The sequence below is a fragment of the Diadema antillarum genome, unplaced genomic scaffold, assembly GCF_040938485.1.
Source record: "Diadema antillarum isolate AM-2024a unplaced genomic scaffold, OU_Dant_1.0 scf00000103, whole genome shotgun sequence".
NCBI lineage: Eukaryota > Metazoa > Echinodermata > Echinoidea > Diadematoida > Diadematidae > Diadema > Diadema antillarum.
Genome location: NW_027270992.1, coordinates 3,734,360 through 3,878,538, shown reverse-complemented (window position 1 = coordinate 3,878,538; position 144,179 = coordinate 3,734,360). Strand labels below are relative to the sequence as shown.

The window sequence follows — 144,179 nt, the reverse complement described above, 5'->3', positions numbered from 1 at the left end:
GTGTCACATGATGATGTTGAGAAGCTTTTGTCAAGGAGGCCCAAGGTATTACAAAAACACACATTTAAAAGTGTGTGTAGTGTGTTTTTGAGAAGTCTCAAAAGAGCTGATGTAAATTTTGAATCACTTTTCTACTCACAAGTTGCTGCATATTAGATTTGTGAAGATACTGAAAGCATCACATCTTGTTCCTTTGAAGTCATTGGTGTGTATGCTCTGATTCATTCCAAGATCTTGGAAAAAGTATTTCCCAGTGTAAACCAAAACCTTCACAATTGTCATCAATTTCAAAGGTGAAGTTGTTTAGTAGAAAATGTTACATGTAGTTATGATGATGACAACTGTTTTTTATTTTTTGCTCTTGTTAGAATCTACCAGCACTGGTGATGAAGATAATGCGAGGCTCAGTGGCCCCCATCTCGGACCGCTACAGCGACCAGCTCAAGCGGCTTCTCCTCCGCATGCTTCACCTAGACCCGGACAAGAGGCCCACCATCAACCAGGTCATGGCCGAGCCCATCATCTTCAAGGCCGTCATCGAGGTCTGCATGACCATGGGAGCGGTCAAGTGTCCACCCAAGTGAGTCCAAAGTTTCTTCAGATTCCTGCAAGGAATGGATTGATCTGCTCAATAGTTTGCATGCTTCAAGACCAGTGAAATTGTCAATTACATTTGCTCTCAATTTGAAATGTAAATGTATTGTTTGCCTTAGTGTCATCAGATGGAAAGGTACAATATGGTTAGGACGCCCCAAATCTGACTTAATTTCAATTTAATGCTTGCTTATCTCCTTATCTTTCCGAAGGGTAAGAAAAGCACATTTAGGGTACCATATATGTCATTTGTCAATAAAATGAAGCCAACAACTCAAGTATACAAGCTTTACTAGGATTCCTATCATTTGACCCTTTGTGATTTAATTTATTCTCATCGGGAATTTCGACTTCATGTGAAGACCACTATCTCGAATTAGATTTCGTAACGATTAAGACAGCATTGTGTAAATTCCATACAGATGTATCATGATGTATCCATACTCACTTCTGAATTACATGTCATCTGATGCTTAATGTGCACATTTCTTTTTAAAAGTTTGAAAGAAGCTATTGGACTGGATTTTTTCCTGACAACTCCTGACTATATTCTTCTCATAATGTTACAAAACTTTATGGATAGGATCCATCCGGGGCTTACAACCAGACCTCCAGTGGGTAACATCCGCAAACCTGGTTCCAGGGCAAGCAGTGCCAGGTCTTCTTCTCATAGATGTGAGTCCAAATTCAAGCATTCAAACATTGGCTGCTATTCCATGCAGGTGAAATACCGGCATGCACACACTGTAGGTACCATTATGCACATTTTCAGTGCTAGCAGACATGAAATTTGGCAGTACAGTTATTTCTTTCATTTTTCATTGTGTTTGTTTATGTTTAGTAATAGTATGCCTAATTTATGCTGATTGAATTTGTATTGTTCATCTTTCATGTGTATTTTACCTGTTTTGTTTCCTTTAGAAGTTGTGTCTGTTTCAGAGCATTAGAATACTGAAGTTTCACCTGCAATTTAATGTTGACTTTGTGGCTCTTCTTCTTGAACATCTGTTTGATTTGCTTTCATCAAAGAATTTTCCAGATCAAGGATTCTAGTGATCTTTTTCTTGGAAATGAAGGCATTTATGTATCAATCGGAGTAAGCTGCTGTTTGAAGGCCAAGGGGTAGATATTCTGTAGAAGAGGGGAGATCTGCATAAAACTTCTGATTCCCCACTTTATTTTATGTTTGAAACATACTCTCTCCCTCTCTGTCCTGTATGTCTCTCTATTCATTTTTATCCACCTTCCATCCATATAGCTGTCTATCTATGTATATACTATATAACCTCTTATTTTCATGAGGGTTTAATTTTTCATGAATTTTATGAATCACTGTTGAACTGCAAAAGTAACAAAATGCGAAAATGTCGCCTTGCGCTGGGGTGATAGTGCACTTACAGTAGCCTCGGTGTCAATTCGCGATAACATCTTGGGTAAATGTCTGTAAACTCCTCATACGCGAAATTATCTGTACACGAAAATAACGGCTTATACAGTATATCTATTCACCAATCTATCAAGCAATTTGTTGAAATTAATTTACATAATCACAACATTACATCCCCAATTTTATGTTGTTTTTTTCCTGTTTTTGCAGCCAACATTCTGCTGGACAGCAGTGGCAGTGGTGGTCTCCCCAAGCCCCGCCCACTCTCCATGATCTACTGCTGGGGGAATGGTATCCCATCCCCTCTCAGGCTCCCACTCCCACACACAGACACTAAGGTCATGCAGGTTTCTGTTGGGAGATCGCAGAAGACTGGTGTAACCCACAATGGCAGGCTGATAATCTGGGAGGTACGTACATTGGGCTTAATGCTGGTAACTAGCATTGAGACCAAATTAGGGTAAAGGTGATATTCATGAATTTTCTTAATTTCATATTTAGTTCTGTTTATGAAAACTTTTTCAGTGTGAAGCTTGATATCTGATGCTCATGAGATGGTGAGAGGTTACTTTTTAACTTTATTATAATATCAGTATTATTATTATTATTATTATTATTAGTAGTAGTAGTAGTAGTAGTAGTAGCAATAGTAGTAGTAGTCATGGTAGTAGTAGTAGTAGTAGTAGTAGTAGTAGTAGTAGTAGTAGTAGTAGTAGTAGTAGTAGCAATAGTAGTAGTAGCAGTGGTGGTGAATTTCAGTGATGTTGCCATGAGGCATGAAAGGTAATCAATGGAAATGATACAGAGCCTACCCACAGGGCAAATGATAAATACTGATTTCTGGCTAATGTAAAAAACATGACACGTGAAAAGCAGCCACAGTTAGAAGGTATATTATTCAAACAAACATTTGTTATGGACTTGGAACCATATTTTTAAATCTAGTGATACTTGTAAAATGCAATAGACAGAGTATGTTTCATATAAACAAACAAAAATGGTGAGTTCATGCTTATCACCTGATCCGATAATGCTCCCTCTACAACCACTTATGTGTGCGTCAAGATTTAACCATCACAGACATACCTTACACATAATACATGACCCATTTGTGTGGCATGTTGAGATAAGAACATCATGCTGTTTCTCTCAAAAAGTTTCTTGAGGCTTTGAACAGAGCTCACACCCTTTCATCTCTTAAATGAGAATATGGCAGCTTGCTTGCAGACAAGGGATCAGGTGATATTGACTTGAGTCAACACAATCTCTCCATGTTACAGGCCCCTTCCATCGGCACAGACTCCACCCTGCCTGGAGCTGTGGAGCAGGCCGTGCCCCTCTACGTACCCAGGTACCTGGAGGGACAGTCTGCAGTCACTATCCAGAAAGTGTCATGCGGAGATCTCTTTGTGGCCTGCCTCACAGGTGAGGAGATGGGCTTGATATGCTGTCACATGACACATTGTCACATGACAATAGGGACTTTTCAATTGTGTGGACGCCACCTTTCTCGTACAGGAGCACTTCCAAATTTGCTGCAGTCCACTCATTACATCTGTGGTGTTATCACCCATTTCGATTTTCATTGCACACCGTCCACGACGTACTGTTATGACGTCATGGCCCCGTCCCCTCCAGCGGGCTGGCGATTTGTTGTGCCAAGCCGTGATGTCACTCATGTCCTGAATCTATGGGGACGTGAAATCCTTGGAAGACGTATTTGCGATTATGGCTTTGGACATGCTGGAGAACTAGGAGCATGCTCAGTTCCTTTAGATGATGTCATTACCTCGATGTCCACGTCCAGGGGGTGAAATTGAAAAGTCCCCATTACCCTCGTGTGTAACAGAGTGAGGAGATTGATGTAAGGGCAACTGAGACTGCTGTAGACTGTTGGTGCTACATATATGTATGAATCTACAGTCAGTCATATCAATTGCATGCAATGTAATCTTTAGATAAGATGTTAGTAGCTACTTTACACAGGTTGCCAATATGATACCTGTTGAGTAAATATGATTATACCCAGGTTCTTCAGGCATGTTAGAGTGTTTTGTGCTTATTTTTTTCTCACCCTTTAAGCTTTTCACAGCATCTGTTCCTGCTATCAACAAGTTGGGAGCAGTCATTTTTCCTTGTGTTACCTATTTTAATTCTAACTTTTGATATCATCCCTTCTTCGGCAGATCGTGGCATACTGATGACCTTTGGGAATGGGGCCCACGGCTGCCTGGGGCACGGCAACTACCACGACCTCTCCCAGGCCAAGATTGTGGAGGCGCTGCTGGGGTACGAGGTTGCGCTGGTGTCGTGTGGAGCGTCACACGTTATGGCCGTGACCAACGAGCACGAGGTGTTCTCTTGGGGGCGGGGCAACAATGGTGAGACTTTCAGCAACCTATATCCATCACAGCTCTAAATCTTTACTTGGCAGTCAGATGTACAATGTATAATAAAGGATAATACCCTGGTAGATTGCACTGTTACCAATTTTGGTGGTTAAAAATCTAGAGCATTTTCTGGATAATTTACTGTTATTGTTGCTTTTGTTCAGAATGTACAGTTATTTCTAACTGCCATTAAACTCGATATGATGTAATTAAGGTACCAGCACCACTAATGGTCATAAATGTGGTATGACATGTCAAATTTATTCCTTACTAACAGCAACACAAGCATTCTAATCTCTATTCAAATACCTGTATCATATTAAATTCTTTTCTTCAGTTTTGATGCACAAGCTTTCATTAAACACGCTAATTCAAACTTCAAAATTCTTACAGCCATTACTGTAGAATACAACTGACACATTTTGAGGGGTTTTCCAAGATGTATCGCTTGAAGAAGTTATGCTAATATTGAGATTGACGGTGATGCATTGTGGGTACCTGCAGGTCGCCTAGGTCTGGACAGTCAGGAGTCGTTCTCCTCTCCCCAGGCAGTCATGATTCCTCCGCAGCATCAGGCCAAATCCGTCTGCTGTGGAGTTGACTGCTCCATCATCCTGACTACAGGGGGCGCCCTCATAGGTTGTGGGAGTAATAGGTGTGTGTTTGAAAATTTATCATTATTGTTTTTCTGAAGCTTGCTATATCATGGCTTTATTGAAATTCTCCTACCTGGGATATTCATCTGCTAACTGCTTAAAATATTTCAACTCCGTCAGCTGTTATGCTAACTTTTCTGTGATCTTGACCACAGCGGGTGCCTGAATAGCTTGTAGCTGTAATACTGTAAAAGTGAATATTTTCACACGAGTAATTTTTGGCACTCGGCCGGGTAAGATGAATTTCACATGTTTTTCATTCCGCGGAATCAGGGCACTGTCTACTGGAGTGTAAGGCATGCAAAAATATTCGCGTGCTTTTATTTTCGTGCTAGCTTCTAGTTGTGTGAAATGTGCCAAAATTTCCACTTTTACAGTAGGCAAATATACTAAAGCCATTTTTTGTTGCAGAAGCATGCTGGATAATTTGGTGTAAAACATAAGTATCCCATGCTTAACAGCTCCATACATATCTCAAAGCAGCAGCCATTGAGAGGGGCAGGTCTTATTGACAATGAGCACGTTGATGTCACCCGTGTCAATGAATAATTAACATGTATACAGCAGAACGGACACTGAATAATCTCTTCTTAGTTTCACAATTTCAAGTTCTCTATATCATCCTTATTCAGATTGTAATCGATAATCTTTTACATAAAACAACTGTGAGGGTGAATTTCAGTGAATTTTCTGAATGGGAGCTGAAAAAAAATATGAGTGATGTCAGAAATTTTTCATTTCTTATAAATACTATGTAAGCTCGTCCATCAGTGTAGCTAAAGAAGACTGAGGTATACTTTGCTACCTCTCTCCCAACCCAGGTCCAACAAGCTAGGCCTGGACCAGTCTGACCATCATGTGGAGGAGGTTTTTACCTTTACCCCTGTCTCCACCCAGCCCCTCCCACAGCTCAGGATCGCATCCGCAGCCATCGGCACATCCCACTCAGCTTTTATCACAGGTTAGCTCGATAAGGAACATTGTTCTTCAAGGCCTGAATCCTCATGAAATTTATGCCCATGAAATGCGGTTTCCTGCATCTTCTCTGTAATTTGGCTATGATGTCATAATTTCACTGTATTGCAGTTAAAAGAATAACATAAAAATTCAGGGATATGATGCACTTCAAAGCATCAATACATTTATCTGTGATACATAATCAGGTTTATTACAACTTTTCATAGCCTTTTTTTCTACCTCTCTTTCACTCTTTCTGTTGATCGGTCTGTCTTTCTTTGTCCATTTTCTCCTTTTCTTTCTTGGTGAGCACAGAAGATGGGCAGTGCCACACACTAGGATCCAACCAGTTTGGCCAGCTGGGATGCGGGGCGGAGACCATCACACCCAGAATGCCTTGTAGACCCAACCTGCCAGAAGACGCCATCATCAGTCAGGTGGCATGTGGAGATATGTTCACTGTCGCCATAGCAACAGGTAGGACAGAGATTGATGTATTGCAATCAGATGCATTAGACTTCAGAATTATGTAAAAATGAATAAGAGATTAGTGTCTCCTTGTATCATTAGCAGCCTTACCTATTTCAAGATTGTCTCCTTCCCATCTGCTTGATTTCCTTTGGACTAGTAGTTGCAAACTCTTTGCTTGTCTGGATCTAATGAGGAAACATCATTTATTTTCTCTTGCAGACAACAGGATCTTCACCTGGGGAAAAGGTGACAGAGGTCGTCTGGGACGCCCTCTACAGGATTCAAACATCCCACGCCCAGTCAGTTTCCAGGAGAGTGAGGAGTGTGACATCATCTCTGTGTCCTGTAGCCATAGCAACACCATCATCACCTCCAAACGTGAGTGGTTACATTGTTCTCAATGTTGTCTCATTATTCCTTCGTACACATAACACATGTTGCAAATGAGAGAATGTCCTGGCTTTGTTATTAAATCATAAAGAAAGAAGAAATGACTGGAAATATTCACAAGAATCTGAAGAAAAATGCCTCCTAAGGATGACTGTGCTGAAATTGATTGAATTGGTATGAATGCTTTCAAAGGGTCTCAACTGCTCTGAAAATAAATCTTTGACTATCATGATAGTGAAGTCTGACTGAATGTGAAACATTCCCCGCAGATTTGACAAGGAAATCAACCCTCAGATCGTGCAGAGGAAAAACATTTTAGCTTAACCACTAGAGCTATATTACCTGCAAGTGTTCTTTTGCATTTCCACTGACAATACTTGATTTGTACTGTGCACACAAACCTTCATAGTTCTGATCACATAAATTGCCTGTTAAATAGGTGCCAGATGTAGTTATATCTGACGTCAGCATGTGCTTTCCATTCTTCTAATTATAGAAAAAATGGGATTTCCCTTTCCTTTGTCGAGTAGTCCCATTCACCAACAAATCCAAATTTTATGCATTCGCTTTTATCAAAGGTTGTTCCTATCAACCAGAAAAGGTTGCCGGTGGGCTTTCTTGCCCAACATAGCTATTATCAGTACTGGCTGCAAACTGGGTTCCAAGTCTGGAAATGCTACAATAATGAACAGGTGGATGGAATGACAAGTTTGTAGGTCCTTGCAGGAGAATAACCATACATTTGAAAATAGTCGTAAAAAAAGTTCTTTTTCTTCTCTGTCACCCTGCAGCCATTGAGGATGACCTGTAAGATTACAGGCATACCTTGTGTTCATTGGATCAACTTCTCAAGGAAGCGACAAGGGATTGATGGAGTTTAATGCAACATTTCAAGACCATAGACAGATATCATTGATAGAAAAGTTATATGATACCATGTCTTTGATGTTATCGATCGGTGAATTCATTCAGCTTAAACTAGTCAGTACTATTTTCATATACCACTTCCATGGATTTTATAAAGCTCACTGTAAATGCAATGTTGAATACTGTCACAAATGTTTTGTCGCAAGTGATGTACAATCAAAGACATATTATTAACATTTTAGTGCTACTGCCTTTTTGTAGGCTTCCCCAATTTTGTGGTCATTTATCATCACATGTAGGATTGTTATTAACAGTTACATGTATTGCTGAAAAGCTTACACCTTGACTAAGTTATTGTAATTATTGTAAAGCAAGATATTTTCGCAGCATGAAATATTCATGATTTGGAGCTGACAGCCCTTTTTCGTAGCATGAAATTTTAGCAAATCGCCACTGGTATTCAATGCATAATGTAGTCAAGAACTTCTGCGTGCATTTTAATCTCGCAAATCTTTGCTCTTTCAAAATTTGCGCAGTTAAAATGCACGCAAACGTTCCTGGTTTTACAATAGTATGAATAGCTTGCTTCACATGTAGCAATGGATTCAGCTTTGCAAAAGTCAAATTCTTGCAAACCAAAGGACAAGCCTATACTTGACACAGTATTTGATTTATGAGCACCGAAAACTCTTTTAGGACAGTAGGGGCCATTCCCTATTACTCTGTAGTGCTCTGTGTACAATTCCAAATCTATCAATATCGGTTCACCCAGAAGTTAGTCCTGAGAGTTACAATTCAACAAATCCTTGAAACTGATGTTCATTATGATTTGAATAATTACTGTTGGAAAAGAAGTGTATTCTTGAACTAGAGTGTTTTACCAAGTGGCTGAAAAGACATTTCAGGAACAGCAAGTACTTTTTTTTATAGCATGTATTTCGACATAAGTAACCAATTTTTATATTTAATATATTTTTAATGCATGTCATATGTAGGACACCATAGCTTATACAGTATTATTTTTAAAGTACATGCATTGATAGGGAATGAGTCATTCAATTTTGGCAATGCATTTCTACTTGTATATTGTAGGTCACTGCATTTTGTGGTTGTATTAAGATGAATATTAACTATTATATTTTGGATCAAAAATTTGTCTTCCATTGATTGGTTAAAAGAGCTTCACATGATTATAGGTATTTTGAACTATTTTAGAATGTTGGTGTGTTTGACACTCCATGAAGTACTATTTGCAAAATGACGTCACTTTTATGACGACATTTTGCAAATAGTATACTATTTGCAAAATGATGTCACAATCACCCTTCTTTACAATCAAGCGTACCCGTCCGGTCCCGAATTCTAGTGTTCAGGTTTGCAGCGGCCATACAATGTACGATCGCTTGGATACATGCAACGGCCAACTCTAGCGGTGTCACGGCTACTACGTTTTTCAATTTCTGATCTCTCGCACTGTTGCGTATTGGAGGCGCTGCGCTGCCGCCGCAGTGCAGCTAAGCCTATATAATGATTGTCACTTTTTATTCAAATTTTTGATCCAAAATATAAAACAAATATACTTTGTCTAGTTTCGAGTTTCTTGTTAAAACTATGGGCAGAAGTGACTCCAAAATAGTACTATTCACTGAGGGGCTGCACCTCTGCCCATAGTTTTAACAAGAAACTCTCAAGGCCAAGTATATTTGTATACTATTTGTAATAACCCTAGGATTGTAGGGTGTATGGGATGCCACTTCAGTATCATGTTCTATGCAATAGTTCTAACGATTGCGTAACGCAGCAAAAAGCTTCTTCACCACAAGTTATTATATCACTGAAGATTTTTCTGTTTCTATGCAAGATGTGGATCTTTCTTTCTCCCATCCCCCTTTTTAAGTGTGCTGAGATTTGCAGGGTCTTTGTAACAGACATGTTTGCAAACAAGATCTTCCTGAATATCTGAAAAAAACAACAACTTTGTACTAAAAAACTTTGTACAAATTGGACTTCCTTTGCAAGCATTGGATTGTGCAATAGAGTATGTATTTTTGTATTCAACTCTCAACCATTGATGGTTGGAAGCTATTTTCTAATAAAACAAGCCTCCATAGGCAACACCTTGATACCGCCTAGGTTTGTGAAATCATTAACCTGTTTCCACCCTGCTGTGATGTTCTTTCCTCATATAGATGACTGCTCTGATGTATGTGCAATTGCATGTATATTATGTATACTGGTGTAGTGTATATGCCATACATTTAGCGAGTTTATTGTTGTTGTTTTGGGGTTTTTTTTTTGCAAATCAGGACACCTCGGCAATTTTGCGAATGGTTAAAGGACAAGTTCACCTTCATAAACATAAGGATTAAGAGAATGTAGCAATATTTATAGAACACGTCAGTGAAAGTTTTGAAAAAAATTGGACAATCGACGCAAAAGTTATGAATTTTTAAAATTTTTGTGTTGGAACCGCTGGATGAGGAGACTACTAAGGCTCGTGATGTCATATGAGTACAACAGTATAAAGAAAATGTAAAGAAAATTCAACATATTTTCACTTTTTTCGCATAATGAAAGAGCACTTGACTTGCCTCTTTCTAAAGGCAATGGGAGTAATATTACCCATAACATATGTCAGTAACGAGTCAAGGGAATGTGTAATTTTTTCAAAAGATGAAATTTTGTGAAATTCTCTTCATATTTTCCTTATGATGTTGCAGTAGTCTTCTCATCCAGCAGTGACTGCACAAAAACTTCAAAAATTCATAACTTTTGAACGGATTGTCCGATTTTCCTCAAACTTTCAATGTGTTCTACTAATATTGCTACATTCTCTCAATCCTTATGCTAATGAAGGTGAACTTGTCCTTTAAATTAGTGATCATGGAGTACAGTAATGAATGGAGAAATGTATGTGTTCCATGTCAAATTCATGTTGGCATCAGAGTCGTTTTGCATGTTGTTAAACTCGTGAATATCATCCAACCTGTGAAATTCACAGAGTACAAGCCACGCCTAATTTATGCCATATGCAGTATACAAAAGTGCATTTTATTATCATGTGCTTTGTGGGCGAAACACAATTTGTTTCATTTACAAATGACATAGCAGGGTGGTTTATACATTTGTACAGGGTCTATGTGAGGAAAACCATAGCCATGTAGGTTCATGTAATTCTCGGTATCGCCAATGCGCAGAAAACCTCTGTCACAGATGCACTGTGGGATTCCTCGGTGCCATTGTTCTGAATTGTTTCTAAATTTTACTGATTTGCAGTCACTAGAGTCATGGTTCACTACTGCAAGGTTTCAATGTGCTGGTCACATGATGGAAAGCGAAGAAATCTCCAACAAAATATACCCCTGAATAAAGACAGAGTGTGATCTGAGTGCATGGGCAGGAAAAACCGCGGCAAGTTTGTTCCTCGAGCGCACGGCACCTAGGTATTGGCGATACCAAGAATTTGAAATGAGGATTTTTTTTTCTCTCTCTCTTCTTCCATTCTCAGCTCAAAGCATTTTCATGCAGCAAATATACCTGCTGGTCAAAAGAAGCTGTAAAAGAAGTTTTTAGAAGTATGGCAGAGTACGCAAACAGCACTATCACTTTCGACGACCCACATTTCATCACACTGATACATTCTTTACAGTTCTATCACACAAAAAGACATGAAGACATGTTTTCACTTGTTGTTTATTTTGAAAAGTATCTTACACAAAAGAAACATACCTCCTTCTTGTGGTATGTGATATATACAAAGACGAATATAAAGGCAAACCTCTCACTTCACTTGCCACATGAACATGATGATGGACAATGCCACAAGTACTACATGAAGTGTTCTCAATTTCTTCACAAACAAGCTCTTGCTAATAATGATACTTTTTTTTTAATGGGGGGGGGGGGGTCCAAATGATTCAGACATTATTTCATGTTCATGAACACTACTGGTATGATAGATTATTCTATATCAAATCAAATGAAATGATCCAAATATAACTTCAAAAAAAATTATTCACTTTAAAACAAATGAATACCTTCAATTCACATCCTTCACTCCCTGCTCTTCTCCACTTGAAATGAGGTGGATGTGGCTACATGATTCATGGCAACCATATAAATGGTGTACCATAAACTTCCACTTACTCAGTGCTTGACTGACATGAATGGAAACAGCATGACCTTTTAGAATCTCACTGTGGTGTTTCTGATTTTAAAAAAAAATAGTGATGATAATTTTTTTTTAAAGGACAAAAAATTAAGAGGCAAGTCTTCCCTTAGAACAAGACACAAAATACCCTAGTTTTCTGGAAAAAAAAGAGGAAAAAATTTAACCTGAAGCCAACTTTGCTGATCTCTTTACCAGTCACCTGCTTGTCAAATTAGGAAATGGGCATTGCCCACCTGCAAAGATAAGCACGCACATTCAAACAAGAAAGAAGTAATCCACTAGTGTAGAGAAATAGCCATAGAATGAATCAAGTATGAAATAAACTGGATACTGCTCAGTATCTACGATTATGGATTCTATGCAGATCTCTAACAAACCGGCAGTAACTAACAATAGTCAAGTCCTGTTTTAGAGGAGTAGGAAATTGCATTATGCACACAATGTACAATCACAAGCAATGCATTCTGATTGCCCATGGTCACTACCATACTTTCAAAGTAACTGTTTATTCTTTTCCTCCTCTTTGATCATTTCATGTATCAAACATCTTTACAAACTTGAACTCTGGGTCACAGATTTTACCTTTCAGTCTACATTGATAAAGTGTGTCCCTTAACATAGATGGAATTCATAAACAAAGAATTCATCTGAAGTATCAATAAAATTTTGATGTACTGTGATGGAAACCATAAAAGGTAAAATATCAGTGAATCTCATCCCATCTAATGAGCAGAAATTAGACTTAGAATGAAAAGAAATGTGTCCAAAACTACAATAGCATTCTTCCCCATCAGTAATATTAATGCTGCATGAGAAATGTACATCTTATCTGTCAAGTTCATCCAACAATCTGCACAGATGACATATATAATATTGATAATGGCAAAGGATATGCCTCCATGACTCACACATACAAGAGGGCTCTGGATTCTAAACATCCACAGCTCTTTTCACATCTTGATGTACCTTTATAAATTTTATGACAATTTTAGCAACAAAAAAAAAATAAAAAAAATGAAAATGAAAGAAAGAGCAAGAGCGAAGAACTTGGAATGTCCCGTCCACTGACAGAAAACTGTCCTCAAATGTATCACCACGGCTGAAACAAACTCGAGGACAGTATGACTCATACACTTGTATCTCTTGTCTGTCAGCACTTTCCACATTCAAATCACTCCTGGGCAATGTCTACAGAGCAACAGTCAAGAGTTCTGTTGAGAGTTTCCTTCAAATGATAACTCCAAATACAACATCATAGTTCCTGATCTCTAGACACGCTGTGGTCATCTACTGGTCAGTGAACTGCAATCGGTGGCTGCCCGTTGGTCAGTTGCTGCTGCTGAGGCTGACCCTCATCCATTGGTTCCCCTGCATCATCCTCCTCTTCCTCCTCCTCCTCTCCTCCTTCAGCTAGACACGAGAGAAAGAGAAATAGAAGGAGTAAAGCAAGCCTCTTTCATCCAAACACATATCATCTCTCAAAAATTTTCACAACTCTCTGACAAGTATATGAAGGTTCCATGCATTAACCAATGCGAACATAAATAAAACGATATGGTTTTTATACTTAGTGTGAAATACATTTCACTGTGCTTCTATTGGCACAAATTCTGCGAGACAAATAAACAACTCACCTTTTCCACTACATCAATTTGCTACCACAAAATTTACATTTAAACCTGAAAACATGCAATGAAAACTGAATGTCATATTTCCATGATCTGTACATCTAGGCGAAATGAACGAGTTGTTTTTTCTCAAACTGCTCGGACAGCAAAGACATCAGACTTGGGCTGCCTTACTTGGCATGGGTTTTGCAAACAGATGTAACACATACACACAGTGCCAATTCTGGCACCCCATAAATATACAGTATGTGTCATGCCCCCTCTAATCCAAAGTAGCAGTTATGTGGTGAATTTCCCACAGAGGATGAATCTAAATCCCTGCAAAACAATACTTATGGCAACACTGCAGAGATAATTGAAAACAAAGTACATACTGTATACGCTATAATTTTCGCGTACATAAATTTTCGCGAACTGCCGCTGTCACACATTTTCGCGAGTGGTTAAATTCGCTATTGGGGGACCAGAGAAAATATGAAGTGGCAAAGAAAGTGTGTATTTTCAACTTACTAGCAAATAAAAATGATACTAGTGATACACTGCATGATAAAAACTTACCAAACTCTGCGAAGTAGTAAGTTATAATTCAACATTTTTGAAGTGATTAAGTCCATAGCGCTAGATTTCTGACGAGTGGTCCCCTTGCGATAATGGATTGGCTCTCTACAGTATTCGTAAGTAGACATGGACGTGCGTAAACAAGCTTAGCCAGTATGGTCTGTTCGGTAAGCCATGACATGGTATACAGTACTGAAATGTTCGTATCATCAAGGCAAGGGATTCATTTTGGAAGGTAATATTTTCGCGTGTTGTTAATTTCGCGAATAGCTCCCGACTCGCGAAATTCACGAAAATAAAACCCCCGCGAAATATATAGCGTATACAGTATATCATCCACCAAGGGACCTTCTTGTTTGGGACTTTGCCCGAAGATGGGGACCCTTGCAGCCAACATACCTTGTGCTTTCTTCTTGCCGGCAGCGTCGTCCTTCCCTGGCACCTGGCCCGACTGCAGCAGCTGCTTCAACCTCTCGACCTCCTCGAAGCTCTCTGCCTTGGCAATGGCAGCCTGTACAGGGTAGGACACAGTAAACAGATGCGATTGTTAGCACACTTTGCCCATGTCTGCACTGACATTCTTTTCTCACATTGACTTTGAGAACTTGTGGCTCAATAAATGAAACTACTGAGTGTCAGTTGTGATGTGTCTACACTGTAGTTTTGGTCTGCTGGCAGCAGTGGCACTGCCCATGTGAAAGGTACTGTATAAGCTGTTATTTTCGCAAATTAAGAGGTCACAGACATTTTCACGAGATGTTGTTTTCACGAATTGACACCGATGCTCTCATAAAAACATTGTTTCCCAAGCACATGGCAACATTTTCATGTGTTGTTAAATTTACGATTCAACTCTGATTTGCCAAATTTGCGAAAAATTAAACCCTCAGAAAAATAATAGCTTATACAGTACTTTATCAAAATTGCCATGACCTCCGGAGGGAACTTAAAATTGCAGGTCAAATGGTAGCTTACCCATAAGCATGTGAGCGCTTCTTTAGCGGCAACATTAAATCCAAACAAAATCGTATTATGTCTGTACACAAAATCGTTCCAAAGTCATCACCCCTGACAAAATGAAAGCTTCACAGGATTTCAACAAGTTTCATGAGAAATCAAGATTTCAGCTATAAGAGAAAAACACAACTACGTAACCAAAAAATTATTCCATCATGAATAATGCCTCCGGCACCACTTCGTGGCGGAGGCATAAGAACCCTTGCAAGGTCTCCAGAAACCTACCATGCATAAACAACATCACAAAGTCCCATAAATATTGCAGATGCGTTTTCTATATGGTAAAGCCTCATCACTGCTGGCAATACCCTTCCCGACCAACCTGCCATCTCTACTATGCACTTATTGCCTTCATCCTTTGTAGATGTACAGGAATTCAGTGGGTAAAATCTACGTCCAAAGATGTATGCAGGAATTGAATCCTGAAAGGTCCACAATACTCCCACATTTATCATATTGATCCTTACCATGTATTTGGACAGTACCAAGAGCCACTGATCAAAATGCCAGCTGATGCTTATATTTCCACAACTCACCTTATAGCAGGTTGCACTGATTCAAGCATACATGGCCAATTTATCCATTGAAAGGATATATTACTGACAAATTGATCTCCCGGATATATCACTGATGTATCCATCTACAGGATATATGACTGATGTATGCATCTACTGGATGATACTACTCATGTATCCCTCTACTGCATATATCACTGATTTATTCATCAATCACATATATTACAGATGTATCCATCTACATGACACATTACTGATGTATCCATCTACCTTACTCATTACTGATGTATACATCTACCTGATATATTACTCATGTGTCATACACATGTATCTACTGGACATATTACTCATATATCAACCCTACCAGATATATTACTGCTCGAAAGATTTTTTTTTAAAGGGAAAAAGGTGTATTTACCTTGCCCAGGTGAGAATGAAAGCACCACTCACCTTGATGGCAGCAATGTCTTCTGGAGATGGACCTGTTTTCTGTTCAGTGGGGAGGCCAGCCCCTGGTACAAACCTGTAGTAAGGTAGAGCACAGACATTTCACAAATTGACAAACTGGAGAACTTCAAAGCTTCATTCAAGACTCACATTTTTCACCAGGCATTCAATTGCTCTCTTGGAGGAGTATGCACCTTTGAATGTTTCTTAAAGTGAAAACAAAGTTCTGGTAAGGGCTTGAGAACCCGTCTGGCACCATTTCATATTTGCTTGCAATATATTGAAAGAGTCTACAAAGAAACTTACCTGGCTGACGCGGTTTGCCGGAATGGTGAGTCGTTTTGGAGTATTTTGAGAAAAATAATAAAAGTCGGTAGACCGACTTTTCTTCCAGAAGGCTCCAGACTAACTCGGTCTCAGGGAAAACTCGACCCTATTTCAGACAATTTACACACAGTTCGTGATGTTCATCAGTACTCTATAATACTACGAGTACCAAACGAGGCCTTACTGAGAAGACAGGAAAGTGCATGCTAATCCTGTACAAAACAAATGGGCAGCGCGCGGTCCTCAAGCCTGCTAGTATACACACATCACCTCAGTTGCTGAGACGCGCGGTCTTTGAAGTTTTTGTTGTTGTTTATCAAGCGTCTTTTGTTTTTAGAGGTGCTTGAGAGGCGCACACTAATTTTGCATGCGCGCCAAAGAGATTTTTGATGCGCGCGTTGTAACAACTTGGACCATTACTGCGAGTAGCCAGAATGCTACAATGTAGTTTATACTATAGGCCGCTCCCATATGCATATTACAACACTGTACAATCCAGAGGGACAACCAATACAACTCATCCCGCCGTCAAGCAAAGCGAGGCCGAGTTATCCCCAAGTCCGAGTGTAGCCTGACCCCGTTCGGGTAAGGTCTGAGACTGAACGTTTTTGGTTATTTCCCATTTTCGTCGTTACCCATCGAATATCTTGTTATTACAGCGTTATTCTGCACATTTCCTAGGCATACATTCACATTTTGGAGCAAAATTTGACAACTTTTGCAGGCGTACCAGAACTTTGTTTGGGGTTTAAACAGATGTATGGCCCTATACAAAAGCCATAGATCCTCCTCATCATCATCATCGTCACTTCACTTAACAACGGGATACACAGACTGAGTAATCATCCAATAAGGTCTGTTTTTGCTGTGAAACAGTGACAAATCAACAACATACACATTTTAAGCATACTTGTAATTCAGCAGAATCAAAATAAAAATGATGAGCATACACATTTGACTCAATAAGTCCAGGTTAAAATAACATTTACAGTATGAGCCTCAACCTTCTATGCAAGAATGACACAAAAAGACTTTCAGTGTGCAGTTGATGAGAAAATTATAACCTTAGCCTCAATTTTGGCCCCTGCTCATTCTACTCACGTCCTTGATCTCCTGCCCAGATCCTTGGCCAGCTTTTCTCCCTTCTTGCCCTTGAATAGCTGTGCTGCTGCTTCCCTCTCCTGTGATGCCAACAAAAAAGTGACGTAATCAAAACATGCAATCACCTCCCCCTATTAAACACCATCCTTTAAATTAATTATTGTATTCACACAGATTTCAAGACACTGAACATGTATCAGATCTGACAGCTGGTTTAAAAAGAAGAAGAAGAAGAAGAAGGAGAAGAAGAAGAAGAAGAAAAAGAAGAAGAAGAAGAAGAAGAAGAAAATGACACACACACACAAAAAGGAAAATAACAACTTCCTGTAAAGGGTCAGGTACACTAACATTGTGAAGTAGAAAATTCAAAATGACTTAAAAGAAATCTACAGAAATTTGATGCCTGTGGCATTGCTCACTAAAAACTGGTGCCAAATTTTTGGGCAAGGACCTAAATGTCTAGTAGACATGTGTATTACTTGGTAATACAATTTTGGAAACACAACCTTTCCCATGAACCTGCAGTATTTTCAGCAAAAGCAGTACAAAATACTGAAAAAAAAAGCAACAGCGGGCATCTCTGCATCTGACAGAGCTTGGGACCTTACCCTGAGCCTGATTTTCCTGAAGTCCAGTATCCTGAGGTTGGGAAGTTTGTGGATGACGTACAGTCTGTAGTGCTTCTTCCCCATCACTGGGTTTCTGAGGAGGCTGGACATATTGTGCAAAGAGCAAATAAAAAGAGATTCATGACTGCAACTTCAGACTCAACAGGCACAGCGATAGATTGGAACTAAGAACCTGTTTGCTACAGTTCATATGTACCACTGCAGGCTAGAAGTTTTCCATTTCTACTGAAGAGATTCAGTGACCCCAAAACACAAAATATGCAGAGAAATATGTGGTCAATAATATCAGGGCTCAACATTAGCAAAGGCCCGGGACCAGTAAAAGTTGATGTTGGGCCACCAAACTTTCAAAGAGAATATCTTTTGGTGGCCCAATCAGACAACTAAGATTAGAAATAAACTGCTATGTTTCCTTTTACTTAAATCCACTGCACTTCTTTTGCAGGCCACTAGCATTTCAAATTCACTGATAAATGTGGCCCAAATGGGCCATCTGAGAAAAAAAAGTTAAATATCGAGCCCTGATGATTTGTACATTCTGCAGCATTTGTTATCAGTAATAGAATTAAAACAATATCAAATTATGAATCATTATTGGCAGATAACGAGCCAGGAGTGTAGAACGTATTCACATAGTGTGCAGGTGTTGTAAGTACGGCTCTGTCTGTGTAACACATATGCACTAGGAATGGTGTATGGAAAAAAAGTACTCACCTTAATGTTGTTAGTTGTGTGATGGATGCAAGGTTATCAAGATCCCCCTGTGGAATGCAATATGGATTTAGATATGAGTGTACAACATGAAACGGTATCATCAAAATGTTCATAATAGGCATTGCTTGTAATCACTTGTCATGAAAAAGTTTGTGTAAACACAGACTGCCTTCAATAGGAAGTTCCCACAGTACAACTGTGTTGTTAAAAACATAGGCATCTCAGCTCTCTTTAAATTCTTTCAAACATTGCGTTAATAACATGAGAAAGGCTGCCCTTTTAGCCGAAGTCTTTCTTGAAGTTTAATTTAATTTCTTCTGCTTAATTGCTGAAACTGAATAGAAACTAGAGAAGTTAGGAAAACAACAACAACAAGACAACAAAGAAGGCAGGCTCCCCTGGATAGGATCCTCTACATTAATGACATCAAATTAATTGATTTCAACTACTATATACACAACTTAGCACAACATAATTTGTCACTTGTAGTTGTGATTCTATCCTTTGACATTTAAATCTGTAAGAACTCACTTGGCCTATTAATCAAAGATGACCACTCACATTCACAATGTGTTTTAAGTACAGAACTTTCTTCTTTAATTGTTTTTCAAGGGGAAAATGTATATCATCTTAAAGAAAGCAGGTTACTGTAAAAGTGGATATTTTCGTGCAACTAATTTCCGCACTCTGCAGGGTTAGAAGAATTTCACATGTTTTTAATTCCATGGAATTAAGACATCAACTACTGGAACAGATATGGCAAGCAGTAATATTTGTGTGCTTTTATTTTCACACTAGTTTCTGGTTGCGTGTAATGCGCAAACATTTCAACACCGCAAAAATTTCCACTTTTACAGTAATCAATTAAATTCAGAGTTAAGAAGATGATAAAGAAGGATACCATTATAATTACATACCAGTTCGGCAATGCTGTTATTTGTGAGGATTATGGATTCCAGGCGTGGAAGGTTTTCCTGTAGATTCTCTCCAATCCGGCTAAAATTTGGTGCAAATTGGAAACACAGAGTTGTTAACAAAACTATGAGAGCAAATACGTTGAATATGTGCAAAATATGGACAAGAGGAGACTTCCAGCAAACTACTGAGAAAAAAAGGTGCTGGCCTCTATCCTAAATGAGCAGCTCCTATCCAATTATTCACCTACTTTCTCTTTTTCAACCTATTATTATGCTACTTCTTTATCTTGCTGCAACACTAATACTCAACAATAGATGGTGGATTGAATTATATAACTGTAGTCCACTACAATTCAAACTGTATACAAATGTCAAGTGTGTTATTCATATCACTTCTGCAATGTTTTCTACATTTCTTCTCCATTTTGATATAACATAGATTTCCTCAAACAATGCTAAAGCTTGCAGACCACTCCCCCCACCCCACATTTCAGTTTCTTTAAATAAAAAAAAAAAAGAAAAAGACATTCCTCTCATTGAAGAAGGGTCGGGGGATTGAATCTTGACTCAACCAACCACAAGCTAGCCAGAGCTCACCCAAAACATCAGTAATTACAATTTAGATTCATGATTTTACACTGCCGATGTCAAGTCACCACACGTACCTATCCAATACCATGAAGAAACTCTTCAAAAGGATGCAGAAGAAACAACAGGAAAGATATACAGACAACGGCTGAAGTCAAAGTTGATTGTGTTACCTGTGAAAATGCATTGCTCACCATATTCTATTGTTGTTAAGCAGCAGGCATTTAAGCCTCTTGAGTAGGGGGAATCCGTCCAGTTTCCTGAGTTCATTGTCCGATAGGTCGATGGTGTCAAACTGGTCCTGCAGAATTTTCAAAAGACAGCTTTTGAGTGACATGAACTTCAGCATGTCTGGCAGGAAACATTTCATATTGTAGTTTGGAGGCAGCTTCTGTATCCCTTTCTGGGCTACCACAACAAAATACCAATTACACTCCATACACATGGGTTATAACAGACTGAAAACAACAATTTCTCTGATTCTCTCTCACAAAAAACAAACAAACAACAAAACAGAATAAACATACTAAAATAGAAATATACACTGAGTATAACTTAAAACTAAACAATACACTGAATCTCCTCTGAGTCACTGTTAAATCAGCATCCCTGAACATATTCTTTCAGACTATCACTACTACTTCAGACTTTCCAGCAACTTACACATCAATAACATACATTTGTACACCTTTGTAATTCTAACATACACACAAATATATTCTTATCTTTGTTTCAATAAATTATTGACACTCAACTGTTCAGTTTGCATACTACTTTTAGATTATCATTTGTCTATATTAAGCTTTGCGCAATTCATCAATGATTAATGTGCTACGTTTTACCTACCACAATGCACTTACCACAGTTGCTCCAAGATTCTCAATTACTGGTATCTTGTATCCTACAAGCAAATACAAGTAATAGAAAACATTAATACATATGTATGCTTATAAATTAACTATATGACAGTTACAAAGCTTTTGGAAGTTCACACATTACATTTCACAAGCATCTTCTCATACATAAAAAAGAGAATATGGCACAGAAATCATCACTGCTGAATTATCAACTTTGTTTAGACATTAAAGTGAATCCATAGAATTATGGTAGAGTCATCTTTCTTGTGCATGTGCACCAGAAACCCAAACTTCTCGATCCAAAGATCAAGAGTTTGGCTGCCAGTGTGAATGGACGACCACAGATTGCGAAGATTTTGCGATGTTAAACTTCTCGATCTTTTGCAAGTCCAAAGTGTGACCTCGGCTATAGAGTCTAAAACTACAGTTGCAGTCAGCCCTAGACCTAGTGTAGTGACATTTGATTTGATTTCTTCATAGCAGTTTACTCCAGACATTAGCATGATTAGACGATGGTGTACAGCGATGGACTGTGTTTTACATCACTAACGATGAGAGCTAGTGTTAAGAAGTCTATACCAGAATGTTTGTTAACTGTAATGTAAATTTAATGTTTGTGTCAATGAAAATATGCATGTGAATGTGGATAGATATTACTAAGCAGAAAAAATAACTTGAACATCCTCATTCATCCCGATTTTGCTGTATGGTTGGGTGTCCAATACATTGACACCCTAACGTTTTTCTATTAATAGAAACTTAAAATATCTCACAATTTGCCTGAAATTTTACTTACATTGCAAGAAACTACTCTGAATCCACAAGTGTGCATTAAAAATGAAATTTGCGGTACACGCTCCACGATAACTGCTTCGAACGCGTGGGGTGTTATTTTGACGCACTCAGTTGCGCCGTAATTTTGAAACCAACACCCCTACCCTCTATTGACAATACGTGTGAAATGCACGCAATGCTTTTCCAATGTGCATTTACTATCTACGGTATCTTTGTTTTGCTGATGATCTTGTTTATAATCAGGTTTTTCAGTAATATTTTGACATCTCCAAATCTTACCATTTTTAGTTTACAAGTGTCAGAAAATTGTTGGAAAATCTCAATCACTTGAAACGCTGCTCTGTACACAAGCACAGTACGAATACGTTCAGCGCATGCACTAAGGGTCAATCATTTGGTCTGAATGTATAGCATTACAGCGGGGTTTTTTATGGTGCCGTCGAAAAGCTACAATTATTTTTTCTCTTTTCCTCAGCCAGGTCTTGCACTAGCGGTTGTATAGTTTCACAGCGGTTAAACGTGTGCACAAGTGTGTGCTACCACTTATATCTTTCTCTTTCTTTTCAATCTTTGTTTCTTTCATTTTCAGGTAGAATCTTAATACCTTAATTTCCCTTTCCTTCCTATCAATCATTTCCTTGTGGATTTCCTCTATCTTTCTAAATTTCCTATTTAAACTGTACTTTCTGCCTAATTGTTCTTTGTTTCCTTCATGGGTTGTTTTTCCCTCCAAATACAACTTTTACAAGGGTCGGATCTTTCCTTTTCCTCCTCTCCAATATCTTTTTCTAATGTGTCGTTCTAATGAATTCTTTTCTCTATTTCCTTTTCAACCTGTATAATTCTTTCTTCCTTTCAGGGACTATTCATCTTTGCTTTCATCCAGTTTTGATTCATCTTTCATTCTATTATCTTACCTAACTAGTGTTTTTCTGTTTTAAATCTATATTTTTCTCGTGTTCCTTTTTTCTTTTCAAACATATCCATTTCTCCCTTGCTTTCCTTTATAATGCAAGTTCCTCTTCTTTCTTTCCTTCCATTATCTTTTACTCTTATTTTATTCTGTTTGTAAGCCTTTTGTTTCATTTTTCCCAGTTTTTTTTCTCAATCTTTTCTTGCATTTCCTTTTCCCCCTTTACCTAGCCTAAAGGCTTCATATTCTTTCACCCTCGCCTTGTTGTCTTATAACCACATTTTTCACAATCTTCTTTTATTCACACACACACACACACACACAACACAAACAACCCCAATCCTCAATGAATTGTTACCGCGACGCTACAAGCTGAGAAAGGCAGAAAAATTATTATCTTTTTAAAGATACCATACAATGTAGAAGAACGTTGCTCTGATCGCTAGGAGATAGATATTACTAACCTGTTAGTGTTAGTACAGTAGCTACATTATTTCAGATCAATCGCGGCACTCGCTGAACGTGTTTTGTAAACCGTCCTGTGCTATTTTAGCTATCTCAAGTAACTTTATCTGATCCTGTCCTGTGCAATGCAGTTTTGCATTGCATGCCATTGCCCATTTATTGGAGATCATTGTTGTCTGACAAACTGGCACTTGTAACTGGTGCGAAAGTAAAAGACAGACACTAATCATCACTATTAATAGAGTAGTTTTCTCGATATGCGGCCAGACACTGATATGCGGCAGGGCAGTTTCTTTCATTAATGAAACTGACCAGTCGTTACTAAGTTCGTTCACCGATTGACCCAAGAAAAAATGTCGTCCCTTTGTTCTCTACACGTGGGACTGAGCACATGCGATGCTTTTTCGCTGCAAAACAACTTGAAGATCCCAAGGGTATCATCTCACGACGGTAAGTTTGCTAAATATTAATTGATAAATTAAGGCGTATAGACATACCTAGGTCATTCTAAAGCGAATATTCTGTGGTTCTGGTGGTCAATTTGACTTGATGTGAGAGAGCATGAATGCCTGTCTTCCCCCCGTGACTGACAATGTATGAGTGAATGCTAAACGGGTGTTTCCGAGGGGAGGCCGCAAAGCAAAAACGATAGAGGGCGCATACTTCGGTGCACGGCATATGCGTGCTGTTCATATCAATGATGCGCTCTTCATCGCTACGCTCGCATTATGCGTGCTCATCATCGTGGCGCCTGCTGGTGCATACGGTTGTAAACCTAGCCTCTTATAGAGATTCCAATGTGTGCTCCTTACCTGTAAGCACCTTGCCCGATTGTCGGGGCAAGTGGTTCAATCAAAGTCGGGGCAAGTGTTTAAGAAGAATGGGAGAAAACGCTTGCCCTAATTAGGCTAGCAAAATTTTTGCAGTCACTTTTTTTTTCACTCCCTGAAACCACTGAGTTGAGACAACCATACAGATGCCAAAAGAAATTGCTTAGTGATGACACGCATGAAATTTCATTTCCGCAATGCTATGTTACGATTCACAAGCTTGTTGATCATGTACTATGTTTATAAGTGTGGATCAATAGGAGCCTATTACTTGCTCTTTAGCATGATTGTGTTTTTAAAAAATCCCCTTGATTTCCGAGTAGTTATCTAAACCAGTTTCCCACATTTTTGAACTTGCTTTTTGGGCAAGAAAAATTAATGTTTGGGCAAGTGTTCTGCCACAATTTGAAAATCTGTTTGCCCCACCAAGCAAGTGGTACAAAAAAGTTATGTATTACCCTGGATTGTAAATAAATCTAACCATTATTTTGTTATATCCTGATAATCCTGAATTCTGATACAATGTACGTGTATTTATGTATTAAACTTATCAAAATATATTACAGTGACATATTCAAGATACCGGTATTATAATCTTTATCATGTATTATATAGGCCTATATTAATGTAAATCATCTTTGAAAACTTAACAAATAAGTACATTATGTAGGCCTACTGCTAGGTGCAACGCAGCAAGTCTTATTAGACTTAACCAATAGTTACGTAGGGTATATTGACTAACATAACCGGCTATGCGGTATATTGTATACTGCAGTAACATGACCGTAATATAACATAACGGGTATATAACCGTCTACGCGTGTCGTATATAAATGTCATTCGTTATATGCAAACAGTAACACATGAAATGGAATACTTCGAAATAAGACAGCTAGGGTCTAGACAATCATCTAGAATTTGTATAATATTATAGCCTCTCTCTCTCTCCCACTCTCCCTCTCTCTATATACGCATGTATGAAATAAGCAATTCATATGACTCTTTTTTTTTCTTTCTTTTTTGTGTCTTTTCTTTTGTTTCTTTCTTCCTTCCTTTAAAATTTTGCAGATTATGCCGAAAGCAAAGTATTCAGAGGAGTCTCTAGAGGATGCATTAAACAGGGTGAGACTCGGTGAGATGTAACAGAGACAAGCATCGATCCAGTATTCCATTCCTCGGAGCACCCTGTATGACAAATTGACAGGTCGCCGTCCAGACGGTATTAACAAACGTGGTCCGTCTCCGTACCTAACGGCTGCTGAAGAGGCTCGCGTTGCCAAATGGGCGATTCAGATGTCCAGAGTCGGTTACGGCCGAAACAAGCAACAAATTCTGAAGGTACATGCGAATATGATTGCAATTCAAAAATAAAAAATAAAAAAAATCCTGAGCAGTGCATGTACCTGCCTCTGCTCACATGTCAGTTTTATGACCGGTTTTACACAATGTAATCTTGGGTTGTGATTTTAAAAAAAAAAATTTGCTAGATAGATAGCATTTCTCTACGCATATTTGTAGTGATAGCGTATACGCAAAGAAAATGAATAACGCAAGGAGATAAATTACTTGAATCGCTGCAAGGAAACATAAAAGGATCCTCTACATGTATTTTACTTTTTATTTTTTCTTCAATGAAAAGGGCTTTTACATGACATGATACATTCTATATGCTTTTTAAAAAAGGAAAGAAAATATATGAAAATATGTTACTAGTATCGGACTTAGTTTTCTCTTCATTTCCTTTACTCTTAACTTTGTACACTTTTTGCTCGCTTTATTTTTTTATAGATGGTCCAGTGCATAGTAAGAGCAGAAAACAGGAAGACCCCATTCAAGGATGACAAGCCTGGGAACAATTGGTTCCAGCGTTTCATGACAAGGAACCCAACGCTGTCATTCCGAACTCCGCAGGGTCTGGGTATGGAGAGGGCCGTCCTCACAACTGAGAGATTAGACAACTGGTTTAGAGGTCTGCGCGAATATCTGGAGTCAGAACACCAATCAAGCATCCTAGACTGCCCCGACCAGATCTGGAATGCCGACGAAAGCGGATTTGCGATGGCCCAAAAGGAGACAGAGTCGTGAGCATGAAAGGGTCGAAGTTCGTCTACGCGTTTACGTCCACGACGAAAACGATGCTGACTACACTGGAGGCAGCCTCCGCTTCCGGGAAATTCGCCCCTCCTTTCATCATCTATCCCGGGCAGCGAGCATCGTGCAATTGGAAGCCTCTCGAGGGAGCACCAGACAGTTGGTTCTACGGCTTCAGCAAGGGTGGATGGATGAACAGCGAACTGTTCTACTCCTGGATCGCTAACCATTTCCATCCATTCTTGCGAAGCCTTGGGACCAACTTTCCGGTGCTCCTTCTCGTCGACGGCCATGCAAGCCACGTTGACCATCATGTGGGCGAATTCTGCGCTGATCACGGGATCATTCTTTACCGACTGCTTCCGCATTCGTCTCATGTCACGCAACCTCTTGACCTCTCAGTCTTTGGGCCCCTCAAGAAAGCCTACGAGAAGGCGCAATCAGCGTGGAAAGATGAGCATCCAGGCATCTTTCCGACCAAGGCAGTCTTCGCTGGCATCTTCGTGAAGGCCTGGAAGGAAATGAAGCCGGAGTACGCTCGCGCAGGCTTCAGAGTCGCCGGTCTGTATCCATTCACCGGGGAATATGATCGGCAGAAAGTAGAAGCTTCCACGCTCTTCAAAGAGGCTCCGGTTGTCCAACCTACTTCTCAACCTGCGGAGACAACTTCTTCTCAACCTGCGGAGACAAACCCAGCTACGGCTACTACGTCGACTTCCACCGGTTCTGCAACTCTACAGGCAAAGGAGAGTACACAGTCAGGCTCGTTGTCCGCCTTTCCCGACTCTTCGCGACAAGCAGTTACAGAGCGCCGGCCAACTGACTACGTTGCATCCGCCTTGGATAGGTACCTGGTGTACCCAGAAGCGAAGAAAGCACAACAGAAGATCAGGGAAGAGCTCCCGAAAGCCATATCAGGAATCGAGATGAGGGCATATCAGAAGAGAAAGAGAGAGGAGAAGGAAGCAGAAGAGGAGCGGAAGAGAAAACGAAGGGAAGAGAAAACGAAGGGAAGAGAGGGAGGCGAGGAAAGAGGAGAAGAAGAAGAAAACTGAGAAGGCATCGGGAAAAAGAGAAGCGAAGAGAGCCCGTGCTGATGACGAGATTTCGGAGGATCGATGCGGCGAGTGCGATGGTGATTTCGATGACGATGACGCAGAATGGGTGGGGTGTAACCACTGCAAGCGTTGGTTCCACGTAGCGTGCTCGGAGCTGGTTGGTATGACCATCGATGAGATCGAGGAAGTTGACTTCATGTGCCAGTTCTGTGTCGATTAAATACGTAAAGCACCTGCCTAATTCACTTAAGTTTAGCTAAAATCCCATTTTTTTTTTTTTTGTTTGTTCATTTTTACCGAAAAGAACACGGTATATAGCTTATCATCTCGTGTTTCAGGTTTTAAATGAGTCTGAACACTCTTGGACATTGCCATGAAATGTTTCATGGTCGAAGTTTTTTTTTTTCCCCCCGTGAATGTTCATTATTCCTAAATTCGAAAATTCCAAAGGTTTGTCCGGAAACATTTCAGTGTTTTTAATTTCGAAGAGCACACTCTAGGTTGGTTTGCGCTGTGTGTACGCATCTTATTTCACGCCGATCTACAATGCCACATTAATATCATTTTCTTTGTCTTTCACTGTTCAATTTCCTCTTATCTAAGTGCAATGTACAAGCATTCCTCAATTTCGTAATTCAAAAGTGATGTCCGGAAATTCATCGATGTTCTTAGTTTCGAAAAGCACACTTTAGTCACGTGTTTGCATGTATGAAAATAAGAACCTTTTTTTTCCGCCAGTCTACAATGTCACATATTATGACCTCATTTGTCTTTCAATGTTGAGTTTTCTCTTTTTTTAGTGCAATGTACAAACATTAAAAAGAACACACAGTACATTCTGTTTTTATGCCATTTCAACCATCCTTTTTATTTATTGTGAGGGTAAACCGTCTCAGCATGTATATAGTGTGCATATAGATATATTTATAATTATTTATTTATACATGATGCCTCTTCTATTGTGCGTGTGTATACTTGATGTCTTCCATACCTCCTTCTCCCACTCATACCATTTGCTTTTTAATCTATTTTCATTTTCTCAACAGACAATTACTACTTGCGTACTTGTTTTTTAATGGCTGCTACTAAAAAAGAAAGAGAAAAGAAAGAAAATGAGGAAACAGTGAAAAAAATCACTGAGAACAGAAAATAAAAAGTTGTTTCTGACATTCAACTTTCTTTAAAAGTATTGTTCTCTGTGAGACAAAATATTTATTCCTCGAATGCTGTCTGCTGGTGCTTTTTCGTATGTATGCTTGAAGAAACATTATCTTTTCTAGCATGTCCGAGTGCAAGTTTATTTCTTTTTTTTATTCTGCTAGAAAGAGAGAGAGAGAGAGAGAGAGAGGGAGAGGAAGGGGAGACAGGGAGGGAGGGAAGAGAAGGGAGGTGAAACTTTTAACTTGAGCAAAAACACAAATACAACCTTGTAGTTTACGATTGCGCAGCACGCACACAAGACTCACACGACTGTTTTAAAATTCACTTCAGTACGATTTAGGTTAGTTTTAAAGACACAAAATTGATTTCTTTTCTTTTACTTTTACATATCTGAGACCAAGTTTATTTCCGAATTTTTCATTCTGCTTGAAAGGGAGAGAGAGAGAAAAAAAAAAGGAAGGGAGGGGAGAGAAAGAGAGCTCTAACACGTCATATTTTACGTTCGCGCGTATGCGCGCGCACACACTGTCGTTTATGCGCGATGCACCGCACCGCACGCTGGTTGATTATGCACAGAATTGTCTTCAGATTATTTTGAAAGACTCAAAATTAAATGAAAAAGATAATGGCAAAAAAATACAAAATGATCGAAGCAATATTCACAGAAAATAAAATGGCATAATCCAGTTTAAGTGACAATTTTCTAACAGCGGAAATGAAATTCACAAAATCCTGGGGGTTGTCAAATTTTGTCAGAATACAACATAAAGACATTCGACCTTTCTGTGGTAAGCAGCTTACAGGGATGCCAAGTTCAAAAAAATTTTATGAGTGAGATTTTCATGACTCGGCATCTCAGCATGCGAATGTGCGCACGAGCGAGGGTGTGGGAGGGGCAATCCAACTGACCATACCGCATACCAACGCATCCCGTTTTGCCATACGTACACGATCACTGCCCACTGAATGGTCCCAGATGACCACAAGAATCGCCATTGCGCTTATTATCGGTGCCTGGCGTGTTGAGTAAGTCCCATTTGTCTAATTCATACTACTAGGAATCGCATTATCAATTGTCTTCCGGCTGTTTCAAAGAGGGCGACAGGTTTTTCCAATGTCGCAAAAGTGTTAACATGCCGCAAACCAAGCGATCTACTCGTAATAGCGCCCTTTAGAGATGGACATTGTTATCAATAATACTAGGTCTAGTAGTAACTACACGCAGCCGCTGTCGCGAAGCGACACGGCTGCACCTCTATTCCCTCGCAGACGTTGTCATTTTTCAGTGTGGTTGTGCGACTCCTTCATGAATATCTTTATTAATCGTGGAAAACTAAAATACAAGGAATTATCGTAATCTATGATAATCATTCAATAATCAGTATGCGATTTTTTGTTTAATTACGTCAAAAACTCACCGAAATCTGTGGCTGAAATCAGGTCTGTAAACGTCCTTATTGCTTCACTCCTCATCTGCGTGTTATTTGAATGGCATTCACTCTCGTATACTACAATGTACAACGTAGGTAGTCGGAGAGCTAGAGGGCGCCTCAATCGTAACATTAAATCGTAACAATCGTAACATTAAAGTCTAACGTTACAAAACAGAAGCATCATTGCCATCAATATTGGCTGTCATTGCACTAGTTAGCTCCTGACCGGACCCTAGCCCTCGGATATAGCGGGGGAGATTTGTACGCGGATGCAGCATTGCCAGCAGTGCGTGTAAATTACAGTACAGTGACTATGTACTATCATGCACGGCCACTACACTACGGGACGGGAGATGTTGTTCTCAGACACTGTCACAACGAAAAAACTGGGCCAGAATTTACTTACCCCGAAGATCTAATTCTCTGTCTCTGACGGGATTCAAGTACTGCGCAGCCTGCTCTATCAATTCTGGTGTTAATTTGACCATCTTGTCTTTAGAACGTATGAAAACCAGATTTACAGCGAGAGTTGTTTGACGTTCACAACGCACGTTTTGTAAACGCGCTCCAGATTTCTACGTGTGTTATGAGGAAGTGTTAATACAGCATTGTATGTTACTTTGTCAATGCTCAAATATTCCATGACGAGCGCAATTGTGAAAATTAAAAGAAATTGCCAACTTTGTATTACATTGTACAAGACACTATTTCTGTTATCATTTGTCAGTATTATTTTGCCACATCGTAGTTCTCATTTTACAAGTGATTTACTGATTGAAAAAAAAATGTGTGAAGTGTCAACTATCCTATTAAAGGACAAGTTCACCTTCATAGACATGTGGGTTGAGACTGAGTGAATGCAGCAATATTACTAGAACACATCAGTGAGAGTTTGAGGAAAATCGGACAATCCATACAAAAGTTGTAATTTTTGAAGTTTCCGCTCGGTCAAGGCTGGATGAAAAGACTACTGTAGTTTGTGATGTCACATGTGTACAATGATATAAAGAAAGAATAAAGAAAATTCAACATATTTCCATTTTTCTCGCATAACAAAAGAACACTGTTTGACTTCTCTCTTTCAGAAGGCAGGGGAAATAATTACCCTTAACATAAATATCAGTAACAAGTCGAAGAAATGTGTACTTTATTCAAAAAGTAAAGTTTTGTGAAGCTCTCTTTTTATTTTCCTTGTATCGTACAGATGTCATATTTTTGCCCATATTGTCATATGCTTGAGGCAATAGAGTAATGTTTGAGCAAAACAAACAAACAAACAAACAGCCCATGTTTTAAATAATGTATTGAGCACCATGTAGATGAGAACCAAAGGTAACAAAAACAAAGCAAGAAAGTGGAGTCAAATTGCTAAGCGGCAGAATTTCCTTTGTTTAACATATCTAATTCTGAATGTTATCTGTACTCTTGTCTCAGTGCTTCAAATGATACCTTCTAAGGTTGTCGATGATATGGCAATTCACCCCAAGAAAATTCTAAATTCAGTTTTCAGCCAATGTACATGCTTTTATTACATGACATAGCTTACAATACTCAGAAAAAAAAAGACCTAGTGAGGACATAATATATTGTGAAAAAAGGGGAATCTTTTCAGTGTCAATTCTTGTCTGTTTGGAAGTGTTTTGGACATATGCTCTGTTGTATGAAGTATATTTGTTTCACACACAGTATACACGACACATTCAGAACAAGGAAAAGTAGAAATTACGCGGTGCGTAAAATGTGTCCCCGCCGGAAGTAGCATTTAGTAGCAAAATGTACAATATCGGTAAAAAATCAAGGTCAAAGGTCAAAGAAGTCAAAGGTCAAAATTCTGTGTAGAAGTTTTGAAGCCCTCACCTAGTGCCATCACAAAAAGCAAACGGAATCGAAATCGGGAGAAGTCAAAGGTCAAAATTCTGTGTAGAAGTTTTGAAGCCCTCACCTAGTGCCATCACAAAAAGCAAACGGAATCGAAATCGGGTTAGAAATGGCAAAGGAGTAGCATTTTGTAGCCAATGTACAATATAGGTAAAAAATCAAGGTCAAAGGTCAAAGAAGTCAAAGGTCAAAATTCTGTGTAGAAGTTTTGAAGCCCTCACCTAGTGCCATCACATAAAGAAAACGGAATCGAAATCGGGTTAGAAATGGCAAAGGAGGAGCATTTTGTAGCCAATGTACAATATAGGTCAAAAATCAAGGTCAAAGGTCAAAGAAGTCAAGGGTCAAAATTCTGTGTAGAAGTTTTGAAGCCCTCACCTACAGACTGTAGTGCCATCACATAAAGCAAACGGAAATGAAATTGGGTTAGAAATGGCAAAGGAGTAGCATTTTGTAGCAAAATGTACAATGCAGGTCAAAAATCAAGGTCAAAGGTCAAAGAAGTCAAAGGTCAAAATTCTGTGTAGAAATTTTGAAGCCCTCACCTAGTGCCATCACATAAAGCAAACGGAATCAAAATCGGGTTAGAAATGGCGAAGGAGTAGCATTTTGTAGCCAATGTACAATATAGGTCAAAAATCAAGGTCAAAGGTCAAAGAAGTCAAAGGTCAAAATTCTGTGTAGAAGTTTTGAAGCCCTCACCTATTGCCATCACATAAAGCAAACGGAATCGAAATCGGGTTAGAAATGGCGAAGGAGTAGCATTTTGAAGCAAAATGTACAATATAGGTCAAAGGTCAAGGTCAAAGGTCACAACTGAAATTCTGTGTAGAAGTTTCAAAGCTCCCATGTAGTGCTATCATATAAAGCAAACAGAATCAAAATTGGCTCATAAATGACAGAGAAGTAGCAAATTGAACATTTTGATCACACACGGACGCACAGACAGACGGACGGACAGACAGACGGACGGACGGACACACGGACACACACACGTACGGAGCCCGTTTCATAGTCCCCTGCTCGAACTCGTTCGGCGGGGACAAAAATCCTACATAACATGATGTACAGTACTGTGATCTCTTGCTTGTCTACAATGCTCCTTGCCTTTCTTTCCTTCTCTCCCTCTCTCCGTCTGTCAGTCTGTCTGTCAGTCACTATATATAAGTGATTATAATATATATATATATATATATATGTATATATATAAACATTGTAGTTGCTCCATGTATTGGCAGTACTAGAAGCAATAATAATGTCACTATAGAGTAATGCATTAAAAGCCAATTGCCTTGATTTTAATTCAAAATCCGAATTTTCAGGGGCCTCCCCCTTCGTCAGGGATGACAGTGCTAATCCCTGATGAAGGGGGAGGCCCCCGAAAATTCGGATTTTTAGTTAAAATCAAGGCAATTGGCATTTAATGCATTACTCTATTGTGACATTATTATTGCTATGTTATTACACATATACATGTCTGCACGTATATCTGATCACATAATACAGTATATTATATACAGACTATCATCTGATCATAAGACCAGTAACACTTTTCATAAACAACACATATAATGCACATGATTCATCAAAATCATTCAAAGTAAAGACAAAGATGGAGGTTGCATACACCAGTTATGTATTTCTGACAACATTCTGTACATACAAAATCATTTGAGTGTGACATCACAAGAGGCATTCAAACTATGAATGATACACTGTACATGGCAAGACATACATTTGTGTCTCATTAAGAAAATTCCTCTCTTTTTACAATAGGTATACAGCAGTTTTATTCCTGTGTCTGCTTTCACAGCCTTTAACTACCTATTCAGAATACTCTGGTGGCACAGTGAATTTTCCTTTAATGTTCAACAAGTCCTTTACATAAATGCTACATAATTTTTTAGAACACAATGATTTGATCATCCAGTCATGTTCCATTCTTGCACAAAGTTTGGAGAAAATCTAGTCTAAGTTAGAAATTTATCAAGTGCATGAAACTGTAACAGTTTGGTACTCCATGCACATGCAGAGAAAATTTTGTCAAGTTGAGCTTTCCGTAATTTCCTTGGATACGCACTTTGTGCCGACAATCCCATAGGCAGCACACCAGACCCAAAAAGAAAGAGGTACAAGCAAGGTAAACCTACATGTATCTCTGCACAAGGTGTCCACTCCTGTACCACAAGGCTTTGACACCAACTCATTCACCTAAATATCGATGGATGCACTACAGAGAAGCAGACTGCCCGTGCCCGTTTCACCAGTCTTTAGTAGAAACCCACTAGAGTTCCCTGATTTTGAGAGAACCTCCAAAGCTATCATCCAAATATAAAGGTAGAAATTACATTCTTCTTGCCACAAGAGGACATTATTGTACTTTATACATGTGCATACTAACATTATTCTTTTAATTTGTTTTCAAACATTTTCTATGAAAAAAAAAATTCAAAAGAAAAAAATGTTGTGTAAAAAACCTATGGGAAAAAAACAATTCTAATGGTTCTTTACACATTTTTACACATATTTTTTTCCTATTTGTATTTAATATAGCAGTTTGGGCAACACACTGCACCAAGGCAGAAGAGGTGGAAGAAGTGATAAAGGAAACCAAACACAACCAGATCATGGTAAACGGCGAATTTTGGAAAGCGTTTGGCGAATGGATAGAAGTGAGCTCTTGAAATGTTGCAACCTACATTGTTATACCATCCCTAACTACCCTTTAGTGTCAGTAAAATAGCATAACACAAAAGTAAATATCATTGCTAAATTGAAACAAATTCAAAATGAAATACACACAGAGAAATTAGGGTTCAATTTATAGGGTTCTTATTTTCACCCTATGAGCAAAGTGAACCAAGTTGCATCTTCTAGGGTTCAGGATGGATGTAGGGGTGCAAATCAGAACCCTAAAGGGAGCCAGTCTATAAGGTTTAAATTCGGAACCTCTCAATAGTCTTTCCCGAAAGCTGATGTGTGGGTGTTGTACCGGTATAGTGTTTGCTTAAAATGCCACATCATTTTTTGATATTATCGTATAATTTTTATTTGAAATATAACTACACATTGTTAAAGAATATCAGTGTCATCAATAATACTCTAATACAATAACAACTATTTTGATTAAATATATTTTCTCTTCTCACACCGGGATCAAGAATATTATTTCAATGACGCTATCATAGAGAGAATGCATATGAGTACCATCCACATACACATATTACTAGTATGCATGTACACATGCACCATTGAGCACTTCATCAATGGCAAGCACGCCGTAGGTAAACGTTCACACTACTGATGTTCCTCGTTTGGAGTGGACAGACGACCGTGAGGTTGGGATGATAAATCAATCCCTTTGATGAGCCCAACGTTGTGAGTAGATAATTGTACTGTACTTCCGTTGAAAATATTTCACGTGATAATCGATGATGATATGTGTGAATTATGCTCATAAAATGCTTAGTGGTGAAAAACTGATGCGAAAGAGTTGTATCGAGGTACAACGTATGTGTAGAAGTGTAATCACACACACAATTAAGCATAGCGAGTAACGCAATGAAAGTGCACGGTAATACGAAAAGCCTCGAACCAAGGTACAGCATGTGTAAATTAGGTGACCGGATATAGTCACATCTTTTTTGTTTATGGGAATTACTACATGTGAGCCGAGTTGAGGCTCAGTTTGGCATATTGGTTTCTGTGAAGTTGACAGAAAGAACAATGTTACATGCAGGCAGGTATGACGTGCCTTATGAAGAAAATTAGTGTATACATGGTTCATTTAGGAGAATTTAAGACATGTATGAAGATTGAAGTCAGAAAATCTAGGTTGGCCTTGACTTGTTGTCAGAACATTTATCAAGGTCGGAGACAAGGAAAATAGCATGTGTGTTATAGATTAGGAATGCCATAGTCATAGAGCTTAAGCAGTGATACGCCATATGTGAATTCCGATGATATTCACTGGAGAAGGTGCATGCGCTAGACATGACACAGAATAAGTCACACAAACAAGATACATATGGTAAATCACAAGTGTGTTTTATACTTGATCCCATACTGTAGCAGGTACATATTCCAATATTGATTGTATGTCGAACTTTGTTTGTTAAATTTCACTTACAGATTGAACCTTGCTGATCCATGCTGATGCATGCATGGTGTTAGCTTGGTCTCATGTACTGGACCAAAGTGACCTGTGTTTGATTGATTATTTATCATCGGTGTTGTCATGGTGTGTCGCCAACATCAAGTTCAATAACGGTCTTCAGGATGAGTAATGCAGGTCAACCTTGAGACACTGGTGAGCCATACAAGGTGCCAGAGCTGGAGATGGAAGATGCTCAGGATGTCAATCCTGGTTCCTCGTTGAGTCAGTTTGGAAGCCATGCCAGTTCTTCTGAGAGTGATGGCCAGAAGGGCAGCTATTTGGCAGCTGAATCAGCTGCTATGGAAACGCATCAAGAACTAAGAGCTCTAGGAGTTTCGACTTACGCAGCGTAAGCTGAGGTTAGCTATGAAGACCAAGCTGCAGGTTGCTGAAGCCGAGGAGCAGATATACCTTGACTACGAGAACAAGAAGTTGGGAGTCGGCTTTCCTGTGAGAGCAGAGGATGAAACCTTGCTGTACCCAACTGAATGCAGCAACGAGTACCAACGAGTATACACGAGTACACCGATTTCCCTGACTGGAGAAGTAGCGAAAATGTTATTTTCAAACGTCTGACTTTTAGCAGATCTAGTAAAAAATCCAATACGATCATCAGCATCATGTAGTATCCCTGAACCAGGTTTGATGAAAGTCCATCAATTTTTTTCCTTAGATACATCCCTACGGCCCTGGAGACAGACAAACAACCTGAAAATATATGCCTCCGGCATCCTTCAGGGCGGAGGCATAATAATAAGACTCCCATATGTCAGGAGGTACCTTTAAACCTTATCAAATTTGAGATAGGTCAGACTGAATCCCTCGACCCCCCACTTAGAATTTCTACGCACCACAGCTCTAGACACATCTTTCCATTTTAATGATTACCTCCCTGATTTTAACTGAAGGTGAGCCTGAAGCCACTCCATGAAATGAAGGTTAGCAATTTTTTTGTTTGCAAAATACCGTATGTCCCCCCAAAAAAATACAACGGGGCCCTCCGCAATGATATCTTTAACAATAGTGAATCAATCTAAATACAAACTCAGGGTATGAAACTATACCAGTGGTAACTCATTGCCCACATCTTACAGAAAACCCCATTCGATTTGCTTCAGTGGTCAAGGAAAAATGAGGAATTTTGTAGAGGATGTTGAGAATCTCTTCCGTCCAAATTCTGTCTATCATTCACACACAAGAGCATTGAATTGCTAAAATTGGAAGAATCAGACTCATGACATGCTTTACAACAATCCACATTTCTCTGTGACCGCTTAACCAAATTGAATGGGGTTTTCTGCAAAATAGAGCTACGATGTTATATTTTAAGACCCCGAAGTAGCACTTAGACAGGTCGATCATATTGGGTGTTATCAATTCGAAAATCTAGTTGTAATTTTTGGGGCGACTTACTGCAGCATGTCCCAAAAAAATTACAATCAGATTTTTGCATTGATAACACCCAATATGATTAATTCTTTTAATGCCACGTCAGGGTCTTAAAATATAACATTTTAGCAAAATAGAACCCTAAATGGAGTCGCTATTTTTACAACGATATGAACCAAAAAGGGTGCAAGTTTGCACCTTAGTTTTTGTTCACCACATGGGGTGCAGAAAAAGAACCCAATGAAGGGGTGCAAATACAGTGTGTATGCACCATATATGGTGTTAAATATAGGGTGCCAAATAAGCACCCCTTTTTGGGGTGAAAAACACGACCTTAAATGGAGCCGCTGGTGTTACAACGATATGAACCCTAAACAGAACCTGAATAGAACCGTAATTTCTCTGTGTGTAGGACAAAATATCACAAAGTATAAAAAAGTGTAACAGCTGAGTATGATGAAGTAAGCAATAAAATGACCAGCTTGTATTGATTCAATTGGATTATTTTGATGATTGCAATTTGTTTCTAATCCCACTTATTTAAATCCCATTTTCTGTGTCTCATATTTCTTCAGGGAGTCATCAGGACCGAGGGAGAAGTCAACTATGTCAAATTCACCCTAATAGAACATGGGATGCTACCACCTGAAGAAAAGTTGTACAAACTACTTGAAACAGCATGTGTCTGGGCCTGCTATAAGGATGCACTATCCAGCTTTTTCTTTGGTATCACCGACGACACATATGATGAGGCATGGAAGATGCTGTGAAGAGGTATGGACACCATTCAAGGTTCTCTAGGCCTTTAGAGACCACCTGAACAAATGGCCAAAGATCAGTTCCAAAGATGTGCCAGCCCTGCAGAAATTTGCAGATTTCTTCACCAGTTGCTGTGATGTAATGGCATATCATGTTGAAGGACTTCAAGTGCTAAATGACTGCCTAGAAAATCAGAAGCTCATGAACAAACTGCCTGAATGGCTCATCTCAAGGTGGAATCCTGTTGTGACTGAGGCCCTCAAAGAATACAAGAATCATCCAACTTTCGCAGAGTTTGCAGCCTTCTTGTCAAAGGAAGCACTCATTACGAACAATGCGATTTCCTCATTGAACGCATTGAGGAGTCAAGAAGGAACTTCACAGGAAGGATCGAGAGCCAAAGACAGAAGGGAAGTCAAAAGAGACAAAAGCTCTGTATTTGCAACCAAAGGCTGTGAAAAGAGCGAAATCTGGGCGTCCACAGAAACAAAAGACAAGCAAAGCAGAGTTTCTTCTATACCCCAGTCAGGGAGTAAAGGACCAATCAAGAAGAAGGTTCCATAATCCTGCAGCTTGTGCGCCGCTACAGACCACCAGTTGGAAAAGTGCTCACAATTCATGGCCAAAACACTAGATGAAGGCAAACAGTTAAATAATTCATTCAAGACTCCCGCCTCTGCTTTGGTTGCCTATGGAAGGGCCACTTCTCAAAGGACTGCAAGAAGAGGCACACATGTGAGGTCTACAGCAAGCGTAATACACGTATCTCCACCTTGCGTGAGTGGCAACCCAACACTGGTGGCAGTGAAGATCAGACCCAAAACCATCGAGAAATGCACCAGATCAAGCAGTAACCACGTCCCAGAAGTTGAATTTTGGGAAGACCACTGATACGTCCATGATTTTCCAGTGTGGTTGGCGTCAGAACAATCACCGAGGGCGGATCTAAGAATTCTGGAAAGTGATACATCGCGCGGAACCGGCCTATAGGGTTAAGAGGGATGACCTCCCATACCCAAGTCAAGACAACAAAATGTTATACACGAGAGTTGATTACTGCAGACCACCAGCATATCCCTATGAAAGACACAGCTGACAAGTGGCCACATCTTCAAGAGGTCGCTCAGGACATGCCTGCCCTTCAAGTCTCCGAGGTTGGACTGCCGATTGGGTATAATTGCCGTAAAGCGTTGGCTCCTAGAAAGGTTGTTACCGGTGATTTACACTAAACCTTATGCTATTCAGACTGACCTGGGATGGAGCATTATTGGTACATGTATAACAGAAGAAGGAGGTACAATGTACTACTACTTTCTCAAGTCACTGTGGTAGAGTTGTTACACGAGAGATGTTGAGTGTTACGCCAAAGGATGTTCTCCAGGTACTAGAGGCAAACTTCACCGAGAAGCATCACCGGGATAAAGTCTACTCACAGGAAAACATTAAGTTTGTCAAGCATTCAAGACCAAAATACATGTATCTCAGTGCGAGAATAGTCACCTTCAAATGCCCCTTCCCTTCAAGAGTAGATCAGAATTACTTTTTGGCCCGAATTCACGAAGGTGGTACAATTGAAACCATGGGCAATTTGTATGGAGCGTCAAGTGTCGCATGGCCTATTTCGTTATGAAATCAGTCATTTCGTTGATGAAATTACCATCTAGTAACGAAATAACAACATTTAGTTAAATATTTTGTCAACAAAATGACTGATTTCGTAACGAAATAGGCCATGCGACACTTGGCGCTCCATACAAATTGCACATGGTTTAAACCATGGTTTCAATTGTACCACCTTCATGAATTTGGGCCTTTATGTCTATTGGGGTAGTATTAGATGCTTTTTTAATAGACCAAGTGAGAGAATAATAGAGGCATGACTGCTTCTTCTTGGAGTCAAAATGCAAGTCTCTTTCTTTATTCAATGTTCCCCACTATACTACATCACACTTCCACAGTACATTACACTGTATGTGTTTACAAAACACTTTCTGGTGACTTTCCAGTGGCTTATCAGCATGTCGGAAGATTACCTGATCTTGACCACAAGAAAGAAACCAGGGAGGTGATAATTAAGCTTGGCTATGGGAGGGAAGCTGTGAGAAGGATGTAGTGTATGAGAAGGGAGACTATGAATTGAATGAGACCTGTTCTGCCCTACTTTGGCAAAAGGAAGCAAGTGACATACAGTGGACTCCCGTTATAACGAAGTCCTCGGGACCGGCAATTTTCTTTCGCTATATCGAAATTTCGTTATAACCGAATGAATAAACAACTAGAAATGTCGCTATGGCGACTGGTATGCCTCCGCCATAATGCATAATTCTCCTAATAGGTCTATAGTACATGGGGACAATGTGTGATTACATTTTCACAAAATTGGCAAAATATTAAAATGACATGTTTGTCACAAATGTATCGAATGTTCACCTTCCTTGACCTATGTTTAATTGGATAAATAGGAGAGCATGTATTTGGGGATTTAAGAACTTTAACTTCGACTTTGACCCTTTCATATTAGTTTACACACTTGAGTAATTTTCAAGGTATGGAGTAAAAGTGCAATTTCTGTATTGAACAGTAAATTGTTATCATTTTCATCTGGCCTTTGATTCATAAGAGAATCACTGTCAGGCAGAACATACATAAATATGTACTAAGTTTAGAGATAACTTGAGCCACTTCCGAGATATGGAGAAAGAAGTAAGTTCAGCACTTTCACTTGATCTTTGACCTTTTGACCTTTGACCTTCTTGGCAAAAGAAAAAAAAATCCCAGAGAATATCTAGTGGGTTATACATGCATGCATCAAGTTTAACAAAAATAATCCTGCTGGCATTGCATAAATATAAGGAAAATAGTAAAATTTTGAAGTACCGGTATTGCCCTTGACCTTTGACCCCTGACCTTTGACCCCACGAACCCCAAATTCCCTAGATAACCACTGCCAGTCAGTACATGTATATATACTTTGTTCCATAAAGATACCTTGAACAATTTCCAAGATACAGAGAAAAAAGTGAAATTTTAACATTTTACTTGACCTTTTGACCTTTTGACCTCATGACCCCAAACTTTTACCAGAGAATCTTAATTGGGTAATACATGTATACACTAAGTTTAAAGAAAATATCTTCAGGCATTGCATAGATATGGGGGAAATAGTGAAATTTTAAGCATTTGACCTTGACCTTTTGACCTTTGACCTTGAGCATGTGCACCCAAAAGTTGATAGGCACAACTTCACCCCCTAATACACATACATGCCAAGTTTGATTAGGATACCTCAAAAGGTTTTGATAGTTACCCTGTCCACAAAATGCATTACGGACGGACGGAAGGACGGACGGAAGGACGGACGGACGGACAACCCGAAAACATAATGCATCCGGCACCACTTCGTGGCGGAGGCATAATAAAAATACATAGAGTTGACAATGTTGCGGCCCTATATTTTACTTCATTGTAACCAGAATTTTGTTATAACCGTGTTCGTTATGATGGGAGTGTACTGTACCATCTGAATTTGAGGTATTGATGTTGTCAAAATTCACATAATTTCATACAGAAACACTCATCCTACTAAGAGATATGTTAGATAAGACATCATGATAGTCCACTGACGTCAGTGTAAATGAGAGACACATTTTGCTCTTTTACGAGAAATGTCACTTTTGTCACTTGCTTCCTTTTGCCAAAGTAGGGCAGTGTTGTTCAGCTACACCATATAGTGTATACACAATACTACACTTGCACAGACACAATATCGAGCACAATGGATTAGCAGACAAAATTGTGACAAACAATGGACCACAGTTCTTTTTGCAGGAGTTCGCGGATTACCTGAAATCGATCAAGTTCGAACACTGTTGCATCACAACCTATCACTCCCAAGCAAATGCAGAAGTAGAACGATTCAATGTCACTCTTATGAAAACCATCAGAACAGGAATACCAACCTCAATTTGCATCAACCTATGCTAGCTTTTCTTCTTGTCTACTGATCCAACGTCCCATCCGAAGACACTGGCTACAACAGCAAAGCTTCTCTACAACCCTGAGCTTCTCACAAAATTGCTGTCAACGTCAACGACAACATGACCAATGGTACCAGTACAAAGTGAACATGAAAGCGTACCATGACAGCAGGAAGCATTCGCAACCACGGACATTCAACCCAGGGGATCACGTTTTCACTACACAGCGGAAGCGAGAGAAATTCTCCTCGCGATTTGACCCCAACCTGTGGATAGTTACTTCGAGAAAAAAGGTGGAAGCATCAAGCTCCGCAAGGAAATGAAACAGCTATCCGATACATGTCACAAATATGTCAGATCCCCGCTCGACAAAAGCCTGCATCCACTCAGTTCCAGCATCTTCACAGAAAGATAGGGAGAGGCAAGAAGTACAAGCAGGGGGGGGGGGGGGGGGGGGGGGGTGTTTCATAAAGCTGTTCGTAAAGTTACGAACGACTTACGAGCGACTGGTGATTGGTTCTTGTGCTACATTATGGAAATTCTGATAAGTATAGCACATCAGAATTGATCACCAGTTGCTCATAAGTTGTTCGTAACTTTACGAACAGCTTTATGAAACAGGGCTAAGGTACAGGTATGGCAGCTATATGTACCATACAAGTGTACATAACAAGGAACATTATCTAGCCTTTATGACAGATATCATTGATACAGGCTTTGCAGAACAAGTTGAGAATGAGGCACCTCTTGGGTCCACAAACCACATTCCCCACCATGGTGTGTACCACTAGAAGACACAGAAACTCGGAATAGCCTTTGATTGTTCAGCCAGATTTGGAGGCACGTGCTTGAATGATCACTTGTTGAAGGGTTCAGATATGGCTGACGCACTGACAGGAGTTCTGTGTAGGTTCTGAAAACACAAAGTGGCATTATGTGATGTAGAGAAAATGTTCTTCCAGTTCGGAGTTGATGAAAATGATTATGATTTCCTTAACTTCCTCTGGTGGGAGGACAATGACAGACAGAACAAAGAAAGTCAAAAAGGGTTGTCTGGATGGGAAGCTGTCAGAATTCAGTAGACCCATGCAGAAGTTTATTCTTCTACTGGAGAATTCACCAAAATGCTGTTACAATCATCTCCACCTAACATTCAATTCACACTGTAAATATCATCATTGAGCGTTTGATCGATATTTATCAATCTGTTAAACATTAATGTTGGGATTAGTATACGATGCATTTATTGCATTAGAGTATGTTGAAGCAGATCATATCGAATCTGCATGAGTTCAGCTGTTAGCTGTGCTGTTTTAATATCAATTTCATCAAAGTCCATGGGCAAGCACCAAGGTAAACACTGAGAATGTTTTTACTCAGAGAGTGACGGTTAGGTCAAGTTGTATGTGTATTCAGACTGCTGGTTTCAGGTATGGAGTACTCATTTTTAAATTGAACATGACGAACATCAAAGTCTGAGACAGGGGAAGACAAGTGAAACCCTACTGCAGAAGGAAGGACAGAGCATACGAGATGGTTTTGGCATAGTGGTATCCTAAGAGTGGTAGAAGGCGGTACAGATATATGATTCTTAGATTCATTATGGCTCGAATAGAGATATCAAGAGGCTGGACAGCAGGTAGTGCCGGAGGGCATACTCGACAGGTGTCCAGGAGAATGTCCAATTAACCTTGGCTGCACTGCCCAGAGGGTCTTGCCGTAAGAGGGAAGCTGGGACACAATGTACTTGCAGTCTTGGGAATCAGGACTGTTGCAAATACAAGAAAGCTGGCCTAAGGCCACCCCCAGGCCAGATTATACTGTAATGTGTATTATACACAAAGTTATCACTACTCCCTCCCATTCTACTATGACCAGATATATCTCTTCCCCTCAGACCAGTCGATCAATGACCCCTACCACTACTCTTCACCTCATGCAGTGAGTCATCGACCTTCATCATCCCTCGAGTACATCTAGCCCCATCTAACTTACGACCAGGCTAAGCCAAACCTAAACATCCTGCCGAGAGTCTTCTCCTTGGCATGCCGAGTTTACGAGTGTAAAGAGAACAGCTGACGAAATAACCACTAACAGAGGCATGCAAGTCGGAGAACGCAATGAGTACTACACACAGGGTGTCACAGACCTTTTACTTCGTCACTTTTTGCACGTTTTCCCGCTGTGGAGTGGGGTTTTTCTAGGGAATGTGCAACGATACAGTAATGACAAAACAATTTCAGAGGAACTCGTTACCAACAGGGAAACGAATGCCAATGTTGAAAACTGGTTCGGAGTATGCAAGCAATCATACCTTCGAGGCATACGGGGTCGACGCCTCAGACCAGTCGAATTTATAAGAGAGTCTTACGTTAATATCGTCGGTCGCATCCGTGAGACGAACTTGACAAAACCAGTAAAGAAGGGCAGCAAAACACAAGTGAAAAACAGATCAAGGTACTTTTCTCCCCCAGAGAAAATGCCAAGACCAAAAAGGACAAGGAAAGGAAGGCAAGAAGACGACTCCAACCCAGAGGAAATTTGGGCCAGAAAGAGATCAGCCACGATTACACCACATTGCACACAATCACAAGAGAACCCCAAAACGACAGACGATTGCAGGAATGAATATAAGCCAAACACCACAGACGTTGAGTTTGGCGTAAAGAGAAGCGTGAAGACGTTTAAACCGTCATCAACATTGTTCCAGGTGAACACAAACAAAATGCCAAGGACACAGCAAACTGCCACCAGTAGCAATACCTCAATGAAGAAACAAAAAGACAAGGAGAAACCAAAATTACCTATCGGACCTACAGAGCTGTCTAGCACAGATGATGAGCTTGGCGTAGAGAGAAGCGGGACGACGACGTTTAAACCGTCATCAGCATTGTTCAAGGTGAATATAGACAAAATGCTAAAGACAAAGCAAACTGCCACCAGACGCAAAAAAACTGTGAATATACCAGAACACAAAGAAAAGCCAGGATCAACCAGAAGACTTACAAAGTTGTCTAGAAGGACAGTCTGAGGTAATTCCTGCAGGGAAGACAACCCTACTAGCAGTACGTGTGCGACCTGGACCAATCAGAGAAAGGATGACTGTTCTCTTTGAACCAGATAGGCATTCTGTGGACACGACAGGACTGGAAATTGAACCGGGCTTAGTTCAGTTGCGACCAGGAAACTCTTGCCGCCTGCAAATACCCATCCACAACCAGACTCCCAGGGACATCATCCTTCCCCGCTGCACCCCACTGGGGCAGTTACAACAGGTCAGGAGTATCCTCCCCACAGATTCACCCTTACCCAACATGAACCCAACAGTACCAAAGGCAACTGTATCTTCTGTCTTAACTGGTAGGGAAGATCACCAAGGCACTGGTTTTGACTTTAGTCAACTCACCAAAGATCAAAGACGTGACGCTGAGGAACTATTACAGCAAGAAGCTGGTGTTTTCTCTACTGGAGACGACGATATGGGGTGCATTCCTGATCTGCAGATGAAGATCCGGTTAACTGACAACATCCCCGTGCAGAGAACCTACCAGTCAATCCCCCGGCCACTGTATCAGGAGGTGAGGACGTACTTACAGGACCTCATTGAAAGGGGATGGATTGTGAAATCCGAGTCTCCATACGCGTCCCCGGTGGTATGTGTCCGGAAGAAGGATGGTGGGCTGCGCCTTTGCATAGATTATAGGGGGCTGAATAGCAAAACTATCCCTGACCGCCAGCCCATTCCCCGTATGCAAGATGTCTTGGATGGGTTGGCGGGTAATGTTTGGTTCAGCACCCTTGATCAGGGCAAAGCGTACCACCAGGGATTCATGTCTGAAGAGAGCCGGCCCCTTACAGCATTCGTCATGCCCTGGGGTCTGCACGAATGGGTAAGGGTACCGTTTGGCCTTCCGATAGGGACAAATTTTCCTCGATGGGGAGGAACAGCATATTACCATGGCAAAAAAATCAGCCTGAGCAATACCTGTACTATTGACAATCTCCTATACATCTTCACCATTATGAGAGACAGATATCCTCTTCTACGTGACATCCTCACCAGAAATCATCTGATGGAAATCAAGCAAATCAGCAACATTCTGGCTCTGGCCTCAAGTGGAGATTGGACAATGGCCAAAATTCTGTGGCTTAACAAGATCTGTAAACAAGAAATACAGCTGCACTCTCATCAGACATGGAGAGCTTATGGCACCGAACATCACTGGTTCCTGAGATGGCTGTCTTGTTTTCAAGCGACTGAACAGGATTGGAAATGCACGATGCCTGACTGTATCAATGCAGGAAACCACACAATGTCAAGTGACAGTATAACCTTGGGAATTCCACAGGGTAGTCACATCGGCTCTGTGCAAGATGCCATAAACGTATGGATGGCAGCAAAAGAAACCTCATGCAGGTCCACGTTGGAAAAGAATGTGCGTTGCACAGGAAAAAGAGTGGTATCCAGGCGGAAGTTCAAGCACTTCAATGGCAAACCACCTGTCCTCGTAATGTCCCCCATCGTATACCACGTTGAGGCGCAGCAAGATATGCCGCTCATGTACCAACTTGTCCTAACAGTGAACGATGCACGATACAAATTACAAGGACTAACGGCATATAAGGGTCAACACTTCAGCTGTAGACTGTAGGAAAGTGATGGCATGTGGTGTACATTTGATGCACTCCATGGAGAGCTGACGGACAGGAATAATTCAAGCACACTCATGGAGGGTTACATTCTGCAACACCTCGTTTACATTGCGGAGGACATGACCTTATAGGTGTTACACAGGGAAAAGACTAGTAATCCAGGCGGATTAGGCAAACTTCGTCGACAAACTACCTGTCCTCGTTATGCTAAAAGGAAGATCAGTCAAAGAATGAAAGAACATGAAATTGATTGCGCTGTAAATTAAATCCTCCATAAAATGAAACAACTGAGAGCATTTTTCAAGAAAATTGAAGACGATAACCATTACTCAGGACAAGGATAAAATGAGTTTAAATGCTACTCAGAACTGAAGATTGAGGAAGGACGGCCAGAGACTGCACCAGTGGACGTTCCTGACTTCACAGCCTGACAAATCTCTCGGAAACCAAGAGCTAAGTGATGCTGATGGCTCTGCAGAGGGTGATGGCTGCATAACAAACGAACAATGCTGAGGATTTGAAGAAGAGGTCATGGGCCTCACAAGACTCAATCAAAATTACAAAGTGGCCATCAAGAATTTGAAGTTCATTGATTCTAATATCGAGAAGATTTTGTTGCAAAAATCTATCAGATATATGACTATAAGGCATTAATTGACATTTTTGTGGCTTAACAATGATTATGCAATTTTGGCTGCCGTGAGGTCAAGAAGACAAAAGACAAAGGTTTCTTCGGGAATCATCGTTTTATTGTACTGTAGTCAGCCATGTCTCGTTCTAAGGAGTTTCAATGTACAAGGTTTCGTGCATGAACTCTTTTGACGAGATTCCTTACGAGATCCCTTTTGATTCCCTTGTCTTCTGTCTTCTTGACCTCACAGCAGCCACAGTGACAGCTCTTAGTGAAACTCTCTGGGCAGTAAAGAGACACCATGTAGTGTAGTAGTGTAGTGTAGTATTCTTCTAGCTGAGAAGAAGCTTGATCTCACCACGGCCACTAACATTGCAACAAGTGTGGAGATGGCTGAAAGAAATGTGTCTGATCTGCAATCAACACAGGCTCCATGCGGAAATGGTGCAACAAACAAAGTGTTGTAGCAGCAGTCAGGACACAAGAAGGGCAAACCCAGAGCTCAGCATTGCAACTTGTGCTATCGCTGTGGTCAGGGGCACAACAAAGGCAAGTGCAAAGCAATCGATACCACTTCGCGAAAGTCTGTCAGAGCAAGACTAATTCCGTGCAGAGGAAGGAGGTCCAAACAAAGTTCGTAGCAGAGACTAGCACAGAACAGTCGACACCTCGCAAGGATAACGCTGAGGAGTACTACATGCACAAGGCATCACCGAAAAAGGAGGCTCCCATGTTGCTGGAGTTGGGGATTTCCCAAAATACAACCGTCATGGAGATCAATACCGGAGCAACGCTATCAATAGTCAGTGAGTCAACATATCGCGCGTGGAAGCATCAACCTCAGCTGTCCCAGTCTGATGTGGTTTTGAGAACATATACTGGGACAAAATACCTGTAGTGGGTGCATGTCAAGTGAATGTGAGACATAATGCCCAGGACCTGAATCTTCCCTTACTAGCTGTCATAGTTGACGGGCCTAATTCAGAGGGGAGGAACTGACCAGCACGGCTAAAGCTCGACTGGAATACCATTGCAGTGGTAGAGCAGACCACCTCAGTCGGCAGCGTGCTCGCAAAGTACAGCGACCTTTTCCAAGATAGGCAAGCTGAAGGGTCAAACAGTGCAGATTGCCATTCACGAGGATGCTCAGTCCAAGTTTGGTAAAGCGCGGCCTGTTTCATTTTCATTGAAAGAGCAGGTCAAAGATGAGCTGGGCCATCTGCAAGAGGAGGGAGTGATCCAACCAGCGAGATTTTCGAGATGGGCAGCCTTGATTGTGCCTGTTTTGAAATAGTCTGATGCATTGCGAATATGCGGAGACTATAAAACGACAGTCAATTGAGTCTCCAAGACTGATATCTACCCCTTGCTGAGAGTGGAGGAGCTGTTCACATCTCTATCTGGAGGTACATCATTCACTAAGCTGGATTTGAGGACTTCATCGAATGATAAGATCGATGAAGTCCTGGAAGGTGGGCATACAATACATCATCGACATCATCATCAACTTTGTCTAGTACTGAAAGCAGTAAGAAACGACACGGCCCATACGGAGTGTACAGTGTTGAACTCCTCGCAAAAATTGGCCGGTTTGGGCATATAGTGGCGTTAACGTGTGTAGTAAATCATTCTAGCTTACATCTTCACCACGACCAGTTGTGGAGCTGGCCGACGTAGCTGATTTCGTGACAGCAAAAATCTGTGAAAGTCAAGCGGATTTGCTAAACTATCTAGATTCGCTGATTACAGACAAGCTCGGAGCTTTCCAGCAAAAAATCAGCGATAATCAATGTGAACTCCGTGATGTCCAAATCGCAAAAATTAAAGAGATAGATAAGGACGAGTATAAATTTCGCTAACTTGGCAATGAAGAGCAATATAAAGTTAATGCTAAAGTGACAAGAAAGCTTAGAGAAGCGGACGCTTTGCTAAACGAGGACGGATCCCAGGCAAGAGGGAAGCACAGGAGAGAATAAGTGAAGGTATTCATATTTTGGACCATAGACAAAAGCTGATTAAAATCGCAAACAGCTCCGAAGGAAGATGGGCAACAGTCGACGAATACGAGAAAAATAGTTTGCCTGACAACTCTGACGACGAAAAACGTCTTCTTCGGGCAGAATCAAGGGCTCAGAAGAAAAAGGATAAAGATGCCACAAAGAAAAAACAGCATTTTCATAGATTCTTGCCATATCAACAACCTTGACAAAGTTTTCAGTCACCTCAACGAAGATGGCCTGTGCTTGAAACACAAGAATATTCTTTGCCTGCGTTACATTTGTATAGCAGGCAAATGTTGTTTGTTTGTTAATGTAATTCATGCTTATGCATTCAGTCGGAGCCAGAAAATCGGACGTTTGAATAGTCCGGAATGCCACGGATGGCTTGTTAGCTGAGTAAAGTTTTTACTGTTGGGCATATACTGGCATTAGCGTGTGTAGAAAATCATTCTAGCTTGCATCTTCACCACGACCAGTTTAATTTATTTGTAATAATTCGGTATTAATGTATGCTTCTTAATGAGCCACAAGGTTTTCCAGAGTTTTTTGCTCATTGAGACGTTTTATCTCTGGTTTTTATCCTGGGTTTATTAGGGGTTTATCATCACCAATACACAGTTGTGTCATATTACATGTTGAAAGCGAACACAAATGCATTGTGTCGTTATATGCATACATACTGACAATTAATGGCCTGCTCTAGTTGTCGTGCAAGCCATTCCTAAATATACTGATGTATATGTTTTCATACTTACTTTTGTGCTTCTGTGAGATTAAGGAGAGGAGTATAAAAGGAAATTTAAAAGTGTGAGTTGTGTTTGTAAGATGCTGAAGTTAAAGAACAGACATGTGTGTTTTTCGCACCGGAAGTGATGTGCGTGGGCTATTGCATCTCACAGACCGGAATCCATCTGACAGAAGAGAAGGTGACAGCGGTAAAAGAGGCGCCTACACCTATGAATATGTCTGAGTTGAAATCTTACCTTGGCATTCTCAACTACTACGGGAAATTCATGCCAAATTTGTCAACCATCTTGGCACCCCTGCATGTATTGCTGCAAAAGAATACCATACGAGTCTGGGGAGCCGAGCAGCAGCGTGCATTCGGATCATCGAAAATGCTGCTAACGTCAGACAAGGTGTTGGTCCACCACGATGCAAGGAAACCACTCGTTCTCAACTGTGACGCAAGCCCATATGGAGTGGGTATGGTCCTTGCTCACAAAATGGCGGACAGCAGTGAGAGACCGATCGCATATGCATCACATTCGCTTACACAAGCAGAGAAGAACTATGGACAGATTGACCGGGAGGGTCTCGCAATCGCTTTGGTGTACGTAAATTTCATCAGTACCTGTGATTGCGACAGATCACAAACCCTTGCTGGGGCTATTTGATGCTACGTGAGCAATACAGACGATGGCATCCTCCTGTATTCAAAGATGGGCGCTCACGACTACAAGCTCGTCTACAAACCAGGGGAGAGCAACGGCAATGCAGATGCACTCAGTCAACTACGCGCGACGACACGAGTATGCGCGCCCCCAAACCATGTGCTGGTTATGCATACAACCTAGCTATATACTTCACATATACTAAGATTATGATAAATTTTCGGGGTCGGACATCCAAGGCCGGACATCCGGGGATTTTCACTCGGTGAACACAACTTCCACTTAGCAACCGATCGCGAAGGTACAAACAAAAGCCAACTTGCCATATTGCGTGCTGTTGCACACTGTAAACTCCGAATTGTTATTACCTTTTCTGTGCATTTTACATCCTTTTCAACATGTTTTCAAAGAAGAAAGATGTCATATGAATACTTGGATGGCCTCCAAGGTGATTCACTGAGGAGGTACAACCAAAAATTAGCCGTAATTGGACTACATTCATCGAATTGCCCGTATAAGCACCCAGCTGATTCCTGGCAGAATGATGCCTCCCGCTGGCCCGCAGTTGAGTATCCAGACGTCTACAATTATCTCGTCCACTCACAGGTGGTATGCAATTTAAATATGTAAATGAAAAAAAAAGGGGGGAACACATATATACACCTAGTATGGGCAAACATGAAAATATATTTCAAGAATAAGATAGACTTAATCAAACAGATTCAGGAACTAATCAATCCCCCCCCCCAACCATCCTCAAAAAAGATATACATTCTGAAGTGACACCATGCAATGAGCATTACAGTAATACCAACAGAGATTTAACACCAGTTTAGTATTGCATAGTTAGCACCACACTTTTGTTTTATGATTATTATGTTAAATATTATTTGCTTGCAGACGTTTTTTTTTTATATACTTTATTTCTTTCTCCTAAACCCAGGCTGTACCACAAGATCTTCAAAGAAAATTATGGACATCCAGATGGCAAGGCAATGCTTAAAGACCTTGAACAAAAAGTCTCCAGCTACAACACTTGGGAGGATGTGACAGCCAGGGTGGTACGCATTAAGGAAAACATATGAATTGCACTTTGTACAGACTTTATGAAACACATACATGCTTTGATAAAGCAAAGTAGTGAACTGGTGTTTGTAAATTTGTCTGGTGGATTGGATCACCACAGATGTAGAGTTTTCCTCATAATGACATATAGTGCAGCTGGAGCACTACCACTGGGTGTTTTAATTACAACGTCTGAAGCACAAGAAGTACTCCAGAGAGGTTCAAAGCTTTTGAAAGGCCTTTCCACATGATGCCTTCTTTTTAGCAGAGGACAATTAAGGTCAAAAAGTTATCATGACAGATGATGCAGAATCTGACAGAAATGCCCTACAAAGTGTGTTTGACAGACTTCTACAAGGACTAGAAGGGTTCCACAGGCTCTTGTCTGCCACAAACTGGGCAGGCAGGCTCAGGGTTCCACTGAGGGAAGAATGAATGCAGTCTTTGTGGCTCTCTACCTGCCTCTGAGCTCTGTGCAGCAGTCCCCATACACCACACCTGGTGCAATGCACATACATGTGTGGTGCTTCATATGACTGACCTCAGCTCAGCACCATGTCATCCCATCAACGAGAGGGAGTGCCACAACCATCACGGCTGTTGATACCTAGGCCTTCTGCACCCTTCCCAACAGGATCCACCCTGGCCAGAATACTGCTACCCGGCTGCTCACCAGGGTCTCCCTCACAACTACAGCCAGCAATCTCAGACACACCCTCTCCTGTGCCTAACCAAACCATGTGACCTAGGATTCCCGAGGGTGCCTCTCCGCCTCAGCACACTTGGGCACCGATGCCAACAATGGCATATTAGTGAAACATGGAGCTAGATACAACAGTTGAAGCACCATGCGTGGACAGAAACTATGTATGTCCTTGGATATGTAGCTCCATGGATAGAATCAACAAATGTGCAAGCTCACAAACGTAGGTTCAGTTTGATATTAGGTATAGGCGATATGTAAAGCAATGTAACTGATGCCTAGCCCTGCCAAATACGAATTTTGAGTCCAAAGACTTTTCTTGTCAAGGTAATGGAGAAGAGTCAAAAACAAGATAACTACTTTTTAGTGATATGTGCAGTCATTTAAAAGGGTTCTCACAAAACGAAGGAAAGACGAAGTCATGAAGGTCTCTCCTCATAATTGTAGGGATTTCACACACTGTGATTGCTTATTAGTGGATATTCTTTAAAATATGAAGAGGATTGAATTTTCTTGAACTTAAGAAGAAATTCAATGTCAAGTTCAGCACATGCACGGTAGGATGGTATGGGCAGTGTAACATACTGTGCCATAACAACCAGGTTATTGCTTGCCCATGAGGTCACACTGTAATACTAATTACACATTATTAACCTGCAGTATATCGATACACATCCGCTTGTCAGATTCTGTTCCAGTGGCATGGATGGATGAAGCATAAATGAAAATTAAACTGAGTTCTGATGAAATGTCACGGAGGACATTTCTTTGAGTAGGGGAAGGTGCAAGGTCCGCAAAAGACCCTATCAGTCCCCATTTTTTAAGTAGTTTTGGCATTCAACTATTTTGGAAATTGCTGGTTTAACAGAAGGGGATGAGTTCTCTCCCTGCAGAAAACTCAACACTCCCCCGAAAGTCTGAGTATTGATGGAAGTCCTCTTTTTCTTTTATTTTGGAGATTAGCAATTATTTCCCTTAATATTTTTGATGATATCTGCCAATCTATAAGGACTGGGGCAGTGTCGCATAAAGTAATATGTGCGTTATATGCTGACTGGTTCAAAACCGGCACCTACGATGCATGGCACAAGGGTTTAATCGCTGTGGATGACAATGCAATAAAGTGAACAACTTTTAAGAGTACAACTGGGACTCGGTGAAATCTTACAGATGCCCTACAGACTAGTTAACAGTCAAGGACCTTGTGGAGCTCAACATGATCCAATTGGTCACCTATTTGGAAGATATACTCATGTTCTCTGCCACTCTAGGAGCATGTGGCAAGACTGACAGTTGTATTTCATGAGCAAAGACTGAAGTATAGTTGAACTTAACAAAACCAGACCATCCAGAACAGAACACTGCACATTTCGTTCCTTATTGTCAAATCACATACTCTGTCTCCCAAATTTAATCACAACACCAATAATGTATGGAACTGTTTTGCTCTCCCATACCACATGCTACTCATTATCATTCTTATTTGTGTTTATGATAAATCACACAGAAACTCCGCTCAGACTGGAACAAGTCAATGACCTATTCCTAATACACTCCCCCGATTCACGATCGTCAAGATTAAAAGGAAGATTTGACCCACTCAAAACTACATATTTTTATGTGGTAATGATCAATGCTATTTCCATACCATAACTTCAGACTAGGAATTTTCAAAGCAGAAGTTAACTAACTGACCCATATAAAGTGTACGAAGTCACTCTCAATGACTGCTCTCTTCAACAGTAAGGACAACCCATCCTTGTCCACAAAGATGCCACTACCCCAGTCTTTATTCCCAGTGAACTTATTTCTATCACATCTATCCCATGTCAGATGACATCCCTCCACTTTTCATCAAATACCTCTCCCTCAATCTCCATCTCTTGGTAACTCCCTTTGACATCCGCTTCATCTCAGAGGAGACCCTCATCCTGTCTTTTCTCATATGCCATTCCCTAAATCCTAATCCTTATCCTCGTCGTGACACCGGAATTTCCGTCATGTATCATCCCACATCCCCTGGCTGAACGTGTCTGGAAACGCCTCCTCAAGCTGCTGCAGGCTCCTCTGGCGAAGATGTTGCTGCTGATGGACGACCTCCATGGGCCAGGCCGACTCGTCCAGGCCGTCGTTGCCGATGGGAGAAATCTTGACTGCCTTGATGAGCGAGTTTGGAGGCAAGGACACAACCCTGCCAATCACCATCACATGGGATCCAGCTGTAGGGAGGAAAAAACACACCATGACAATGAGTTCCCTTGTTTTGAAATTTGTCAGTGCCACTTTTATTGCCGAGATAACATCTGCTATGATTATCAAATTATCAATGATATCAAAAGAAATGTAATCACCTGTGGTCAAAATTAAGGGATTAGTGTTGAAAGGATTTGTAAACAGTACTTTGATGTTACATTACTAAAGTATATCTTCTTCCTTCAAATGCAGTTATCCTTTAAAAAAAGATAATAATAATAATAAAACTATTAGACACATAAAAGTGAAAATGATGATAGATGCAGCCATCTCAAGCAACCCCTCCCAAGTTTCCTTCAAATCTGATTCCTAGTTATGATTAGCATGAAATTGGATACGACGTGGGATTAGCAAACACTGAAAATGGGTACCAAGACACCAAAGTAGCAGTGACACCACCACATCTCTGACCATCACCTCACCCCTGAAGAAATAACTGTATAAGGGCTAACAAAATGACAACTCCCTGACTACCAACCAAGATTTGAATGATCGAGGTAGTAGGATTATCACAACATCTCTATTTAAACCATGACCTCACTTCTGAAGATGTCACTGCCTTCGCTGCGCAGCTTTTTGGTGGTGCTGTAATCAACCCTTGTTGTCGAGGTGCAGTCATCGAGGATGGCCTCATCTTTGCTTTCATCCACGCTGACCAGAACCCCTTGAAGCCAGACCAGACCTGAGAGGTAATGTAAGCAAGAACAAACTGATTTGAGGAGCTGTTCAACAAATACACTGCATACTTCAAATCTTTAGGAAGCAGGAAATAATGTATGCTTTGAATCACATGATGTCATTCCCTATACTGTTCATATTCTGGTCCATGAGCTTACTAATTACTTCAACAAACTTTACACTGTAAACTGCAGACTTTAGGAAATATTCCCCCTTTTAAAAACAATTTCCTTTTGTTTTCCCTGAAGTTTAAAGGGGAAGGCTAGTAACTGATCAGTGGGAATCAGTGGAAATGCTGGGAGATGATTGTTCCAATCCTTATGGGATTCATTCAAGAGTTCATTGTATATCTATTGTTGTGTGAAAATGATTTGCTTCAGAACGGTCTCATATTCAAGTAATGTGCAGATTAATGCTCCGTCACTGACCAGGGACGCTAACCTGGAAGCATTAAACTGCACATTACTTGAATATGAGACCATTCTGAAGCAAATCATTTTCACACAACAATAGATGTACAATGAACTCTTGAATGAATCCCATAAGGATTGGAACAATCATCTCCCAGCATTTCCACTGATTCCCACTGATCAGTTACTAGCCTTCCCCTTTAAACATTGGTGGTATTACATAAAAGCAAATGACTTTGAGCCTACTACAAAATTATGCCAATAGGTACATGAACAAGTCAAATCTTTTAAGATGTCCAATACCAACTGATATACAATTAGTCTTTCTTGAAGAAAGTTATTTCTGGACAATATAGCACACATGTACACATTACAACATAAAGTGCATTTAGACTGGTGTGATACTTTTGAAACTATTCCACCAGACATATGTCTCTCCTTTTTGCACAGGAATTAACCATTCAATAGATGTGTCTAGAAAGCTAAATCAAATAGCAGCAATTGCTTGTACAATCCTAAAAGTACATGTAACACCAATAACAAAAACAGTTACCCTTGGGAGCTAGAGTTGATGTCACAGCATCTAACCCAAGCTGCTTGATGAACAATTTAATAGCTGGAAAGTGCAGCACTCCTCTGCTATTTTGAGTCATGATGTCTCCTCCACTCCAGCCCAATGCAAAAGTTAACTCCACACACAATTCCTACAAGAAGTGGTAAAACCTAGGATAGTACAGACAGTGAAAAGTTAATATAGGGAACAATATAAAATCAACGAAGAGAAAGGTGCATTTATCTTGAAATTAATCACCGATACATGTGACTAACAAATACAATCAGGTGAGGTGACTGCCTTTTAAAGATATAAAAGATTGAAATGATTACCACTAGAAATCCTATGCATCAAATATCAGAACTCTATTTTCTAGATCTACAATATTTAGTCTACACACACTGTCTAGTTTTTTGTTTCGTTTTTTGTTTGTTGTTGTTGTTTTTTGGTAAGGGCAAGGCTTTGCTATTTTGATACTTTGAAGAAAAAAAAACAACCTACCAAATATCAATGGCACATCAACATCAAAGAAATAGAACCGACACTTTAATACTGCCTACAATTTATAATTGTAGCTAGACTCTTACGTTAGAACATTAATTCAGTAGTGAACGTACAAGTAGCCCGACGACAACTCATACTCCGTTGCTACAATTAAAGCAACAAGGGGGCAATAGTGCAGGCCCCGGGTGTTTCACGAAGAATTTAAGTCGAGCTTAAAAGTTAAGATTGAGTTAAAATTATGGTATGTCATTGGTTTCACTTTTCAGTTTCATTGAGGTTCTAATCGTAACGTTTTCAGAATCCTCTTTAAATTGTTACATAAAAATTTACAGAAAAATCCTTTTTGCTTTGTCCCTTGATTTCTAAAGTTACTTTATTTTGTTAATCAAAATCTGTATGAAAAAAATCTCGCAAACTTTCCTTCTTATATGAAAGTTGGAATATTATGGAAGTTACACACAGCCTACCATAATTTTAAGATGATCTTAAAATCTAATTAAAGATCGACTTAAATTCTTTGTGAAACACCACCAGCCGGTGCAGCGCGAGCATGCAGCACTGGTACGTCCACTGGGCTGGGGCGCCGCCGGGCCATTGAGGCGCTGGCTGTTAACATCACTGTACTCTGTAGTGTAACCGGTAATGGACTCGGGAACTATCACTGATTTTTTCAACTTGAATAAACTTTATAATGGAAAAATCAAAACTCTATTAACGCAATTTTTGGCGCTTATGCTATAAATCTCCGTTCTCGTAACTCACTCTTGCTCTTACGATCCTCACCTTGCCTTGCTACCACTTCTCAAACTTTAATAGCATCGCCCATTCACCAGCAGCACCAGCAGTCACGTATGGACCTGTAGCTAGCTAGCTAGGTGCCGCCGTGCGTGCCCGCTCGATCGCAGGCACGGCGCCCGCCCGCCTAAGCCCGCCCCGATGTAAAGCCGGTAGATGACCCGACGGCTGGGCGTGCAGAAAGCCAACATCAGCAGCACGTGTACACGTACACATGCATTGTACGTACGATTGTGTGAACAAACGCCCAACGGCGTTTACCTGTGCTGCAATGGAGGTAACATCTGAGGAAAATGCATTTTCTGAAACTGGTCTCCCCGTAGTAATGAAAAGTCCGAATGATAAGAAAGAATACAGGTAATCTTCATTTTACTATTTTATAGTATTTTGCGGTGACTTGCATAAATGCGTGTGATCTTTTTACCAAGTAACTTTATCCCGATGGTACAGTTCGACAACAGTCCCACTCGTGTTTATTCCTGCTGTGTTTTTTCTAAGCACAAGCCAGCCAGCCTGCCACATTGCCATTGCCATTGGCATTGTATGAAATGTATGCATAACCGCACCACCAGCATTCACTGACCAGCGACCACCCCAACGCACATACTGTTACCGGTACTGAATGTTATTGTTAGTGTTCCTGGTTACAGCGCGCCGAGGTTGATTGCACAGTAGCCCGACCAGACGCTGTGCAGTCCGGGAAACCCGCTCATGAGGACCGCCCCCGCGTACGAGGATGGTCCCTCCTCATGAGGACCTCCCCCTGCCTCATGAGGCCCCCCGGGGAACGCCTCATGAGGCCCCCCATTCACTTCTTATTCATCTCACATCTGACGTATAAATTGTCGCAACTTTGCACGGTGATTTTTTGTTACACACACATGTCCACTATCCATGATGAAAAGAAGAAAAAATCCTGTCTGGTTTTTTTTTCAAAAATCGAGTTTTAATCAACCGATGCAGAGCTCCAGAGCGCCCATCAAAACATGGGCGCCAGCGCGTTCGCACAATGCAAGACTGCCGCACCTAGCGGCCTGATCCGACTAAATATTTTCGATGCTTTTTTCTGCGGCTCTCACCTCTCCGCGCACGAATCAGCCTCGTGAAGCTGAAGTCTGACATCTTTTTACACAAATTCGTAACGAGAAAAATTAAATCAGTACTAACCTGATCTTGTCCATATATTCCAAATGGCAATTCCACACTGATAGAGTAGGTGGGTAGATGACATACTCCAGTTTGTTAGCAAAATAATCACTTTGTAGGTATGACGAGTTCACTTTCTTCGTCAATTCTGCCCACGATTCCGCCGTTTGGGCGCTTTTTCTGGAATCATCCCGCGACGCGACGTACGTCGCATCACATCACGCATCCAGCACATACCAGACTGGTATGTGCTGGATGCGTGATGTGATGCGACGTACGTCGCGTCGCGGGATGATTCCAGAGAAAGCGCCCAAACGGTAAGCGGGCGGCGGAATCGTGGGCGGAATTGACGAAGAAAGTGAACTCGTCATACCTACAAAGTGATTATTTTGCTAACAAACTGGAGTATGTCATCTACCCACCTACTCTATCAGTGTGGAATAGTAATTTGGAATATATGGACAAGATCAGGTTTCTATACTACTGATTTAATTTTTCTCGTTACGAATTTGTGTAAAAAGATGTCAGACTTCAGCTTCACGAGGCTGATTCGTGCGCGGAGAGGTGAGAGCCGCAGAAAAAAGCATCGAAAATATTTAGTCGGATCAGGCCGCTAGGTGCGGCAGTCTTGCATTGTGCGAACGCGCTGGCGCCCGTGTTTTGATGGGCGCTCTGCATCGGTTGATTAAAACTCGATTTTTGAAAAAAAAAACAGACAGGATTTTTTCTTCTTTTCATCATGGATAGTGGACATGTGTGTGTAACAAAAAATCACCGTGCAAAGTTGCGACAATTTATACGTCAGATGTGAGATGAATAAGAAGTGAATGGGGGGCCTCATGAGGCGTTCCCCGGGGGGCCTCATGAGGCGGGGGGAGGTCCTCATGAGGAGGGACCATCCTCGTACGCGGGGGCGGTCCTCATGAGCGGTTTCCCGGACTGAGTGTTAGTGTTAGCATGTTAGTACGCTGTGCGAATACAGCTCTGGTAAATTTACTTAAACGTTACAGTGACTGGGCTGTTTAAGTTAATTGCACAGTTGGTTGCGTAATTTACAATTAAGATGCTGTGATTGTAATCTCTTTCAATAAGAAAAAAAAAATTGTAATGACTGACGCCCAGTGACGGCTGAACAGAAGCGAATCTAGAGGGGGGGTTGGGGTTGGGGGGGTTGGGGGGGGTTGCCCCCCCCCAAAAAAAAAAAAAAATCTGGGGACTATTTTTTTTTTTATCTTATCTTTTTTTTTAAACTTGTAATTTTTAATCTGGCAATGACCTCTATACCAAAAATAGTGGTGTTTTAGATGCAAGAAAACGCCATTTTCACACACAGATTTTCAAAAATTCTCCCTACTGTGGGAGGGGGGACACCCCCCTCCCACACCCTCCCCCCCCCCCTCGCTCGCTACGCTCCCTCGCATACTGTCCCCAACCCCCCCCCTCTTTATAAAAAGCTAGATCCGCCCCTGCTGAAGTAGGGAAAGCTGACGTTAAGACTAAGAGGGAGGGGCAATCGGAGCTCCATACATCAGCTCCAGCTCCACCCACTCCTGATCCTGACACACAACAAACAAATGTCAAACAAAATGTAAATTTAAAGCTAAAAAAGCAGAGATCTATGCTAGACTAGTTTATGAGGAGAACAGTGTATATTTAAAATTAAAAATGAAATTCTTTAACCAACTTTTATTTGGTAATCATGGGTAATAGCAGTCCCGCACCATACCCGTCCGTTCAGGGTTGTGGGGAGGTAGATGTTACATCATACATGATCAGTTGTGCATGTGATTCACTCTAGCTCGGAAGGAAGATCAACAGATATTGCTGTGGCCCGATTTGTTGATTATTTACAGTCAATTATGACAAATTACTTAGTAAAGCAAGCTACCCTTGATTCGACCATAACGCCGTCCAAAATTCAACCGCCTGCTAGTGCTACATGTAAAACCTATGGTGTTTGTGTGTGGTCAAATTTTGGCACGGGAGGTCGAACTTTGGCATTTTTGCTTTAATCATGATTGGATAAGCTCCAAGATTGCATGTGGACTTCCGGCAAACCTCTTTGGCTAATATTTCACATTTTTGTTGTTACACAACTGATGAAATCATGTTGCTACAGCATTACTTCACTCATTTCTTATCCATACAACGTATACATACATTTTGGAGCAATAATCAGCAGTTCTGCAGGCATATGTTTTGGCTTTAAACTTTAAACTGTACTGTTAAACTGGACTGTTTGTGCTGGTTATGTAAGAGCGCCATGAACATCATTCTTGATGGACTTCAGCGCATTATAAGAGGCCCCTATTATTTATTATTATTTGTTATTATTATTATTATCATTATTATTATTATTATTATTATTCATTCATTTAGACAGGTCTGCACTCGTAGACAAATACAATGACATCTTTAATGGTAAATACATTTAAAAGAATTATAATATGTTACTTGTTATAATATAAGTGTCCAATGCCTCACTATTTTTTTTCTTTCCATCTAGGGTAATCAAGTTAAAAAATGGCCTGACAGCCTTACTGGTGTCAGATGTAGCAGGTGAAGACACAGAAGAAGATGCTGAAATGACTGAGGAGGAGGAGGAGGAGGAGGCCGCGGAGGCGGAGGAAGAGGAGGAGAAAGACAATAGTGCTGCTGCGGCATTGGTCGATGACAAGGGACTTGCTCCGTCCATGGGGCATAGAACAAAAAACGCAGCGGAGGAGGAATTCTCAGGGAGGAAGAGGGTGAAGCAAGACTCAGGGAGAAGTGATGATGATGATGGGACTGGTAATGACGAGGAGGAAATGGATGAGGACGAAGATGATGACGATGGAGAGGGAGAAGAGGAAGGAGAGGAGGACGATGATGAGTCAAAGACAAAGAAAGCACCAAAGAAGCAGGCAAAGTTGGTAAGTGCAGTCCTCTTTAGAACTTGTTTACACGATATGCTTGTATAGCAATTATGTGTACAAGCGATTATTTCTTGTCGTCATGAAACAAAAGAAAGATAATGTTTTTTTGTATTTGGGCAGAGAAAAGAGAGTTCCAGTTAAGTGAGAATTTGTTCACCATTACAAATAATTAATATATGAATTATAATAGAGAGAACGATAAAAAAGAAAAAACACATTTTCATGGCCGTTGGGAGTGTTGTATATGCAGATCTAAGATAATGTTTCCAAGACATTGTATCATATGATTCAATGAATAACTTGTGGACAAAGTATAAAGATGGAAATAATGTATCATGTTTCTTTGTGAGGAAACCGCTTGAATGCATTCCATGATTAGGAGGTGTGATGCAACCCTGAATGTATAATCTTGGCACAAGTGAAAGCTCTCTTAACCCATTGAGGACAGGTCCCGAGTATACTCGGGCAAGTGTCTATGGGAAATGCGTGTTGTAGCAAAATCAGTCCATACTAAAAGGGTTAATAGAATTGCAGATGCCAGACACTTAACTTGTAATTATAAGAATGTCCTGGAGATTAAACACATGTTTCTGAAAGCTAAAGGCATTTATTCACTGAACAGTTTGCCCTTAGTTTCTTATTTTAGAATGTTACAATGTGTATATCATTTTGTATTTGCAGGCAGCAGCAGCTTTGTGTGTTGGCATTGGAAGTTTCAGCGATCCTGACGACATTCCAGGGTTAGCCCACTTCCTAGAGCATAGTAAGAATGATTGCTTCTTGAGGAAGTAGAATATTAGCTAAAGCCTGATCTGATCTACATTGAAATAAATCTTTTACCATAGTTGTAACTGCAGGAATAAGTTCTATGTACCAATGATGTATTGAAGTAATCAAAAGTATGAGATAAATTAGTCAAAGTATTAGATGAATATTACAAAGTTAAAGAGACTGATTTATTATATCAGTCATAACTGAAGTGAAATATGGACTGTGACCACATAAGAATGAGCAAAACTATGCAACATTTATAGTCAACCGCAACTCTCAACTCTCGACTTGTTCTTGAATTTTGATATGTGTATTTGTGTGGTAATAAAAAAAAAATCAGTTTTTATGCAATATTCATGCCACTGTTTGGATGATTTCAACTCGGGGGTCAAACCTTTCATGTTTCATATTGAAATTGACTCAGCTCAAAGTCACATGCTCAATTTTAGTAATTCATTCATTAGTTCTTTGTAATAGCTCCTGTGGTCTATTCTTTTTTTTTCAGTGGTATTCATGGGCAGCGAGAAGTACCCGGATGAAAACTCATTCGATGTCTTCGTCAGGCAACATGGCGGCAGTGACAATGCCTCTACAAGCTTCGACAAAGTAAGTAGATGGGCAGACTTTCTTGAAGTCATTATGATCATATTTTTGCTCCTTTTAGTGAAGTGTAGTGGCAGATATGTTGGGGTTATTGCCACATGTTGATTTTAGATTTGCAATGAGATGATTGTCAATGACGTGTTCTTTTAACAAATTGTGGTTTTTTTTCATAAAATCTTTTACGATGTGTAATTTGTGTTGTATTGCTAACCAAGTTTGAATATGACAGCATTTGTTATCAAAATAGGAAGTCTCGTATTGTAACTTTTATCAGCCAAAAGTTTAGCATGAAATTGGCCAGTGGATATCCTTCAATTTGATTTCATATATCCTTCAATTTCTTTTAGATCTATAGTGAAAGAGTAGAATGTAACCAAGAGAGAAATTCTTTTACATGAGCAGAGTGCAGTGAAATAAAAGATTTTAACAGATGCCTTTTGTATGTAGGTTATAGGAATTAGTGAGTCAGTCTTTAACTGTAACGGTTTCTGAAATGTGGTTTAATGCACGCTCTTTCCCTCATGTGTGTCTGTCTGTAAGACGGTATTTCAGTTTGAGGTTCAAAAGAAGCACTTCCGTGAGGGTCTGATCCGCTTTGCCCAGTTTTTCACTGCCCCTCTCCTGAAGGAGGACTCCACAGACCGAGAGCTGGAGGCAGTAGACAGTGGTGAGGACAAGATATTTCTAGCTCTTGATCCCAGCCCCCTGTAGATTTCATTTTAATTCTGTACTGACTGTCACTTAACATGGACAAATAGTGTGTGAAAAGCAATCACACTCAATTGTATTAGTCAGTTCTCATTTGTATTGAAAATGTTACTTTTTGGTATGTTCTTGGGAATGCAGTGAAAATCTGTTCCTAAAAGATCATTCTTCAAACTGGTGTTTGTCTGTTTGTTTGTTTGTTTGTTTGTTGTTGCTTTTTTTTTTTTTTTTTTTGGGGGGGGGGGGGGGTGTTTTTTTAAGTACCAACTACTCTTGATCACTTTTGTGCACTGTTTATATACCTTATGACTGAATTAATATACATAATGCCTTGGTGTTGTCGTTGTAATGCAGTCTTTTCACATGAATTGAACTGAACTAGATTGGAAACAAATTGTCTTATTTTACTGGCCCTGATGGTGTTTTGCATGAACTTCTGCTTCCTCACACAGAGTTCCAAATGAGTCACCAGAATGATTACCATCGGAGGCAGCAGCTCATGAGCGTCATGTGCAAACAGGGTCACCCTATGGCCAAGTTCACTTGGGGTGAGTGATCCTCTGGAGTCCTGGGACGTCTATCACATTGATTGCAAATTTTCATATCAATATTCTGATCAATGAAAGTTGAGATGCTTTGTGACTATTGTTCTTAAAGGGGATGGCTAGTAACTGATCAGTGGGAACCAGTGGGAATGCTGGATGATGATTGTTCCAATCCTTGTGGGATTCATTTCAGAGTACATTATATATCTATTCTTGGGTGAAAATTATTTGCTTCAGGATGGTCTCATATTGAAGTAATGTGCAGTTTAATGTTTCCAGGTAAGCGTCCCTGGTCAGTGACGGGGCATTAATCTGCACATTACTTGAATATGAGACCGATCTGAAGCAAATAATTTTCACACAACAGTAGATATATAATGTACTCTTAAATGAATCCCACAAGGATTGGAACAATCATCCCTCAGCATTCCAACTGATTCCCACTGATCGGTTACTAGCCATCCTCTTTAAGTATGAATATTAGCAACTTGTTAATATAAGCCATGTCAGGGACATTAAAAGATGAAATGACATATTAATGTTTGTGAACCATGTAACACACCAGGAGTTAAATATGACAGCTTACCAGCCACAAAGACCCCCCCCCCAAAAAAAAAAAAAAAAAAAAATAGAAAAAAAATAGAAAAAAATAAAGAAATAAAGAAATAAAAATAAGTAGATAAAAATAAAACAATAACATAAAAATAAAAAAGATAAATAAATAAATAGATAAATAAAAAATAAATAGATAAATAAAACTAAAAAATAAATAAAATGGTATTCTCAGTTCTAGATATGTTTCTCTTTTCTCAACTTCAGTGTGATCCTCACTTTATCCTGTCTTCATCAGTTGTCAAAAGATTTACTCAATCAGATGTAGAACTCTTGAATATATAATTAATGACTTGTGTATGCTATTAGGCATCTTACCTCTTTCAGGGCAGATGATAGTGACTTTTCAATCAAGCTGCTGAATGTACTGACAATTGTATCTGAGGTAATTTAAAGTGAAAACTAAGTTTCGGTAAGTGCTTGAGAACCCGTCTAGCACCATTTCATTTTTGCTTGCAATATATCGAAAGAGTCCACTAAGAAACTTACCTGGCTGACGCGGTTTGCCAGAATGATGAGTCGGTTTGGAGTATTTTGAGAAAAATAATAATAGTAGGAAAACCGACTTTTATTCCAGAAGGCTCCAGACTAACTCGGTCTCGGGAAAAATTCGACCCTACTTCAGACAATTCACATGCAGTAAGTGATCGCCACATTCTACTGGCCACTGCATAATAACAAATGAGGCCTAACTGGGTAATGGACAGGAAAGTGCGTGCTAACGTAATCCTGTACAAAACAAAACAAAAATGACAGCGCGCGGTCCTCAGTTGCTGAGACGCGCGGTCTTTGGAGTTTTTGTTGTTGTTTATCAAGCGCCTTTGATTGTTTTAGAGGTGCTTGATAGGCGCACACTAATTTTGCATGCGCGCAAAAGAGGTTTTGATGCGCGCATTGTAACAACTCGGACCATTACTGCGAGTAGCCAGAACACGAAGCGCTAGTTTATACAGGCCGCTCCCATAGGACAACACTGTATATCAGAGGGACAACCATTACAACTCATCTCGCCTGCCGTCAAAGCGAAGCCGAGTTATCCCCGAGTCCGAGTTTAGCCTGACCCCGTTCGGGTAAGTTCTGAGACTGAACCTTTTTGGTTAATATTTTGCATTTTCGTCGTTACCCATCGAATATCTTGTAAGAACATCGTTATCCTGCACATTTCCTAAGCATACGTTCACATTTGGGAGCGAAATTTGACAACTTTTCAGGCGTACCAGAACTTTGTTTGGGCTTTAAGTTAGCAGTGTTTGTGATATGCGGAGATCACATTATATTCCCAACATAGAACTTTGTAGTGAACTACAAACACTGTGTATGAAAAAGTGAGGCCCTAATGCCACAATGCCAAGGAGAAGAATTATGGTGGTGCCTTTTTGTTTATCATTTGCCAAAGTACACATTTTTCGCTATGCAGAAATAAGAGATGTTATTGAAATCAATTGTACAGATTCACGATAAACAAACCAAAAACCAATGAATGATTGCCTTTCTCCACCAACAGGAAACTCCAAATCCCTGAAGGTAGACCCAGCAGCAAACGACATAAATGTCCACCAGAGGCTGAAGGAGTTCCGATTAAGGGTTTACTCCTCCCACTACATGACTCTTGTGGTGCAGTCAAGGGGTAAGCAAAGAAACCAAGCACTAATTCGTCATCAAAGCAGTGAATGCCATGGTACCACTGGAAAGACATAGTGACTGATTACTGTATAATGATGAAGATCTGGTTGATACTTTTGTGTGACTCTTAGCACAGTTAGTTGGATTACACTCTCTTTATTTGATAATCACATGCACTCTTGTTTTTGTGGGTATGACTCTCCAAGAGTGTTGAGAATACAGATTTAATTTTTCCTCTTTTTTATGCCTCCGCCAACGAAGTGGCCGGAGGCATTATGTTTTTGGGTCGTCCGTCCGTCTGTCCGTCCGTCCATACGTCCGTCCGTACGCCCGTCCGTACGTCCGTCCGTATGTACGTCCGTCCCGTTTTGTTTTTGTTGATATCTCAAGAACCGTGTGGTGGTTTTACATCAAACTTGGTATGAGGGTATATCCTGGGGGGATAATACTTTGTCTGGATTTTAGGGTCACGGGGTCAAAGGTAAAAGGTCACAGGTTATTTTGTGAAAAAAAAGGTTGAAAATTCGTGTTTTTCTCCATATCTCGCAAATGGTTCAAGGTATCTTCATGGAACTTAGTATATATGCTTGTTCCAATGGGCAGTGATTATCTAGGGAAGTTGGGGGTCATGGTTCAAAGGTCAGGGGGTCAAAGGTCAAGGTCAACTCCTCAAAATATCATAACTTTCCTTATATTTATGCAATGCCTGAAGGTTTTTTTTTATGCCTCCGCCACAAAGTGGTGCCGGAGGCATTATGTTTTCGGGTTGTCCGTCCGTCCGTCCGTCCGTCTTTCCGTCCGTCCGTCCGTCCGTCCGTCCTTCCGTCCGTCCGTCCTTCCGTCCGTCCGTAATGAATTTTGTGGACAGGGTAACTACCAAAACCTTTTGAGGTATCCTAATGAAACTTGGCATGTATGTGTATTAGGGGGTGAAGTTGTGCCTATCAACTTTTGGGTGCACATGCTCAAGGTCAAAGGTCAAAAGGTCAAGGTCAAATGCTTAAAATTTTACTATTTCCCCCATATCTATGCAATGCCTGAAGATATTTTCTTGAAACTGAGTGTATACATGTATTACCCAATTAAGATTCTCTGGTGAAAGTTTGGGGTCATGAGGTCAAAAGGTCAAAGATCAAAAGGTCAAGTAAAATGTTAAAATTTCACTTTTTTCTCTGTATCTTGGAAATTGTTCAAGGTATCTTCATGGAACATAGTATATATATGCATCTACTGACTGGCAGTGGTTATCTAGGGAATTTAGGGTTCATGGGGTCAAAGGTCAGGGGTCAAAGGTCAAGGGCAATACTTCAAAATTGTACTATTTTCCTTATATTTATGCAATGCCAGCAGGACTTTTTTTAAAAACTTGATGTATGCATGTATAACTGAATAGAGATTCTCTGGGATTTTTTTTTTGCCAAGAAGGTCAAAGGTCAAAAGGTCAAAGATCAAGTGAAAGTGCTGAACTTAATTCTTTCTCCATATCTCGGAAGTGGCTCAAGTTATCTTGAAACTTAGTACATGCTGAATTTATGTATGTTCTGCCTGACAGTGATTCTCTTATAAATCAAAGGCCAGATGAAAATGATAACAATTTACTGTTCAATACAGAAATTGCGCTTTTTCTCCATACCTTGAAAATTACTCAGTGCACAAACTTATGAAAGTTCTTAAATCCCCAAATACATGCTCTCCTATTCATCCATGGAATTAAACATAGGTCAAGGAAGGTAAACATTCAATACATTTGTGACAAACATGTCATTTTAATATTTTGCCAATTTTGTGAAAATGTAATCACACATTGTCCACATGTACTATAGACCTATTAGGAGAATCTTGCATTATGGCGGAGGCATACCAGTCGCCATAGCGACATTTCTAGTTTTAACTTGATGTATGCATGTATTACCCGATATATATCGTCGTGCGCATGGCAGATTGTTGTTAGCGCACTTCCGTGCGCATGGCAGATTGTTGTTAGAGCACTTCCGTGCGCATGGCAGAATGTTGTTAACCCTATGCGCACTCCCACACCCTAACGACAATCTGCCATTTGCACTCCCACACTGTAACGACAATCTGCCATGCGCACTCCCACACTGTAACGACAATCTGCCATGCGCACGACGATATATTCTGTGGGAAGTTTCTAGCCAAAAGGTCAAAGGTCAAAAGGTCAAAGGTCAAGTGAAAGTGTTGAATTGCACTTTTTCCTCCATATGTCAAAAGGAACTCAAGGTATCATCATGAAACTGACATATTTATGCATGTTCAACCTAACAGTGATTCTCTTTGGAACTGTGAGGTCAAAGGTCAAAGGCCAGGTTTAGATAATGCTATTTTCCCATTTGATACTGAAATCATACTTTTTCTCAATACCTTGAAAATTACTCAATGCATAAACTTATAAAAGGGTCAAAAGTCAAGTAAAAATCATCAGTTCCCCAAATACCTGCACTCTGACATTTTAATCATTCATCCAATTGAACCTAGTTCTAGGAAAGTGAACATTCAGCACATTTGTGGCAAACCTGTCATTTTGATATTTTGCCAATTGTGTGAAACTGTCATCACACATTGTCAAGACATTGTACTATAGACCTATTAGGAGAACCATGCGTTATGGCGGAGGCATATCAGTCGCCGTAGCGATATATCTAGTTTTCTCTTTTATTGAAATAGCAATGTAGCAGTTGATATAATGACCCAGAGGCAGTCGTTTGAATGCAGCATGTGCAAAGAGGTATTGAAGACAAATGTAGTAACAGTGGAAATCTGGGTCTCCTTTCATAAAAGATGTTATGATAGTAATTCTTGCTAGAATAGCAACTTCTTGTAGCAACAGCCAATCAGGAAGCAGGATTTGTGTCGTTACCATGACAATGGCCATTCCAGCAAGAGTTGCTATCATGGCAACGTTTTGTGAAATTGAGCCTTGTTCTCACCTCAGCTATGGGCTGCATTTAATCAATGAATCTTTGTGTTCTGTTAGTCATTAGCACCAAGATGCCCTCTCTGAAGCAGACTTGAAGAGAGAGAGTTAATTATGACAGTTACTATTCACCCATTGGATTGTTCCAGTGAAAAGTGAAGAAATGTCGTTATCAAAATCTTTGAAGGTGAGAATGTGGATAGGCCCTTTTGAGGGCCACAGATACATGTGTACCGAAGAAAGAACATGTGGTGTATAATGATAATGATAATGAATAACATTTATATAGCGCTTAATACTGATGTTTCTAAGCGCATGGTGTATCATGAAGCCTTTTACGACTAAATGTTATTATTGTCGTGATGATACTGTTTTCTCATCCTTTTAATGTGCTTTGTTGTGTTTTGGCTATTACAGAATCACTTGATAATCTTGAAGAATGGGTCCGCGAAGCATTCAGTGATGTTCCTCACAAGTAAGAGAGATGCATTGAGCCATTCCTGCATCAAGTCCAGATATTAACAAGTTATAGTTTGTGCATTGCCTATTCAAATTTGCAGATGAGTAATACAATGAGATGAGATAACAGTAACCACTGATTTAAAAAAGATTCCTGTTTGCATATAACAGACTGCAATATGCTACATTTGGAGAAATATTTATATGTCATTGCAGCATTTACAAGTAGACCTATTCCTGAGTAAGACTTGTGGAAATTTGGCTGGAAATTGAGTGGTGTTATTACATGATTGCAGTATGACAGAGTAACAATGGACTGCTTAGATTTAGGGTGATATGGAGAAAGAAGAGGGGGGGGGGGTACACAATGTATTCAGGAAGTAAGTAGTTATTGCACGATTTCAACAAAGCTCATGACATTTGTACATGAACTTATCAGGCAATGGGTTGATCACATTTTGAACAAATCCAAATATAGCACACACACACAAAAAGAATGAATGGTTTTCAGTCATGGTTCCTTTTTTGCTGTACACACTTTGTACCCAATACCATTCTGTTTTTAACAAATATAATGTGGTCAATACTTTATGTATTTTTCTCTCTCTTTGTGGCATGTGATGTACAAAAGCCTAATCATTACTTTGTCCTTGTTTCATCCCAAATGTGTACCAGTGGTTTAAATCAGCCCAGCTTCATGGACCATGGTCAGCCTTTCATGAAAGAAGAATTCTGCAAACTTTACAAAGGTATGCACTCACTGAGGTGAAAAGGTATGCGCTCTTCCAGAGCACTAGTTTTCAAGGTGAAATCAGAGTGATTTGGTAATGGTGCGATATTGAGTAGAATTCCTGTAGCTTGCAGTGGCTTCTGCATTTGAGCACAGCAGTGTGAGCTGTTTATGTGTTTGTGATGAAGACAGAGTATTTCTGTGTGTGCATTAGTGCATTAAAGGTCTTCGTGGGCGTATACACACCAAAGCAAGGTAGAGTGTGCATGAGGAGAATACATGAATACCATAATGTGTTCTCTGGTGAGAGAATGCTTGACTTGATATGAATATGATGCCATTTAAAGAAATACTCTGGTCATAAAAACATGGACTCATCTCATTGTATATGCATTCTGTCTTGGATTTATGAGTCCTGCTACGTGCATTTACAAGAAAAGGCATTGACATTAAAGTAAAATTATATTATATCTTTTATGGGAAAGGTTATTATACATGTAAAAGTTTAGTTCTTATCCCTTTGCATGGTTCATATTCTTCTGTTACCTACTGGATGAATAGGCATATCCCAAAAAGATGTGTAGCTCACTTACTATACAATAATGACTTTGAGAACTATGGCTTTTTATCACTATTACCTGGTACTTCTTTTTTTTACGTAGTAAGTATATTATGAAATATTCCTGTTTATATGTTATATGAACAAGCATATCCTCCATAGGGTTGTTTCCTTGCTCTTGCTTTGAAAGACATTATGAAAAACAGATACTCATGCTAATAAGCCCAGCATTTTAGTTTTTGTATATAGTTTGAATGTGTGACAGAATTACAAAATTTCTTGTGCGCATTCACATCTAACTTCTCTCTTTCTGTTATACAGTGTATTTAGAAAATGTTGTAACCCCTCTGTGTCATTCTGCTGTTCCCTTTGTAGTTGTGCCTGTTGAAGACATGCATCAGTTAGACATCTTGTGGTCCCTTCCATCATTGCAGAAACATTACAGGTACCGAAAAGGATGCATTTTATGCATTTAACACTGGTATTACAGCATACTACATCATTCTAATAATGATGATAATAAGTATAGTAATATACTGTTGTTGTATAGCACATGTCACAGAAATAAATTCAAATTTCTATGCACTTCGAAGATGGAAAATACAGAAATAACGGGGAAATAGACACAAGGGAGAGAAGAAGAGATCAGATGAGGTGAACATTGACATACAGCTTGAAATCTAATCTATTAACAAATAAAAGAAATACGTTTTCAAAAGACTTTTAGAATCACCTACTGTATCAGCCGTCTTTAGATGCTGAGGTAATTCATTTCAAATCTCCTCCAGTTTGAAAAATCTTGTACCATGGTAATTTATTAATATTGTTTGGATGACTAAAAAAAAATTTTGACTGAGAGCAAAGGTTTCTTGCAGTACAACATTTTGTTGAGTAACTGCTTTGAATAAGCAATATTGTTAGTTTTATGCTGATATGCTACATGCTTGTAGGTCTTACACTGTACATATTCATAGATAGCAAACATTTGCATGTAGTGTGATGTCTATATCACTCATATGGATACAAAAATCTGCTTTTCTTCCTCCACTACCAAATCAAGATGCAAACCGCTGCACTACCTGGGCTGGTTACTGGGACATGAGGGCAAAGGGAGCATCATGGCTTTGCTCAAGAAAAGGTCAGCAATATATCTTCTGATTTATCTTAGAAATAACTCCGAAAAGAATGATTTCCTTTTCATCACTGACTAAATATCTTTACTTTTTGCTATTATCAGGAGACCAAACCACACTTCAAGATGTTATTGTTGTTCTTAATAATTTGTAGTTATTATATTGCTTATTATATCATGTTCCTAGAATGTTAATCAATGTATGGTCTAAATATATTCATTATTTTCTATCTGGTCACAGTCTAGAGTCACTGGTGTACCAATAATTGAAGTAAACTCTATTCAATCTGCACTTTCATGTAATTGTTATTTGAAATAGATTTTTAATTCTAGACTTTATAGACATTGATTGCTAATTATATGTGGAAACTGCTTTCTGTCATTTTGAAAGCCAAATGACCATCACTTCATTGCTTTGTTTAAATTTTGTCAATAGAGTGATACTTATTTTCTCTTCAGTGAAATGGAAGATTTGCAACATGTTCATATCAGTAAGAAGAATTTCATGATAGCAAGAAGGAAAGCTGAAATAACTTTGTGTTGGTACGTAATTTTTAAATCCAGTAAGACATTATTAAATGAACCATAACACTGAATAATTTTATGTGCAGAACATTCAACAAGTTTGATATTTTAAACTATGACTGCAGAGCTCTGGCGTTGAGGTTGTACTGCGGGAACTCAGAAACCAGCACTGAGCACAATGAGACCTATGCTGCCTTCAGCTTCAGCATTGTCCTGTCAGATGAGGGCCTCAAACAAGTTGACGAGGTTTGTTTCTAACCTAGACTCCTGTTTCATCAGGAATATTGTGATACCAAGGCCAGCCTTGGGACAGCCTATATTTTAGTGTAAATGCATGTGGGTCCAAATGGTGTAACGCTTTTGGACTGTACAGTACTGGTTGAGGTGGGGATTCATGTTTTGAACATTTCTAAGTGAGATAATGAGAAACCTCTTATGAAATATGAAAGAGCATGCAATTTTAAGAAGGATTCAATGTTTATTTGATGAAAATTGGTTTTCAAATGACTGAGATACCCAAAAAAGTGATAATAATAAAAAGCGACGGGCCACGCCTTTTATTAGGATCTCTTTGTTTCACCTTGTTTTTGGATATCTCAGCCATTTCAAAACCGAATTTCTTAACAAACTTTTGATACCAATTAGAATTGCATGCTCTTTGACATCTCATAGAGTGATTTCTGAATATCTCGCAAAACGTTTAAAAGCTAAATCCTCACCTCGACCAGAACTGTACACACCCTTTAAGGTAGCCTTGGCCCTTCCTTTGGCAGGCCTACTTTTTACGTTATAATGCATGCGGGCCCAAATGTATATGAAAGGAGTAAAGGTCAAGTAACAATCGTCATATCCCGTAGTACCTGCTCTCTAAACAATATAGCCATTAATCCAATTGAACCTACTTCAAGGAAAGTAAATAATCACCACATTCTGATTTTTTTTTTTTTGGCCAATTACTGTAAAAGTGGAAATTTTTGTGGTGTTGAAATTTTCGCGCATTTTGCGCATCCAGAAACTAGCACGCAAATATTTTTGCTTTGCCATATGTTCCAGTAGTTGATGTCTTCATTCCGCAGAGTTAAAAACACACGAAACCCTTCTTACCTGGCTGAGCGTGAAAAATTAGTTGCGCGAAAATATCCACTTTTACAGTACATGAAAATGTCACACGACACATTGTCAAGACGTACTATAGACTTATTGGGAGAACCATGCATTAACGCGGAGGCATACCAGTCGCCATAGCGACATTTCTAGTTTTTTTTTTGAAAAACAGAATGGTGATCATTTCTATCTGTGCACAAATTATACTAGATGTACACATATCAAATGTAAGTGTGACAAATTACCCATGCATGAATAATTCTTTGTTTACTTGAAGAGCAACACTATGACAAAATGTTTCAATGTTTTCATTGAGGCTGACCTGAAATTGTTGATGTTGACACATAAAGGCCAGCCTGGCAGTGTAAGCGGGGTCCTGGTCTGTTTCTATTAACCCTAAAAAGACTGGGCTATTTTGGTAGCTCGAAAGACTGGGGGGGGGGCCTAAAGGGCCCCCCTTAAGATCTCGGCCGTGGATCGCGCGATCGCCGCGGAAATTTGCACAATGGTAGTGTGCGATGTAATCTACAAGATCGTATATTTAAATTTTCCAAAATAGTCTTCTTTTATTTCATTTTGATTAATTATGCTAATTTATGCGAGAAATCAGACTTTTTATCTAAATCAGTAAATAGAGCTCCAAAAGTGCTCATTTTTGGTCTAAATATTCTTTGTAGCATTCTTAGCAAATGTACTTGAAAAAAAATTCGGTATCAAAATTAATTTCTTATTTATTTTATTGTTTTATGAATTTCTTATGTATTTCCTTGTTTTTTCGACCTCTTGTTTTTGTTGTTTTTTTCAGCAAAATTTGTGGCAGACCCTTTTTGAAGCATATTGCTACTGAAACAAATTGATTTTAGCCATTGAGAGTAAAAATAAGCATATTTATATGAACCACTTGATAAAACTCAATTTGTATTGACTTTGTACACAAAATCACATTTTTGAGCCATTTTCGGTCTCACGTGCATGTACAAAAAGTTATGTAACTTCAGAACCGTACCCCCGGGCGTCACAAATTTGGTGTCAAAATGTGCGGGAAACTCGAAAGAAAAAAGTCATATAGCATCGCGGCGAGAGCATTGCGTGTTGCTGAGTAATCGCGCGAAATGTCGAGGGGGGGGCCTTTTAGGCCCCCCCCCCCAGTCTTTTTAGGGTTAATACCCAACACTCCATCCACATGTATCAATGTACCGGTAATAATACCCATTCTTGACATACACTGCTGAAAGTGAACAGGCAATGTTATTCTTCAGCTCTTGTGTGAATGCCTGGGATAAACATCAAGGACTTTATGAAATAGTCTCTCTCTACCAGTTTCCTGTTTGTGTGGTCACACCTGACATTGTGCTTGACAAGAAGCATACCAGCAATAGTGATGATTACATCTATATACATGTACATGTAATTGAAGGATTATCATGCTGTTTTTGTTTTGTTTTGTTTCGTTTTTCTACTTACAGACTTAAAGCAGTCAAGTGGCATCAAATGTCTAGACCATATACTCGTCATGGCCAATGACTGGTTTTGAGTGCTATTTGGCGAGACAATATCTTGACAAGTGGCGTTAATGCTCTAGTGTAACATGTATCATGGACAAGTAGTGACCTTTACAGTGGTCCTTGGAATATTTTGCAGGTAGCTGTCACTCTGGGATGATGTCAGTATGAGGTTTATTTCCTTAGTTTTATGTCTGTGTTGTATTCCGTTGTTTATTTCCAGGTGTTGCTGATAATCTTCCAATACATCAAGATGCTGCAGAAGGAAGGGCCACAGAAAAGGTGACTTGGAATTGCAGCTAAAGCTGTTGCTACAGTGCAGTTGAGGTTTTCCTAGTGGAAGAAGTGTAATAGAGAGGAGGCATTTACCAGAACTTTTACTCTGATAATGCTGATGGTCATGGTGGTGGTGGTTGTAGTGGTGGTGGTGATAATGATTATAGTAATAATCACATTCCTGTGATGGACACACTAGAATTGATTGCGTTACTATCACCTTTATATATGATATGCAAAATGAAACTTGTGATATATATACTATAATGTGTACAGATACAGACCTGCTAAAATATACCAGGTAAATCTTGAAATCAAAGGAGAGCTGCAGGCAATGGCAAGGCAAAACAATGTGGATCTCATTCAAATTATCAGCCTTAATCAATTCAGACATAGGCAGGGCAACTAAGTGGACATTTAGGATTGGCAGAAAAGGTCACACCTTAAGTATATCTCAAGTGGTACTTGAGATTATGTGAAGAGTTTGATTGCAGAACGTGTTAACTCCATTCTTGTGAAGTCGAGATATTTGCAATTAAAGCTGCTAAAAACAAATAAAATTATGAAATATGGGGTATTTTTAACCATAACTTCAAGAATATTCCTTGTTATGTTACAAGTGAGGTATCACTGGAATTTTTTCTTTTGTTCTATCTGATGACTGACTTAATTGAAAATGTTTGAAAATGGTGCTTAGTCCATTTTGTGGTGAAAGTTTTCATATGTCTACATGTATCTCTTTGTTATTATACTCTGTCTTTGCAGGATATTTGATGAAATCAAGACCATAGATGACAATATATTCAGGTTCTTTTCAGAGGTTTGTTCAGTTGTCATTTTTTGCAGTATTTGTTTAACTTTGAGGCTTGAGATTGTTCACACTAGACACTGTTGGACCTCGAGTCTAAATGCAGATACATAGAGAGAATGAGCTTATCTTTGTATAAAACATGATTTGTTTTCTTTGTGTGTTTACACTAAAGTGTTGGTAATAAGATGTTCCTGAAAATGAATGAGCTTTGAAAGAATTTATTTATTGCTTTTTTTTCGGGGGGGGGGGGGGGGAGGGGGTATGTCTGTCACTTGCTTATCATCGTAAGTAATTGTAAGCCTGTTGTTTGTATTTAGGGGATATCAGTTATAGGAGTTACTTTTGTATTGATTGATTATCATTAACGTAACCATCTTTGTCTTGCTGTAAAACTATTCAGATTCTTTCATTTTGTTTTTCTCACCTGGATGCAACAGAAAAAAACAAAAAATTCTGGCCATACCATCATGAAATCTGCTTCTTCTTTTTTTTTTTTTTGTCTAGAGATAAATGCTCTCTTAGTTGCAGATTTTGTTTAGTTCTTGACAATGCAGTTTCAAGACCCACTGTAACAGCTAAGATTCTCTTACCTGATTTGTTAATTCATGGAAGTAGTGGTAAATTGATGGAAGTTATGCTTTGCAGGAAAATTAGTATGTTGATGTCAATTCCCATTTTTCTTCTGTGTTTCCTCACAGAAAGCAAAAAATGGGACTGAAATTATGATTTTTTGACACCATGTAACACCCAAGTAGAGCAGAGACTAATTCTAAATCTAAGTGAAATCAGAAATTGCAGGAGGAGAAAGATTTTGGCATGTGGAAAGAAAACCTGTAAACTAGATTTGATGCCTCTTATAGATATTCAAGCTTTTTACCCCCCTGATTCAAGTCTTCTTTATCACACACTCGAAAGTGAAATCCTCTTGACCAAACTTGCCACTTGTGTTTGTCCTCCTCTGAAGATTGATCCGGTAGAAAATGTAGAGGGGCTGTCAGAGCAGATGCAGCTGTATCCAGTGGAGGAGTACATTACTGGTCCTCTCATTCAGACCGAATACAATGAGCAGGTGAGATTTGTTCATTCATTCTGCTTAGATGACATGTCTATCCCTTACCTGAAGGGGTGGGGTAATATGCTCACACATTTTACTATGAGTGGGGCTGCACTAACTGCACACCCTGTGATTTCAAAATAACACACTCTACTTCTCTTTGATTGTAATCTTTTTGTAGCAGTGCATTTGTTTATTTGTGATGTTTTTAATCAGTTTTCTGAAGCGGTGGGGCAACATGCTCACATACAACTTTATTTTACTATAAGCGGAGATGTGCTAATTGCACACCGTGTGACTTCTAAATACCTGGTATCACACAACATACTACTTTTGAACTGTTATCTTTTTGTTTTCATTTTAGAGCAGAAATTAATGGTTTCTGAAGGCATATGGATCTATGTTTTACCCGTTGCATGTCAACCATGATTTATGTGTTGTTGTTTTTTCTTGTTTATTGTCCTTTTCAGCTGATCAGAGAGTGCACTGACATTTTGTCCTTAGACAGCATCAACATTTGTCTTTCGTCCAAGAAGTTTGCTGGTCAGACGGACCGGACAGAGAGCTGGTTCGGGACAGAGTACAGCGTCCACCCGATTCCAGAAAAATGGCTGGCCAGGATTCGGGGTGAGTGACGTGGTCATGACTTACTGATTTCTTATTATCCTGAGAATGACAGATGGATGAGTGTTTTGCACTCAATTAAAGTACTAAAACTGCTAATTTGATATTCTTTCAAAACTGAACCATGGTATAGTTTATCAAGTTATGCACTAGTCAGTCTTGGAATGCTGTATGTTTCTGACCAGTGTCCCTTGCAGAAACTTAAGTTAAGGTAGGTTGTCGTGTTTTGGTTAATGCAGTGATACTTCGTATGCCGATGAGAGTTTCACAGCTCATGAACAAAAAGTTTCACACAGATTTTTTGGAGATAGATGTTTCTAAAGCCAACTGGGTAAAGTGCAGTACTGGAAACTTCAATTAAATAGGCCTGCGAAGTAGTAGAGAGGCATTTTTGATGGCATGCCGAATTGTACCTAAGGGTGATAGACTGATTTGACAGCCATGATTCTATCTTAATGTTTTGCAAATGATTGAGAATTGAGAACAGTTCATGCAGGTTTGAAATTTATTCCTGATGTCTTATCAGCTTCACTGCATCTGTCAAATATTCTCTTTGGATTCCAGATGCAGACCTGAACCCCGCCCTTCATCTTCCAACACCAAACAGGTTTATTGGTGAGTTGAGTCTCTTTCTCTGTCTTTTCAATTCCTCTCTGTACATAGGTGATGATTGCCTTTTATTCATCTTCACAGTACCACAGTATTGTATTTTTCTGTGCTTGTGTTTGTACCGTAAAACCAGATGATTTCGGGTGCATGAAGTTTTCATGAATTTTGCGAGGAGCCATGATTTGTGAAATTGAAATGCAAGCGATAGCTTTTGTCTATGCACAATGCATGGAATGCCAGTCACCAAGTCGCGGAAGTTTCATGCAGTGAAAAGGGCCACCGGCTCCAGTTCTCAAAAGTTTCATGCTGTAAATATTTCTGCTTTTACAGTATATATGTGTGTGCGTGTGTGTGTGTGTGTGTGTGTATGTCTGTTTGTCTGTCTGTCACGAGAAAGAGAGAGAGCATGAGAGAAAGAATGTATATTTTGGTAGCAATGTATTCTTGATTTAGTGAGCATGGAATATGACCGAGCTGTGATGTTATGAAATTGAAATTAAAAGATACATCATCAAACTGCAAAAACTTGGTTCTCAGTCTTGATGTGGATTGGAGCTTGCTGGCAGCAAGTTTACACCAGTTGACCCCATCCACCAGCAACCCATTCCAAGCAAGATCACAGCTTCTACGTAGCGTGTAAATCAAAGTGGTTTATACCTAAAACAGTGCAGTGTGCAGCAGTCCATTGATCAGTGGTGTGGCATTCAGGTATAGGGCGATTACCCCCTGGGCAATTACCCCAGACCCTTCACCTGACCCTAACCCTAATCCTAATCCCGAACTTAATCCTAATCCTAATCCTAATCTTAATCCTAACCCAAACTCTAACCCTAAACCTAACCCTTAGCCTAATCTTTACTCTAACCTTATCACTGCCCAGTATTTAGCCCGAGGGTAATTGTCCTCCGGGGGTAATTGCCCTGGGCCCTGTTTTATGAAGACTTAAAATTGATTATAAAGCTGATTTCAACTCTAAGTCTATGGCAGCCTGTGTGGTAAGGAAATTTAAAATCGATTTTATCTTTTGATAAAAGGGGGCCCTGATACGGTGGCATTCATTGTTACAGTTCCTATGTGTTCGCATTTTCTCTCTGGTTCACAGCCACCAAGTTTGACCTGAAGGAAGCAGACAGGCCCGACACGGATTACCCATCATGCATCCTGCAGACAGAGCACAGCCGACTGTGGTACAGACGGGACACCAAGTTCAAGACGCCGAGAGGTAAGGATGCTGGCATCTTGTCAAAAGTGAAACCACTTGTCATGGAAAATTTTGAAGAAGTTGACATAAGTTCAACCGTGCGCTATTCATTTCTCAAATTTTTGACTGATTTATGTGTACATTGATATCTATGCAAGAACACCTGTCACAAAAGGTCCTTTTTTTTTTTTTGTGGCAGTTGTACCTCGTTTATAGTGGTTGATCCCCAGCTGTCTATGCGGAATGGTTCCATGGCACTTGCTCCTGGACAATGGCTCCCATGAAATATCTGCACCCTATTCCAAAGCCAAACATTAATTCTACCCAGAAACGTAAACCTAACCCTAATCCTAATCCTCACATCATACTAAACCTTAAACCCTATCATGACCCTACTCCTAACTCCTAGTCTTTGGAGAAAATATTACCGGAGCAATTGTCCCAGGAGCATACAAATGTATGTCGTGTCACCATGTGGGATGCATGTTCTATTCGACAAATTGATGTTCAGTGATTTGCAAGCATGTCAAAGTCTTGTTTATACTTCCCAATATGTGTGGGCAGAAGAAATAGTGGCAATGATTATTTTTGCCTTTGTAGTTAGTTTCAGAAAAAAAAAAAAAAAACATTTATCTGTTGTGCTGCGTAGGTTTTCAAGATTCTTGTTCTGAGGATTGGTATGGTTCTATTATCATTGTCACTGTCATTATAACCATTTGTCTCCTACTTACTTTCTTCTGCCACCATGACTGATGACATTGTTGATGCTGTTTTCATATCGCGTAGTATTTTGTGGAAAGGTCTAAATTATTAATGTTTGTAAAAAGAACACCAAACAAACAAGAATCCAATAACTGCAAAGCGTGTAGAGATGCTTAATCTGTAATTCAGCATTAATCAGTTATTTCATCTCTTTTTTCCTCATGCATTTGTACAAGTTTCTTTCTAGTTTATACATGTTCAAAAAAGTTGTACTTTTCAGAAGCTTGGGGATTGTCACATGATCCTCATGTTGACACTCTTGTTCTGTAATTCCTCAAGTACTCAGTTTGTTCCTTTATTGATGAGCACTGAGCTTCACAAACCTCAAAATGACTTATCACAATAGCATCCATGTGCTTCCACCTGATGACCCCGCTGGTGAACCAGTCCCCTCACCACGCCGTGACCTTTGACCTCTTCGTGAACCTGCTGGAACACCAGCTGACCGAGACTGCGTACGAGGCTGAGGCTGCCGAGCTGGGCTACTCCCTCAAGGCGCTGGAGACGGGATTGGAGATCAAGCTGTATGGCTTTGATCACAAACTGCCAGTAAGTATCGACTGCAGCGTGTTCCTCCATAGATTACAATCAAACAGTGGATCATGGTTACCCAGTTTACCTATTGTTTGGCTGCGTATCAGCTCAGTATTTTGTTGTCTACATGTTGTGCAGGTGCTCTCTTTTTTCTTTTGCCATCAGCCAAGCAAAGTAGTTGACTGGCAATTTCGACAAGTGCGCCGACCTGTCTTCATACTATAATGTACAATTATTGGGTTTTGGTAGCTGTATTTTCACATCTTAAAAATTTGATTGAACATTTTTGTTGAGTAAAGTTTAAATGCGTTTAATGCAAGAGAAAGATGCAAGATTTGAGAAAAATGTCACATATCAATGTTGTGAAATGATACTTTTGTTCATGTACAATTTCTTTTTCATTGGAAATCTTTATTTCATATATGCTGAAAGGAAAATGGCATTGTTCAAAGTTTCCAAAAGCACTCTCGCTTCCTACTTCAGAATATGGGCAAGTTGCAGTCTGGAATTTTACCTTATACAAGATAAAAGTTGATCATTGTCAGCATGCATTTAAAAGAGAAAAATATCCAAATTCAGCTGGAGTTCTAAAGTCTTTCCACGCATACATTGATGCTGTTTCATACTGACAGTAGATAGCTTTTAAAGATACAATGTATGCTTACTTGAGCTACCATGCCAGCAGTAATAACCCAGTTGAGAGTTAGCTCAAGTGCACATGGGTACAAATGACACCTCTTTTTTTTCAGATGGTTATACACTTCACTAGTTTTCAAAGAGAAAAAATGCATACAATGTAAGCTTGCCCGACTTAACAATTTATGGAATTCGTCCGTCATGTTCAAACAAAGGATGAACTTGCATAGACCAGGTGATCAGAATGGTCTGTCAATTAACATTTGATAACTATTGATATTGCCACATATTATGGCTGCTGTCAGGTGGATGTGCTGGTAGGCACCATTTCTATGGATATTATTATATGCAAATTACAAAGATTACTTGAATGATCAGTACAGTATCACAGATGCTTATCTCAGTGAAATTAAAAACCAACATGCCTGTTGGTACAAATGACCTCTTTCTGCTCATGGGCAAAAGTGGTACCCTGAGCTGGCTTATTCAAATGCTTACAAAGCTGGTAAGATAATGCTCAACTGCTGTGTTGGTATCAGAAAAAGATCACTGGAGTTTGGTGGAGTTTGGTGTAGTTGTCAGATACTTTGAGGAGTGTATGAAAGGACCGGGGTGGACATCATCATTTCCATCTTCCTGTCTCCTCCAGCTGCTATTTGAAACCATCGTGGATGCCATTGTTGGCTTCTCCTTCTCTGAGGACATGTTTGCGGCGGTCAAGGAGAATCTCAAGAACTCGTATCACAACTTCATCCTGAAGCCTGCCAAAGTCTGCAGGTACTAGTTCTTATCTTTTAGTAGGGAACATGCTTTAGCTTGAAGCCTGTTTTAAAAATTCTGTGCAACTAGCTTTGTTTTCAGTGCATGATTAAACCTGCAACCCACTATTAGTGCAATTATGTTGGCATTCATAGAGTCATAGGTATCCCCTCAGATATACACGTATCTAAGGATTATAAAATCTGAAAGGATGATTTTGCCGAAGACACAAATAGATTATTTGTAAAATCGCTAATTTGCCAAAAACATGTATGAAACTGTTTCTTTTTCACTGTGTCTCTAGGTCCCATAATGCTTGTTTACGTGTTGCTGTGGAAACCTAGTGGTACTGTTATTATGCATTGGCTATTGTCATACCTATGTTCTAGGTATCACACGGACTGATTTTCATGGGTTAAGATTGGCCACCACTGTAAGGGAGCTCTCTCAAACTGGACAAGATATTGGATATGATCCCGATTTATAAGATGGAGGGCCAACCATCAAGCAATTCCAGTCCTTTTACTGGTATTTCCATTTTTAGAGTAACTGTATAAAGAATAGTCATAGACTACCTCTTGAATAGGCAGCAAATGATGGAATATAGTGTCAAATTTTTCTTTGTGTGGATGCAAAAAGTCCAGAAAGTAGGTTCTAAAAATGTGATTTTTGTCCAATTTTAAAGGTTAGTACAAAAGATGAATAAAACAGACAAAAGTTATACAATGTGGAAACTATTGAATGCATTCCACATTGCAGTCATTCCCATTATACTAGGGTTGTGTATGTTAGAATATTTTCAGTTCTGTATTTCACAGTGTCACTCCTTTTCTATGGTCAGAGACCTCAGGCTGGCCATCTTACAGGAAGTGAAGTGGACAGCGATGGACAAGGACCAGGTGGTGGCGGAGGTCAGCCCAGTGGATGTCCACAACATGGCCAGAGACTTCCAGTCAAGACTGTTCTTTGAGGGGCTAGTGCAGGGCAACTGTACAGCCAAGGTGACCTTTTCTCTTCCATACTATGCTTTGTAGTTTTGCCCCTTGCCACTCAGTTATGCCAGCATCATTATCACTCAAATTACTCACGAATATATTCAAATCTCAAATGGTTGCTTATAAAGATTTTAAGAGCAGTTTTAAACAGCTGAGCTTTAAGTTTGTGTGTGTGTATGCTGATAATTCGAGGACATATGTATGTATATGCGCTTCAAGATATGTATTTAAGTGTATGTGGGTGTATGATGCATTTATGTGTATAAATATATGGTATGTGTTCATGTATGGGTTAATATACCTACATATACTTTTTTGGACATGTAGGACTGACCGTGAATATTTTGTGGTCGAACCCGTTGAGGACGGACTGACTTTGTTACAACATGCATTTCCCATAGACACCTGCCCGAGCATACTCGGGGCTCGTCCTCAATGGGTTAATATGATGATTTGAATTTCACTCTTCAGGAGGTTCTTAGTTTGGAGGAGTACCTGCGAGAGAAGCTTTCTTTCAGCCCGATCCCGGAGGCGAATCGTCCCTCCTACCGGGTGGTCAGGTTGCCTGAGGGATGCCAAACCTTGAGGTGGAGGGCCTTTAACCCTTCAGACGCCAACTCTGTAGTCACCGACTACTTTCAGGCCAGCCCAGGCACATATCAGAGTTTAGCAGTCTTGGATGCCTTAATGGTAAGCAAGACATGGCATATATTTTCTGACTGCTTTAACTTTTATATTGTTATTGTCTTATATGAGCCTCTTTGTTAAGTGTATTCTTTTTTAATAGATTCTGACATGAATTTTATGCTTAATTTGTTTGCTTTGCCAACACATTCCTAATAGAACTACATTTCTTGTGATTACCTTTTGAAACTAAAATTGTGATTGTCCAGTGAATTAATATGATGATTTTGAAAGAAAGACACTACCGTAAAGTTCCGTGTATAAGACGCACCCGTGTATAAGACGCACCCCTACTTTCGGACCTACAATTAAAAAAAAACAAAAAAAAAAAAACGAAAATGTCCACGCAAATATTGCGTGTGTCATACATATTATTTCAGCTCAAAATTTCCCTAGAATGCAGCATGTATTTGCTCTATTTTTCGTTTCCTTTTATATTTTCTTTTAACGGTATTCATCGGACATCGGCAAAATATGGAAGTCGCAAAATGCGAGACTTGTCTCGGTACTCACTTGCTATTGTTTCGCCTTTCAAGCGTGGTACATGTGTCATGCATATCGTACTCATGAGTGTACAGTACGATCTTTGCTGTCATGATAGCAGAGGGTGTCTCGCATATTGACGCATGTCAGACTGGAAGGTTCATTACGAAAAATAAGAAAAACATCAACAAGTGTAGCAGAGGGATCATACGGCAAGACGCACGGTGCGTACGGTAGTACGGTACACTCATGCACTACCAGTAACGCGTGTCTCTTGTACCAGGGAGGTGGCCCTCCCTGCTTGTACCATGCTTGTATGCACAGTGCTAGCCTTTTGCAAAAGGCAGCTCGCTATAATTTCAGCACACGCACACAGAGAGCAATGGACTTGCACACACAGCGCGCAACGGGCAAGCGCGCTTCTATCCGATCGCTGTGTGCACGCTAGTCCATTGCAAAAGCCTCTAGCTCTCTGCAGCTGCTGCCTTTGCCAAAGGCTTGCTAGCTAGCTACTTCAGTGTAGCTATGCTATCCTAGCTGGCCTCGTGAAATGAAGAGCAAACGAACGACATGGATATGCATGCATGCTTCACACATCGTTCATATTTACGGTGACATAGTGCCGATCCTATGGCCATATTGATACTAGTACATTGATAAGTTTTACGGTATCGGTAATTTAGTAATGATACCTGTACATCGCGTATTCCAGCTACTAGGTTGGCTGTTGGTAGCTTGGTAGACTGACATTGGTAGCATACAGCAGTGCTGTTACAGCTGTTGTCTATGGCCAGATTGATACATCGTTACTGCACAAGGCCGATGTAAGTTTATCTCGTATTTGCAGCTTTTGTGTGTGTCCAGATTGAAAGATCGCTCAATTATTCGTAAGTTTGGTGATTGCTTACCTTCCAAACGTCGATGGGCATACATGGCCCCAAGTTGGCCTTATGAAATTGGGTGTACATGACGGATTTTTTTTCCGTGATTTGACTGTACCCGTGTATACGACGCACCCCCGATTTTCAACGTTTTCCGACAAAAAAATAGTGCGTCTTATACACGGAACTTTACGGTATTCAGAGGGGTGAAGGTTCAGATGCAAGTTTCTTCACTTTGTCTCCCTCTACAAATGAAATTTGTTAAGATCGCAACTGCTGATCTGTAAATTAACAAACATGTCGGAAAAAAAGGAACCAGCGGGACTCGAACCTGTCATCTACTGCTTTCAGGGCATGATTTTCTTGATTTTGATGATTTTCTTTTGCATTATGTCATCATCAACATCATCTCATAGTGTGGTGTGGAATAGTATAAAAAAAGTCAAAAGTTGATATGGTGCCCTGCACACAGCTGTTGTCTGAAGCGACAGCATAGATGTTTTCCTTGTAACTGTCATTATTTGTATCTCTGTTCTCCTGACAGAAAACATGTGCATTGAACTAAATTGATGTGAAGCTTAACAATTTGTCTGAACGATGTTGTGTCTTTCTGCATGATTGTCTATACCTGTCTTATTCTTTGTTGCCACGCATCAGACGATAATGGAAGAACCCTGCTTTGATATACTGAGGACTCAAGAGCAATTAGGGTAAGCTCCGCTAGATATACATGACCTTCGTTTACGTCAACTTCCTAAATTGATTGATCGTACAGCTCAGGTCATTTTTTTACACACAGATTCACTCGCAGAGACACTGGCTCGTCAGTGATACTGAATTGTTAGTTATGCGAATTGTGCTCATTTGTCATTATGTAGACCAGCAAATTTGTGACACCTAAGATTTAAAGCCCCTACTAAAGATATTGTCTTCCATTTAGAGCAGTGATTTTTCAATAAAATATGATCAAGTTATCACATTTGATGCATATCTGTAGGTCAGTTGTATCACAAAACATCTTTCCATATAAGCATTTCTCAATGAAGCCTTAAATATAAGGAGATATCTTTCTTTTTCTCAATGAATCATAACAGTAGACGGTTATTCTAGAAACAATTTCATTATAACTATTGGTCACATCTTGTTTGTCCAACAATACTTAACACAGATTATACTGATTAACATTTTTACATTGGTTGTTTCTATCCCGAACTCACATTTTAGAACTATTTTGAAGCACTAAAGCTGGGTTTTTGTTTCATCTGCAAATGGTAAATAATGCCTTTAATTCAAATGACAGGACAATGTTGCTATGATCATCATAGCATGTATACTTACTATGCATTCTCAGTCTATAAATATACAGTGGTAAGAGGCTGTATGTCATGATAATAATGTATGTGCAAGGCATTATGTTTTCCTGCCACAACGAGGAGAAATATTTGTACTTCATACATCTTTTGGTATCTGTATATATTGATATATTTGAATGGGCGCTACCACATACTTTTGTGTTCTGGTTTACTATCCGCAGGTACAGTGTGCATGCAACTGAGAGGAACACATTTGGCATTTTGGGTTTCACCATCTCAGTTACCACTCAAGCAAACAAATTCAGGTAATGTGTTTTACCATCACCAGTGTGCATATATCAGTGATTCAACTAAGAAAAGATCACATAAGGTTTCATTCTCAGAAAGGAAACAGTCTTTACTGAGTTGTGGGATGGTCCAATGTTCCTATTTTCGTTTAGATTGATTCTTTGTTTTATGTGTTTAATTTGTCAGTCCGAAGTCAATAGCCTGAATGTGAGCTTTCGTCAAGTAGTAGTTGTCACAGAAATTTTTGTCTAATTGTTGCAAATCTCAAAAAAATACACAAAAAGAAATAATGAATTGGTGATTTGACTGATGAATAACACTTATGATGCAAGAATTCTACTACTGTAAGACAAATGTGACATAGCTTTAGAAGAAATAAGAACAGTTGCATGCATTTCATTTTTAGCCAATCTTGGCTCCTCGCAAAATTTTGCGAAAATTTGATGCATGTGAACATTTTTTGTTTTACAGTATGTGCAAGATTGTATGATATCTTTCACAGCATAATATGCTAGGTGTGCAGTTCATCCTATGGTCCATGCTAATGAGCATTCGGTGCTTCTTTAGCTGCAACATTAGACAAATCAAGATTCCATTATCTCGTGCCCACAGTGCCAGCTCTGTTGACCAGCGCATAGACAGCTTCCTGGAGACGTTCAGCAGCCAGCTGGCGTCGATGTCGGAGGAGGACTTCGGCACCCAGGTGGACGGGCTGATCAACATCCTTCTCAGCGAGGATGTCTCCCTCTACGAGGAGGCGGACAGGAACTGGGCCTACGTCATCAACCAGGAGTACACATTTGACCGCATCCATCGCAAGGTAGGAGCAAGGAATGATCATCCACTGTACACCCATGGCCAACTCTATCTTGCCTGAAAGCAAGAGAATATTAACGCAGAGGGGCAAAGATGTGTTCTGACATATTTTTTTTTTTTAATCAATTGTCACCCTCTTACAAATACACGTGTACAGAAGGTGATGTGTGAAAAAAAAAAATCTTGTCATAGCACATCTTCACCCCTCTGCATTAATATCCTCTTGCTTTCATTCAATAAGTCTACTTGTCGGCCTTAACATAATAATGTTGGAATTTCAGATCCTAGGCATTTGTTCCAAGTTCATTGTGTCACTGCTGGCAATTAGGGATAGCCTTGTGATAGTGTCGCTGCCCGAAAAGAAGTAGATGACAGGTTCGATTCCCACTGGTTTCTTTTTCCAATTTGTCTGTTAAAGTGAAGATCAGCAATTGCAATCTTACAGATACATTGGATCTTGCCTGTTTGTAAACCCAATGGCCCAAATTCACAAAAATACCTTAAATCAAGACATGCTTTTAATTAAGTCCACAGACTAAAATGAGCATGAAATTGACATACCATGGGATATCTTTCATGTGCATATGATATATACCCATATGATTACCAAAGCTTGTTTTATTCCATTTTCATATTGTTGTTTTTGTTTCATATGATCAAAATGAAAGAACCAAAACCTTGAAGCTACGAAAATATGATAAAAATACCACAAACCAACCCCCATCCCACCCTTGCCATTTTGGGTTCCATGTCAACTCTGTAAGAATGAAATTTTACTGCAGTGCAGTGAAAAATAAAGGAGAATAGCTAATGTCAAAGAAGAACAAACTAGACAGACACATACACAAACAAAATTAGCCTGTCTATTGCAAAGATACTGTCTCCGTACACACCTCAGGTCTGTGGACTCATCTTGGCATTAGTCTTATCCTCATTCATGAATCTTCTCTTGTTGTTGTTGCTGTTGATATCTGTTTGTTTGTCCATCCCTCGTCACTAGGTGGACATCCTACGATCCATCAAGTTGGATGACGTGCGGGAATATCTCAGGGACCACTCCCCTAGCGGCTCCAAATTCCGCAAACTCAGTGTCCAGGTACAGTACATGGCCCTGCCGTTATCAGATGTTACACCATTCAGCAATCTTCAATCTTACCTAGCAAGATATAGAGATAATGCTTAGGTAGTCATGTCTCACTTAAAGTGCATTTCCACTCCTTATTCACATTTACTGCAATGGAACCTCATCATAAATTGGTCAGATATAACAAAACACTCATGTCCCAACTCTTTATATTGCTGTGTTTTTGTACCCTAGTATAGTGAGAAACCTTATATAAAACAAGAATAACAAGGTAATTGTCATGGTTTTTAGATTCTCACTAAAACCCAGTAATATGAGATAAATGGAATCAAAGAAAGCGTCATCAAAATCACATGTAAGACGAGTCATAGTAAGTTTATATTACTGTAAAACATGATATTTTCGCGGCATGAAATTTTTCGAATGGAAGCCAACGGCCTTATTCGCAGCACGAAATTTGCAAGTTGCCTCTAACATTCCTTGCATATACAAAGCTGTAGTGTAGAAAAGATCTTTAGCATGCATTTTAATTTTGCAAAACTCGGCTCTCGCAAAATTCGCGAAATTAAAATGCATGCGGACATTCCTCGTTTTACAGTATCACATATAGAACCACCTGCTATAAAAAGTTTTGATGACATGCGGTTCAATATTCCCCACTGGCTTCCCGTCCGTTCAGGTCATTGGATATGGTGAATGCGAGAAGAACAACCTACCTCAGAAGACAGCCACAGAGAACGGCCCAAGTGACATCACAGACACGCCGACCAATCAGGACGGAGATGAGGTAGATGCACCAGTCGGGATGCAAGATGACACAAAATCCAACCAATCAGCGTCAAGGATTGTTCCATTGGAGGAGGGGGTGTCAGGGTCATGTATAGCAGACATAATGACATTCAAGAAAGAGCTGATGCTGTACCCAGTCACAAAAATTGATTCTTGACGATAGTGTAACAAATTTGCCTCTTTGTTATTACTGAGTATTTTCATCCACTCAATCGGGATACTCGCCAAAGTATATGGCTGGCAGGCACCTCAGCTTATCGCTCACTCACTCATGGTCACCTCGTACCCTCGCTCATCAGAGCAACCACCAACAATGAGCACCCACTGCATGCACTTATTATTTAGGTCAAGACATCATAAAATGAGTCAACAGTCAGGGTACATACTGTTCCAATGTGTTTAATCAAGGAGGATCAGCTCCAATACAGCTGCAGTGTATGTCGATTCAAATACAGAGTGAGAGACTTGAGAAGTACAGTAAACATGATTTCATGAGCAGCATCCAAAACAGCACCGTGGCAAAATTCAGCCTTTACCCCACGACAATCCCCAGGCACACTCCGAAGACAAGTGCACTTGCACTAAACTTTGTACTGACCTGACACTGCTGGGTCAGGCACACACACACTCGTGACCTGTGTACTTTAACACATAACCTATGCCTACAGTACAGTACACACTCCAGTGCACACTCGACTCCAGTGCACAGCCTTGGACTGATCCATTACATTGAGAGGGGTGCTCTAGGCAATTTTGTGACATAACCCTCCACCAAGATTGAAACGTCCCAGTTTCAAATTATCTGAAAATGCCACAAAATTCACAGAACGTTATTTTTTTCAAAGAAAACAAAACGAAAACTATCTACAAACTCTGAGGTACGACTGACCAACACACGTATGGCAATTAAGGCATCAGGTATAACATAAAAAAATGTATCTTCTCATGTAGCATATGCAGTAGCGTATTGGAAATATTTCTTGTCACACACTAATGTTTGGCAAAAAGTTGTTTTAGCACTGAAAAAGTATGACAACTTTAGAATACGTATGGCACTTCCATACTTTGCATTTTGAAACACCCTGTATCACCTGGCACAAAAATATAGGAATGTGAATACAAAACATAAAACTTTCTTCATAAAATTCACATTCACACCTGAGGAACTTGCAGCAATTAAACTCCAGATGTCATCATACATGTAATACAAAGCAAAATCATGTCTCGTTAATGGTAACAACGCACAACTGTCAAATCGTTCTGGTATATAAAGACAACAGAGAAAGTGATCAGAAATAGTTGAAGAGAAGGGGGAAATGTGAGGCAGAACCTGTATAGATAATCAAAAAGGAAAAAGCAAAAGTGACAGGCGATAGAGAGGGAAAGTAGAGAAGGGTAAGTTAAGACATAACATGAACAATTTCAATCTTCCAGTAATCACTAGAAAACAAGATGTTTTAACTGTATGCACAAATTTTTCTTTTAAGTCCAACAACAGCGAACTTCAAGACAAAGGTTACAAGGTAATCAAGTACTTGCCCAGAAAGCGCTGACAAGATTCTCCAACAGTGTTATCAACAAACAGACTTAACCATAATAAACATACACCTGGCATGTAAAAAGCTAAGTTTAAATCCGGTTCCCTTTGTTTCTCTTAAAACACACATGTAACATATAAAATATTTCTTAAGCACCTGTTCATATACATGTCAGCCATACTTCTCCTTTGGCAAACCTGCTTTGGCATAAACAAACAAAGAGTGTACCTTTATGTGTACACTAATGCATGAACACATAGTTACAAGATAATGAAAGTCTGTATAAAATACAGGTATACTTTAGTGTAAAGACAAAAAAGGTGTAAAGGCAGTTATCATTTGCATTTGATCTGTGTGCTTTGTAGATGTAAACACAAATTCATATGATCGGCAAAACTCTTTCTTTGTTAGTGCAAAAAGAAATCATGTAAACCGTATTCTTTTACCATGTGTCAGAACAAGGCATAAAAATAGCATGCATAACTTAACAAAGCAGAAATGTTCTCAAATGCTGGCGTACCATATTTACAATATTTACAACATACCAACCATATCAATGCATATAACCTGTAACAGAAAAGGTAAAGAGACAGAGAGAGGGAGAGATAGGGAGAGTGCAGGCAAGAGATAGAGAGAGGAGGGAATAGGTAAGGTTAGAAACAGCTACAGAAAAGAAATAAATGATCATAATGCATAGATACATGCATACATACGAACAAAACCATGCATTACGGTAGTCCTTCTTTGACAAAGCATGATTACACTCGATGCTATTGTCCCAGTCCTTTGGGACCTTCACAGTGTCTGTTATCGTCGAATCTAGCTGGCGGATGACGCGTCCGTTGTAAAAGTAGCGGATGGTCTTCTTCTCAACCGCACTGGCAAGAAGGGTGGTAGGCGCAATCGGGGGCGGGGGTGTGTCTTCATCATTGGTGTCGCCCCCGCTAGCCGACTGGTTATCCATGCTTTGTAGTAGGAAAGCCAACGGCTTTCCACTGGGGCGGGATGGGGGCGTAGTCGCGAACTCCGGGTTAGATGATGGGGCGAGGGAGATTGCAGGGCTGGTGGGGGCAGTTCCTTGGGAGGATGGGATCTTCCACCTTGGTGGTTCCCGAGTAGGCCTATGGGAATTGCAGGGTGTTGATGAAGTACCTGGCAGAAGTGTGGTGGGGGCTTTGGTTTCAGGCAGAGGGGATCCATTAAGTGACAGGGACAGCCTTCCCTCCCCGCGCCGAATGGTCCTCCGGTCTCTTCTATTATGAACGAGGTCGGTGTGTCGTTTGAGGTTGTACGAGCTGTGCGTTGTATAATTGCACTCCCTGCATCTGTAGATATGTCCCCGGTAGATGTGATGTACATCTCTCAGGTGGGAGTTTAGTTCTCCAATTGTGGTGAAGTTTTTCCCACAGCGTCTGCAGGTTCTTTCTTCGCGGTCAGCCATTGTGAAATATGGGGAGGGGGGGGGGGGGAAGAACAACATAATAATACCATTTTGTTAAGGACAGTAATCCTCTAAGTATAAAGGGCGTCGTCGATTACGCATGGGGTATCGTGCATTCCTGTGACGTGTGTACCCATCATTATTTTCACTTACTGTCGTTTCCCTCCCACTTTGTGGGCTACTTAGTATTTTAGGTTCACTTGTGGATGAATCATGAGAAACATTTTCATATTGAGGAATGTTGTCTGCGTTGCTGCTGGCACTAACAACTTGGTCCCAACCCCCTGGCTCATCTGATGATTCATGCTGTGGTGGTTCATTATTTATGTCAGTTGCATGGCTCTCATTGACGTCCTCATTTACCCCGTCCACCTGAGGATCGGATGGTCTCCTCCATTCCCACTTCTGTTTTGATAGGCCTACTCCATGGCATAGTTTGAGCCTATCTACATGGACGACCTTGGGATTAGCGCGAGGACTCAACTGGATGCGCAGTGTTACGTCAGAGAGTTTGCTCACTACCAGGTATGGGCCTGTCCAGCGTAGCTGGAGCTTTGGGGAAATGCCTTTCTTCTTTGCCGGGTCATGTAGACACACAAAATCACCTACTTGGAGCTGGTGATCCTTTGACTTCCGATCATTGGCTGTTTTCTGCCTGACCGCACTCTTGTCCAAGCATTCATTGGCTCGTTTGTAGGCATCCCTGAGCTTGCTCCTTAGTTGTTGGGCATAGTCGTCTGCGACATTTTCTTCATCGTCAAGTGATGAAGTTGACAGGTCAATGGGCATCCTCGTTTCTCTCCCAAGCATCATCATATTCGGAGTTTCTCCCGTGGACTCCTGGGGCGTTGCCCGATATGCGCTAGTCGGGAGAGCGAGGTGCTCATCCCAATTTTTCTGTCCTTCAGTTTCGTGGAGCAACATAGCGGCGATGTTCATTAGGGTTCTGCTAAAGCGTTCTACCAAACCATCAGATATGGGGTTGTAGGGAGTGGTTCGGGTTTTATGAATCTTGAGGAGGGTGCAGACTTCTGAGAATACTTGGGATTCAAAGTTTGAGCCCTGGTCCGAGTGAAGTGCCAGAGGAATGCCAAATTGGCAGATAAACTCATCAACAAATTTCTTAGCCACTGTCACTGCCTTGGCATCCGGGAGAGCATAAGCCTCCATCCATTTTGTATGATAGTCACCTATCACCAAAATCCACTGATTCCCTGACTCAGTCTTTGGCAAGGGCCCATTAAGTCTATTGCGACCCGTTCCAGGGGTGCTCCAACACGACTTTGTTGCAATGGTGCTTGCCATCTCCTTGGAGGCGATTTCCGTCTCAGGCGCAGAGAACACGTCCTTATGAAGGACCTCACATCAGCCGTCAATCCGCTCCAGTAAAACCTTGCCTTTACTTTCGCAAGCGTTATCTGGGAGCCAAGGTGTCCACCTAAGGGATTTCCATGAATCTCTGCAACTACATCCTTGCGGAGTTTCTCAGGTAAGAGTACTTGTCTCCTTACCAACTTCCCATCATCCGATTCCCATCGTCGGAAAAGGACACCTTCGCGGGTCTCAATTTCATCCCATTGAGCCCAGTACAAGTATGTCTTTACGGCTGATGATTTTTGAGCTACTGAACTCCACTCTGGTCTTGGATCATCGTTTTCTTTCCTGCTCATCATCCATCTGAAGTCTTCATCTGCTAGTTGGGCGTCTCGTATGTCTGACAGTGCTAGGGCAGGCTGTGAAGTAATACCTCTGACGTTTCCATCTCTGTCATCTTTTGGAGAGATGACTTGGGATGTAGACAGGACTTCAGTATCTACCTCCTCTACATTTCTTCCGCACTGTTTACACTGCATGCGTGAAAGCCCATCTGCATATGCATGTTTGCGACCTGGTCTGTGATCAATCTTGATTTGTTATTCGGAGAACTGTTCAAGCCATCGTGCCATCTGCCCTTCAGGATTTTTTAAGTGTACCAACCAGCATATGGACGCATGGTCCGTCCAGACCTTGACGTTCCTGCCATACAGGTATTGCTGGAAATGTTCAGTGATGTTATTACTGCAAGCAGCTCTTGTGGGTGACGCAGTAATTCCTCTCTGCCTTACTAAGCTTCCGGCTGAAATAGGCAAGCACCCGTTCTTCTCCGTCCTGAACCTGCGACAACACAGCTCCAATGGCTTCCACGCTGGCATCCGTATCCAGTACAAAGTTGTCTTCCTTTGTTGGATACCAACATCAGCATGGGTGCACTCTTCATCCTCTGTTTCAGTTCCAGGAAGGCTGTTTCACAGGCGTCATTCCACTGAGACTTAGCGGATTTTCCTGTCAGTGCATGGAGGGGAGCAGCAATTCCAGCAAATCCTCATACAAAGCGCCTGTAGTAAGAAGTGAGGCCGAGGAAACTCCTCACTTCCTTCTTGCACTGAGGTCTGGGCCATTCATCTATGGCTTTCACTTTGTCTGGATCTGTCGACACACCTTCAGAAGAGACAACATGTCCAAGATAGAGGACAGACGTTTGAAAGAGGTTGCACTTGCTTGGCTTTAGCTTGAGGTTTGCGTCTCGCAGTCTTGCGAAGCAAATTCGTAGTCGCTGGATTTCCTCTTCCACTGTTCTGTCGAAAACAATTATGTCGTCCAAGTAGATCAGGAGGATATCCCATTGAAGTCCCCTCAGCACCTTCTCCATGAGGAGTTCAAATGTCGCTGGTGCGTTGGTTAAACCAAATGGCATCACTTTCCATTTGTATAGGCAGGGCTCCACACTAACTTTTATTTTTGGTGGCCCAAAGGCAAATATCCAACCTTTTTGGGTGGCCCGATCAGGCCACCAAATTCTTCATTTCTGACATTTTGGTGGCCCGACATGCGTTTTTGGTGGCCCCGGGCCACCGGACCACCGTTAGTGTCGAGCCCTGGTATAGGCCATTGCGCACTACGAGCGTGGACTTCTCTTGTTCCTCCTTGTCAAGCGCCACCTGCCACCACGCATGCACTTATTATTTAGGTCAAGACATCATAAAATGAGTCAACAGTCAGGGTACATACCATTCCAATGTGTTTAATCAAGGAGGATCAGCTCCAATACAGCTGCAGTGTATGTCGATTCAAATACAGAGCGAGAGACTTGAGAAGTACAGTAAACAGTATTGCATGAGCAGCATCCAAAAACAGCGCCGTGGCAAAAATCACCCTTCACCCCATGACAATCCCCAGGCACACTCTGAAGACAAGTACAAGCTAGTGCACTTGCACTAAACTTTGTACTGACCTGACACTGCTGGGTCAGGCACACACACACTCATGACCTGCGTACTTTAACACATGACCTATGCCTACAGTACAGTACACACTCCAGTGCACACTCGACTCCAGTGCACAGTCCTGGACTGATCCATTACAGTGAGAGGGGTGCTTTAGGCAATTTTGTGACAATAGTGTAGTTAATACTGCTTAATGGGTTGGGGGGGGGGGGATGGAGGTTGAAGGAAAGAAAATTGGATGTTAAATCAGTGGTGATACTGTGTTTCTTGTGTAGATTGTTGTGTATGAGTGGAGTGGTAGTAGTAGCTTGAAATTGAAATATATCATAACTTTATATGCTATATTTGATTCTGATTTTATAAATCAAAGTCAGTTCCAAAGTTGGCTTGTTTCAGGTCATGAAATCAATTATATTTTTCTGTGCAAGCTGTCATATCGTGAATGATTTTTGCAAAAGTGAACTATTGCAATGTTATTCTGTCATGCATAAGTAGTCTGAATAAACCCTGTGAGATATGAAATTGTATATTTATACTATGTATATGTTTTCAGCATCCATTACCAGGGTATAGGAATGCACAAACAAACGAAAACATCAGACTTTGCTGCACTTTATTCTGCTGTCTCCAATATGCAGCAGTCTCCATAGATTCCATTGATCCCATGGTACACACAGTTCGGGAAAGCGATTGAATGATAGCAAAAAGAATGGAGGAAAAAAAAAAGGATCAGCCTGGTAACCAACCCTAATATGCATCTACCATTCACATTTCACCGTTGATTCATGCTTTCTGTGGTGAAACACATTAGAAGCACACACACACACACACACACACACACAAACACAAACACACATTCAGTTAACACTGCCAAAATGGGTGGAAACTTAAATGGGACCTTGGATGTATCAATGAAATAGACAGAATTAGCTTTATTTGGATGTATACTGTAGAACGGAAATATTGTTTGGCAAAAAGTCACCTTTTTTTCCACACAAAAAGAGGTAACCATATCTTTTCAAATATTCAGTTAAATGTTCACTTTTTTCCCTCATGTAGCATCCCTTTCCAAAACAAAAGAGATGATGAAATAATTCATACATCCAGCTCTTCAATTGTATTTGTCACCTATGCTTCATTATCTCAACTAAGCACTTTCCATTTCCAATTCCGTCCATGATCTTGTTCTCAATGAAGTGAATTTGTTCACTGTTCTGCTGGCATAAATGTTGTCATAGTTGAAGTGGTGGTGACAGTGCCCACCCCATCTGCACTGACACTATCGAGCTTTAGGTCTGCAGTGCTAATCATACGACACGGCAATTAGGCACAAAATGTTGTTACACACACGCGTGAGACAGCTGCTCCTATTATCCAACCAGGGAGGAGGCACATTGTAGAATGTACACATCTAAAGCTTCCTTATGTCAGAACATGATCCAATTCGTAGAAACAAGCTTTTAAATGTACGTAGCCCTCATTACATCATGTTTTTGAATTGAAATGAGGTAACAAGTGTCCATGCAAGGATCGCTATGGCAGCGTGGCATAGATTTAACATCATGCTTTAATGCCATAGATCAAACATCATGTATTAAAGAAATAAAATGGTCAGTGTGTGCTATGATAGTCACAAGTTGATGGCAGAAACAGGAAATTTGGATTTTGTTTGAATTTTCTCTTTCAGTGCACACTTATTAAACATCAATGATTTTGACTGATATGCATTTTAACTGTATGCGATAGAATTAATCTCACCATGCTAAATGAATCACAGTGTGCTAGCTCATAATCTATAATGTTACATGTCATGTGATTAAAGCTTCATGTCTTGTGAAACAGGATTTAAAAAAAAAATCATAGAATATGTTTTCTTGACAAGTAGAAAGTAAGCAGAGATGTGTGGGGCTGGGATTATTATTATTATCTTTTTTTTACTAAATTAGTACCAGAGGTAAAATGGTAAAAAATGATATGATTATCCTAAAATACAATAACAAACAACTTCCCAGATGTTTATTCAGATTTGAGAATCCTCTCTGCATTGTGCAGAGACCGATCTGACACAAAAATTGTCTGTGAATGTGAATTTCAAATCATGCCCAACGGTGCTCTACCAAGATAGATTACCATGAAGTGTTGATAATTAATTTAATATGAAAAGGACTGACTGTTACCTGAACCAAGGCAGTTCCACATATGCAAAGAGGAAGGTTTCTGTCTGAATAAATGATCCAAGTCATGAACTTGTATTTCCCTGTGCACTATATGCATGATTTCTATGATATGTTCCAAATAAATACAGCATACAATGTAGTGTTGTCCTGCTGTCTATACAGTAAGCCTTGCATTCAACCTGTCTTTGGGTGAAACTACCACACTCTGGGGATGGTGTTCACTGGTATCATTATCGACACGATGTTATGATGATGATGATGACGACGATGATGATGATGATGATGATGATGATGATGATGATGATGATGACGATGATGACGATTATGACAATGATGACGATTATGACAGTGATGATGAAGAAGATGACAATGGTGGTGGTGATGATGAAGATGATGATGGTGGTTATGGTGATGATGATAATGAAGATGACGATGATGGTGGTGATGGTGATGATGATAAATAAACAGGAGGAAGTGGAAGGAGAGAAGGAAGAAAATTTGTAGAAATGAAAGATGGAGAAAACAAGTTTGACATGAAATAGAAAATGGAGAAAGAGACAAGGTAAAAGATGAAGAAGAAAAAAAGAATTGATAATAAAGGACATCTACTGGCTGTTCCAAAGAGTCTTAGTAGGCATGGGATATGGAAGTTTGCACAATTACCACGGTTGTATAGGGGTTCTTGAGCAAAATCACATGAACGAAATGCTGGCAATAGCTGTAGTGCTGGATTGAAGGAGTGTGTGTGATTGCTAGAACTTCGTATGGGAGCTTGTGGTTTCATTGCACACACATTTACACACATTTTTTTTTTTCAGTTATCTTTTTATTTCACTTCAGTTTCATTCATTATTGTACATTCCACTTGAATATTCAAATGTATAGAAATAAATACATGAAATACATCTGTCTACACACACACACACACACGCACACACACACACATCCATGGTTACAGAGACTGAGACGAGTGAATTGTCTGTTCATGATGATTTCATTCCTTTGCTATAATTTATGAATACACGCGCAGCTATGGAAATTATATTTAAGAATAGTTATGAGTATCTGCTCATATTTGCATAATATGTTTGACAGACATTTCTAGCTAATCTGCATATGATGCAAATTAGTTGAAAATCTTTGTCAATCATAGGCTAGACCGAAAAATCAGTCTGTACTTATCGTCGGGGACATATTCCGCGAAGACTGCGTCTTGCTTTACGGAATCGGAGGAGGACAGTCAAAGTAAAAGTTAAAAAGAAAGGAACGATGTTATCAAACTCCTCTGACAGACGGATTTTCTGTCTAATCATAGACCTACTAGAGTAATATGCTGCTTCGCTGTAAGATGACCATACAAACAATGATGGTTTTCCTATGTATAACGGTGGGAAATACAGTCATTAATACTTTATTTTTGTCAAACCTAGAAAACGATTTAGGTCTATGACTGTTTCATTTGATTGAAGCGCAGTCTTCCTAAAATGACATGATGAACTTCCAACTCTGCACATTTCATCGGCATACAGACAAAATTTTAGTATGTGCTGGTGATTATTTTTCTCTCTCTCGTAAAAACATATGATACCTTTAGATTCCCTGACCTTACCTTTTGTCCACCCCGAAGCAAAGTTCACCATTCTGTATAATACTTGATTTGACATTATTTGTCAAGGTCCATTTGAACGTGGAGGGCGTTTCACTTTATGTGATATCCTGCAAACCTATTAATCCAGGCTTCTAATCGATTATTGCAGCACAAAATGTTGAGGAATTCCCGTTTTCTAAATTAAAAGGGAGAATGATAATGAAAGCAAAAATCTGCATGGCTTCAATTGCTTTCGTGTAACACAGCGGAAGGTCAATAAAAAAATCCAGCATCTGACTTTGGTAAAGACACGCAACATTACAGCTGTGTTTGTTTGTTGTCGTTTTTTCTACCCCCCCCCCATCACCCCAACGGAAGCTTTTGATGCATTCAGGAAATTATCACCTTGAATTATTTTGCTGGGGGAACATGTCGATAGCAGAATAGCCTGCTTGTTTGTTTATTTCAACGCCGTAAAACTTCGCCATCTGCCCAAGGCTATTTTCCAGAGTGTGTAATTATATAAAATTACCAGGTAATGCGAACAAAGGGAAAAAATGTAAACAACATCAACATTATGTTATGGAAAAGTGCCAAGTGTAAAGGACGAATTTAACTGTGATATCAAGATAGTGGATTCGGCGTAAATAATAGATCTGTGATAAAGACCAGGACTATGAAAATACACGATAAAATCTAATCATGGCGTTGTTAGTAATGACACTCTACATTCTGGAGCTGAGGTTTGTTTACTTGGCAAAGCTGTGATCAGTTGAGGATCCTTGTTGACAGCATGGGTTTTTTTATCTTTGTGGATAAAATGCCGATATCTTTACCCTGTGAGCCATCAGCGTATCGTCTTTTTCGGACTGATTAAAGTGCAAAAGTGCAAGGTAAGATGAAGCAAATATGATGGTGGACGTCGCATCGAAATTAAACCTAAAATTAAGAGCTTAATCGGTAATCACAAAGTATTAGTTCCCCACGTTTTCACCAAATTATGTTATAAAACGCTGATAGGAGCTCAAATTGTCTCCTACTGGCCTACGCACAAACCTCCATTCAACACCTATATATTCACTTAAAATGAACGAGAAAAATAAAATACCTATCCTTTGCAACAAAGTTTAGTTGCGCTGCATCACCAACCAATGATGAACTCTTTCAGAGGAAATATTTGCCCTTCTTGAATTAATGACCACTAAATCATAATTTGTATTTTTTCTGTATTTATATATATAATCTCATATATATATATATATATGAGATTATATATATGTATATATATATATATATGAGATTATATATATGTATATACATATATATATATAATCTCATATATATATATATATATATATATAATCTCATATATATATATATATATATATATATATATAATCTCATATATAGATATTAAACCAGAAGGGAAATTTGAGACGATGACATCATCGTTTTCTATTTTTTGTTCATTTTTTGTTTGCATTTGTTGTCACGACCAATTTACTATTTTATCAAAGCCCTCAAACTTCAAAGCTCCATATTTTTCTTGGGTGTTTTTTTTTTTCGTCATGTGTTGCTTTGTTCCGTTCTGTTCGTCGATTTTATTCTATTTACTAGACTCAGCTAAAATTAGCATGGTGTGAAATTGCACTGAAGATTCATCTCATCTAACGGGAGATAAGAGCTTACTAAGCGTGTCAATTAGTAACGAATTGACAATACAATAGATCCACCTCTTTATTAGTTGTGTTGAGGACATCTTCCTATACAACCACATTTTGAGTGAAGGTCTTAAAATGATATGCTGTTTATGAGAAAGGGTCATGTAGCATTTCTGAATTTTCCCGGGTTTTGTTGCTGTTGTTGTTGTTGTTGCTGTTGTTTGTTTGTTTGTTTGTTTTTTACCATGTTAGAGAATTTGATCGAAAGTCAAATTACCAGCTGGGCTTGTTTTCACTGACGGGTTTCTATGCTAAAACTTCCATGTTAATTAGTTACAGGGGCACATTTATGGTTATAGAGGCTTATTCTTTGTACCATGTATGCATTGATATCAAGCCCAATTAAATTCACACAGCTGGCTGTATACAGATGCTTATGGTTTTTAATGCAGAAAGAGGAGCCTTGGTGCTGTTTTCGCTTGAGTCGACTGCCTATTTCTCCCCCCCCCCCCCCTCTCTCTCTCTCTCTTTGAATTTTGAAATGTTTTTACATTTCAAGCGCTCGGTGAATAAAATCTAGGTCGAGCGTAATGTTCCTCATCGTAGTCAAACGCTTGTGTGTTATCATGTAAAGACAAAAATAGCTTCCTTTATCTACGAGAGGACCATTGTCCGCCACAATACATTTTTCTCGTTAGCGGCGATGCTCTAGGTGCTGACTCGGCCTTTCGCGAATGAAAAACATTTTTACGGACCTTGTACAAGTTCCCATATATTAACCCTCAAAACCATTTCTTGAAAGTCTGCCAGTGATTTCTAATGCCGTCAAGTATCCACTGGTAGCAAAGGGGTTTAGTAGAGCAATATCATGTTGAAGGCAAGAATGAACTTCTTCTGTTGGTGCCTGTATGTCCTGCACCAGCCTGCACATAGATCAATATTGCCATACTTCGCTGCACGTATACAGATGTTCGTGTTTTATTCAGCATTTCATTTTTTTCAGCGGCGTCGTCTTCGTGTCTTGTTTTTATGACGGTTTTAGCGGGGGAGGTGGAAAGACCTACCTCCCTGGTTTTAGATGATATGTGATTCTCTGGGTTTTTTTTTCTACTATGCTTGCATTATTTATTATATCTAACGACATCGTTCGTTCTTGACATTTTTCTTTTCTTTTCTTTACGAACCTTGTCGACGTAGCAATCACATATTCCTGTAAACCGGGTTGAGGGTACTGAAATATAGACCTATACGGAAGACGGCTTTAATGTTGCCCTTGAGGGAAATATTATGTATACTATTTGAATACATTAGAAAATTGTTCATTCTCAAGTATAATGGAATGACAGACAAGCAAAACAAAGAAATAGATTATAACAATTTGGAGAAATTCCGTATAATATATTCGACTTTCAATTTTATCTATGCAGAAAACAACCCTTTTTTAAAGGAAACCTTGAAAACCTACAGCACTTTTATTACACAAAGCAATCGCATGCAAGTTATTCAAAGGTGCAGTGTACGTAAAAGAAGTATTCGTATTATTCATCTGAATCCCTTTAATGGCAGCTGGTTACCAAGATTGAAGTCAAATAATATCCCGGCCTCTGTTCTGTGCTTCGCTGTCGGTATAAAGTTTGTGCTTGTAGACTACGCGTATGTCACCTCAAAATGGAGCATGGGAACCAGTTTTATCTGGTTCTCCAGCGATATGGTATTCAAATGATTCGTATACCATGGGAATGACACGTTGTTAAATCGAATAGAAATGTCACGTTGATTGTTGGTCCGTGGTGTGAGGACTGCCCAATACACAGGACCCCATAAGCTTGTACATTTTAGACCCTTCTCCGTTGTTAAAAGCGATCTCCTTGTCCACAGGAGGGGAATATTCTTGCTAACCGGAAGTGCAATTTAAATTCACTTTTTATGTTCTCACGGAATGAAATCAAGCAAAGCGAATTCAGTTATTTTCGTAATTACTCGATGTAGTCCTATTTCACATTTGAAAATGAAAATATTCTATTATACATTTTGCGACCGAAATTTGTCCGAAATTTTCGACAGTTAAAGGGATAGTATTAGTATTGGTGGAGATGAGGATTGGGCTTTTAACCTTTTTGCGGGATACCAAGAAACCACTATTATGAAATAGTACAGAGTGTACCATTTTAAGAGGAATTCAAAGTTTATTTGATTAAAATCGGTTTTGGAATGGCTGGGACATCTCACAAAGTAAAACAAAGCAATCGTAATATGAGATGGGTCCGCACCTTTTATTATGATTGCTCTGTTTTCGATATCTCAGACAGTTTCAAAACCCAATGTTCATCAAATAAACGGTGAATTTCTCTTGGAATACATGTTCTTTTATCTCACTAAAAATGTTAGAAACGTGAAATTAGGTCTTAACCAAGAAATCCCTTTAAATTTAATTCACTCTATGTGTTGTATGAAATGCGCCACAAAGACGAGCGGCTTACAATGTAAGGGCATTTACATATAAGTAGGCCTACATATTAACATGATAGCCGTGAGAATTCCCTTCTTGTTGGATGTTTAATCAGTCAATTTTATTTCGTCTAGAATAGCTGATATCATACTTTGTTTATGATACAAACAACTAGATGGAATTACAAACAACGACTGCATGTTTTTCTTTGTTTTGGAAGATGGTGTTGATAATTCTCAAGCGCATAACAAATATTTTGCATAAGTTTTCACGTTTCACAGATATACTATCTACTCAAATTTTTCATGACGTGGTTGTCATTAGATAGGCGTTTTCTTTTACGTTTGATCGATTTTAAATGTAATAACAATAGAAATTGGAATAGCTGATTCAAATCGAGTGGCATGTGATGAAATGAAACGAAATTCAATGAACAATTGAATAGAAATGAATAGAGATAAAATATTATTGAATAAAATACCACAAATGGCACTATGTGGAACTATGGAGGGATATGAAGTAATGTGCAGCGATGTAATGAAATAAATATTGTAATTAAGTAGAATGGGGATTAGGCGCGATATGAAATGAAATCAAGTTTAGTGAATAAGGAAAATGAAAAGGTATTGGAATCCTAACAGCTTTGAAGTATAGATAGACACTAAACTCTATATGACTTATAGATAAAGGAAGTTAATTCCTTAAATTTATGTCAGAGTTTTATGATTGACGAAGTTAGGTTATCTTAATATTTGTTTTCTTTTATTTCTCATTTCTTATTCGAGCTCACCCTCTTTAAAGTCTCTGTTTAAGAAACCACGTGCCACTGAATAAAAAAGGGAACGTTTTGTTCATAATGATACCTTGACTGCAGACTAAATTACACATCAACGTACATATTGCACACACAAACTATCATAATTCCGGCAGATGTAATACTATACGGAAATATGGGTTTATGAGGTTTATGAGCTCTGTAAACTTACAATCATTCGTAAACGTAAACAAACAGCTATACATAATATGACTTGTAAATATGGACAGAATACCGTAAAGATAAACATAAACTCATAAAGCAATATCATAGAATCTACAATACATTCTCAGACGGTTACGATGGCACTGTGATGTGTCAACAGTGATGGCTGCCTTATTCATCCACCTCTCTCGGCTTATGCACTACCAACATGTACTGATACAATTACACCCCCTTTTTCATAACCTTGTTTATTCATAAAATCATTAGTATGGAAATGACAATCAGATTCATATGGATGGACACTTTGTAATGAAATGGCTGTTTTCACTATGCAGAGTCAAAATAGTTCCGTTTTATATGTGTGACGGATGACACATTTTTATCGTGATGTAGCGAGTGACGTCACCAGCTTTTTTCAAGGGGGCTGCGTTTATATTTCTGGTTCCACTTCCGGGTTTCATCAACTTACAAGCAAAAGACAACAAAAAAACAAAAACAAAAACAAAAACCGCCTTAGCGCAACTTTCTGATTCCACTTCCGGGTTTCTTCAGCTGACCGTATGAGTGAGCGGGGCGCGGTCGTGGGGGGGGGGGGGGGGGGTGGGATGTCCCACCTCCGAGACCAGAGAGATTTAAATTGTGCGTGCATTCATGATAAGTGTTTGTGGTTTTTTTTTTTTTTCAGGTCTGATATCAATATTCTGGTGACGCCCATGTGTAACGAAAGAAAATACATTGTAACCGCTAATTTACGCAGAGCAATTATCTAAATCCATTGTTTGTACAGGCAGCCACGCAGGACACAGGCATCATTATACTTTAAAGGAGACCTCCGGATGATTTTCAGACTTATACATATGAACAACTAAATTGGTTGTAGGGCCTACCGAGTATAGAGTTTCAGAATTTATAGTGATTGGGAAGAGGAATAAAAATGTTTTCAAATAATGACATGGCAGCCTCACCATAAGAATGCATGAGTGGGGGCTCAAGGAAGCAGAACAAAAGAGGAAGGAATGCATAGATTCTACATAGGCGAACTTGCAAGCGGTATTGTAATGAATTGCACTGCTACATTTCTTAAATAATATTATGTGAGGCTCTATGTTATCAACATTATTCAGTGTAATTTGTTTAAGATTTTTCAGAATATCTATGTCTCTGCTCAAGGACCACAATAAAATTCACAAATCTATTCATGGAGCTGTCGATTTATGTACTACATAATGATGTGAAATTATGAAAATCGTCTGGAATGCTCCTTGAATAACAGCTCATGGAAAAGCCTTGACTTGGCCAAACGATAGTTACGTGTAATGGTGCCCGAATTGTAGTCATATCATGGCACTATGCATTGTGTACTACAGGGGGTGTGTCGTGGGTTTGGTGTTTACTTACACAGGCTGCCATCAATTTCGTGCCTGTTATGTTTGATAATATGTTTTTCTATTATCCAAATAAGAGGGTTGTACCTTTGGACCTCAAGACGTGATGATAACAGGGTTTATAAGAAGTGGCACGTTCAGGCGGGTGAACTAGCAGCCTCCTTTTCAAGCAATCGCTTTGATGACCATAGAAGTCAGACTATTATGTTACTCCATCTTCCCCTCACTGCATGCGTTGGTGATGCCTTCTTTTTACTTCTTATCCCATCGTCGGATCAGGGAGAGTTTCGTCTGTGCCTCGATCGACCCCTGGTGGGATGGGTGCCACATTCCTACCTACGCTCTCTCCCTCTATTTCCCGTCCCTCTATAACCTCATCCCCTTCTTTTCTTCCCATCTTTCTCCGTCTGCCTGCCTGTCTGCCTGTCTGTCTGTCTGCCCCCCCCCCCTCCCTCTCTCTCTCTCTCTCTCTCTCTCTCCCCCCTGGCTCCATATCAGGACAATTACCCCCCTTAATGCCGGAATATAGTTAGTGATTGAGTTATGATAAAGATTAGGGTTAGAATTTGGGTTAGTGTTAGGATTAGGTTCAGGATCAGGGAAGGGGTTTGAGGTAATTGTCGTAGGCCTATAGAACCTGCTTGTTTCTTAATGCCATTGTGCTCTCTTCCTTGTATGCTGTTGTGTCCTTTGTGTATTCGTATGAATGTGCTTATCATACGTGTGTTATATGTGTATGTGTCTATGTATGTATGTATGTATGTATGTATGTACTATTGTGTTGTTTTTTTCCGGGTACACACAGCTCAAGTAGTGTCTGTAGCTTGTACTGTAAATTACCGGTGTTTAACGAATTTGTATGTATAGTTTCATTAAACTTCATGATACTTTTATCACGTATTTTCTGCTCAATTACAAAACAATAATTGAGTAATGTTGGACCAAAGTACTTTGCATTTTGTTACGGTTTTTGTGGACGAATGGAAATTAATGTCAATTGAACTGAACAAGATGCTACCCACAGCGTCCCTCTTGATTCAGTTATATACGATACAAAACAGGATAGCCCCATGCATGTACTCTACAGCTCATGAAGAATTGTGCCTGCACTGAAAAGGCTGCCATTATAATGAAGTCCATTTTCCTTATGGGACATTGCCGTCTTTTTTTCACTAGAAATTTATTTCGAGCTGTCTTCCTACGTACTGTACTGTAATACACATTGTATGAACCTATTTATACTCGTAGTTGTTTTAAAGTTCTTTTTCGACGTCAGGCTGATAGACTACGCCTACCAGCCGAAGCGCAAGCAGCGAGGATAGCATGCCAAGAACCACGTGATGGCCCCTTGTGGAGTCGTGCGGAACTCCTGACCCGTGGATTCGCACGAGGTCGCGTGCACTTGGCCTCAAATACAAAACCTTGATGCACGCTATCGCAGTTGCAAAAGACCAGATACGATATGATGTTATTGATACTCCGTCCACAATGACCTAGCAAACAGAAGTGTCGAATCCACGCGTCCCTAATCCTTGGGATCCTGTTTGCATGCAGCAGTATTGTTGCAATGTAGGGCCAGCCTTCTGGTTGTCCGTCGGGGTTGTCCGGTACGCGTTTTTTTTTTTAAGACGGCACAGATTGGGGCATGGCGCGTGTTAAACCTATGGGAAAAACGTTGGGTTAGGGTTTTTGGTTATGGTTATGGTTAGGGTTAGGGTTAGGGTAGGGGTTAGGGTTAGGGTTAGGGTTAGGGTTAGGGTTTGATGGTTAGGGTTAGGATTAGGATTAGGGTTAGGTTTAGGGATAGGGTCCCCGATAGATTTTTAGTTTCCCCAATCTGTGCCGTCTAAAAAAAACACGCGTCCGGTACCATGAAGTGGCATCACATCAAATACTGTTTCTTCTTTCTTTTTATAAATCGAATTCACCTTTACGAGGGAAAAAACGAACAAAAAAATCGGTTGTGTTAGCAATTAGCGTTGCTGAACGTGGAAAATATGTCGGTTTTTTTTTTTTTATATCTGTTTTTATGTTTTAACCTAGTGGCATTAGAAAAGACAGTGTTTGCGCATCGACTGCGAATGAGCCTGTTGTTGTTGTTGTTGTTGTTGTTGTTGTGTTTGAGGCGCGTCATTCACTTATGAATATTTGCGCCTTCATCTGCGTAATACGTATACACATTGTATCATTATTTTGCACATAATTAATTTCTCAGAAAATAAACTTATGCTTCACCATTATTTTATGCGCGGTATCTGTCTGCTGTCACAATCTGCCGTCACAATCTGCTTTTCACAATCGGGGTTGTCGTTTTACGATGAAAATTGCAATATCATAAGCGCAACAATAATCACAGTTACTATAGCAACAGTCCAAATGTCGTTTGCTGATCTGTTGCTGGCCAGCTCATGCCCCTGGGGTAAACAGAGTGACTTATGAAACGGGTCCAACGTGAACTTGGCGAAAAAATGGGTCAATATAGGAAGCGATCTAGCAGCAATTCAAACAATCAGAATGGGGGTGTGTCATGGTGTGGTCGGACGATACCATAACAAATTAGGGTACGCGCGCTAGGCTGAGGGAAAATAGGACGAGGACACAATAAATCTCATCAAGGAAATATACCTCCTTCGGATCTCATAGAATGTATACAAAAGAAATCGCATAGAATGTACTGTAATCTGATTGTGAAAAGACGCTTTACAGGAAATGTTGAGCGATTAATTCTTGTCATCATATCCCTAAATCAAACCATCATCGCTCCCCCCTTTTTTTTGTTCAGCTGTCGTCATCGCTCTTGCACAGTTCAGCAACGCAAACGACATTGTGTTCATGAACTCTAGTGCTTAGGGGCCCTTCGGATGGTTCCAAACTGGTTTGAGTCAGTTCTTTTAAAGGGCCATCTGTGTCCGCGCTGAATACCGTGGTGGGGAACAGAATAAACATTCAGTTTTCTCGAACCTTTTGACATTCATGTAAATATGTGTTTGGGCAGGGAAAACGACCAAGCAAATATAGGAATGTCACCTTAAAAACGTAAACGCGATCGAGGGTATATGTCCGTGATGGATGAAGGTAATTTGTCATACCTGGAGAGAAAATGTAAATGGTTCATATAGAAAAAAAAATGAGAGCTTGTTTAACAAATTCCAGAAATCAAATCAATCAGAATAAATTGGAAAGCGAGCAAATGATATCAATAAGTTTCAAGTTTCAAAGTTTCAGTGTACAGCAAGTATACGAACAATATTATATATATATATATATATATATATATATATATATATATATATGTGTGTGTGTGTGTGTGTGTGTGTGTGTGTGTGTGCGAGAGAGATGGAAGAATAGACAATAGAAATAACAAGACAGACAAAAGACAGATTAAAACAGACAGGCGTGCTTCAATATAAGAGCGGTTGATTAAAATGATTGATAAACATAATGCGTGGATAATAGAGGATGATGCAGAAACTGATTTTTGATTGTTTCATCTAGACAAAGAGGTTTGATGTTGTCTTTCCAAATACAATGGTCAAGCATTTATCGTTACTAGACCTTGGTCACAATCTTGGACACCCTTCAAAGTTTATTTCCTGCCATGGAATCTTCGTCGGAATCCCACTTTACATCGTGTTTAATATCGTGCCTTCCTTCATGGATTTATTTGCAATGTCGCTATCGTTCAAACATGGAACATAAATGTCGAGCGGTTGACATAAGCCATATCATTTCATGACAGAGAATACGTGTTCTAAGTCTTCTAAGAGGTAACAGAGCATTAACAAGTTCTACGGGCGTGCCTGGAATAGGTGAGTTAGCTCAGTCGGTAGCGCGTCTGCCTCACGAATCCATTGAAGGACCCGGGTTCGATTCCCGGGTCCCACTGATCAATGAGCAATGCTGTGTGTAATCATGGACCTAGGTCCATGGTGTAATCACACCGTTCCCTCTCAGTAAGAGGCAAAATACAACGTACTCTGTCCCTCGGATAGGACATAAAATGGAGGTCACATTTGTGAGAGAGTCACAACTCATGTATACGTAAAGGATCAGGTTTCATTTATTCATCGCAAAGAGCAGAGTGTTTAAAATTCGGTGAAGTGGTCCCGCCTTACATCCAACAGGACCCCTGGAAGACCATGCTTGCAGCTGGAAATGAAACAAACTGTGCGAACCAAACCTTCCAATGCGATTTAACAGTGATGAAATTATCATGACCATGCCAATGAACACGTGATGCGCTTGCGTACAATGTCGCACCACGCGGCTACGAATCCCCCCCCCCCCCTCTCTCTCTCATCCAGGCGCGAAAGATCCCAATCGCGATCTTTAAAGGAAACCAAAACCCAAAGAAAAATGTGGATTGAGTGAAAGCAGCAATATTAGTATAGGACACATCAGTGAAAGGTTGAGGAAAATCGGATAATCAATGCAAAAATTATGAATTTTTCAAAGTTTTGGTGTTGGAACCACTGGATGAGGAGACGTTATGGCGTAAATATTCTAAAGAGAATGAGAAACGCCAATAAACACAAAACAACAGTCATGTGTGGACAACAATATAAAGAAAATATAAAAGGAATTCCACAAAAAAAAAAATCATGAAAATCACACTTTCCATCAACTTGATACTGACATAATGTTAAGGGCATTACTTATTATTCCCCCTGCTTTGTGAAAGTGGTTAGTCAAGTGCTCTTTCATTATGCAAGAAAAGTGAAAGCATGTTTAATTTTCTCTATATATCTTCTTTATATTGTTGGTCCACACAATGACGACATGAACTCTAATAGTCTCCTCATCCAGCGGTTCCAACACCAAAACTTCAAAAATTTATAACTTTTGCATCGATAGTCTGATTTTCCTCAAACTTTCACTGATGTGTTCTACTATTGAATGTTGTCACTGCTTTCACTCTAAAAGCCACATTTCTCTTTGGGTTTTGGTTTCCTTTAATCCCTACCTTTTGCCAGCGTGACCGCGGCTTTTTCTGTCTCACACGTGTCAATACAGTTGTCCCTCTCGCGAGCACCTCATCATTGTTATCAAAATATCATTGGTTTTTGTAATCCAAGATGTTGATATAATGGGAGGGCAAAAGCGGCTCAGAGGTCGAGACCAAGGGCCGAGGTTGCATAGTGATTTACCAGGATATAGAATCCATCATTTCCAGTGTACTCTTGGGCAATGCGATTCCTTCAGTGAAACAGTCATTCGGTGTCGTCATAAATCTTGAATTGTTACAAATGTGCTGGTAATTAGAGCATGCGCACTTTCAGAAGGCCACGCGTATTCTCGTCTTTAAAAAGACACAAAAGATATATGTTATACAACAATTAGCATCTACGCCCTGGCAGGGCAAGCAACATAACGACGAAAAGTGTAACAAACATTATAAATTGGATGAGAAACTACAAAACTTGAATGAAATCGAAACGAGTTTTCGCAATGGAAAACGTAACTATTTGAATATTGAATCACTTATTGATATGGAAAGGGAGGGGGGGGGGGGGGGTCAAGAGGCCGGAGGTGAGGGGAGAATTAATCATTTATCTCTGACATAATCTTATAGACCGCACGGTAAATCTACTTATTCCTTCAGCGCGTTAATTCCCGTCACTTCTCTGTAATCCATTACACATCTCTGAAGTCATACTCGACATCCGGGTTCGACATAGGTAACTGAATGAATATGAATCCACGGAATAATCGAGACCATCTTGAAAATCTGTGCCATTTTCCCCACCATGAGTAATTGTGTGAGAGATGGGAGTTGATAATAACAAATCATTGTGTTCGTATACATGGGAGGTGCTATATGCAGGTATTTTTTGTCTCTTTCTTCTGTTATGCCTGTAAACGTGATGTGCAATATCATGTGTAGGTGAATTAACTTCTTATTTTTAGCATGTGGTAATTGCAACTGAAATTCAAATTGATTTAGTGAAGAAAATGGGAGGCGAGGTTCTTGACGGAGATCTTGCACTTACTGGCTCAGAAGGTAAGTCGGTTTACATCCAAAGAAACTAAATCAACATGTAAAATAAAACAAAAACAAACAAACAAACAACACTTTCCCGCGTCTAACTATATCATCCATGCAGCTTTTCAAAGTACGGGTGTGACACAATTGAATCACCTATTTGAGAACAGCCTCTCGCCGGGGCAACACGTACGTACATATCGCAGATGCTATCATAAAATCTTGATCCAGAGAGGTGCGTAACTACTTTGTACGTATGATGGGCGGTGCTTATGATTTTGATTTGCATAATCTAATATTCATCGCGGACAGGTTGATAGCAGCGCCTGGATAGGAGCCAAGCGAGACACCAGACCCACGGCACGCACACCCCCTATTTGCCCAATCCAAACCCTCTACAGGCGACATTTTGGGTTGGTTTGCCCTGTGCGCAAACAGCACTGTCTGTTTCGCCAAGTCGAAGCAAGCTGTTGTCAAAGTATAGCAGCGCTTTTAGTGCAATAGACCGACATTATTCCATTTGGCTGTTCCTAACAGCCACAAAAAAACCTACACAAAAATGCCAGACACATCAATCATACGTACAATCTGCTTTCCAGGAACTGTAAAATGTATTTGAAATGAGCAGACGGATCAAACTGCTCTTTACCAGGTATTTATTATAAGCAAGAGAAATATTCATAGGCATATATTTATGATTCATTATAACTAGTGTCGCTTTGCTGCGTCAGGGGTCAACCTCCTTGGTTGCCTCTAGGCCTATATCATCTCCTGCCATACCAAGAACGGTCAAGAAGTAATGTTGTATATGTAACATTCAAAAGCCTGATTATAGAAAACTCAGTCGTTATACTTACGCCAAACCAACCAACTGCGATAAAAGAAAATACGTGTACATGTATATAACACCTATAAATAATTCTTTTAATCGAAAAAAAGCTATATGACGGATTATGATGAAAAAAAGTGAAAATTTTAAGGATCCCTGCTAATTTCAGCTTTTTATACTTTCGAATTATTGTGCGTCTGTTCACGTAGCTGGGCGTTCCGTGGTATGCTTTTTAATGGTAAATACAGTACATTGTATTCATTATACAAGATTGTAAAGCTGTCATATAAATCAAATTGTATATAATAGTTGTAGACAGATGGTTTTGAATTATCAGAATCAGTTTACCTCTTATCTTCTCTGCGGCAATAATTTACCTCTACAAAGAGATATTGTGCTTACACAGTATGTTTGATGAAACGACATACTTTGATTTCAACGCGGAACATTGCCTTTGTATGCCCCGTGGTGGCTGATCATAACTCAGTTTGTTTCTTGAGTATAGCAATCAACTCTACTGATTTCTTTCAAGTGCAACGGTACACAGATAAGTTATCGACATGCGCAAAATCGAGACTACGAAAACACTTATTGATAATATCAATGTGTACCATCTCGTTTAAAACCAGATGGAACTGCGTTACATGATTTTTAAGGAAAATATCAAAATCTACATACAATGTAGCCACAAGGGCCAGATTTAGAACCAGGAACACAATACACTAAAGTGCGTTTGAGTCCGTGTTGAACCCTGTAAAGTTTGTCAATTCTGCGTTTGTAGGCTTGCTCTCAGTTTTCCAGTTGAAGGGTATGGCTAGGAACTGATCAGTGGGAATCAGTGGGAATGCTGGGGGGGGGGGGTGATTGTTCCAATCCTTGTGGGATTCATTTAAGAGTACATTATATATCTATTGTTGTGTGGAATTTGTTTGCTTCAGAATGGTCTCACATTCAAGTAATGTGCAGTTTAATGTTTCCAGGTTAGCATGCCTGTACAGTGACGGGGCATTAAACTGCACATTATTTGAATAAGAGACCGTTCTGTAGCAAACAGTTTTCACACAATAGATATACATTGTATAATGTACTCTTAAAATGAATCCCACAAGAATTGGAACAATCATCCCCAGCATTCCCACTTATTCCCACTGATCAGTTACTAGCCATCCCCTTTAAATTTGTTTTTCTTTTAAACAAAAGACACTCCTGGCACTCCATTAAAAAGTTTGTGTTAACGGATAGTTAAAGGGGATGGCTAGTAACTGATCAGTGGGAATCAGTGGGAATGCTGGGGGATGATTCTTCCAATCCTTGTGGGATTCATTAAAGAGTACATATCTATTGTTGTGTGGAAATTATTTGCTTCAGAATGGTCTCATATTCCAGTAATGTGCAGTTTAATGTTTCCAGGTTAGCATGCCGGTACAGTGACGGGGCGACAGTTAACGGCCCGGATTGGAACAATCATCCCCCAGGATTCCCACTGATTCCCACTGATCAGTTACTAGCCATCCCCGTTAAACCCTGAGAATATAAGTTTTTTTTAATTTGTTTTGTTTTTCACAAAAGACATTACTCAACCTTGTTATAAATAGAAACAACGCAAATAGGAACGGGTGAAAATTGAATGCAAATTGGTTAAATAGTTTTGGTTGACATTGGGAAGTTTTCCCGGCATACTATTGTAGCACTCGTGGATTGACCTAGCTAAGAAAGATAGAATAAAAAAGACGCGATTAAAGGGATTGTATAGTTTTGGTTGAGACCTAATGTCAGGTTTCTAACATTATTTGGTGAGATGAGAAACCTCTTATAAAATATTAAAGAGCATGTAATTCCATGAGGAATTCAACGTTTATTTGATGAAAATTGGTTTTGAAATGGCTGAGATATCCAAAGCAGAGCGATTCTACTAAAGTGTGGATCCACATTTTATTACGATCGCTTTGTTTTACATTATTTTCTGATGTTTCAGTCATTCCAAACCCAATTTTCATCTAATAAACTTCCTCTTAAAATGGTATGCTTTATACTATTTCACAGGTGTTTTCTTGGTATCTCGCAAAAACTTAAAAGCCCAGTTCTCATCTCTACCAATACTTTACCATCCCTTTAACCCTAAAAGGGCCGGGCTTTTTTGGCTATGCTCAGACTGGGGGAGGGGGGGGGGGGATGGATTCCACCCCCCCCCCCCCGAGATCTCGGCCATCGGTGGTGTGATCGCGATGAAATTTTGCGTGCACGAGACCCACGTCATAATCTACAAGATTGTGTCATAAGATTTTTTGAAACAATCATTTTCAAATTTCAATTAATTAATTATGCAAATTAAGCTCAAGATCATATTTTAGCCTAATTAAAAACATTGAGAGTCTAATTTTTGATCTGTAAATCTGTTTTTAGCATATTCAACAATTGTACATCACAAAAACTTCCAAAACCCATTTCAATTCTTATGTATTTTATTGTTTTCAGAATTTCTTATGTATTTCCTTGTTTTTCAACTTTTGTTTTTTCTTTGTTTTTTTATCGGAAATGATCTCTTACCACTTTTCTACCATAATTAGCGCAAAATTAATCAATGAAAGTGATTAATTGTAAAAATCATCAGGTTTTTATGACTTTCATGACAGAGCACTGTTTTCCATAGGAAATGTACACAAAATCACAAAATTGTGCCTGTTTTGGGGCGACATTCCTTTACAAAAATGGGCGTGGCTTCGCAAAAGTACGCGCGGATGTTGCAAATTTGGTCTCAAAAGCTGCGCGAGACTTGAACAAGTAAAGTCAAGAAGCCTCGCGACGAGGCCTCCTCGCGTTACGGAATTATAGCGCGAAACGTCAGGATGGGGGGGGGGGGGGGCGGATTCCGCCCCCCCCCCCCCGGCCCTTTTAGATGAAAATCGGACAACCCCTGAAGTAGGCTACGTCCTGTTCCTTACTAGATTGGACTGTATAGTAAAGTGTACTGGTACGTACATGTATCAGTTGAAATGAGAACTGAGCTTTTAACTTTTTGTGAGATACTCTACGAAACCACTTCTGAAATGTTAGAGCATACAATTCTAAGAGGAACTCAAAGTTTATTTAATGAAAATTGGTTTTGAAATGGCCGAGATAAACACACACACACACACACACACACACACACACACAAAGTAGAACAAAGCGATCCTAACGATGGGTCCCGCCTTTTATTAGGATATGTTTGTTTTTGGATATTATCTTGGCCATTTCAAAACCAATTTTCGGCAAGTAAACTTTGAATCTCTCTCAGAATTACATTGTACATATGCACTCTCGTTATATTTCATGAGAGGTTTCTCACAAGAAAGTTGGAAACCTGAAGCCCCATTTCAACCCAAACTACTGTATTCCATGCATATAGTGGTAATGTCAGAGGAGAATCCCATTGAGAAAAATAAATTTGTTTTCGTGTACATCACAAGAACACTCAACGTAGGTTCACAAGAAGACGTGAAGAATGTTTGCCCTACACCAAAAATACGTCCTTGCCTTAACGTTTCTAAACGTATCTTAGAAGCAGTTCAATTAAGAAAATACATTTGTAGGTACATTTGTACAAAATGTATCATTCAAAAGATCTGGGAATTCCCTATTTCGGAGTACACGTACACCTAATACATGTACAATGTTGTAACTGATCCTCTAGCAATTGGTTGAAAGAGATTGGCCGGACTACATATGTACAACTGTACATTGTACTTTCAACTACATGTACAATTGTACTCCCTAATGTTTGAATGTTTGACACTTGATGGTTATAATTTGGAAAACTTCGGAACGGTAGTACACTATGTGTGAAATGATGTAACAAAGATATTTCCGTGACATCGTGCGCTGCTTCTCACTGTAGGATGCGCAACAGTGTAATTGTGACATCATCGCATCCTGCATCTGCATAGTGACTGTAGGCCTACATTTGTATATACAGTAGACCTCGCCTAAGTCGACATCGCATAAGTCGACAACTCGCTTAAGTCGACACAATAAAAAAGTCCCGATTTTTGCCTTTGTTATTCCTTAAAAATTTCCTCGTCTTAGTCGACATTTGTAAGTCGACAACTCGCGTAAGTCGACCTGATTCAGTGCCAACTGAGCTGAAATACGTGTTAATTCCCTCGTCTAAGTCGACATAATTTTTCGCTCAAAATCTTATCGCCATTCTCTGAAAAAGAATTGTTTGCCTGCTCCGATTCGCTGCGTTTCTACTCGGTAATTCACTAGTGTACGGCGCGGTAGCGTTCGCGCCATGCGTCCATTGTCTTGTATGCCAGAATATAAAAAGGACATAGGCCTACACTCATTTACACTGGAGCATGACATGTAGTACCCAAGACAGTTCACCTTACCCCTTTTCTCCCTCTCGTTTTCTCAAAACGCACAAATTTTGCACACTTATATGTCCCAGTAGGTATTCATTATCCGAACATGAAATAGGTGTTTTTGTAAATCCGTATATTCTAACGTTGATTATTCCGAAGCGCTATTAAAGCCAGGGCCCTTTCTAAAAAGATTTATTACAATGCAACTAATTGCATAATGCAACTCAAAAATTCAAATGCAAGTCCATCAAATCACACGCAACGATGTATTTAAACGCAAGAGTGTTGCAGAGAAGACTTGCGGTTTTTGTACGAAACTAGAAACTGCGTTTAAATAAATCTCTATATCTACGGAAGTGCGTTATTGTTGAAAAGACTTGCATTACTTTTTTCATTTCGTAAGCAAAATTAAAAATTAAACGCAACTCTGAAAATCAAATGCAAGTCCATCAAATCAATGGCACGCTGAAAAGACTTACGTTTGATAATCACACGAAACTAGAAAATTGTAGGAAACTTAAACTCAATTGCGTTTAAACGCAACACTAAAAATCAAATGCAAGTCCATCAAATCGCACGGAACGCTGAAAGACTTGCGTTTGATAATCATACGAAACTAGAAAATTGTAGGGAACTTTTTTTAACTCAATTGCGTTTAAACACAACTCTAAAAATCAAATGCAAGTCCATCATATCACACGTAACGCTGTATTTAAACGCAAGTGCGTTGCAGAGAAGACTTGCGGTTTTTGTACGAAACTAAGAAATTGCGTTTAAACGCGTCTCTAAACATCTACGGAAGTGTGTTATTGTTTAAAAGACTTGCATTATTTTCTATTTCGTAAACAAAATTACAAATTAAATGCAACTCTAAAAATCAAATGGAAATCCATCAAATCACACGGAACGCTGAAAGACTTGCGTTTGATAATCACACGATACTAGAAAATTGCTGGGAACTTTTTTTAACTCAATTGCGTTTAAACGCAACTCTAAAAATCAAATGCAAGTCCATCAAATCACGTAACGCTGTATTTAAACGCAAGTGCGTTGCAGAGAAGACTTACGGTTTTTGTACGAAACTACAACGTATAAGAAATTGCGTTTAAACGCATCTTTAAACATCTACGGAAGTGTGTTATTGTTTAAAAGACTTGCATTATTTTCTATTTCGTAAACAAAATTACAAATTAAATGCAACTCTAAAAATCAAATGGAAATCCATCAAATCACACGGAACGCTGAAAAGACTTGCGTTTGATAATAACACAAAACTTGAAAATTGTATGAAATTTAAGCTCAATTGCGTTTAAATGCAACTCTAAAAATCAAATGCAAGTCCGTCAAATCACAAGCAACGCTGTTTTTAAAACGCAAGAGCGTTGCAGAAAAGACTTGCGGTTTTTGTACGAAACTACAACGTATAAGAAATTGCGTTTAAACGCATCTCTAAACATCTACGGAAGTGTGTTATTGTTTAAAAGACTTATCGTAAGCAAAATTAAAAATTAGACGCAATTCTGAAAATCAAATACAAGTCCATCAAATCACACGGAACGCTGAAAAGACTTGCGTTTGATAATAACACAAAACTTGAAAATTGTATGAAATTTAAGCTCATTTGCGTTTGAACGCAACTCTAAAAATCAAATGCAAGTCCGTCAAATCACAAGCAACGCTGTTTTTAAAACGCAAGAGCGTTGCAGAAAAGACTTGCGGTTCTTGTCCGAAACTAGAAACTGCGTTTAAATGCATGAAATTGTACGGAAGTGCGTTATTGTTGAAAAGGCTCGCTTTATTTTTTATTTCGTAACGGAACTTTCGCCGTGACCGAACTTAGTCTGCACTTGCAGGGGAAAGACATCGCAACATTTACACGTTTCAAACTACCGAAACGCATGCTGCTTCACAAAATGTCAATGAAAACAATGATGACGAATTATTGTTAAAGTTCGCTATGCCGAAGTTTTAAATCTCAGTCCAAAGTTAAATTAGTCCGACAATATGAGGTTTGTTTTTACGAAGATTATAGTAGTCCGAAAAATGTTTTCGGATGAACAAACTTTTCTTCTTCTTTTTATTTCAGACAGGCACGCGTACAGAGCGGTAATGTTGCGAATCGGAGCGCGAGAACAATCTTATTCATTTACAGAGTATGGCAATACAAATTTAAGCAGAACAAATCATGCGAAATCACACGCATATCTTCCCAGCAACGCACTTGAATTTAAATCGCAAAGTTTAATGCAATTTTGGGGAATTTGCCTTTGATATTTCAAATCAAGTTTAAAACGTTAAGTGTCTAGAAACGGGCCTAGGTTTCCGATCCCGCTCTCTCAAAATCTCTCTAGAGATTTGGGAATTGTGCGTTGTTACTAACCCGCGCAAGATTTATGCATGAACTAAAACATTATTGTTGCTCATGTCAGTAGGCATGTTTTGGCGGCAAAAGGAGTAAGATATGGGTAGCGATCCGCATCGTGATCCAAATCTTACTCTGTACAGGGGAAATTAATTTTCATTTATAAGTCGACAAAATGTCGACTTACGCGTAAGTCGACATTCGCGTAAGTCGACGTGTTTTGCTCAGTCCCGATTATGTCGACTTATGCGAGGTTGACTGTAGTTAAGTGTGATCTTTCCTCAATGTAGCACCACCACTCACATTCTCGAGTCATTTTACTCACTTCTCTTGTTTAAATATTTGACCCACATTGTGGATTGTACTGCAAAACCTTAACACTCCCTCAAATATAGAACACTGCAGCAAAATGTTCTTAGGATTCATTTTTTTTTTATTAAACTTCGTACTTTACAAAGCAAGACAAGAAAGTCTTGAATCCAATTATGTACATAAATATCTTTTTGGCATGTATATTACAAGTTTATCAAATTTACATATGTATATTTACCTTTACATTTATATTACACAGATGAACAAATTCACAAATAACTTTCATGACACAGAACTTAAAAAAGAAAAAAAAAACTATTTGAGCACACAACACCTTTAACAAAGCTGATTAACTACACATAAATATGGAAATAAATAGAATAATAACCAGCTTGTTACCACAAGATTACTCTCTATAAAACAACTTTAACAAAATCACTTCCACACCCAATATCGCTCAAAATACATAACTTGTATAAAAATATAAAAATAATCTCCCGTTTTTTTTGCTTCATAATTGTTAAGTCTGTTGCCAAAACACAACAAATAAAAAAAAACTGCAGTTGAATACATTGGAACTTATAATCCATTTAAAATACTCCAAACAAAAAAAGACAAAATACTTCTGTTGTTGATGCTGCAATGGCTAGCAAATATCCTACAACACCTTTAACCTTAGTCTGTTACAGTTCAATATAGATGGTAAACAAATTACCAAAAGTAACATTGCTCTTTTAAAACAAGAGAAATACATGAAGTTTGAACTGTTCAAGAAATTCACAACTGGAATGATAAAATTAATCTCACAAACAGCATACCACGCCTCACGCATTGTCTGTTAACATTCTGACACACATCGTGGCAATTCAGAAATTGCCATTGTACATGCCAATTTCTTATTTTTTGTTTGCTTGAAATCACACAATCCATGACAGCATAAAATACAAAACACTCACAGAAACACAAGTTTACAATGAAGCCACAGTCATGAATAGAAGTGGTATCAACTGTGGCTTTACCAAAATGAAAAACTGAAGTAGTTTCACTGAAGTTACCATCGCTTGCAGATACAACTCATGCAGAAAAAAAAAAGTCACAAAGTAATTAGAGTTTGATATCATTTGGCAACCACAGTAGAAATTCACATTATACGAAGTATCAATTTTTGTCAACTAACATTGCACTGAAATAAACAAAAAAAAAAAGGGAAAAAAGTGTTATGATTTCGCTTCATGGTGAGAGTGATGATTGTACGAAACAGTTTTTCGTCAACTACAGCATGCTTTTGCTTTCTGTCCTAGCATTTTACCCAATTACTGTAAATCTGGCATCTCTCCAGCATAGAATTACTCTGAGAACTGATCTCTGGGGTCACTTGGCAATCCTGGTTGGCAGAAAACAGCTTGTCCTTTCAAAAAATTATTCTGTCCAATGTGAGGATTCCCACAATCTTCCAAGAGTCATTTCGCAAAAAGTTCACTCTGCACCACATCTTCCAGCTACAACCTCAGAGAATACTGTTGCATATTTTGAAAGTCCTCCAAAGAAAGAAGTCACCAAGGCACGATTCTCACGCCTGCTGGTAGAGAGGTTCAGCATCAGAGTCGGACGAGTAGGCCTCAACTGGTGGACAGCTGCACTTGAGATTTTGGTCGCCGTACACATCGTTGACTCTTCCTACTGTGGGCCAGAATTTGGTCTCTGGCCGGACAAAGGGCTGCAGACAGAGAAAACAAGAGACAATCTTGTGAGTGCAATCTTGTGTGATTCAGCGGAGGATGGCAGGCTTTTCATCGTAATTTCACTCTCACTAATCTCTGCAATTTTAGCATATGAATTGAACATAGTCATTCACTTTATCACCACAGAAATTTATGGTGGAATTTCCACTGTTCATGATTTTTGTTTGTGGGCAATGCTTTGGAATAACTTAGGAGGTCAATTGGAGATGCATAACAATATGAACAGGGCAAATTAGATCAACAGTTTATGTTTCCTCCACTCCCCATCTTCTTTTTTTTTCTTCCTTGAAAAAACTCACCAGTGCAAAGGCTGCCTGTTCCCGTGAGTAGGCACGGTCCCACTTTGAGGACATGACAACAGCTGCGGTGTGAGGGGCGTGCTTGATGGGGCTATCCTTGGCCTCGATGCGACCATCTTGGATGTCCTGAATCTCGTCACGGATGACTGCAGGGAATTGAGAGAGAAGACCATCAATTAGGATGTATTCTTCCACAGCTAGATGCAGGGCCACGAATATCAAAGCATTCTTTGTATTCATTCTAAATTTTGCTCTACAATATTACTGGCCTCATTAAGTACCAACAGCTGAGGAAAATTTGTAAGCTCATAGCATACTGCCTGATTATATACAGTGTCACTAGGTCGTTCAGAATTTTGCAGGAAATGGATTTAGTTTAGTTCTTTATTCCATGAAGATTAGGTGCAACTTGCTTTCCTAATTGCAGAGTCAACAGATTTTTGGCATACAGTACTTACAAAGCAGGGCATCACAGTATCTGTCCAGCTCAGCTTTGTCCTCGCTCTCCGTTGGTTCAACCATCAGCGTGTTTGTGACCGGCCACGACACCGTGGGAGCGTGGAAGCCAAAGTCTTGCAGCCGCTTGGAGATGTCCATCGCTTCGATACCGTCGCTCTTGAAGACCCGTGTGTCCAGGATGAACTCGTGGGCCACAAAGCCTGTTCAAAGAGGTCAAAAAGTGGAATGAGTAAGTTGCAGCAAACTAGGTTTTGACAGTCCCGATTTACACGACTTCACAATGAACTAAATCCAGTACATCTTTACAATGAGATTCATACATGCAGCAACTGTATTTACAAAAGTTATTTGAGTTACTTTATTAAGCTAGACCAACAAAGAAAGAACAGGAGGGGTATCAGATGCACACATAAATGCAGACAATGGATTCTTACCGTGTGTTCCCCGGTAGAGGATGGGGTAGGCATTCTCCAGTCTCTTCATCATGTAGTTGGCATTCAGGATGGCCACTTCAGATGCCTTTCGCAGACCGCTTGCACCCATCATCTTGATGTATGCGTAGGAGATGGGTAGGATGGAGCTAGATCCCCATGGCGCAGCGCTGACGGATCCAAAGGCCTGCTGGGTGGCTCCGGGCATGTCCACAATGGAGTGAGACGGGAGGAAGGGGGCAAGGTGCGCCTTACTGGAATGAGAAATGAAGAAGAAACAGATCATTATATTTGAATTCTTCTATCAGATAGGGCAAATGCTGTGCAAGAAATATTCAATTGTGAAGGACATAACTGTTATGTGATTAAAATTTTGAATATTTCCTCCTTAAGCCAAAAAAACAAACTTAACATAAATGAACTTGCTGGCACACATTGAAGTAGCAGTGGGCTGATGTCCCTTGTCTTCAAATCATTGCTAACCACCCCCCCCCAAAAAAAAAAATCAAAGAATAATAAGAAGAGAAGATGAAATTCATTATTACAACTTACACTCCAATGGGTCCCATGCCGGGTCCACCACCACCGTGTGGGATGCAGAATGTCTTGTGTAGGTTGAGATGGGATACATCTGAGCCGTAGTCGCCAGGCCGGCAGAGGCCCACCTGGGCATTCAGGTTGGCACCATCGAGGTACACCTGGCCACCGTATTCGTGAATCATGTCGCAGAGCTCGCTGATGCCCTCCTCAAAGATGCCGTTGGTGGACGGGTAGGTGACCATGATGGCAGCAAGGTTGTCACGATGCTTGTCAGCCTGGTTCTTGAGGTCGAGCAGATCGATGCTGCCGGCATTGTTCACCTTGACTGGCTTGACATCCATGCCAGCCATGTGCGCACTAGCAGGATTGGTGCCATGTGCAGAGGTCGGAATCAGGCAAATCTTCCGATGACCTTGGTCCCTGCTCTGCTGGTAGGCCCGGATGGCCATCAGGCCTGCATACTCGCCCTGGGCACCACTGTTGGGCTGGAAGGAGAACTTGTCATAGCCAGTGATCTCACAGAGGTCTCTCTCAAGGTGCTCAAACATCTCCTGGTACCCTTTGGCCTGGTCAATGGGGGCGAAGGGGTGGAGGGAGCTGAACTCCGGCCAAGTGACGGGCTGAAAAATGAATGTTTGCGAGACATGGTCAGCATCAATTTTTTTCTTACACTAAAAAAAGAACTCACTTGAATTAAAAGAGATCAATGTCTATACCCAACTAGCTCTTCAATCACAAGCTATGTTTGAGATTACAGATGAAGAGGTGGAGTTTCAAATGAAGCTATACCACTAATAAGAAGCCAAGCTGGTAGAGGGGTTAACATATGACCAGTTTGCCTCAACATGCTGATCTACATTTCAATTGACAATCAACCTAACTTTTGGGCATCAGCAATTTGCTTGTACAAAATGAAAAACACGGAACATGTTGTGGCCAATCATCATATATTGTATGTAACCCACTCAAAGAAAAGGATGAAGATTTATAGTCCCAGTCAACATGAATACTCACGATGAGCTCTGAAGTACTGTTGAGTTTCATGGTGCAAGAGCCAAGTGGAATCATAGAGTGAACCAGAGAGAGATCCTTGTTCTCTAGCTCCTTCATGTAGCGGACGATAGAGGTCTCCGACTGGTAGGTGTTGAATACCGGATGTGAGAGGATCTCTGATCGCCTTGAAAATTGCCCGTCAATCACACCGGTGGAGGGTGGTTCCTGAGCAATCTCTTTGGCAACATCAGCCTACATTGGAAGAAGCATAGAGACAAATCCATCAGCATCTTTGATCATCAGTCACTTACTGGGCAGGAACACTTATGACGAGTATATACATGTACAAGCAGGATAAAATTCCTCTTTGCATTGAAAGACTCTTCCAGAAGCAGGACAGCCTATTAATCAGAGAATCAACTTACTGCAGTCTGGCTGCTTCCCATGACCCAGAGGAGGTCGTTGAGGTCCTTCTCTTCCACAGTCTCGTCCAGAGCGATGCCGATGCATCCATCGTCAAAGACCCGGAAGTTGATCTCCTTCTCCGCCGCCCTCTGCAGGATGCCCACGCGCTGGCCATTGCACTGGACCTTAAGTGTGTCGAAGAACTGGTCCTGATTGACCAGCTCCAGTCCCCGGTTCTTGATCCCTTGAGCCAGGATGACCGTGGCCAGATGGATCCGCCTGGCAATATGACGCAGCCCCTTGGGTCCATGGTAGACTGCATACATGGCGGACATGTTAGCCAGCAAGGCCTACATGGAAAAACATCAACATAACAGCAGATTGTTGTCAAAATTGTTAGCAATGGTCAGATCTGCGATGCATTCAAGTGAATCCTTTTTGAAGAAAGGTCTTGATTATAAATATGTGTACGTGTCTACACCTTTCTGGGCATGAATCAAGCAAAAGTTACTGCAAACTTGCCAAAGCCATAAGGATTAGAAAGGGACAAAGCAGGCTACAGGAACTAAATGAGTGCCTAGCACTATGTAGCCCTGTACAAAAAATCTTGCTCCTAACCCCTCCCAAAACTGTAATCTCAACTATCTATATGTTGCTATTAATTAATTTTTGTTCCATCATGGACTGACATTGCCACAGAAGTCTTACCTGTGCAGTGCAAATATTGCTAGTGGCCTTCTCTCTCCTGATGTGCTGCTCACGAGTTTGAAGCGACAGCCGCAGTGCTGGGTTTCCAGCCGAGTCCCTGTGTTGCAGAAATTCACGAAAACAAGATTGCTTACAATCAATTCCCATTGTCCATTTTACACTTCGCAATCAAAGTAATCAACTTAAAACAATTACACTTGCTTCAACATAGTACAACAGGTCAGTCAGAAGAGGATAAAATTCAGAAGTGTATGCTATTATTGATACATAATGTAATGTCTCGTTTGCTGTTATAAAATCGGGACAACCAAAGTTATAGATGTGACGTCTCAATATCCCCTACTCCACCACAAAAACTTTATGCATAAAATGACAAAGGACATAGAACTTACTTTGTGACACCAACAATGCGCCCTGGCATGAGCCTCTTGAGGTGGTCTTTCACAGCGAAGAAGGCCGCATGGGGTCCACCATATCCTGGAGCTGTGCCAAAGCGCTGGCTGTTGCCAAGAGCGATGTCCACCCCAAATTCTCCCGGTGGGGTAAGGAGGACCAAGGCCATGAGATCAGTGGCACAAACTGTCAATGTCTGGATTGTGGATAACATAAACCATCACCTCTGTTAGCACAAATGAACATGAGGGACAACTACAGTTGTACTCCAAAATCTTTTAGAATCAATATGTTCACAACTCTGTTCTATTCATCTCACCAAGACTGACTAGTTTACTCAAAGAGCTATACCCTTAAAAGATTTTTTAACATATTTAAATGCATGCCCAAATATGATTTCTTCTCTTCTATTTCTTCGGAGGACAATCAGATTACACACCTTGTTGGCTTTGGCATTCCTCACAAGGGTGGTGTAGTCATTGATGGTGCCATCTGTGTTGGGGTACTGGAACAAGACACCGGCAACATCCTTCTTGCTGAAGTCCATCTTGGTGTATGGCAGGACTCTGACCTCAACCCCAATGGGCCTGCAGGAAAATATGAAAGATAAGAGGGAGGAAGGTTGAGTAACGGTGTCTGCAATGGGTGAATGCTTTCTGTTAGTGGGAGGAAAAACGTGACACTTCAGTGATGTGAATGGGGGGATGAGGAATTGAGTTGGGTTACATGTGTGCTTACATACATCACCTTGTCACAGTCATTACCTTTCTTTAAGACTTTTAAGGCCTTTAAACTTGCGGGTACAACGCCCCCTGGGTGGTGGCTGTCACCAGTCCCTTTTCAGGAGCCCATGATTGGATTGGTACACTTCCCCTCCTCCAGGATCCGAACTCGCTCTATCGCGCTCCATCCTTTAACCACTACTGCATGTACCTCCCCAGCTAGGTTGGAGTCTTGAGTCTCTGGTAGTGCGAAGCCGATGTCGGTGGTCAGGCCGAGTCTTCCGAGTCCCCACCCTACCATGCAGTCATCAGCAAGTGGCCATGGTAGTATTTATGGTGGTGGGCAAGGCAATCACAGTTGTCAAGTTCACCACTTTAAGAACAGGCCACCGCATTGTTCGGGACTTTGATGTTACAGGTTACTTTAATCTCATTGTGGCCAAAGGAATGGATTAAATTGGTGACAGAGCTTCATGGGGAAGTGTTCCACGGCAGGCAAACTCGGCGATCTCATGTGGAAGGCTCGTGAAATGCTGCAAAGGGACTGGAGTGCATACAGCATGCAGCGAGAAAAAGAAGAATTAGTCCTCAAGCTTGAGTTGGTTGGGTACACCAATGGGATGAGGGTTAAGATGGGCTCATAACAAAAAAAAAAAAAAAGGAAGGAAAAAAGAGAGGAATAGCATGTCAAGGAATGCTTCGAAGAAGTATCAATACTAGTATAACCCATAGATGATCCACCATGACACAAATTAAAACATGTACATAAAACTTAATGTCCAAAAGGTCCTGAAAAGGAGGATACATAGAGGGAAATTCATATTTATAAAGGAATAAATCCACTGACTGCAGCAGCCGTCATTAACTTTGCAATGAATCTGCCAGAGAAAAAACAATAAATGCTTTGACAGAGAGGCAAAAATATCTGATTAATAAATGCAAAGATCAGGTAATGAGAAGTAAAAACAAGGTGATGAATATGGACTGGAAGTTCAAAGAACAATTCATAACATCTTAATTGGTGCTTCTTTCCACAGCATGGTTGTTCACACAAAAGAATTGCAAGGAAAAAGTTTCCCCAAGACAAAATCCTGATGAATGAAATGTAACCCTTGGAAATGGGAAATATTTGGTCAGGTAGATAGGGTTATTGAAACCATGAACTCACTCGCTGGTCTTGAGTAGAAATTACAGCCCGCAAACCTTTAAATGCTCTTAGAATATCGTGTCATTATTACAGTGCAGATTCATAAATTAAACATGGTGAATGGCAAGTGCAAGTGCAATTCAAATTAATACACACAGTGCTCCCAAGAAAAATGGGTAATACAAGTACAGCAAGCACTATACACGGCACGAACAATACTCACTCTGCACGGGTTTGGACAAGCTTGATGGTGTGTGGGTGGCATTTCTCATCCACATAGAACACCTTCCTCTTGGTATGCCTACGAAACACACAGAAAAAAAAGAGAAAATCATTAGCAACTTGCTTCTCTCACAAAATCCATGTTGCATCACCTTTATCTCAGAAAATGCCAATAACTAAAGATTCCCTCTTCGAATGGAATAAAGTTTGCAGATACACGATGAATCATGAATGAATGAATCATGACTCAATGAATAAACATGTCTTCAGCATTTCCTAAAACAAGCAAAATTTTCAGTCTTCTAAGTGCCATAGACTATCACAAGGTCCATCCAAATTCAGATTCTCATTCAAAGCAAAAAAAAAAAAAAAAAAAAATGTTGGAGACTCACCTAAAGCACATGCCCATGGCCTCGGCCGCTGCCGTGCCTTCGTCCAGTAAAGATGAGTTGGCAATGTCCAGACCAGTGAGGTCAGCCACCATGGTCTGGTAGTTGAGGAGGCTGGTCATGCGCCCCTGAGAGATTTCTGCTTGGTAGGGAGTGTACTGGGTCACCCTGTCAAAGAGAAGGGAATGGACAATAAGTTTATATCTACTTCCTGAAATTGTGTAGTCCACACCACTGAAACACATATTTTATAAGAATACAAACTTATTTCCTCTATTTCTAATCTTCCTCTTCCCCAATTACTGCACTCCACAGAACTCAAATTCTTAATTTCATTGTCACAAAATGCTACACATGCACAGAGTTTGAAACAAGACCAGAAGCAAACCCACCAAGAAATAGATATTTGAGGGATTGTACTCACCAGCCAGGGTTTTCTAGTATGTTGCGGACAATGACTGTGGGAATATGGCAGTTGTGGTAGCCCAGCCCAATGTAGCTCCTCCATACTTTGTTCATGGATGCCATGTCCTTCAACTTATCCAGCATCTCAGTTTCACCTGTGGGAATATCAGAGACAAAAATATCAAGGTAATGCATCATTCCCTTTTCAGTTACTGCAACATGAAAAGTGATATTCATGACTAAGAAAAGCATGGAAGATTTAGTATAAGGTCTCTCTCTTGCAATTTAATGTCTTTTCTCAACTTAATAAACAGACCTAACAGTGCTTTGTTTTTTTCAGTTGCCATATCAATTATTGCAGGGCAAATTGTTTCTATCCTTCTAATAATACAAATTTGAATTCATGTATATGGATCTCGTAAGTACACACCTATGCTATAGATACTGCATATATTTACAATATAAATTTAAATGTTGAGTTGAAATAACAGTTAATTTCTTTTTGAGAGTAGAGTCAAGTGCCTAATTTCACTCCTTAACAAGCCTCCATACTCACACTGAGCTGGATCAAGGTCCATTTCCTTGTTCAGTTTGATTTCTCTGGGAACAGTGCTGTCAATCATTTCGGCCATGCTCTGCAGGGGAGATAATTTAAGGACATTCACTAAAATATGAGAAACATGTCAACAAATAAGCAGCTTCGATTCTGTGACATGGCCATGTCTAGATCAGACATAAAACCCTATACTTGGATCAAATTAAGGAAACAATAATGGGAATCCAGGTCACTCTTTTTTTTTTTTTTTGGTCAATACTCAGAAAAATAGCTCTTAAATTCACGATGGCATAATTCTATTCCTTGATTTTTCATGCAACACTAGCACATACACACACAAGAGCCCCGACAAGCATTTGGAGGGAAAAACGGTTGAAATTGGAGGGAAACGAAGCCACTCATGCCCTCTTGCTCTAATCACCTAAAGCTTCTTAGCAAGGTCATTAATTCCAGCGTTTTACTGAGGTCCCTTTAACAGGAAGCTCCAGACCCAAAATGCATGTACTCCACCCAAATAACGCGCTCCTACCAGAGGTCATTGTGACGAAACAAAGGACAACAGCCCTGAATCGCCAGCCGCGAGAAACGTTCTGGCCAATCAGAGTGCGCGTTTGGTCACTCACTGCGAGAAGGACGTCGCGTCGTGTACGCGTGGGAAAATGGGCGCGTGAGGCAGAATGAAAACAATAACAAAGAGTGATCCTCACTCACCGAGGGCATGCTCAAAGGTCAGGCGGGGTAACCGTCGAAGTATGTCAGAGACGGCAACTTTTTGTTTTCACTTTTTCTTTTCTTTTACGGCATAAGGTCAAGCAATGCGCTGTAACAGAGAGGGAAGGGCGTGAATTGTCTGACCTCTTCGGGGATGACTTTGTCAGAGAAGACATACAAATTGCAACCATATCATAACTCCCACAAGAATATTGAATACAGGGCCTACGCAGCACAGGGCGAGGAACAATTAATACTACCGAAGTCTTTTCCGTGACAATCTGAGAAAAAATAACCATCTGCCACTTCATATCAAGCGAATGTTCATACCACTTATTAACAGTGTTAACTTTAGCTTTCCTCCGTGTGCGTGGCCTGGGCTCCTAATTACACGGGGTTTATCAAATCGGGCCTTGTATCGGAAGGTCGGCAAGCAAGCAAGAGATTCTACTCGGAAGTTGAGACTTGTTAGTGCATGTGTGTGTGAATCCCGATATTAGAATCATACGGAAATTTGACAGGCGATATCTTACATCATCTGAGGCCTATGACACATATTCGAGTAGTACGAATAGTTTGATTTAACATGGGTTAGAAGAAGAACAAGAAAAAAAAAGGACATAAAATGTTACCCGCGCTTTCGAGTGTGGGGCACAATGAATAGTTCCGCTGGCGGGATAGCTCAACGGCAGAACGAGAGGGGCGGAGCGCCAGTGCAAACCGGTCACTCATGAATATTTAACAAGGCCTCAACGCCCCAGTGCACATGGTTCGTCACGTTGTTAGCACGCGAACGAAGCGCACACCGTGAGAAACCATGCTTCGAGCACTGGGTAGCGAATGCCGTACATGTGTAGATCAACGTAAACAGTCGACCTCTCTCAGTCGCTAGCTAGTCGTTCCTGCTAACACGCACGGACAAGTGCAAGCGTGCGCACGAAGAAATCACACCAACTTTCAAAGTATGGCTGCTCAATATGGGGGAAAATATAACTGCACACCAGTATTTATACTTAAGTTTTTTGGTCGCGAATTTCAAGATTCGTATTCAGTATCAAGATAATGAAGATATCTCTCCATACGCTTCTTTCAACACTGGGAATCGGGACTGTGTTTGATCTAGTTAATTATTGAAGTCCGAGCGAAAGCTACATACACTCTGTTGGGCCTAATAGAGCCGCGAGGAGGGTGTCCGATTGTGCGTGTTTATTTAAAAAAAAAAGGAGTAAATTATCGATACACTGTACCAAGTAAATTTACTCGAAGTTCAATAGAGCACAGGTTAGCTTTTACTTGGCATCATTGTAAATATAAACGTCTCGTGTCAAACTTGAAAATTTTCCTCAGACAAATAAATGTGAATTTATCTAGACCCAGGCTGTAGGAACCTAGGTATATATTCCGGTATTCCAGATCGCGGACGACGAATTTCCTCTTTCGTAATAAACAAATCCAAATTTATTAACAACACACAGCCCAGTCGGGCTATATACCAAATTTATATGACATAGAGTACTTCTACCTTAGCTCCTTGATGATTAGTCTTCATAACTGAACTAGAAACTGAACTAACAAAATTAAGAATATTCAACAATACAATCGTAATTGATGGCAAAGAAAGTTGTGGGGAACCTGAAACAAAATTGAATAACTAAATCACGATAAATGTAGCTCCAATACGAAATACAGGGACGGATCCAGGAATTCTTTATTTTATTTTTTTTTTTTGGGGGGGGGGGGGCGCAAACAATATTTCTGATACTTCCTGGTTTTATATCATTTTTTTCATTTCGTTTGTTTTAACTAAAGAAAGACCCCTCTGGATCTGCCACTGAAACTGAACCAGCGCAGAAACATTCGGTCGATACGCTGAGCTGCAAACAATATTTACTACAGTAACACTAGCCACATTTCTACATTTTCAGGTACAATATATATATTACAGCATAAAAACAGAAAAAAATGACATAAATGAGAACAGGAGAAAAAGCGTCAAATAATAAAATTTCTTCCACTTACATCAACCCCGACCACTTGTAGCATTTCTTGAATGTCTTCCTCCCGCGGTCCCAGATGCCTGTCAGCAAAGTTGTCGTGTTTGTGGTAGATTCTGTCCAAAATGCGGGTATTCTCCAGACAAGATGGTGTAGCGGTGTGCTGATTTCTGCACTGGTCCGTCATAATCACTGCTGAAGTTGCCGGGGCCTTGCCCAGCATGGCAACTGGGGCTTGTCGGGCTCCAATAGCTCCCTTGGCCCACTTCTGGCTGCTCCTGCGAGCGGCAATGGCAGGCAATCTCGCAATTCGCATCATTTTGGCGATGAGTTGATTTATCACTTTAAAAACCTTTCCGGTTCTAAAACTGATGACCAATGGTCTAAATGAAATCGCGGTGAAACGGCGCGCCTGGAAGAGGCGAAAGACAAATCACACACAAAGTATGAGAGTTCGACTTGAAGATGGAAAATCAGTCACTCAGTAATTTTTGGCTTTGAAAGCCGTTGCACTAGTGCTACCTATTCTCACGGAGGGCCAGCATGTCACCGGTTTTCTGCTTTTCTAAAGCTTCAGCGAGCATCCTCGATATTTATACCCTCCGCGGCTAGTAGCCGGTTGATGTTGCGATTTCGTTGCCATCGATCCCATGTGTATAGACGCATCCACGAGACTCAAGAATCTGCTTGGAACCGGTTCGAAGCGAGTTATTCAGAGACGTTTGTTGTAGTATGCAAATTATGTCAATGCTCCGCCTCAGCGTAGAGGGGCTCGTCTGTTGCGTCAGCCAATGGCGCGCGGCATTCCTGTCACACCCCCACGCTATGCATGAGTCAGCTTGTCATATGATTAGCGATCACATACTAGTACTTAGTACATGTACTGCAGTGCAAGATGCAAGATTCGCCCTGCCACTGCGCTACTCGAGTTCGGAGCAGAATCTCACCAGCTCGCGCTCTCTCATTGTTCCTGCCAAGGAGCTAGCTCCTTGTTCCTGCGTAGTCAAAATTTTGGCCCTGCCAGAAAAATGTTGGAGCAAGTCCAGTAATTTAACAACTACCTGTATCGATTTTCTGTTGTCTTGCGGTATGCTAAAAGAAAAGTTACCTTCCTAATGGTCATTGAATCTTCTCTCTGTAACAGAAATTTGCCGTCCAAAATGATCCGTATACATATCGGGAAACGGATGTCTATTACAGAATTGGTTACCGCCAAACTTGATACAGGGATGTCCCCGTGATAATATTGGAGTGTATGATATCATTGTTAATCTAGTCATTGATACTTTCCCATGCTGTTACAGGAATCATTCACACGATCTAATTCTATCAATCAGCAATTAAAACTGACACTTGCCAATAAGTTGTAGACATATTCAACAACCGTACGTTCGCTTCATGAACAGCCACGGGGCTCCATGGTTAAGTATACATTCCGATCCATTTCGGGTTCCCCCGGGCCCCCATTTCCCCGCAGCTGTAATTCGAATTCGTTAAATCTGTCAGAAAAAGCGATTAATATCAAATAAATAATTTACTCATTTATGCGATACTAGTAGGGGCCTACACATAGTTTTCGATATAGCCCATGTTACTTGGCGCAGAATTAAGGTTTGTGTATACCACTTTATTTGACCACTACAAGTTATTTGACCACTATAAGTGCACTATTTACTAATTTCTAAAAGATAAAATGCTTCGCATTGCTCTTAGGATTGCAAGGAACTATTCTAAAAATGGTAAATGAATTAATAGTGCTGCATCTCAGCTGTGTGCCACCTAATGAGTCTAATTGATATCTATGGCTTAAAAGAATTTCACGTTTTATATTTCATATCATTATAGGCCTATGGTTATATTCACTGTGTTTGGGGAAAAATCCACTTTTGATGCCATCATAACACGAGGTGTGATTTGTGAAAATCTTGATAATCATTTATGATCATGTCATAGACTCTAATGAGCAATTTATATAGGGTTTCTCTTCAGCATATGTTTTGAATGTTCGAACAAAAATAACCTAGCATAATTTTCGTGAATCTTAACAATTTCCGGGATTTATCGTGTTCATTCGCTGACACAAGTCATTTCAACATCGAAGCCATCCAACATCATGTCAAGAGTTGAGATCAGCGAACTTCAGCTAAGCCGAGAGTAAGTTCGCGCGGGAACCGGTTTCAGGCGGTTCCCAAACCATGGTCGTCCGCATTGCCTAGTCTGTCATTGCAGACTGGAAACTAACTAGCGCCACGTCGACGAAGGACACATCGGAAATATGCATATAACAGTAGAGAGGTATGCAACAATAAGTAATGGATATACTGTAACATAAGCACGAGAGTAATTAGAGGATGTTAATATTGTACAAATCACTGCAAACCCTTATAAGACGATCAATGTTGTGTCTATCAATAAATCCTCTTCACACGATATCCAATTTTCGACAACGGTAGGCAGTGTGCTGTGAAAATATCCGCCTCTTTGTCGGCTGAGCAATGTAAATTTCCAAGAGCATAATTAGTACGTTTCTTGAAATAATAATCATAAGTTGTCAGTTTAAAATAGCAATCAGCTCAGAGAGGATGTCAGTCTGATTGGGTGTGTGTACATGCCTATTGTACATGAGGGGATCATTGTTGTGGTATGTGAAGGTATACTAGTACACGACAGTCGTTTTCCTGTAACATATGGGTTAGCAGTCTGCTTTCATCTTTTAAAATGAAAATCCGACACCCATGAATTCTTCATAGCACAATTGTATTGAATCTATCATGACGCAATAATAATGTACCCCTATTGTAGTATAATGTGACACAAGCAGAATAACGATCATAGCGTATTGATAGTCTCAGAAACTAAACACTGATCGATGGGCTCGCCCTCGAGAACCGGATGGTTGGAAGACCATGACATCGGCAGTCACGATTTTCGTGCGAGATAATCATATTTCACCACCATTAGTACATTATCCAAACTAACGTGAATATGGGGAGAGGGAGAGAGAGAGGGAGAGGGAGCGCGCTGGGGAAGCAACCTGCCTGTCGCGATAGCTGACCCATTTATTTCTGAACCCTATCAGCCAGCGTAGATTACTAGTTACGGCTCGCGATCCAAGTTCAAGCTCGCGGACTGTTTGTAGCTTACTGTTGACACAGTGAAGCATTGGTGCGTTTATTAATAGCACTTTTTATATACTCTCTTTTCTCTCACCTCGTTACGAAGCTCTGAAATGTGAAACTACAACGTATTTGTTTGTTTGTTTGTTTTTCATTAATCTTATATGCATCTATAATAATTGGTATATGAAGAGTTTGTTCGCAAAAAACCATTTTTGAAGATTTTGAAGTACGGTCTCTGTCATAAAGTACAAAATAATACCTTTTAAAGGATATATTGGTCACTACATAGGAACATTTTTGAAGTTATGGTCAAAAGAAGCCAATTATTTTCTTATTATTCTCTTTATTTTTTCTAGACCTTTAGTCGCAAATATCTCCATTTAGCAAATATGGACTTATCGGTTTTTGCGAACAAACTCTTCATATACACATTTAGGAATATGATTTTAAAGTGATCAACGCATCTATGAATTCTTACATAGAATCATGCACCGGATGCTGAAATATCACATTACATGGATAAAACTGTGGAATTTCCCACTTATAGGTGAATATGTGCAGGGGATCAACTTCCTGATATGTTTGACAATAGATACATTGATATTTCAAGCAGCCGAAGCCATCAGGATGTGCAGGGATGATAATTGAATGAAGGTTCAAAAATGTTCTATCTTTAGCATTCTTAAGCCCCAAATGCCATTAGAAATAGAATCGTTGCAAATATTTCTTTTTTTAATTATATGTTTTATTTCAAAATCACATAAAATCACAATATTTACAAATAATCATCAATCAGCAAAAACGAGGAAAAAAAAAGAAGAAGGAAAAAAGTGAAAAGAGCAACTGACTTTGAGTTTCACTCATTGTACAAATCTAAATGGTGCGACGAACATATAAAAAATGTCCCTTTCGCTGCAATGTTTTGTTTATGCATAATAATTATATTGACTGATGATTTCAGATAAGGACCCCCCCCCCCAAAAAAAAAAAAAAATGCGAAGGAAACAGGACATTGCTGTGATGGCAGAGAATATTATTTTTGTTTACAACCCCCAAATCTGCGAAACGCAAGAGAGATACCAAAGCAAGCCCATTGCGGCGAAGCTCGGATCACCGCCTTTTGAATAAGCATGAGGTTGCGAAACGAATCGCTCTGCCTTGGTCATGAATAAACATGAGGTTACGTGTCCCCATGTCCTTTTTGTTATGACGGGTCCTCGTGATCCATTATGTCAATAAGATTGGCTCTCCGCCAACGCACAGACACGCTCCCCTTATTGTAGTCTACACGCACCCCAAGATCTTTGTTGATAAAGGACGGTGCATGCCCCATAGCCCACCGGAAACCAAATAGTGAAGGATCGATACTTTCACCTCGTACGTGAATCCCGTTCAACCTCTGTACGTTCAGGGAGGTGGAAAGGTACGTTTAAAAATGGTTGTAACACGGGCCTTGGTTTGTGGAAGCTGTGTAAAAGCAGGGAGGTGGGGACGTAAAAGGGTTGACCTTTATTTCAATGAAGAGAATGAGCTGTATCATGACAAGAGAGAAAAAGATACATTGAGACAAGCAAATACAATGTCATACAATGGAGCTACTCTCATGTTGTAAAAAGAAATAACAAAATGATTCATGAACGATATCTGAAGTAGTGAGAGAGAGAGAGATAGAAGAAACCACTGGATTCTACAAGTGTAAATACTGGATACACAGTAATGTAAACAGTAATAACAAGCGCTGAAGGTAGAAATAGTGTATATTTCTAGTAGAATAGGCGGGGTAAGGTGGGGCATATGACCATCAAACAGGTAGAAATTAGAGGTATTATGCTCTTTACTTCTCCTATGCCTGTGTGACTGGTGAATGCTACTATAGTATAAATGCCATCATGCATCACTAAATCACTTGTATGTTGATTTCAGAACTTGTGAAGATATTGACCTTAAGCAAGAAAATAATGAAAACATGGAAACACACCTCTCAGCGCGTATACATACGCGCGCACACACACACACATACAATATTCATACAGTGTATGTGTATATTTTTCACTTTGTATTTTGTATATGCAACATATAATTCTAGACATGACACGACCAATTAATGGAGATGATCTCATATGTTTGCCTAAAATACAGACCAACGGGATTTAATAAAATATCGACTTTACCTTACACCATTTCTACACGTTTTTGAAAGAAAAAAAAAATTGGTGTTTACATTGAACTTGAAGAAATTGCATAAGAGTGTCTAGTGGCGAGACTATCCTTTGGTTCAATGCCAAGTCGACACACGCACTCTCTTCGGTATATTTTCGGCAGCCGGTGTACAGTAAAGGGAGAGTGCATTCGAGATGACGTCACAAACGAATTTCTCGCGATCGCCTTCCGTCATAACACTGGCGTGTCCGTACGGCGGATGACGACATCGCAGCGTCTTGTGACTTGCATTCGTAGAAAATGCCAGATACATAAATCACGTGAGCTACAATCGTTTTGTGTTGTTGTATAATGACAATGTGCGTGTCGTTATACATAATCCAAACAAATATAGTGCGGCGATGTTTACAATATTATGGTTTCATGAAAACATATTCACGGGCACGACTGTGGAACGATTGGTCATTATGCGAAAAATGCTTTTTCGGGTTTTTTTTTCTACATCCTGTTAGAATATGGTTTGTATTTGACTTGATATAGGAAAACAGAATATCTGAAATAGATGATAGAAAAGAAAAGGAAACAACTAACATTTTATAGAGCGATCGTGCAATCGGGAAAAAAAAAAGCATATCCGAAAAATGCTGGAACGTGTAAATCCCTAAATTCTTCAGCACGGCATCTCGTATAATGTGGATGCAACCAACAAGTAGTACTATCTAAATCGCTAATTACGGTTGGAAGGTTTTTATTTCAGTGGACATCGGAAAGGCTGACCGCTCTGAAAATTCATCATTTATGTATCTATCCTTTCTGTCTATCACTGTATATACCGTATGGATGGATTTATTACATGTGGTAGGATTTATTATGCCATGTATGTATATCTTTTATTGATAGTGGTCTTATTCAAACGCTGATAACGTACTCATGGGCGTCACCAGGGGGGGTGCGTTGGGTGCGAACGCACCCCCCTTCAGCCCGTAATAAAAAAATAAAAATAAATAAAAATCAGTCTGCGAGCGACCTCAACGCCGGACGCTAAATAATTATTCTTTTTTATATTTTTTTTTTCAATTTTGCACCAGGGACAACACATTCGTGGGTAAAAACAGTTCGCACCCCTGGCTCTGGCAGCACTGATTTTATACATATAGTATTCTATACAGTGTTTACTATTCATCGACCGTACTGTACATCCGTACGGTACGGAGCACGCACACGTTTGCATGTACGTGTGCTACTTACAAGTATGTAGGGTCTACGTACGTTACTTCTGACCAATCCATATTGCCAGCCCAAGTGCGAGCCATTAAAAAAAAAATAAAAAAAAATGGAGGGGCAAGTATATCATTTTGCCCACCCCCTCGATGATTTCAGAGACGAGAAGATTTCCTTCTTACCTTTTTTTTGACAGAAAAAAAAAGTTGGTCCCATGAAAATATTGGAGGAGCAAGCATAATTATCATATTTTTGCCCCCCATAATTAATAATTGATAAATGAGAAGATTTTCTTGCTTTTGATAGAAAGAAAATGTTGCCCCCATAAAAATAATGGAAGGCAAGCGCACCATACGCCCCACCCCACATAATCATAATTCCCGCGATGAAAAGAAATTCTTTGCTTTTTTTTTTGTTAGAAATCTGTCCAATTATTTCACCCAAAAGCAGTGGCGTAACTACGGAGGGGGGGGGGGGGGGCGCACAGGGGGGGGGGTGCCTCCCCCCCCCCCCTCATCCGCTAGTTAAAAAAAAAGACTTACCAAATATGGTAATTCAAGGGTTAGTAAACTGCTTTTGAAATCGACATGAAAGGGTGATCAAGATATTTTTCTATGATTTCTTTTAACCAAGAGGTATATAGTGTGAAATATTGCTCAAAAAGCCCGGAGCCGACAAAAGGTTGTGATTCAGCGTGATTCCTGGTTGGCATTCTGCATATAAGTAGGATGTGCGCAGTGTACTCAGAACATGCGAACGGCAAAAAGAGTCGGTGCAATGTTGCGCAATGTGATGTAGAATGTACACCTTTGTACCTTATATACGCTTCGTTATATCAAAGCTAGATATTTGATTTTGCAGTGTTGCTTTACATACTAGTCTATATAAAAATGTCTTGCTTTGCCGATTAAAAGACTTGAAATGGGCTAATTCCTAACTTTTCCATGATTATAAGACACACACACAAGCAAACACGCACAATTAGGGGATGCTCTTAAGTGCAGATTTTGGACATCCTTCCCCCGCTTGGTCACTTCGACGCCACCTCGCTGGTCATATCTCCCCCAATCATGAACATAAACCGACACCCTTGACTACCAGTGGCGGATCCAGGGGGGCGGGGCGCACCGGGCGTCCCCCCCCCCCCCTTTATTTCCAAAGCGAAAAAGTATCGCTACAAACGGCAGTTTTTGGACTGTAAAATGTCAAAATTTTCAAGCTCGCTCGCTCCGCTCGCTCGCATTTAGTCATAACGCCATTCTCCTAGTGTTGCTGCCAGTAATTGCCAGCAGTTGCGCCTGGTGCGCCCCGCCCCATTATTTTCAAAGCGAACAAATATAGCTACAAACGGCAGTTTGGGGACTGTAAAGTGTCAGAATTTTCAAGCTCGCTCTCTTCGCTCGCTCGCATTTAATCGTTATGCCATTCACCTGGGGCCCGTTGCATAAAACTTACCGTTGAATTTCAATGGTAACTACCGTCAAAATTAGGCGTCACAGCCAATCAGCATCAAGGATTATAAAATTTTCCGCTAATTTCAAGACTTACCGCTAGAAAGGAGCGGTAAGTCCAGCGGTAAGGGTTTTATGCAACAGGGCCCTGATGTTGCTGCCAGTAATTGCCAGCAGTTGTGCCCGGTGCGCCCCCCCCCCCCCGTCTTAATTTCTAAAGCGAAAAAATATGGCTACAAACGGCAGTTTTGGACTGTAAAATATATAATTTTCAAGCTCGCTCGCTCCGCTCGCTCGCATGTAATCATTATGCCATTCTCCTGATATTGCTGCCAGTTATTGCAAGCAGTTGCGCCCGGTGCCCCCCCTTAAATTCCAAAGCGAATAAAAAAATATAGCTACAAACGGCATTTTTTAACTGTATAATGTCAAAATTTTCAAGCTCGCTCGCTCCACTCCCTCGCATTTAATTGTTATGCAGTTTTCCTGATGTTGCTTCCAGTAATTTGTCATTTCACACCGTCATTCCATAATCCATTTATAGGGGGACAACTCCCTCCAACAACCTCCCCCCTTGCTCGCTCCGCTTGCTCGGGCTCGGTCGCGTTCATCACATCAGTGTAAGAATTAATACTAAAAGTTTATTTATATGATACCATTTATAGGCAAATTGTTCTATAACAATTTACTTACAAAATATACTGATACCTTAAACAAGTGTGACTGTTTCCAGTCGATAAAACACGCAAAAAACCTGCATCAAATTGCACCTCTATACAACATCAAAATGCAAAAAGTGCTCACTCCCTCCCACATCCTCCCCCCTCGCTCACTCCGCTCGCTCTTGTTTGGCCGCGTTCATGACATTCAGTGTAAATATTAAAACAGGAAGTTTATTTGGATGACACTATTTTATAGGGCCTAGGCAAATTGTTCAATAATAATCTACATCAAAATATATTTCTACCTTAAACAAGTGGGACTGTTTCAAGTCGATAAAACAAGCAAAAACATGCATCAAATTGCACCAATTACAGCATCAAAATGCAAGTTCAGTTCTAACCGTGGAAGGGGGGTTGGCCCCCTCCCACACCCTCCCCCCTCGCTCGCTCCGCTTGCTCGGGCTCGGTCGCGTTCATGACATCAGTGTAAAAATCAATACAAGAAGTTTATTGAAATGATATAATTTATAGGCACATTGCTCAACAACAATGTCCATCAAAATGTACTGCTACCTTAAACAAGTGGGACTGTTTCAAGTCGATAAAAACACGCAAAAAACCTGCATCAAATTGCACCATTTACAATATCAAAATGCAAAAAGTTCTCACCGTGGGAGGAGGGGGGTATCAACAGGCACTTCCACACCCCCCCCCCCCTTGCTCGCTCCCTCGCATACTAACAACCCCCCCCCCCCCCCCCCCCAAGATGAAATCCTAGCTACGCCGGTGTCCTTTCCCCGCTTGGTTTCCCTCAAAAAACACTAAAAGTCTGGGGATTGAGAGCTTCCTATTTTCCAAATGTCTGTCCAAAAAATCGCGCTACATTTTATGTCAAAACGCACCCCCCTTAAAAAAAAGCTGGTGACGCCCCTGCGTACCGTTGGCTTTTGTCATCTTTGGTAGTTGATGAATGAATGACAAAGGGTGTACAAGGAGGCCAGATTTCTTAAAATACCATAGACCTTTCGACATGTTTATCTGTACAAACAGATGGATTTCTTTATCATTCCATGTGATGTTTGCACAGACAAATAAAGCTATCTATACGTATATGAAGAAAATATCAAAGCCACTATTTACCATTTGCAGCTGAAAAACAGCTTTATAAGTAGGGCTTGAAAATAGTTCTAAAATGTGAGTTAGGATAGAAACAACAATGTAAAAAATGTTATCAGTACAATCAAAATTAAGTATTGTTGAATATACAAAACGTGAACAATAGTTTATTGAAATCGTTTCTAGAATAAACCGTCTACAGTCATGGTTTAGTTTAGAAAATTAGCGATATCTCCTTATATTTGTGGCTTGCAAATTCTTTATGGCAGGATGTTTTGTGATACAAATAATTATGCATCAAAATCAAACATTTTTTTCATCACCACTCCCAATGGTAGCCCTATTTATGGTGACATTATTAAATGTCGAAAGATCATCGAAAAATCTGACCTATACTGCGACACCCGTTATCACCATTTATCACACACACAGCACACACACACACACACACACACACACACACACACACACACACACACACACACACACACACACACACACACACACAAACACACAAACACATGCATACACGCATCTGTTTATACTCTGTACAAAGATAATACTCAGGGAATGATTATATACATGATCGTTACTTTATTTCTTTATTTTGTTTAAATGCACAATGCAAGTACGTACAATGCACCAGAAGGTGGACTGTACTTCACAACAAGAAGGGGAGGGGCTACTATATAACTTTTAACATAGGTGGAATCGCATTGTATGGATAGGAAAACAATCGCCAATGAAACGAGATATCGCTCTGCTATTCTACTCTTGACAGAACATGGTCCCAGTGAATCAAGGTTTTTACTGTGGCTTTGTTCTCTGATTGGATTAGCGCAGATGTCTAGCAGCTGATTGTCGATGGAAAAGAGATTGCTATAATTGTGTCACTAAAGTTCTAGTTTCGCCGACTGGGGTACTATTGCTGCACCCAAGATTGTCTCCAAACTTTATAATTAGCTCAAGTTTGCATGGATTACTGAACTGAAGAAAAAGCTTGCCGAGGCGTTAACCCTAACGACATGCCAGCGAGGAAGCTCACTGTAAGAAGTAAACGGAAAGGGGTTGACGAGCCAAAATAAAAGGGCATTATAATAGTATTATAAGAGGAGGAATTCAATCATGGTATCTATTCGCGCCATTTTGGAGGCAACGACTTATTCAAGCGAATTCAAGGGATTCCCTATTGTATGATGACATTCGGGGCTTCTTGACATGATCGAGACAAAACTAAACCCAGTCCAGGCTCGCCTTTTATCTCTCTGGTCCAGTGAATCAGGGGTACAGTGTTGCATAAGAGGCGAATCGCTGCCCTCTTATACGACGACATTGAACGAGAAGTCAGGAGAGTTCTCTCCAATTAAATTGTCCATTGATTTTGATTACCGCCAAGCTTTCTCTTTCGAAGAAGAATGCGTGCATGCAGTGGTCTTTGAAATTTACAATAATCTCTTATAGATCACTATGGTAAGCAATAATAAACCCAGCGTTTCGCTTGAAGGAATTCTTCTTCACTTATTGGTTGACGTGAGGATTCAGTTTTAGCTTTTTTGCAAAATACTTAGAAACCACTGTATGAAATGTTAAAGGGCATACAATTCTAAGAGGAATTCAAAGTTTATTTGATGCAAATCGGTTTCGAAACGGCTGATATCCAAAAACAAAAGAAAACAAAGAGATCTTAATAAAAGGTGGGTCTCAACTTTTGTTAGGATTGCTTTCTTACATCTCAGCCATTTCAAAACCAATTTTCATCAAATAAACTCTGCATTCCTCTTTGAACTATATCCTCTTCTCTATTTCATTAGAAGTTTCTCATTATCTTGAA

General features: G+C 40.0%; 4 protein-coding genes and 1 pseudogene across 4 annotated transcripts in view; 3 read left to right on the top strand and 2 right to left on the bottom strand.

Annotated features, from left to right (window-relative positions):
- Window positions 1-7,656, top strand: part of LOC139719023 (serine/threonine-protein kinase Nek8-like) — a 13,561-nt gene extending 5,905 nt beyond the window's left edge. Inside the window, exons 6-15 of the mRNA XM_071630465.1 lie at window positions 369-580; window positions 1,178-1,269; window positions 2,192-2,391; window positions 3,262-3,406; window positions 4,168-4,362; window positions 4,876-5,026; window positions 5,849-5,988; window positions 6,300-6,461; window positions 6,675-6,833; window positions 7,637-7,656. Coding sequence (XP_071486566.1) covers window positions 369-580; window positions 1,178-1,269; window positions 2,192-2,391; window positions 3,262-3,406; window positions 4,168-4,362; window positions 4,876-5,026; window positions 5,849-5,988; window positions 6,300-6,461; window positions 6,675-6,833; window positions 7,637-7,656 — 1,476 coding nt within the window. The remainder of the gene's footprint in view (window positions 1-368; window positions 581-1,177; window positions 1,270-2,191; window positions 2,392-3,261; window positions 3,407-4,167; window positions 4,363-4,875; window positions 5,027-5,848; window positions 5,989-6,299; window positions 6,462-6,674; window positions 6,834-7,636) is intronic.
- A 5,501-nt stretch (window positions 7,657-13,157) lies between these two features.
- Window positions 13,158-30,490, bottom strand: LOC139718942 (U2 small nuclear ribonucleoprotein A'-like). The gene is made up of 10 exons (XM_071630388.1): window positions 30,334-30,490; window positions 21,185-21,225; window positions 20,519-20,625; window positions 19,737-19,815; window positions 18,820-18,866; window positions 18,085-18,187; window positions 17,477-17,556; window positions 16,052-16,124; window positions 14,469-14,580; window positions 13,158-13,293 (listed from the first exon to the last, which is right to left on the bottom strand). The coding sequence occupies exons 1-10, from the start codon at window positions 30,413-30,415 to the stop codon at window positions 13,178-13,180; spliced, it is 840 nt and encodes a 279-aa protein (XP_071486489.1). The 5' UTR covers window positions 30,416-30,490; the 3' UTR covers window positions 13,158-13,177.
- LOC139718975 (uncharacterized) lies at window positions 25,256-27,553 on the top strand (annotated as a pseudogene).
- A 27,506-nt stretch (window positions 30,491-57,996) lies between the features above and the next one.
- On the top strand, window positions 57,997-91,823 carry LOC139719022 (nardilysin-like). The gene is made up of 28 exons (XM_071630464.1): window positions 57,997-58,082; window positions 61,378-61,560; window positions 61,612-61,783; window positions 62,468-62,549; window positions 63,063-63,163; window positions 63,701-63,827; window positions 64,318-64,413; window positions 66,527-66,649; window positions 69,998-70,055; window positions 70,715-70,788; window positions 71,704-71,773; window positions 72,389-72,466; window positions 73,111-73,231; window positions 75,815-75,873; window positions 76,633-76,687; window positions 77,643-77,747; window positions 78,203-78,359; window positions 78,921-78,971; window positions 80,068-80,187; window positions 81,275-81,477; window positions 82,748-82,875; window positions 83,699-83,858; window positions 84,324-84,542; window positions 86,558-86,610; window positions 87,435-87,518; window positions 88,114-88,321; window positions 89,318-89,413; window positions 90,081-91,823. The coding sequence occupies exons 1-28, from the start codon at window positions 57,997-57,999 to the stop codon at window positions 90,345-90,347; spliced, it is 3,336 nt and encodes a 1,111-aa protein (XP_071486565.1). The 3' UTR covers window positions 90,348-91,823.
- A 28,910-nt stretch (window positions 91,824-120,733) lies between these two features.
- On the bottom strand, window positions 120,734-133,241 carry LOC139719069 (glycine dehydrogenase (decarboxylating), mitochondrial-like). Its single transcript, XM_071630510.1, has 15 exons — window positions 132,645-133,241; window positions 129,915-129,993; window positions 129,378-129,513; window positions 128,957-129,121; window positions 128,566-128,643; window positions 126,913-127,060; window positions 126,473-126,669; window positions 126,081-126,177; window positions 125,393-125,722; window positions 124,989-125,219; window positions 123,987-124,594; window positions 123,438-123,688; window positions 123,003-123,203; window positions 122,545-122,690; window positions 120,734-122,220 (listed from the first exon to the last, which is right to left on the bottom strand). Exons 1-15 carry the CDS (start codon window positions 132,936-132,938, stop codon window positions 122,074-122,076), a joined length of 3,108 nt encoding a protein of 1,035 aa, XP_071486611.1. The 5' UTR covers window positions 132,939-133,241; the 3' UTR covers window positions 120,734-122,073.
- Between the last annotated feature and the right edge of the window lie 10,938 nt (window positions 133,242-144,179).

Coding starts and splice junctions, on each gene's coding strand:
- LOC139718942 (XM_071630388.1), bottom strand. CDS start 30,415: ATGGTCAAATTAACACCAGAATTGATAGAGCAGGCTGCGCAGTACTTG. Junction 18,867..19,736: donor ATAACAGCATTGCCGAACTG/GTATGTAATTAT, acceptor TGCATTCCACAG/GGGGATCTTGATAACCTTGC. Junction 18,188..18,819: donor ACACAACTAACAACATTAAG/GTGAGTACTTTT, acceptor CAATATGTCCAG/CCTCCTCAGAAACCCAGTGA.
- LOC139719022 (XM_071630464.1), top strand. CDS start 57,997: ATGGAGGTAACATCTGAGGAAAATGCATTTTCTGAAACTGGTCTCCCC. Junction 75,874..76,632: donor AAGGAAGGGCCACAGAAAAG/GTGACTTGGAAT, acceptor CTGTCTTTGCAG/GATATTTGATGAAATCAAGA. Junction 87,519..88,113: donor ACTCAAGCAAACAAATTCAG/GTAATGTGTTTT, acceptor TCGTGCCCACAG/TGCCAGCTCTGTTGACCAGC.
- LOC139719069 (XM_071630510.1), bottom strand. CDS start 132,938: ATGATGCGAATTGCGAGATTGCCTGCCATTGCCGCTCGCAGGAGCAGC. Junction 129,514..129,914: donor GGACCTTGATCCAGCTCAGT/GTGAGTATGGAG, acceptor ATATTCCCACAG/GTGAAACTGAGATGCTGGAT. Junction 125,220..125,392: donor TGGGAAGCAGCCAGACTGCA/GTAAGTTGATTC, acceptor CTTCCAATGTAG/GCTGATGTTGCCAAAGAGAT.